The sequence below is a fragment of the Paramisgurnus dabryanus genome, chromosome 10 (assembly GCF_030506205.2).
Source record: "Paramisgurnus dabryanus chromosome 10, PD_genome_1.1, whole genome shotgun sequence".
Lineage (NCBI taxonomy): Eukaryota > Metazoa > Chordata > Actinopteri > Cypriniformes > Cobitidae > Paramisgurnus > Paramisgurnus dabryanus.
The window spans coordinates 13,504,682-13,617,651 of NC_133346.1; the positions used below are offsets into that span (position 1 = coordinate 13,504,682).

The 112,970-nt window shown below is 37.5% G+C and overlaps 3 protein-coding genes across 3 annotated transcripts; all 3 read right to left on the reverse strand.

Annotated features, from left to right (window-relative positions):
- Positions 1 to 238: 238 nt before the first annotated feature.
- trim47 (tripartite motif containing 47) lies at positions 239 to 8,503 on the reverse strand. Its single transcript, XM_065257852.1, has 8 exons — positions 8,234 to 8,503; positions 7,729 to 7,946; positions 6,359 to 6,404; positions 4,796 to 4,891; positions 4,480 to 4,704; positions 4,269 to 4,291; positions 4,029 to 4,144; positions 239 to 1,887 (listed from the first exon to the last, which is right to left on the reverse strand). Exons 1-8 carry the CDS (start codon positions 8,417 to 8,419, stop codon positions 1,358 to 1,360), a joined length of 1,440 nt encoding a protein of 479 aa, XP_065113924.1. The 5' UTR covers positions 8,420 to 8,503; the 3' UTR covers positions 239 to 1,357.
- A 3,004-nt stretch (positions 8,504 to 11,507) lies between these two features.
- frem2a (FRAS1 related extracellular matrix 2a) lies at positions 11,508 to 73,887 on the reverse strand. The gene is made up of 25 exons (XM_065257839.2): positions 68,777 to 73,887; positions 64,482 to 64,571; positions 50,647 to 50,793; positions 47,192 to 47,422; positions 39,997 to 40,122; positions 39,467 to 39,718; positions 29,484 to 29,633; positions 27,169 to 27,378; positions 26,792 to 26,989; positions 25,901 to 26,065; positions 25,122 to 25,304; positions 24,690 to 24,820; positions 22,364 to 22,522; positions 21,511 to 21,814; positions 21,191 to 21,322; positions 20,016 to 20,347; positions 16,442 to 16,634; positions 15,842 to 15,946; positions 15,085 to 15,129; positions 14,533 to 14,660; positions 14,298 to 14,432; positions 13,042 to 13,168; positions 12,745 to 12,932; positions 12,508 to 12,654; positions 11,508 to 12,267 (listed from the first exon to the last, which is right to left on the reverse strand). The coding sequence occupies exons 1-25, from the start codon at positions 73,761 to 73,763 to the stop codon at positions 11,758 to 11,760; spliced, it is 9,375 nt and encodes a 3,124-aa protein (XP_065113911.1). The 5' UTR covers positions 73,764 to 73,887; the 3' UTR covers positions 11,508 to 11,757.
- Positions 73,888 to 87,487: 13,600 nt separating this feature from the next.
- Positions 87,488 to 104,450, reverse strand: ufm1 (ubiquitin-fold modifier 1). Its single transcript, XM_065257826.2, has 6 exons — positions 104,335 to 104,450; positions 104,185 to 104,241; positions 103,457 to 103,514; positions 99,183 to 99,222; positions 98,134 to 98,166; positions 87,488 to 88,828 (listed from the first exon to the last, which is right to left on the reverse strand). Coding segments are annotated over exons 1-6 (273 nt in total). The 5' UTR covers positions 104,337 to 104,450; the 3' UTR covers positions 87,488 to 88,745.
- Between the last annotated feature and the right edge of the window lie 8,520 nt (positions 104,451 to 112,970).

Below are 112,970 nucleotides of genomic sequence, written 5' to 3' on the forward strand. Positions count from 1 at the left end.
AGCTCCCAATTACTATTACGATTTCGTTTGTGCTCATTCCTGTATTAATGGAGAAAACAAAACAGTTTAATACCCTTAACAAATTAGATTAGGGGCCAGATTCCCGGACAGGGCTTATCCTAGTCCCAGACTAAAATGCATGTTTGAGCTGCCTTCATTTGAAAACATCTTGCACTGACACATCTTAATATCAGTGCCATTGTTTGGCAAGTATTGGTTTTTGTAACGTTTGTTTGTAAAAAAAACTATATAAATGTCCTAATATAACTAGGCCTAGTCCTGAAATGGAAAAAAAATGAAGTAATGTAAATTGGAATCATTTATATAAACAAGTCTCTATTAAAGGGATATTTCACCCAAAAGCAAAAACGTTGTCATTATTTGCTGGAAACTCTTCACATGTCCTCCACTGCATAGCAGTCTGTAGCTAAGATAGGTTTGTACAACATTACACAACGGATCTGATAACTTTAAACAACATGATAGGTTACAAATACGTATATTTTTACAAATAAAATGGCATGAAGTAAATTAATATGTTAACAAAATCCATATCATGGGATACACAGTGGTAACCAAAAATCTTAAAGTTATTTGCCAAATACACAAGTTGCATTAAATTTAGCTTATTTTAACCACTGATTCAGTTTTCGACCTGACAAATTATTTGGTCTTCATTAACAGTGAGGTCAGAGACAAGACTACACGAAGGGATGGCTTACGATTAATCGCGATTAATCTACAGCAGAATTAAAGTTTTTGTTTACATCATAAATGTGCGTGAACTGTGTATAATAACTTTGTATAGATAAATGCACACACATGCATTTATATAATTAAGAAATGTCTACATGTGCATATACAGTTGTATATTTATGTATAATTTATATTATAATATATAACTATATTTTTTTCTTCTTAAAATTATACATGCATGTTTGCATATTTATATATACATAATTATTGTACACCGTTCACACACACATATTTGATGTAAACAAAAACATTTATTCTGCTATAGATTAATTGCGATTAATTGTTAGCCATCCCTAACACGAAGCAGCTCAGGTTTTCCGTAAAAACCTGCAAAGTCTCTCTACCTGAATGTCATCGGGGCTACATCATAATTCAAGAGAAATACACTCGATTATGGTGTATGAAAGCGGTTACACAACTAGTTCTTAATTCAGATCAACTGAATCCAAGAACCCCACAGCACTTGAACACAACCTCTCAGCAATCAGGAGGAAAGTGCCCTAAAACGTTTAGTTTTTCTTAATAGCATAAAAGCAACAACAGTAGCCTTTAGTTTTTATTTCTTCATATCCACAGATACGCGGCACACGTCTTGTGGTTTTCAGTAGAAATGGCATATTTGCAGTCGGCTGCCTGGATCGTTTTTCCCGGGGCTAAAGAAAGGCGACACGGGTTCGTCGAAGAACGTAACAAAGTTATAGATGCGCTTCATGGTGACGGCGTCGAAGAAAGTAACGTGGCCTCTGTCGTAATCCAGGAAGACACCGACGCGAGGCGAGTTCCAGTAGTCCGCCACGGGCACACGCGAGTCCTCTTCGTTGGCATATAGCCGGTCTTGAAGACACAGGCTCCAGTAGCCTGCGGAGGGTGAAAGATTGACAAAACCCTTACGGTTGCTGTACTCCGTGGTGACGCCCAGATACCAGACACCTTTGTCCCGTACGTCCACTTCCCAGTAGTGCTGGCCGCTGGAATACTGAGCCGTGGCGAGGACCCCAAAGAAACGCGTGAACCGTTGCGGCATGTCGGGCTCCTGGACGCGGACACGACCCTCCTCCACCTTGGTGTCGAAGTCGGTGATGGCCAACGAGGGGTGAGCGGTGTCCAGATCTAAAGTTAGGTTCTGTGGCACTGAAGAATGAGAAAAGAAATGGTTAGTGTGAAAATTTATTTTATTTAATTGCCAACACGTCGAAAAAAGACACTTTTGAAGAACGTCAGTGCAGCTTTTAATTCATACAAATAATTTTTTATTTCCACAGATTTTATATTTTGTTTAATTTATATTTAATCTTTTGTTCTGATGGACATGAAGGATGATATTTTGAGAAAATGTTTGTTACCAAACCGATCACAAGTCCCAATGACTTCCATAGTATTCTTTTTTTAACTATGCAAGTGAATGGGGCTTCTGATCGGTTTGGTTTAGGGATGCGCCGATACCACTTTTTTGGAATACGAGTACGAGTACGAGTACTTGCATTTCAGTACTTGCCGATACCGATACCAAGTACTTAATAAAAAACATGATTTAAATTTACAGGTAACAGCTTTAGTCATATAATTTAACAAAAAAACAAGGGACTAGTTTTCCAGTTTGTTGTAAACTCTGCCTCTTTGGACAACACAAGAGGCATTAACCCCTTACACGCCGCTCAAACATAGACATTTCTCAGACCGTGGTATCGATCCCTGGTATCGGGGGACTTTTAACGAGTACGAGTACTTTAGAAAATGTGGTATCGAGGCCGATACCCGATACCAGTATCGGTATCGGTGCATCTCTAGTTTGGTTACAAACATTCCTCAAAATATCTTCCTTCATGTCCCTTTTTTACAGGTTTGTAACAACATGAGAGTGAGTAAATGATGACAGAGTTTTCATTTTTGGGTGAACTGGCCCTTTAAAGCAGACATATCATGCTTTTAAATCTGTCCTTTTTACATATAAATCATCTATTTGTGGTCTATGTAAAGCGAAACTGCAATGCTTGGGTCTGAATTCCTCATTATTATAGCCCCACAGGCCCCCTTTCTACCCCTTTTCTGATGTGCATCTGAGAGCAACTCGTTTTGGTACTGTCTTTTTAAATGCACGTCATACCCTGCCCCCTCTCCAGGTTGCAGAGGTGACACTCGGTTAAACTCCACCCCGTTCGGCCATTTTTGTAGTTTTATAGCAGAGATACGATTATCTAGCTGCACAGAAACTTTTTATTTACTCGTTATTCACAAAATGTCAACAACGGAAGACTTGTCCATCCAGCCTTATATGTTCGCGCCAGAGTCGGAAACAGACTGAGAGGAAAATGAAGACGACGAACCTGCAGAACAACGTCTTCATATGTAGGTATCGCAATGGTGTGAGGCTGCAGCCTCCGGAGGTCGCATATCCAGGCTGCATACGTCATCAAGACGGTCTTATTTCAGAATATTAACAATTATAAAGTTGACTATTATTCTTAGTTAATCGTAAGTTGTTGTAATATGCTCATGACTTGCAAATGTGATGCTCAGTTAACTTAAACCAGGCTTGATGCCCAAAAGCGATCTCCGCAGGCTGCAGCCTTCGGAGTGAGAAACAGCACTGCTAAACCATGACCACCGTGTACTTTACTTTTTTACTTTAAGTTATAAACTGCTTACCGAAGTGCTCTGCTCGTCGTCTCGTAATTGACCCCTCAATCAGACGAAGTCTATCGGCAAATCCTTCTTTATACTGGCGGAGATTGGTGAAGTAGTTATCCTTAAAGTGCCTCGGGCACACAAAAATGACTTTACCCACAGATGTGAGTACATTTCTTACGCTCTCGTAACTTCTGCATCCTTGAGCTTGGACTACAATATCGCAGCGAGAAATATAAAATGGCGGATTGCTCGTAGTGTTGGGCTGGAAGTCGATGTCCTTATTTAGCAGTTCTGCTGCAAATACTGTGACGTAATTGTTCAAAAAACGTAATAGATAATAGAAAAATCAGAACCGGTTGGAAAATATGACCAAAACAGAATATAAAGATATCAACAAAGCACCTGAAGAGACTAATTTCAACTTTTATGTACTTATAAACACTACAAATATACAACAAAATGCATTTAAGAGCCAAGAAAGTGGATTTAGCATGATATGTCTCCTTTAAGCACACACATGTAAGTGATGCTGTTTTGCTGCCATGTAACCAAATCATTTAGCATTTGGGTCATGAGGGACGACAGCTGTCACCCCACTGGATGCAAACGTCCATGTTTGACAAGTGACCAAACTAAGCACTTACTGGTGTGTAAAACGTGCATCATCTTCTTCCACATGATGAGCTGAAAAGGACCTGTGAACTCTGAGAAATCTGGAGGGCAGGAAGAGGCCTGAACATCAAGGTTGACATGGCAGGGGCTGCGAGCAAGAAAAACACAATATGAGAGACATTTACATTTATGCATGCATATAAAGTGTATATATATAAACAATTTAACATGTTGAAGAAATACATTTTTCAAAATAATAAAGATCCACATACCTTGAGTAGGAATTACTGATATTCTGGGAAAAAAGCATACGAATGTAAAACTGTTAAATAATATAAAAAAACAACATGCTTCAGGGTGAAGGGTAATATGCTGGCAGAAATCTCTGCAGGTATAATTGAATCAGAAATAATTGAAGAAAATGCATTAAGTAGTTCAAAATATTGGAAATGTGTGTTAAACTTCATGAAAAATTTAATGTACCTCAAAGTTAGTGTCATCACAAAGCTGGTTCTGAATTTCAGCAATGGCCTTGTCCACCTTGGCTGCCTCGTTTTCCACACGCTTCAAGTTTTCGTCTAGCAGTTCGACGGTGACTATTGCTTCAGTCTCCAGTCTTTCCAAGAGATCATCCTTCTCATCCAGCAAAAACTGAACCAGGGCACCAACATCTTCCTCGATCTTCTCTTTCAGGGCTTGCTTTTTGAGCTGGGATCATAAAATCCACAACAGTTTGGGTAACCAACTGACAGAAATGTAATAATAATGTAATATTTTAGCACTTTGTTTGTATGTATACCTTGACATCGGTTTTGGCTTGCTCATCTGCGCTCTTTACTCTTGAACACATGGACTTCTGCCAGTTCAGTTTAATGAGTCTTAACTTTAGCTCACTCTGTATAAGAAAAAAATAAGAGAGAACCTTCAACATGAGACATTTTGAGGCTGTTTACACCTGATGTGTTTTGGTCGATGGGATCACAAGTGGACAAGAGAGAGACACATTCCGTTTAGATCTGGTATTTAAATTAATTTCTTTTGTCCACTTTCGACCACTGTTTGGAGACTGGGGGTGGGGGTTGAGTCCCTCTGTGGTACATCACGGTAAATAAAAAGGCGGAGGGTAGGTGGTCTTTTGTTGCTGTTTGCACATTCGACCAACTCTGAATGTCATCGGAAGGGGACAAGTTTTAAGCATTATTTACACCAGTCTTTAGCATCATCAACTTGTAATCCGATCAACCGAAGCGCCAGGTGTAAACAGCCTCTTTGTAAACTCATAGTAACTTATAAGTTACTTATGCTTCAATTGTGTCATAGCTACTAGTGATGCGCGGGTCCGTTTTTTTCCAACCCGCAGGTCCTGCTTTTATGAAATATTTGGCACACACCACTGTATTTTCAACCCCCCCCCCCCCCCATTAAAAGACATACTAGGCGTTTTGTAATGTAAATGAAAAGAGGCTTTATTTCAGCCTAAAAGTGCTTGGAAGCAGCCATTAAATTACATCGCCCTGTAAACTGGCAACAACATACGCTTATGAACCATAAAAACCAGCATGGACATATTAATAACAAGATAGGATAATGATAAACATTTTTTACATTTACAAAACAGAGTTTGTATTATCTATTTACAAATTCCCAACCTTAATTTCTCACGCATCTCGTGTATCATCTTCACTTTTATTTCTCCATTTGTTTTGCTGTTGTGGCTAGCAATGTGAGAAGCTTGGTGCTTTTGTGACGTGAGGCCAAAGGTTTGGGGATATCAAGTTAACGTTGCAGAGGTTACGTTGGTATGTAATTTAACCTTATCAAAAAAACCTAATAAAATATGAATATATATATATATATATATATATATATATATATATATATATATATATATATATATATATTCCCAAATATTTAATATAGGCTACAGATATTGCACACACATTGTCTTTTTCGTTTTTTTAATGAGCCGCCCCGCAATAAAGTGATACATTCTTTACCCGCCCCAATGAGACGAACTGCACATTACTCTTAGCTACCAAGAACCAAGAGGTTCAGATTTTTTCATAGGTTTTTTTTTTGTACTTTTCCACTTTGAGCTTGAACAAGACTATTTTGTTATTTTGTGCATTTCAAACAGTGCCCACTTGCTACTTTTCAAGGTGAAAAGTGTTATATCTTTCATTCTTGACGAAGTTTCTTGACTCAAGGTTAAGCAATGTGCTGAAACAAAACTGATGCCGGCACAGCTATTTATACAAGAGATAACATAAAAGGAGGATCGGCAAAACTTCCAAAGGACAGTCCACGAAAGTCTGAATCTACAATCTAAAGTTACTTTGAGATAAAGAAATCTAAAACTAACCTTCATGTCTTCAACAACCTCCGGAACAGGAGCAACATCATGGCGTCTAGAAAAAAACACAAACAGATAAAACCCACTGAAATGCTGTGAAATGTGAGGGATGAGGAAAAAATAGTACATGTCATTACCATGTACAGAACTCTTATTATTCATCTATGTATTTTTACTTCTATGGCACCTTTAAGGCTAACATTTTCTTGAATTTGGCTGCGCAAGTCTTTCAAAGCTCGCCAACGGATTAGAATGCATCTAATACGTAAAATAAGCAGGACTAAGTGCTTATGGGGAAAAGGTTCTTATGTAGCTTAGTTCTTCAGGAGTGATTTGTCGCATCAATCTTCTAAATTTTTTACCCAAAGTAACATAACTTTATACAGGATAACAAAAGGGCCACAAACAATATAAACCACTTAGGACCTCCTATGGGCAGTTGGTCTACCCTAAAGGAATGGTATCTCTTTGTTATTCACACTAATCTCTAATCACTTATCAAGCATTTGGTTCACACCTTCACTGTAGGCACATGTGTTAATTATATCTGGGCACAGTTGTAATGTAATCTGACATTGATTATGCATATCAAGAAATATACACAAAATTCTTCAATATCTATACTGAAATGCAAAAACATGCAATGTTTAGAGGCTAAAAATAATGTATAGTATGTGAGATACGCAAGGAATAATTGACGACGGCCGTTGATTTATTTAAAAAATAATACACATCGCGGGTGTGCATTATTTACAAATAATTAATTATTAGAGTTAAGTATTTTGCTTATACCACAGAAATTGCTAAGACACTGATCTGGTAGTTATTTTAAGATATACCACTGGGCTGTGAGAAATTTTCCGCAGGTGTGCATTATTTTTCGATAGCACACCTGACCTGATAAATGTCTTAAAATAACCACCAAAGCAATTTCTGTTTTAGGGATGCATAATGATTAATCGCGTTTAATCTATAGCAGAATAAAAGTTTTTGTTTAAATCATATGTGTGTGTGAAGTGAACTGTGTTTAATAACTTTGTAAAGATAAATGCACACACGTGCATGTATATATTAGGAAATGTTTACATGTGTATATACATTTGTATATTTATGTATAATTTATATATAAATATATTTTTTCTTACAATTATACATGCATGATTGCGCATAATCTTATACACATAATTATTATACACACACACGCACGCACACAATGTAAACAAAAACTTTTATTCTGCTATAGATTAATTGCGATTAACCGTTATGCATCCCCGCGTGGTAAATGCGAAATCATTGACTGTTTTTATTATTTGAAAATAATGCACAACCAATAATTCAATTCTTTCCTTACACATTTGACAGGTTAGGTGTGCATTTACCTGTGGGCTCTAGACTCTCGGCACACCACGCAGATGGCCTTTCTGTCCGTATGGCAATACAGTTTGAGTTCCTCGTGGTGTCGCTCACATTTGCCGTCCATCTTCACTGGTTTTGGGGGCGCAGAGGGCCTACACGTCTTCAGATAATCAAAGTCTCTCAGTTTATCCACCAAGTTCTTCACCAGGTAGTTCTTGGTGAAACCCATTTTGGCGAACACCTGTAAAATGGACAACGTTGCAAATAAAAAGGGGTAAACTACCGGCAATGTGTTGACAAAACGCACCGTAAGTCGGTTTGTATCAGCTGACAAAACGAACGTGGCCGCAGCTGGATGTTAGTCTCGATTGGTCGTTACGTCATATGATCAACAAAACAGTGACGTCCCGTTATAATAACACTGTCAGTTTAGCACAATTAGCATTGCACACACCCAATGTATGCAAAACCGCAATTCAACTATAAATGTAACTTACTAAGCAACGTTTATCAAAACAAACCACATACCATCCTGCACTCCGGACATTGGTAACCCACGTCGTCTCCTCCATTTTCTTCCCAGTGCATCAAAATGCACATGCGACAAAAATTGTGGCCACATTTTAAAATCACGGGGTCGTCAAAATAATCGAGGCAAATGGAGCAGACTAATTCCTTCTGCAGTTCCCCCCTGGAGTCTCCTGCAGTCGCCATATTTTGCAACCGTGCAACCGCTTAACGCAAGGCCAAAGTGATTTTCCACTAGCGAGAGAGAGCGCGAGCCCATTCTGGACCCACTTCCTGGGCCAGTCACGTGGTGCTCAGTGACGAATCTGATTGGTTAAGTCACCCAGACTATATATTTTATTACAAATACGTTAAAATGGCCAGGAAAGAAACGAAATTGTATTTTTTTAAGTGTTGCAATGTTATTATGAAATGTTGAAAACTAATTTATTTGCAATTAGGAGAATTCATATTTGAATGTTTGGAAAATTTATAATTTGTGGGTAGAATTTTTTATTTATTCAGTCAATGTATGTTTTTTGTATGTTTATTTGCAGCTCACTTTGTTAGAGTCTGAGAATGTTTATTTTTCTGAACATGTATATCCTGGGACCCACAACATTTTTAAATGAAAATATGAGAAAAATATACATTTTATAATTGAGTAGTTTTTATTTTTCTTGTCATTTTATTAATTAAATGCACTAAATAGTTTTTTTGTGACCCACAGTTTGAAAATGTTAAAAGTTACTGTAAGCAAATCTGTCTGTAATGACAGATGAAAACCGACAGAGGGCGCTCATGAATTCAATACAAAGAAAAAGAGATCTGAAATCGGCTTTATTATTGAGTGGATTAATCAAAATCTTAATCAAATCCTAGCAGGGGCAGTTTGAGACAAAAGTACACCATTGTGCAAGTTATTTGGAAAAGACTCATTTTATTCTTTTTTTTTTATAAAGGTTTGAGGTGAGTAATAATTTAGCAATGATAGGGACTGTGACAGCTGACAAGTAAAATTTGTTCTGTTATCGGTCCTCTTATTCCATGCAGACTATTTCATTTTGTTTTCTCCACCAGCAATATGGTTTAAAATTACTGCATTTGCTCCAAAAAGGTAATTCAGTTAGATTTCTCATTAACTATGCATTATCCACAACTAAACAGATTTGCACTTTCAGTGGAAAAATAAGACTTTCAAAGCTGTTAAGTCACTAGACTGTTTATTTTGTGCTTGAAGGCTCAGTAAATAAAAATGCGTTTAGCATTGGAAATATTTAGCAGTGAACCATGTACAAAAGCACAACATCTCACCATAAATACCATTTCACACATAGAAAATGAATGTTATTGTGCCCAAAATGTCATGTTTACATTTGATTGCCAACCTCACAATGCTCTACATATAAAGTATCCACTGATTTCATTGCATAGCACATTTCTTTTAAAATATTAACAGCACGGTGAGGAAAATACTTAAGAGGAGGTGACGTGTTCAAATACACAGACAACATGAGGTTGGTTCTTCACTGAAGTTGACATTTGAAATCGAGTCTGAGGCTAAAAGACATAAACAATAAACTCGAATATATGTGTACAGTAGTAACACAAAGAATTAACCAAAAATAAATGCAGTTTTCTCATTGTGAATACTGTGCATTAAAAAAACAAATTGGGAAATCTGAAAGATTTCCAGTGTCACAGTTTTTTCCCCAACAATCAGCTAAATTATCTTTAATGATACAGTAGGACTGCAATATTTACAGTAAGAGGTAATATTTGGGTATGCATACTCCCTATATGAATACATAAGGAATAATTGATGACAGGCAGTTGAATTATTTGAAAATAATGCACACCCAAGGTGGTAATGCGGCACGATGCAAAGCAAATGTGCGTTATTTTTAAATAATTCAAAGGGCCGGAGTCAATTATTCCACTTATACCACGGACGGTTACCACAAACATCGCTCTGGTGGTTATTTTTTTAAGACATTTGACAGGTCAGGTGTGCGTTTAACAGAAAAATAACCAACACCCGTGGAACATTTCTCAACCAATCAGAATAAAGCATTCAACAGACCCGTGGTATAATAGTGTATAAATAACAACAAATTCATATTAATTAAAAACAGCAGCAACCAGATGAAATATGACAACATTTGACTAATTGTAAACTTTGTGACATCAATGATATTAGATCTTACCATTAGGTAATTCACACTGAACAATTGAGAAAATAATAATAATAATATTTAAAATTATATTCTTCAAAGACATCAAGCAGCCCAACCTTGAATATAGCAACCAATACTGTAGTACAATTAAGTAAATACAAAACACTTCAGATGAATAACAGTGATACACGATACCAGTGTAAGAGTGAGTTTTAGTCCATTTAAATGTGCATACATCATTTCACCCATAAACAATGATCATTTCTCTCTGCCATTATTTATAGACGTCTTTATATCATCGTTACGACAATCTGTCCATGTTGGACATGCAAAATATGAAGTAGATACAATGTTTGTAAAGACTGAAGGGAGATTTCTTTGGGCTGCTGACTTGGGTCATAAGCTTCCCTTAAAGGGACACACCACTCTTAAAAAAAATATGTTACTTTTCCAGCTCCCCTAGAGTTAAACATTTGATTTTTTACCGTTTTGCATTCAGCCGGTCTGACGGTACCACTTTTAGCATAGCTTAGCATAATCCATTGAATCTGATTAGACCATTAGAATCGTGCTAAAAATAACCAAAATGTGTTTCGATATTTTTCCTTTTTAATACTTGACTCTTCTGTAGTTACATCGTGTACTAAGACCAACAGCAAATTAAAAGTTGTGATTTTCTAGGCTGATATGGCTAGGAACTATACTCTCATTCTGGCATAATAATCAAGGACTTTGCTGCCGTAACATGGTTGCAGGAGGTGCAATGATATTACGCAGTACTCGAAAATAGTCCCCTGCTATTAAAAGTAACGAAGGGGACTAGCCATATCGGCCTAGAAAAGCACAACTTTTAATTTTCTGTCGGTCTTAGTACACGATGTAACTACACTACAGTCAAGTTTTAAATATTACTTTTGAGCACGAAGCTAATGGTCTAATCAGATTCAATGGATTATGCTAAGCTATGCTAAAAGTGGTAGCGCCAGACCCAGAGATCAGCTGAATGGATTGCAAAACGGTAAAAATCAAATGTTTAACTCTAGGGGAGCTGGAAAATTAGCATATTTTCAAAAAAGTGAAGTGTCCCTTTAAAGGGAAAGTAGACCCTAAAATTACGTTATTAATTTCCCCCCTTTCATTTATTTCTGTCCAACAGAAAGGTAAAAAAATCTTCAGCTTTGGCAGAAAGAGAAGTTTGTCAGTAAACACCTTGCAAAAGCATATGGTGAGTGAGTAAATAATGACAGTGTGTTCATTTTTGGGAAACTAATCCTAAAAAGTAAAAATGGTCAGAGGCACTTGTTTAAAACAAATAAAACGAGACATCCAGTTTATTTACTATATGACAAATTGTACTCCATTAGTCCGTCAGACCTCCGAACTGTCACCATTATCAAAACTACTGCTAACTATAACAGGCTGCAGGCTAGAGGAGACTCTTGGGGCTTTTTTCGCAGGCGTCCGCCTTGAGCGAACCATCAGCATGGATGCCACGACAACAAGGATGGTGAGAAACAGCCCTATGAGGGCTCCTGCCACAGTTACTGCCTTTTCTTCTGAATCTCCCCCACTGAGCTCCCTCGGAGACAATCCATCTGCGAACAGCTCCTCCCCAGATTCAGCACGCCGACGGGTACGGTCCAGTGCAATGTGCATGATGTTTGTTCCTCGGTTGTTCTCAGGTCCGATATCCTCTGCCAGTGCTGGGACGTCACCACCGGTGGACCGTTTGAAGCGGCTCCTGGTTTCCGCTGGTAGAAGGTCACTGGATGTCATCGAGTGGTACTCTACACTACGTTTACCAATGGCACGCTTGGCATTGTCTTTTGAACGGACTGTGTAGATGGTGTGAATGTACCACTCCCTCCCTACTGCCACCTAGAGGATGAAAATGATAATGGAGGATTCTTGATAAATCTCATGATTTTTATCTTGTGAAAATTTATGAGCCATCTTGTTTAGATTTGTCCATCTATAGGAGTTTTTATAAAAATCCTCGGTTCCCTGAGGACCGAACGAATCAGTCATTACATTTGCTTTACTAATGCAAAACTCTACCTAGCAAGCTACAGAAACAGTTTACATCATCTTCTCATATTGCCATAAACCATCATTAACCTGAAATAGAGGAGTGGAGTTCATCCTGAATCCATCAGATCCTGGCTGCTTCACCAGAGAGATGGCAGAGGGGTCATCCACAGCAAGCAGGGCGTTGAAATCCACATCCCCGAAACTCTTGGCCTGAGTCTCTGGCTGTGATTTGTCCTGAAGGAAGGTGAATTCACGGGACCATTTTAAACATGATTACATCAGACTGATCGATTACAGATCAATTCGGATGATTAATGTACTCACAATGACTTTGAATCTGTAAAGCAGGGATGGTGAGTCTGCAAGGCATCCAAACTCAGATCTGGTGGGGTTGTATTTCGGTACGTATCCGTCAGCTCCAGTGCACAGATACACCTTCTCAATGTTACAGTGGAAAGAGTCTCCTAGGTTCTGAACAGGGTCAACCATCACCCGTCCATAGACTGTGTCACCTTGAGGAGAACATGCTCGAATATGAGTACAAACCAGAACGTGATGGTACTAAACTATAGTACACAGAGACTAAATGCTTTAAATAAAAAGGTTTTAAAATAAACACACCCTCAGAAAATGCTGCGTCACTTTCCTGACCAAAGCCCATAGATCCATCCGACAGCCACAATGCTTTCTTAGACAACAGGAATAATTGTGTGTTAAGACTGAACTCCACTGCAACAGGGTCACTCACCTAAAGAAAGACATGAAAACAAGGTTTGGTTTTAAATAAAATCATACTACACAATGTAAAGAACATTCTGTGAAAATATAACCTTGCTGTCTTTAATACTGACTAAGTAAAGCCATGATTAAAATCAATGTGAAATCAAACTTAGATGCTCCTAATCTGTTCATTAGATTATGAGACTTTAGCCTGGATAAAGAGTTTATGATAAAAGAGATGCTCGCGTTTGCCAGATACTCGCATAATCTCATGCGTAATCAGAGTTTAGTGTTGTAAGGGAGTGTCTTGCGTGTATTTTGTGAATGTGAGCGTCTCTTTTATCATAAATGGCTTTGACGCGTGTGCAGCAGGCACTTATTTTGACAAAACACGTGATGCACACAGTTCACATGACACAACAAACACATATTTTGAAAACGCAGACAACGCACGTGACACTCCGAACACATATTTTGAATTTGCGCCCCTTGGATGAGCAGTCACGAGCAGCCACTGAACTGATCTGTCTTTTATAAGTCTGATGAAGGCTCCTTGGATAAATAAAGGATGTAATACTACTCCATAGGTACTCAAGATTAACATGAGATAAGCAGAAACAGTGTGTGTGTTATGTCATACTGATACAGATTCATAAATTCATAAAACTAACCTAATATATTAGCCTGGGTGCCAGCCGATCTTAGCCCCGCCCACCACATTTTGAAAAACGGGAAGATCGGTCTGGCGTTTTTCCGTTGAGGAGCTACTATGCGAGTCCCAAAACTGCCCGACGAATCAAATTGTGAGGGCGGGCTTTATACGATGATGGACAGATGATCAACAGTAACGTATCAACCACGTCACCAAAGAGTGCGTGTGTTGAATCTGTTTACAATGAAATGGCTGCCGCTGGAGAATTCAGATGTGTGGATTCTGACATTGAGTCTGTTCTAAAAGATATGTGTTCGTATATTAGTAGCCTGAATTGAGTATGACAACGTCAGGCTACTAATATATGAAATAAATAAATAAAACACAAGATAAACTTGAAATATATACTTATTTTTAATTTGTACTGAACTGAATGATGTCTGATTGCTTAAAGTAAATTATAACAAGACCACATTTTATCAGTAATAGCTAAACCTTTGTTTACCTGCTGAAAGCGGATATCCAGATCAAAAGTAACAGGCTCTCTGGGATTGCAGACGGGAGGAACAGAGTATTCGACATTCAGCGCTGTTGTACAGGGGATCAATTTGATTGCGTATGTGCCTGAATAATCTCGAACCTGCAGATCACAGACACATCAATTTTACAGATAAATGCGTCAAATACTTATAAAATATAATCAAGACAGAGTCTGATCAAATACAGACTGAGAAACTCACAGCAAAGTCTGATATGAACATCCACTGCTGGACAGGTTGGTTGTAAGTGGGCTCGGTCCTTATCAGAGTGAGGTTAAAGGTCAAACCCGGGCGATCTGCACTCAACACCATGGACGTCACAAGGGATTCTGGGTAATCAGGTGAAAGATAGGAAATTAACTTATTAATGATATTTGCCTGGAAAGATATTTAAAGGAATGGTTCACCCAAAAATGAAAATCCTGTCATAATTTTCTCGCTCTCAAGTTGTTAGAAACCTGTATAAATTTCTTTGTTCTGATGAACACAAAGAAGATATTTTAAGCAATGTTTGTAACCAAACCGTTTGTGAGCCCCATTCACTTCCATAGGAAAAAAGAATACTATGGATGTGAATAGGGCTCATGATCGGTTTGCTTACGAACATTGCTTAAAATATCGTCCTTTGTGTTCACAAGAAATTTATACAGGTTTATAACAACATAAGAATGAGTAAACGATGACAGAATTTTTGGGTGAACTGTCCCTTTAAGGTAATTTAAACAACACAACTGTTCACATTCATGATCCTACCTCGTTTGACCCTACCTGCAGATTTTAGACCCCTCGGATTTGCTGCTGCAAAAAAAGGAAAAATTTTGGAAAAGTGCTTGTAATTCATATTTGTTTGCAGGAGAAGTATGTTGATAAATATGGAGGACCATAAGAGTCATGCAAAATGTAATAAAGAACTTCAATATTTAATAACTACCTGGACAATAAAAATAGCAATTAATAGATTAGTTTATAAATTCATTAATTAATCTATAAATAAATAGACAAAGTTACAAAAAAAATCATTATGTAACATTTTATTAGGCAATAAAAAGTGAGATTATAAAAATAACGTAGAAATGAAATATTAATCCATTAATAAATAGTTCAAAGTAATATAACAATTTACAAAAACAACATAAAACACTCAATAAGTTCATCATTTTGAATTGCATTTATAAATTCTTAATTAAATAATGGAATTTCAAAATGTATTTCAAAAAGCGATTTAAAAAGAGAAATAAATAACTGGATTTATAAATTGAACTATAATACTATAATTTCCGTTTAACATTTCTGTTTTCATTTCCAGATGGTTCTCCTTATTCTTTTCGCTATTCGATTTGCTTTTCGTTTTAGCCTCTCTATTTAGCTTTTCCGTTCCTTGCAAATGGTCAAATGAGAAATGCAAATTAGCTATGGCCAGGTGGATGTAACAAGCTCGCTGATTGGCTCTGATTGTACGTCATGCGCAGATTTATAGATCTCAGGTGAGACTTAATAAAAAAAACCTTACCATGATGTACTGCCACAAACAGGCCCCTAAAGCGAGCTTCAGTGCGGAAGTTCACCACAAGTCTTCCCTGATCATTAATCCTCATGCTGGTTGGATATAAGGCTCCTGCATAAACAAAAAAAAAATTAACCTCTAATTTCACAAAACTATTACAACACTACACACTTAAAAATGCATGAATGTCTTTGCATTTCTAAAACATTAAACCTAGTGGCATCTGCAAACAAATGATGCAAGCAAAAATAAAGGGTAAGGGATCTCTTGACAAAAATGCAATATAATATACATAACTGTATTATCATTGGTGCATAAAGACCTTGCATAATGAACTGTATTGTTTTTATTACTTTACAATGAGCCGTTTTTATCTATTTTATTAATTTACAGTTATGCATATGGCAGACGCTTTTATCCAAACAACTTACAGTATATATCAAACCCATGACCTTTGTGTTGCTAACACAATGCTCTACCAATTGAGCTACAAAAACACTTTCTGGGATCACTGTACACCTTTTCAGGGAAGGAAATAATACCATTTGATGCATAAAATACAAATTTTGTATATGATGGTACAGTGGAGTATTACTTTAGACTTACCCTGTAGTTCTGCCTGCGGAGGGCTGCCGACACCATCTTTCCACAAGATGGCAGTGTCGTATACGAAGGTGAGCCGCAGTTCAGAATGCAGGTCAAAGTGTTGCCAGCCTCCAGCGCCCACAGGCGAATGAAACACATATGAGACATAGAGAGGAACTCGCAGGGTCACGTACGACTGCACCAGGTTCAGCACCTGTTAAGACAAACAATAATGATCACGTTAAACGCTCTCTCATTCGTGAGTCACTTTGAATGTAGCGTCTGCTAAATGAATAAATGTACATTTCAAAGATGAATATTCAGGTATAAATAACCAATGTGCTCCACTATAAGTTGCTGTAAATCAGCTATTGCAAGCTATTGATTATTTGTCAAAGCAAAGTTCATCAATAATCACGTTTAGTTTTTTTTAGCCGTCTCAAAGCATAATCTGTTTTGATTGAGTAAAACATTTGCTGATTTACATAGTCAATTATAATCAAAATAGGAGGCGATAAAAATGTGCTCCTCTCTAATGAGCCTGTTCTGAACACCTGTCGGACGAAGTTTAATCAAGATGAGAAAAATCCCAATGAACGCTTGCAAATCTGTAGGGAGAGAGAAGTCAGGCCTTTCATATACTTCATCTGTTCAATATCTTTAGCAGGGTTTGAGCTTCTCTATCAATTTTAAACCCTTGTCTTTAGTTAGAGGAGACAGGTTTAAGAACAATTTTGGTAATAGCACTGAAAATCATTCAGAGGTTTTGATCGAGGGAAAGCTATTAAATAAAGAGCTAAGATTTTGAATTAACCCAGTGGGTTATGGCAAAGTCAATCCTCTTCTTTATTGACCACAGTAAAGAGAGTAATGACTGCCACTTAGTGTCAAGCATTATAATAGACTAAAAAGTACTAAATTCTGAATAAAGAAACTTGTTCATAGCAAATCAAAGCCTGAGTTAGAAGCCGTTCACACTTTAATGATAATATTAACTATGACAATAACTATAATGATAACGTTGTCGATTTTGTTGAAACTACACTTGAAAAAAAAGGGTTTGTTTTATCATACAGTGCTGGGTTTTTATGAACATCTGCGATGACTACTTATGCATCGACGACTTTAAATTCGAATAGATATGGCAGTCAATGATTTATCGGAAAATAAATTTGTTCCAAAAGTGATTCCAACTATACCGTTCCCTGTATCTGTATCGTTATAGTCCGCTTTTCTCTCAAATGTAGAAATATTTTAAAAACTGTTGTTATGGTCCATAGTGTGAACGGTCCTTTTGCGCAGGTTTTGAGCATCTTATGGTGCGTTCACACCAGACACGAATGAAGCATCAAGCGCGAGTGATTTACATCTAAAGTCAATGCAAAGACGCAATAGACATCCCAGGAATGACGTGATTCGCAAGCGTTTCAGGCATTTGGCTCACGCATTGTGTGATTGGTGCGAATTGTGCGAGTTGAAAAATCTAAACTTTGGCAGATATTCGTGCCGTTTTAACCAATCAGGAGCTTGATGACGACATGGAGAGTAGAGGCGGAAATACCAAACAAAATTGGAGGACAAAATCATTGCACTGTATGTGGACACCGTGAGCTGTACGACTTTGTACTTTTATAGAAACAGTAATGAAAAGGATCTTGCTTGGAAGAAAGTGAGCGAGGAGGTTGGACAATCTGGTAAGTTGTAAAAATGCTCTTTACTCAATTTGATATATAAATATATATTATAAGGAACACCATACTAATACTGTGTTTGACCCCTTTTCGCCCTTCAGAACTGCCTTAATTCTACATGGCATTGATTCAACAAGGTGCTGAAAGCATTCTTTAGAAATGTTGGCCCATATTGATAGGATAGCATCTTGCAGTTGATGGAGATTTGTGGGATGCACATCAAGGGCACTAAGCTCCCGTTCCACCACATCCCAAAGATTCTCTATTGGTTTGAGATCTGGTGACTGTGGGGGCCATTTCAGTACAGTGAACTAATTTTCATGTTCAAAAACCAATTTGAAATGATTCGAGCTTTGTGACATGATGCATAATCCTGCTGGAAGTAGCCATCAGAGGATGGGTACATGGTGGTCATAAAGGGATGGACATGGTCAGAAACAATGCTCAGGTAGGCCATGGCATTTAAACAATGCCCAGTTGGCACTAAGGAGCCTAAAGAGTGCCAACAAAACATCCCCCACACCATTACACCACCAGCCTGCACAGTGGTAACAAGGCATGATGGATCCATGTTCTCATTCTGTTTACACCTAATTCTGACTCTACCATCTGAATGTCTTAACAGAAATCGAGACTCATCAGACCAGGCAACATTTTTCCAGTCTTCAAGTGTACAATTTTGGTGAACTTGTGCAAATTGTAGCCTCTTTTTCCTAATTGTAGTGGAGATGAGTGGTAGCGGGTGGGGTCTTCTGCTGTTGTAGCCCATCTGCCTCAAGTTTGTGCGTGTTGTGGCTTCACAAATGCTTTGCTGCATACCTCGTTTGTAACAAGTGGTTATTTTAGTCAAAGTTGCTCTTCTATCAGCTTGAATCAGTCGGCCCATTCTCCTCTGACCTATAGCATCGACAAGGGATTTTTGCCCACAGGACTGCCGCATACTGGATGTTTTTCCCTTTTCACACCATTCTTTGTAAACCCTAGAAATGGTTGTGAGTGAAAATCCCAGTAACTGAGCAGATTGTGAAATACTCAGATCGGCACGTCTGGCACCAACAACCATGCCTAGCTCAAAATTGCTTAAATCAAATGTATATATATATATATTGCTCAAATTGAGTAAAGAGCGTTTTTACAACTTACCAGATATAGAATGAAGCTTGTTAACTCAAAATGTTCAAGCGCAATTTATTCGCATTTGTTATTAAAATTCTAGCATTTTCTTATCCTTGTGTTGTTTTAAATCTGTATGGATTTCTTTATTCTGATGAACACAAAAAAAGATATTTTGATAAATGATGTTTCCAGTAACCATTGACTTCCATAGTAGGAAAAACAATTACGATGGAATTCAATGGGTACCGTCAACTGTGAGCTTACCATCATTTATCAAAATATCTTCTTCATTAATTATCACAATACTTCCATAATATTTGTTTTCTTACTATGGAAGTCAAAGGTTACGGCAGCGGTGTGCTTACCATCATTTATTAAAATATCTTCTTTTGTGTTCATCATAATAAAATAAAAACTCATAGAGGTTTAGAACAACATGAGGGTGAGTGAATGATGACAGAATTTTTTATATTTTTGGTAGTAAACTATCCCTTTAAGCAACTTTGAACATCTAAAAAATAAATCTGTGAAAGTAAAAGAGAAAAAATCTAAATCGGATCCCATTAACTTGCTGAATGCTGACTTGACAGTTGAACCAGGTCTGTGCTGAAATTACAATACTATAAACATCTGCAGGTGTTTATGGATGGAGAAACCTGAATGTCTATTGTTTGCTTAAATCTAGGATTCCTTTCATGCCCAGTGTTATAGCTCTAAGGCAAGAACAGATGCATTTTATAAACCATCATCAGAATTCAGAGGTTTCTCGAAACTGTGTGGCGCCCCACCTGCCCATCTGTTCCGATGCTTCCCCCGCAGTCTGTGAGGAGTTCAGACATGTCATAATAACTCACAAACTCCCACAGACAAGCCTCCAAATTCAGGTTCCTGTAGTAGCGCAGCGTGCTCTGGCCCCTGAGAGCCACGCTGTACTGATACGGCAGAGTATCTCCGGCGCTCTCAATGTTTTGTGTGGCATTGGTCAGGAAGCCGTGGCGCGTCGAGACCTCGTTGAAGTCCAGCAGATTGGAGCATTTGTGGTTTCCCACCCGAGTGCCGTCGGGACTGAGTGTCAGCTCGAAATTGGATAAAGCACGTGTGGAGACGACAGGAAGCATGCCTGGTGAGATAACAAAACGTATACAAAATAATGACAGTTAATAGTTTCACATTTGTATATGCAGTATTACAAAACTGAATCAAATTGTAAGCTAAAGTTTAAACTATTTAGTTTTATATTTAAAAGTTTGTATTTTATTCCTCATTCAGTGGTACATTCAATACATATATAAGCCAATAATTCTCAATCACGTGTAAAAGAATTTGTCTTTTAAATGGCAAAGTTTCCATACTTTTGCTTTAAGTGTCAGATAAATAGTATATGCATTGTTTGTATGGGTCGATCAAAGAGTAACGTCAGTCATTTTCGAATGCAAAATGAGGTCACGGGCACCCAACACACACGACTCTGCGTTAACGTCTTTTTTGCCGTGTGCACCAACGCGCTCATGTGGATGCGTCGAGTATAAACAATACTTTAGAATGACATAAATATGATTTTTTTTTCATTTTTGGGTGATCTGTTTCTTTAAATGCACTTTTATTCAGGTTGTCAAGGCACTGACATTACAAGTGGGTTTGATGTGCAGGGCGACAATATTAACATACCTGTATCTGGTCAAACATTTGCATATGGCCTAGATTTCTGACGTGTTGTGATTCCAAAATACCTCAATATGACATTTGGACCTTTCTTTCACAAGAGTTTTGTCGGAGGGAGAAAACTTGTTGGATGGATTTGGTTTGCAAATTCGTGACATGACACTTATTCGTGTTTATGCATCATTCACATTTGAAACTGACAGCAAATCAACAACACTAGTTTTTTTCCCAGGGGATATATTTCTCGAGGGTCCAGACTAAGCCAACAGTCTGTCAGCCCGAAGGGAAATGATTGTCTCACCGTCTATATGGGGCATGGTGACAGTAAGCTTGATGAGATTGGCATATCCGGGGTCTTCGGCGCCCGTGTAACGCAGTTTGGCAGAAAAGGGCTCAGCGCCCACTGTGCCCAATTTACGTGGCTGGCACATCCCTGCTCGGAAACATCAAAGACATGAAACATCACTTCAAGGGTATTACCACCTACGGGTAGCCTAATTCCACATTGCAAATGCTATATTATAACCAGCAGCAACGGAAGAGCATAATGTTCTTTGGTGCTGTTATACAAAGCAAAGCATTGTTATACGATCCCTCGTAATGTGATGATTTGAGGCTCACCTTCTTCCTTGCTAATAGTCACAATGGGACTGCCGAGTTCAAGTCCCTCATCCCCGTTCGAATTCACAGCTCGGGCCGCGCACTGCACTCTCGAGCCCGCTTGGAAATAAATGGAGTCTAAAGTGATTATTTTGGAGGAGGTAAAGTAGGTGTCGAAATCAACCTCTTTCATTGGGCTGGTGACACCATCTGGACCACTGGGGGCGCTGATGAGCCATCGGTAACGGGTCAGGGTGTCGTTGATGTGTTCGCTTACGCAGATGGAACCAGTTTTGTCATAGTCAGGATATTTGGGGTTGCAGGCCTGGGAAAGAGGAAAAAGTTGGTAAAACAATTTTCATATTTATCATTTAATTATATGGTACTGTGTGTCAAACACAACGGTGTGGGGAAAAACAAAACATGGTGGCGTACAAAAGAATGTCATGGAGGATTTATAAGAAAAAAAAGTACTGTTTTATAATGATGCTTTGATTTAGGAAATGCTCTAAGGTCTTTTTTACAAAGTATTTTAACCTTTAAGACTCTATAAGAAAAAACTGTAATTGCAATCTTCTATATTCACATGCACTTCAAGTTTCCTTTGAGAACTTTATAAATGCTACCCTATAATTATCATTAAGTTACATGAAATTCTGAATAAAATAAAAATGTAAATTCAGTTGCATGGTACATGAGTGCTATTCATGGGCAGAACAGCCTGAAAATGTATCTCATTTGATGACAAATGTCATGGGTTTGATCCCAGGCAACACACGTACTAAAATACAAAATGTATAGATTGAATACACTTTAGGTTGCATTGGATGAAAGCATCTGCATAGATGTTAAATAAAAATAATGACAAACCTACCGTAACACAGATGACGGGGTAGCCGGCGGGTGGTTGAGAATTCTCTTTGGTTCTACGAACATCATCATAGTGCAGCAGAGACACAACGTGAGGCAATGAGGGGAACGTGACGTCAGCTATACTGTTACCCTCCTCAATGTACACTATGACTTTAGTCATCTGCCAATACAAAATGCACACAACTTTGACTCAAAAATTCATAGCTTAAATAAAATCCTTAAAGAAATGGTTCACCTAAATATGAAAGTACTCTCATAATTTACTGATCCTCCATCCAAAATGACTTTCTTTGTTCAGTTGAACACAAATAATTTAAATTAAAATGCCATCTTATATCTAAACCAATATGGTGAAGCTCCAAAAACACATAAATCCACCATTAAGCAATCCAAATGATTTTGGTGGGTTAATAAATGTCTTCTGAAGCCTGAAGATATTCTTGTGAGAGGACACAATATTTTGAGCTTATTTAGCTATTGGCATGCTGATAATGCTAGATTTATTGTTCAATCATTGGTTACAGCATCTCTCGTCAAATGCATTTCTTATCATGAGAGACACCCAAGAACCATCAGGATTCAACTGCATTGATGTGCCACCATATTTGAACTTACAACAGTGATCTGTATGTTTTCATGGATATGTGACGTATATACAAGCTAAAAGGCTCAAAATATTAATCGTTTTCTCTCACAAATGTATTGTTCACTAAAGAGCTCAATAGCCGCTAAACGGCACCTCCGTCAAAAATTACATATTAATGATATAAAAAAAAATGCTTTCGGCATGTATTATATGTCCATCAAATACCTTTGCTTTAAATTTGCTTAACCCCGGCCTGAGGCCATTCAGAAATACCAGTTTGTTGGGAAAATATGCAGATTTTTCTGCAAAGTCCTCTAAGTGCTGGGAAGATGGATCACATTTCTTCATTTTTATATTCTGACTTTTATCATTCTAGTGACATATTGTGTGATTTTGCAACTATTTACTATGTTTTGTCCATAAAAGTGTATTTTTCTAGAAATTAGGTTTTTGCCAAAAAGCTTGCATGCACTTAGAGGGTTTTGCAGAAAAGGTGGTCAAATTTGGTAAATACCAAGGAAATGACTAAAGTGACATTTGTAAAACTAAATTACTAAAATTTGTCAGTTTTTTATGTGCTCACATAGTATAAACGCACAACCTTGCAACGTATAGTTTATTTGACTCGTACATGTACATGCGTTTAACGCATGCGCATTGTACAACTTAGTTAACTTCAAATTCAAGGACCTTTCAACGACTTTCCAGGTCCAAAACCCTCAAATTCAAGGACTAAATGTGGGGAGACATTTCAAGTGAGAGCAAGGTTACATCATGTTAGCTATTAAGATACATTGTTACAGTATCCTTTCGAGGAAACTCGCGCTGCGTCACTGCAGTGACACTTTGGGGACGCTTCCAGGGTTAAGTGCGTCTGAATGTGTATATTAAATTTTACCAATTGTGAGGCTTAACGACAAAGACTCATATCAAGTATATCGCTATCTGAAATATTGCCGAAGACAGCGTTACAGGGACGCAGGAAGTATAGCAAGGGAGACGCAGCGTCTCGTTCCCTTCTCAGGGAACAACAGCTGCATACGTAACCCGAGACGTTTACCTGTGTCAAACACAACCATGCAAAAACGCATTTTGGTATGAATCAACATTCGCATACAGAAGATAAAAGCATTTAAAGCAAATAGTTTAGCACGTGTGCATAAAAGGCTAGACATTTTATGATATTATCCTACACTCCAGAAAACTTCTTGCATAAAATGATTCCAGCCTTTTCAATGACCTGTATTTATTAATGCCCAGGGCCTTGAATTATTTCCACCAGATTCACAAACTTTCAAGGATTTCAAGGACCCGTTCGAACCCTGATTGTGAAAAAATGCAAAGCATCTCCTGGGCTACGTACTACATTCTCCTGTAGGCACATATGCAACTAAACTTCGGCCTTAAGGCATTTCAATTACTGACTTATAACATTTTTATTGGCATTAAAGTGAAATTACTGAACCTAAACATAAAAGGCTGATACCCACTGGAATGTTTTGGATTACTTTAATAATGGATAGATGTGCTTTTGCAAAGCTAAGACCCATATAAGAATATACCATGATAGCATTTTAATACAAAATGATTTGTTTGTATTTAATTGAAGAAAATTAGGGATGACAGGAGGATGAGTACGATGAAAGCATTTTCATATTTGAGTAAACTATAAAAAAATTAAATTTTAGAGTCTGTTTTGTAAACTGAATATATCCCACCGAACATTGAGAACATTTCTCACCTGTGTTTCAGCAATCATGTTCTCGTCTGGTTTCAGGTGAACCGTGAAAGCTTCTCTCATCTCTTTAACACCATCAAACAGGACCTCCACCTCCACTACGTGTTCGATCTCACCCGCTTTAAACTCGACGTCTGCACGCACACACACAAAACAGCTGATTACACGCACTCCCGACAAGATAAACACCCTCGTGAAGTATCGCACTCCTCCACTCATCCTAAATGCTTCCACACTTGATTGCACATGTCATTTGCATCCTGAACTCTATATAACCTGATTTAACTGGAAAATGCATGCACGAGGTAGCTGTTTGGAAGCGGTGCTATAAAACACCTGCCAATCTACAAAAGATAATTAGATGCGGCATATTCAAAATGCAAATGACGGGGTCTATCGATGTGAGTTATGCACGGATCTCTGTGGATTCCTCACCCTGAGAGATGGGATGGTAGTCTTCTCCGGATACAGCCGAGCCGTCCTTGGTGTGAACCCTGACCAGGGATACTCTCGAAGCGTCTCCTGTCCGGCGGATGGGTATTTTCACCAGCGTCACCTGGCCTGACTCTTTCGGTTCGCTGACGCTGAACTTGGTCTCGGAAAACTTGATGATGGGCTCTGAGGCAGAAAGATGAAGTTTATCTCTTAAATATTTCGCTTTTGTTGTCTCAGCCAACACAAGACAACATCACAGTTTAATGAAACTTCAACCAATTATGGAGATCTTAACATGTGAGGTATTAAAGGAAAAAACACAGTTTTTCAATATTTTACTATGTTCTTACCTCAACTTAGATGAATTAATACATACCTATCTTTTTTCAATGCATGCACTTTTAATCTTTGTACAGCGCTTCTTGAATGTGTTAGCATTTAGCCTAGCCCCATTCATTCCTTAGGATCCAAACAAAAGTTTCATTTTGTGCCACCATAATTACTCGTGTAACAGTCTTTAAATAGGGAAAACATGGAAGTGTTTGATGGCTTCATCCCTGTTTGGAACCATAGGAATGAATGGGGCTAAGCTAAATGCTAACACATTCACGAGGCGCTGTACAAAGATTAAAAGTGCATACACTGAAAAACGATAGTTGAGATAAGAACGTAGTAAAATATTGACAAACTGTGGTGTTTTCCTTTAATATTACGATGCATCTTAAGTTTGTTAAGAATTCAAAGCACTTTGATGACCAATGTCTCTGTTGTCGCCTTACTGTCAGAGCTGTCTTTGATCTTGATGAGCGTCTCATTTTGAATGCCTATGGATGCCCCGTATGGTGAGTCGCTCTTTGCACTACCCAGAACTAGGCGCAGTTCCTCTTCTTCCTCATAAATTAGATCATCCACCAGTTTTAACACACATGGTTTGTCAGCCTCACCTGAAGACCAAGAGAGACAAAAAAACCCCACTTAACTTTGCTCCATTCCTTTATTGTTTTACAAATAAAGCATGCATGCAAAACTAAAGTCACTTTTATATGATCACAAGAATGCACTTGAAATGTATGAGATCCCCAAATATCACCCACTACCTCTAAAGCACCTGTTTTCATACCAAAACTGAACAATTCGAATACAGCAGATTACATTACAGAAAGATATATTCGATGAATGTAAGAAAAAAGTCAAATGTACCTTTTATTTATAAATTAAAATTAAAAATGTATACTATATCTTTACAATCATGTTGTATATATAGGTTTTCAAGATATGTGATTTGCATCTCATGGTATTAACACCTACTGTATTAGATCATGAAAAACATATTGGGGGAGTTTCTTGGACAGGGTTTAGATGAATCCAGTACTACACCTTAGTTATTTTAGGACATGTATGTAGTTTTCACAAAAACATACCTTACAAAAAACAATACTGGTTTGGATCTTGATACAAGACAATTGCTCTGATATATGTTAAGATATGTCAATACAAGGTGTTTTTAAATTAAGGCAGCTCAAAAATGCATTTAAGTCTAGGACTAGGATAAGCCCTGTCCGGGAACCCGCCTCATTGTGATTAATCCAGATTAATAATAATAAATGATTCATAAACTTTTCCTCTGTGTAGTTTTTTCCATCGCTCAAAAGTATGTAGGGTTTGTTTACCAGGCAGGAAAGTAATGATGGAGGTGTCAGTGTTGGGTCTCTCATCAAAGTCAGACGCCACCTGTGCTGAGCCCTGCCGCGTGTAGCAGCGTACAGTGGACTTGTGTCTAATGTCGCCGCTGCGGTGAATCACTACTGAGATTTGACCTTCACTCTCCTCTGCAGTTAAGACAGCTTGTTTGAACTCTACCTTCGGTACTGAAGAGAAAGAAAATATATGAAAAATAGACACTCAAATAACTTTATAGTAACAAGAAGTAGTACGTGGGTCCTTCATGTTGTATGTGAAAGACAATAATACACAAGATATAAACAGTACCAGTAATTCAGTCAAGTACCATAGAATAAAAAAAACATCTTTGATTATTAATACTCACAGTCTGAAACTGAATCATTAATAAAGATTGTGGCTTTCGCCGGCTCTCCCAGAACTCCGTTGGAGGGCATCCGGAGTACGAGCTCGAATCTCTCCGTCCCTTCCAAAACCGGCTGGCCAAGATCATCCAGGATGGTGACCCGAACTGTCTTCACGTCCACTCCTGGTGCAAAGTCCAAGTTTCTGCTAATTCCCACATAATCCGACCCCGCTGGCACATGACAACACAGAGACAGGTTAAGCTCATGCTAGATTTAAAGACAAAGTGCAAGATATATAATCCTTGCTCCGAGACACTAATGTTCCTGTATGGTAGCTTACAGCGCAGTTTGGGCTGACTGTTCAGAATACTTGGATAAACAGAGAGATATATTTTGTATATATATTTTTTGGTTTAAGCTGTGCTCCGAGCTGTGCTTTTGATGCCATGTATCAGCGTTGTTCAAGGACTGAGCAAAAAAGCATTAATCAGAAGTAAGCAAAATAGGCTGGTTTGCAGAGACAGAACTAAATAGACAGCACTCACAAACCATTAAAGGAACACGTCCACATTTTGGGAATTTAGCTTATTCACAATTTCCCCCAGAGTTAGATAAGTCCATACATACTTTTCTCATCTCCGTGCATGCTGTAACTCGGTCTGACGCGGCCCCCGCTAGCTTAGCTTAGCACAAAGACTGGAGGCGAATGGCTCCAGCTAGCATCCTGCTTCCAATAAGTGACAAAATAATGCCAACATTTTCCTATTAATGTGTTGTGATTTGTATAGTCACACCATGGAGAATATAGTCCCAGTATGTATACTGTTAAAAAATGGCTCATATGACCTTGTTATTTGTACACGTGTGTGACTATACAAGTCACCACACATAAATAGGAAAATGTTGGCGTTATTTTGTCACTTATTGGGAGCAGTATGCTAGCTGGAGCCATTCACTTCCAGTCTTTGTGCTAAGCTAAGCTAGCGGGGGCTGTGTCAGACCGAGTTACAGCACGCATGGAGATAAGAAAGGTATGTATGGACTTATCTAACTTATCTATCGGTGAACAGACTTATCTGACTTATCTATCGGTGAATGAGCTTACTTCCCAAAATGTGGGCATGTTCCTTTAAAGAGACCATATCCTACACCTTTGTACATATTGCACGATTCCTGGGTGTATTTGTAAAGTTTGTCTGTTATATTTTGGTCAAAAAAGGCAGTTTGGTAACACTTTTCTAAAAGGGGTATTTATAAGACTGACATAACACCTTTATTATCTTGACATGACACGTGCAATGAACATGAAGGAGTTTTTATGCACATTTATGACAACTGTCATTTGTTCAATTAAGTCATTTTTAATGCAAAGATGACATTGTTTAAATTGTCTTGGTTATGACAACTAAACATAAACCAATAGATCATAACTTGTCATAAACATGACATAGCAGAATAATTATCAAACATAAGAAACTACCTAGCTGTATGGGTTAATATTACATTAAACTGTCATTTAAGTGTTAATACTATGTCAAATAATTTTAAATACCTTAACAAAATGCAACAGACATGTCAAAATATTATACTTAACTTTATGTATGTGCACAATAAATAAAAAACTGTCAACTAATAGAACTTGTTCTTTCTCAAACAAAGGGTTCAAAAATTTTCTGACATAGAAAAAAACGAACAAAACATTTAATCAATTTAATTTTAATGTAATTAACTTTGCAGCGATATGGACCCAACGCTGCATGGCCTAACCCAGTATTGTACTGTTTTCATTTAATTTTAGGTGAATCCGTCTCCAAATGCAATAAAAATATAATTTTATCAATTTTAATTATAAATATTATTATTAAATAATATTATTAAATACATGGAGGAAACTTAAAAAAACATTATGAACTGAAGAATATTCATGATTTTATTATTAAACTATTTGAAAGAGTATTAACACTTAAAGACATTTTAATAAAAAATTCAATTTGTATCACTGGTAAAAAAGTGATCAGTTATGTTGTCTTGATTATGTCAAGTTGTCAAGACAAGTTATGACGTATTGGTTAATTTCAAGTTGTCATAACAAAGACATATCAAACAATGTCATCTTTGCATTAAAAATGACATAATTGAACAAATGACACTTAATGACAGTTGACATAAAGGTGCATAAAATCTCCTTTATGTTCATAGCACATGTTATGTCATGATTATGAAGGTGTTATGTCAGTCTTATGAACATCCCTGCAAGTAAAGTGTTATTTGATATGCTATATATATATATGAGAAAAGACATAGAATTTTTGGAAAAGCTGATGGGGTCTCTCACCTTCTGCAGACACAGGAACTGTTTTACGGGATCTCACAGTGACCGTAGCTGTTTTTGAGAGATCCGTCCCTGTTCTCCACACACGCACCTCAATGTGACCGCCGCTCTCGTCGACATGATACTCCTGATTGCCAAAGTAAAACACAGGAGCTTCGGGGGAAAAGAAATAACCAAACAAATAAAAAATAAATATAAAAACCCAAATAAATGTGTTTAGTTGCCTCCAGATATAAAATTGGTGTAGTACTGCAAGTCTGAACCAACTGTGTTTTGTGGGAACCTAAGATGATCATGTTATGATGTTTGTTATAATAATGTTTTAGAAATTCCCTGGTGTAAGTCTCCTAGTAAATCAAATTTTACCCAGTAGTAAAAGTGTATCTAAATCCAGTATTTAATAACCACCAGCTTCAGCCACCTGAACACCAGCATCACTTCATACAAATTGAACTGCACAACGGTTTCCATGACAACAAAGGGACACCTTAAATCCAGGTTTCTCACCCGCGGTGTCTGGGAGCAGAGGTCCCTGCGAGAGGTTTGTCATCTTACATATCTCTACAGGAAATCACTTACAAAAAAATGCCTGTAACCTTTCTGTTTGGATCACGCTCCCAATACATAAAAGACCAGACTGTAGTGTTTCATTTGAAAGGATTCACATACAGAAGCAGTTAAGATATGCATACTATCGTACCTCTATCGATCTATCAATATCTATAGACATATATATCTATCTATTTTAAATAATAATGCTTGATTGTGAATTATGACCATATGCAGTGTTCCTAAAGCTCAATTGGTGGATCATTGCATTAGCAGCACCACAGGTCATAAGTCCCAGCGAACCCACATACTGATAAAAAATGTATTGTAAAAGATGTAAGGCACCGTAAGTCGCTTTGGATAAAAGCATCTGCTAAAGGGATGAATGAGAATGTTGCTTAGTAGTTAAATGCACTTGCTTTTGAGCTGTGGTTCTTATATGGGAAATATGTGATCAATTTCAACTCTTCTTATGTCTATTGATAATTGGGTCAATAAAAATGGCAAAAAACATTATTTCTATAAATTTCATTTTAAATTTTAAAACCCTATTATTAAAGACTATAACAAATAAGAAAGGTTTATAGCTCTTATGATTAGTTCAAAAGCTGATGTTGAAAACAAGTGAAAGCATTACAAAGAAATTACTACAGTGAAATATTTAGTGCAACAAGTAAAGTTTAAGGGTAAAGCACCGCTTTCATAAGCAGGCATTAGGCATACCCATTTAATTCAGATTTTATCATACAAGAAGCAACATATGTGAATTATGATGAATCTTTCATGCATTACCATATTCAGTAGGGCTAATGTGGTATAATTCATTTAAAAAGCACATCAGAGACAACATCTGGATCTTACCAGAGAGACTAAACATGCACAAGATTTAATGTTACAAAGATGCAAGGAGTATTTAGGAAAATACAATTAGCCAAACTTTACAATACATTTTTTTTACATGCACAGTTTAAGGGGGTGTGTACACCAAAGCTTTTGAGGGCGGCGTATGTTTTTAACTGCTTTCAATGAAGACACTCGCTTTTTAAAAAATGGAGCCACATCGCTTTCCATCTCCTTTTCCATGCACTTTCCAACGTGGCATTCTGAAAAGTTGAAATATTTTCAACTGGCTGCAGCGCTGACACGCCTGGACAAGAAAATGCGTATTTGCGCATTGCGACCATGTCGCTCTCTTTCAGCGCGCTTTTTTGAAAAAGTAACTCAAATATTAAAGTGCACATTTAAAAAGTGTCACTTTACTCGTTACTTCAAAAAAGTAATATTATTACTTAATGCACGGTACTTGTAATTCGTTACCCCTAACACTGTTCAGACATAATATATTTAAGCACACAAAAGACACGAAACGTGAACATTCTTTCAAGGAACGGTAAAAAAATGCTAAATCAAATCCCAATCGGCACAGGTAGATTTCTGCACATTACCCCGATTTTGCGTTGCAGTCAATGCCTTGGGGCAGTTCACATTTCATGGCTAAAACCGTGCCACTTGTCTCCACCTTTTCCATGCAGCAATCTGAAAAAATGTGGCTGCGTCTTTCTAATGCTGAGTTTACACCAACCGCGTTTCAGGCGTCAAAACCGCATCTACCGCACCTAGTTTGCTGCTTGAACAGTTTGAATGCATTTGCCTATGTAGAGCGAAGTAGACGCGCGGAAAAGCAAGCATTTGACACCCGTCAGAGGCGAACTCCGCTTCTTGTGGGAGGGGCAAGTGCTATGCGGTTGTCTGTTTGCAAGATGACTGATGTTGATTGTGCATTTATCGAGAGAGTTACCAGTTTGTATTTGGTAACCTTACTATAGGGGGAAAATAAACGGCGCGGGTCGATAAAATTCACGTGACTCAAAAGTGAAGTGTGTATTACAACTTACCAGGTTGCCCAATGTCCTTACTGACACTCTTCCAAGCGAGGTCCTTTTTATTCCTGTCTCCTCTATAAAAATAAGAACTTGTGTCGTATAGCTCCGGGTGACTGCTTACGGACAATATCAAGCGTTGGTTGAATGAGTGACTCCGGTGGAGGGGGGCTGCCACCACAGCAGCAAGCAAGCGCCTGATTGGTTAACGCGGCGCAAAATTCCGCCAAACTTCAAATTTTTCAACTCAGGCGTCAGCCGCAAATTCGCGTGAAATGCAAAATGCACAAAAGCACCATTCGCGCGTACCACGCACAACGCTCAAGTCGCGCCTTTTCGTGCAAGCTAGACGCGCGAATGAGGCAGAAACGTGTCTGCCGCGCGGCCCCAAATGCCACTGCATCAACGCATCTTCACATTGACTTAACATTGAAATCACTCGCGCTTCACGCCTCTACCGCGGTTGGTGTAAACACAGCATAAGAGTTTTGTTTATCTGCACATCTCCGTCAGTAAAAAATAAACTTCACAAATCGTAAGCATAAAGTAACGAATAAAAATCTGAAAATAAAACTGCAAAATTAAAACCTAATTTACATTTACAGGTTCTGCAGACATAATAAGAGATACAATAGTATAGCTTTTGACATGATTTTCAGACGGCTTTTTAAAAAACTAGGCGGACTACAGGCGGTGACATCATTGGCTGCAAGAAACCTGACAAATCTCCAAATCCCATGTAAAGTTCGGTTTCATGTAAAAGCATAAAAACAAGTTTTTATAATAAGCTGATTTCTGACAAACATTCACTTATTTTGAGATATAAACTTATAAATACAGGCACCTGGTGTTTCAAAAAAGGTCCAAGAAAACAGACAAATAACTATCAACTACACGGTTAGATTCAATATATAATTATGAAAATAGCTTGAGTTCTTAGGCAAATATTTGTGACTACCCACTTTGAGGTGTCCTGTTCAAATCAAAACCTCAGCATGTCATTTCTATTTCTAGAAGCCTTCTATCAGGACAGTGACTGGCAGTGTTGTTTAAAGCTTTGGGTTATGGATAAAAGTCTGTGTGTTCTCCGGTTTTGGAAAAATCATGTTTGAACTTGCTGGTGTGTTTGTTGGTAGCAGAGGGTGCAGATGGGTTTGCAGAGTTTTCATCACAGTTTCATCAAACAGCTTTAACAAACTAAGTAGGAACAAACACAGTCAAGCAGTCTGATTTCTGCTGTATGTAGACAGTTGACTCCTTTATAAAAAGGCTCAAGCTATTTTTAAAGATTAGAAATTACCGTTCACAAATTACTGATTACATAACCCTGTGTGTTTTGTTCAGAATCTTCATTTTCATTTCTTAAAACGTCCCCATCTACTAAATACAGATTTAAAGGGGACATTTCACAATAACTTTTTAAGATGTAAAATAAATCTTGGTGTCCCCAGAATACATATGTGAAGTTTTAGCTCAAAATATCATATATTAATAATTTATTATAGCATGTTAAAATTACCACTTTGTAGGAGTGAGCAAAAATGTGCAGTTTTTTGGGTGTGTCCTTTTCAATGCAAATGAGATGATCTCTGCACTAAATGGCAGTGCCGTGGTTGAAAAGAGCAGATTAATGGGCGGCATTATCCCCTTCTGACATCACAAGGGGAGAAACATTTCAAAGAGCTATTTTTTCACATGTTTGCAGAGAATGGTTTAACAAAACTAAGTTTACATTTTCGAGGTTGATAGAAGCACTGTGGACTCAATTATAGCACTTTAACATGGAAAAAGTCAGAGTTTCATGAAATGTCCCTTTAAATGAATGGCTACCATTTTACCACAGTAAGCCCCATAAAAAAAAAATCACAGTTGATCTCTTTAATAGCCTATCTCAATTATTAGTATAAATTAGCATATTAGTATAAACAGAAAGTATCCTGTGTGTCAGAAATTTCTCATGAGAAAAATAAAAAAAAAATCTCACAAATGTCTCCATTAGACATTAGATGTAAAAAACTGCCAAGGGACTTGCCAATATTATTGAAGATTTTTAATATAAATTTAAACATCAAATGTACTCAAATCTAGTTAATTTTACCTGCGTTTTATATTTACAGCTCCATAATAAAAACAATTGTTGGATCCTCAAATAAATTATAGATAGGTCTTTGTACCACGATGAAGAACAGAGAATGTGAAGCAGATTAGATGAATAAATCTGCCACAGTTTACAACACCACAGTCTGAGCCGTCTTAAAATATTCAATGTCATAAACTTCCTAGTGGATCACCTGCTAAATATTCTTTTTTTTTAAATAAATGTACTTAAAAACTTAAAAAACTAAGTTACTTGCTAATTCTTATTAATTACTTGTTAATTCAACTTATAAAATATTAGTAAAACAAAAAAAAATGGAGTGTAAAAATTGTTGTCAAATAATATTTTTTAAGTTAAATTAAATAAAATTTTTAACAAAAAAAAAACTTACTTTTTAAAGTTGTGTTTAAGTTTTAAGTAATTTCAAATTTTTTTTTTCAAAGCAATTTCAGGAAAAATTTCCGAGACTAAGATTATACCTACTTAAAACTGGTGTTCAATAAAATATTTTTCTGGCTATATAAAACAATAGTAAGGGTTTACAGAAAACAATTACAGTAACACTCTTTGCAAATGAAAAAAACTGCATTTTCTCTTTGTTCGCGATAACCTTAAATGGCATTTTTAAAATATACTTAAAATATGACTCAAATAACTGGTTTACTGTCTGAACATTAAACTGAAGTAATGCTTTCGTCTGCTACACAGGTGGTTTACTAATGCATGGGTGCTCTTCATGCCCTAGGGTTCTGTCTGCGCTCACAGGTTTATTACTGACAGATAAATAATACCAGTGTGTACATTCCACACCATAATGACAACACAGCACAGGAAACAGCACACAGTATTTCTGCAGACAGCTGTGACTCTGATGCTGTTAATGGTGCTGAATGATGAAAAACCATTTCGGCTTAGCATGGAGGTCTGATGCTCTAGTGATTTTGCGGTCTTATATCTACACCCTTGAATACTAATGGAAATATATATGCATGTTACGTAAATGTAATGCTCATTGCATGTTGTATTGAAAACTGCTGGGCTGCCCCTATTTACTATATACAAAGACATACCTTCATAAAAAGCATCATAATGGTCATTGAACCATATAGATATGAAATTTACACGAGTACCAACAACTGCCTGAAAATTTGTCCAAAATTAAGTCTCCACAGGTTTTATAACAAAGCAGGTGTTTATGTACCAATTTGTTTCATGCTAATATTTGAGTAACTCCCGACAAAAACATTGGCACGTTCTCCGACAATGAACATCTGTCAGAAAGAAGCGCACACTGTCAGGGATTCATTTCAAACCACAGACAGGTGTCTCAGTAGATTTGCTTACTTCAAACAAACACATAGACCGTGTTTGTTTCCCATCAGCTCCACCTCCATCCAAAGCTTAAACTGTCATACAAACAACGCAGAGAAGACAATATTCTTGCCCGGCACTACAGTATAGGTCAAAAATAACCCATAACTTATTTTCAGTTTTAATCTTGGCTCGGTTTCTGCCGGCAAAACAATCCAGAGCTTGGCATCCGGGCCATGTTTGTTTCAAATGAAAGTAGAGAGTAACTTCCTGTTGTATTCCATCATAGATGTTATTTGACAGCCCTGTGACGTGCTTTAAATTGTTTATTTATAATTCACTCACCGATCACAAATTTGTTCTCAGACTAAAAGGCACTGTCACGCCATCCCTCAATTTAGCACGCAGACAAACTCTCACACCTCTCACATAAAACTTTGTACAGAAAATTGAGTTTCACAGGATTACTATGAGCCTGCAGCTTTGACCTTCCTTTCCTTGCTTCCTGAGATCTTCTCTCCAGCATTGTGAGATACCATCATTCCTGCATTGCCTGGAGGGCTAAACCTTTGTCTGTTTACGTGCAAACCTTTTCTCTTACACACACACACACACAAAATCAAAGTCTTTTCTTCAGCGTCTTGTCTTTTGAGAGTAGTGTTTTGTTTTACTGTGTTGAAATGGTTTCTCTCACTATTTTTGTAGTCAACTATAAAAATCCACTCTCCAATGTTCATTAGGGCTAAAACAAAACACTTCTACTCGGCAATGAAATTTATGAAACGGCATACTTAAGCAACAAATCCAGGACCACACGTTCAATATTTCATATGTGCACATGAGTGTTAGTGTGTGTGCAATAGAAAAAGATATGAAACCTAGAAGGGGGATAAAACCGAATTGCGTTTCTAATATTCACAGCTCTCCCAAACCTTGTAAACTAAAATGATCCTAACACTCCACACAGGCAGCAGAAAACAGCAAAACAGCACTCCTTACATTACACGAAGCCCAAAGGAGACTCATCTCGTAATTGGTTCTAATAGAGTTTACTTGAGTAACATAATGCATCGGATTTGCATAATGTTAACATAATGCAAAGCTAATTGCATGAAGCTAATAAGCATAAACATTCACGAAACACAGAAATAATCTACTTTAAGATTAGATCAGTGCTACTAATGCTATACTACTGAAGTAAATGCATATAACATGCAAGCAGGTATCTCTCATCTGTTTGTAATTGTGGTTTTACCGTGGTTGATTAAATCAAGGCATTAACAAGCATATATTGTATAACACATGCTAAGTTAAACCACAGATTCATGTATCTTTACGGTATAAATGGTTTTTAAAATATAGCACTTAAAGCCTTTAGGGGCCTTGACTCACTTTCATGGTATCCATAAAAAATCCCATAGATTAAGCCCTGAATTTACGCCCTCAATTGATGGCTCAAGGCTTGACTTTAATGTTTTTGTCATGCATGTTTCCCATTGATGTTTTAGTGGTCGACTGATAAGAGCCTCAGATAGATGGAGATACAATCTAATACTGTCTGGAAATTGTATCATAGACAAAAGGATTCACTTTAGTACTGAAGCCTGGGGTGTATTGTTTGTGTGTGTGTGTGTGTGTGTGTGTGTGTGTGTGTGTGTGTGTGTGTGTGTGTGTGTGTGTGTGAGAGAGAGAGAGAGAGAGAGACGTGCCAAAAGAAGGTAATGAGAGAAACCACGCATTAAGCAGACCCTTACTGTATACCGTATATACCCTATCCTAAATTGGGACATTTAAGCCACACAATTCAGGTAAAACCTGACACCAACACACCGACTACTACTTATGGATTAAGAAACACTATTTGTCATATATACAGAATGTGACACCCTTTTTTTTAAATATAGCTTTGACTCGTGTCCTGGCATGATGGGAATTACTACTAATCCACATTAAGCGAGGGTTCACACATACATAGTGGGATATACTGTATATATATGTGGGTATAAATTATTATGAGGACACACTTTCTTTTTCCCGAGCGCAATTTCACGCTTTTAGTTTCGAGGTGGGCTATAGGCCAACGGCACCTATTTTCCACTGCAAACATTTACGAGGCATAAAAACAGTGAAACAGAGATAAAAGAACAAAAATCCTTTCGCTTTCCACCAAGAAATTAATTCTCGTGCTCTGAGGAAAGAAGACTTAAGAATAACTCAACTTTATCCTCCTAAAGCCCGAGGAGAAAGACACTCCTGTGCAGACTGAGAATTTTAGTGTTGCCCATTTACATTGTGTTTATTCTGGGTTTATTGGTTGCCTGCTGCATGTGCAGGAGATGTAGAGATTTTCAGGTTTTTTAGCACTTTGTTTCAAATTTAAGACAACAAATGCTAAGTAAAACAACCCAATTTTAAACTTTTGGTGGCCAAGTCAAGAGTATCCAAGTGGTGTGGAGAAGCGGAGCATGAGATGGGAAGCAAGTTATGTGATTTTGCCTAATGTCTGTGCCTAACTGTCAAGATTTTCTCTAACCAAACTCACTTCTATACTACCCAATCAAGTTTGTGGGTTTAAGCAAAGTTTTACTATAAAATTTTAAAGAGACGTGTTGAGAAACGGGAAATGCAAACTGTACATCCAAATGTTTGTGATATACATTAAGTAAACTGGAAATTCTGTCTTTTGTTTTGGATTTGAGGTTTTCTCTCGATGAGTGGAAAACTGAAAATCAGAAATGGTTTGTGGAGATTTTGAGGAAATTATTGCTGCTACATTGACTCACAAACTGTACTATACCCAATTTGAGCTCAAATCAATATCAAAAGCATGTGTGCTAGCCTCTAACGGTATATTCACATGCGGCAAAGCGGTAAAGGATTAGTCCATTAAAAAAAAAATTCTTATAATTTACTCACCACCATGTCATCCAAAATGTTGATAGCTTTCTTTGTTCAGTCGAGAAGAAGTTATGTTTTTTGAGGAAAACATTCCAGGATTTTTCTCATTTTAATGGACTTTAATGGACCCCAATACTTAACAGTTTTAATGCAGTTTAAAATTGCCGTTTCAACGGAGTTTCAAAGGACTCTAAAAGATTCCAAACGAGGTATAAGGGTCTTATCTAGCGAAACGGTTTTCATTTTTGACAACAAAAAATATGCACTTTTAAAACACAACTTCTGGTTGACCTCACGCAATAGTATGCGAAACTACGCCCCAGTGTTTACAAGTGTACAGAAAGAGGACCGTTCCGACGTTGTTGTATGTCGAATGATACTAATTAATGTCTTTACGTTTATTGTTTAAAATGGTCCACAAATGTGCGTTTCATATATGTAACACATGACCTTTCCACGGCATTACGCAATTACGTGAGGTCGCGCTGGTGCGTCACAGGACCGGAGATAGAAGTTGTGGTTTAAAAGTGCATATTTTTTAAAATGACAATCATTTCGCTAGATAAGACCCTCATTCCTCGTTTGGAATCGTTTAGAGTCCTTTGAAACTGCGTTGAAACTGCAATTTTAAACTGCATTAAAACTGTTACGTGTTGGGGTCCATTAAAGTCCATTAAAATAAGAAAAATCCTGGAATGTTTTCCTCAAAAAACATAATTTCTTCTCGACTGAACAAAGAAAGACATCAACATTTTGGATGACATAGTGGTGAGTAAATTATCTGATTTATTTATTTTTTAAGAAAATTGACTAATCCTTAACACTTCTCATTTTTACTTTTAATGGGTGACGTCATGCGTTGCCAAACTGAATAATGAATCTGTCGCGTCACTGCCATTGCTCGCGGCTAAGTTGAACATTTCTCAACTTTTCAAGCGCCAACACGTGTGTCAGCCAATCAGATCACCTTATGCAAAAAGCCTAGTGCAAGCCATCCAATTACGTTTAAGCAAGACTGGAGCATGTGTTGCGGCCACTGTGATTGGCTGTTGGCCACGTTTCAGACGAGCCTTCTGTCAAGCGTTAACGCTTTCGCACCGTGTAAATGTACCGTAAAGGTCAGCTCAAAATGCTTCAGCTAATTTTTGAAGATCAAGAAGCTGACAACCCTTTTTTCATGGGTGTGCAATGATCTACAGCCTGCTGTAAACGTTTTATTTACCAAACAGCAAACATTAAAAAGTGCTTACCGTCATCCTGATCTGGCAGTATATGGACACGAGTGGTCTGATATTCTGGTCCCAGTCGTCCTCCCACAGGCATGCTAAGAGTGATGTTAAAACTCTCCTCTCCCTCATACAGCGAGTCGTCGATGATCACCACACGACAGTGCTTCTCTGTTTCATCTTTATCAAAGCGCAGAACACTGGCCTGCTCCTCCGGACGGGATATGTAGTCAGAATATGACAGAACCGAGGTGGGAACGGTCCCAGTGGCGGACCCTGAAAGAGCATTTATAAGGGATACATTAAAATCCGAAAAACTATTCATAAATTAGTTTATATGATGTTTAAAACACATGCACCAGAAATGTACCAAGACCCTCTTTTTTAAATATTTTTTTTATAAATGGTTATTATATTAATTGTTTTTCCTAACCCCAAAATAGCTGGAAGAAATCCTAAAAAAAAGACAAACCAAAGCTCGGGTCTTAGAAGGTTAACCCAGACATCGTGTTAACCCATCAATGTATAAGTACAATATGTGTTGTGTGTTGCACCTTGCTGGGTGTGACAGACCACCATAAGTTCCTCGCTGACATCTCCCCTCCTGCGCACAGGGATCAGGAGTTCACCGACATCCTCTTCTACTGCAAAGCTGGCTTGAGGAAAGAACACTGTGGATTCTGTCAAAGAGAAAAAAGATAAAGCTCAGCATTAGAGTTTCTGTTCCCACCATAGTGGTCTGTTATATGAGCCACCGAGGGATTTACAGACACCCTATGAGAAGGTCTATTACTGCAGGGGTTTATAGCACCACAGGCGCTGAATTGATTCCTCAATATATAATTATTTCACATCACAAGAGTCTATACAGGGCGTGTAAAATGCATTTATCTTGCACAAACGGCAAAAGCACATTTTTTATGAAAAAAATTGACGTTTTTGAATTCAAGTGCTTTATATTAGGTTTTTTGTGGCCTTTGGACCGTGAAGTATCGATATCCGTCCGTGCCTGTTATGCGTCGAGCTGTGCTGCACAGCAAAGCGTCTGGCTGAGTGGGAGACGTTGCTATTTTCAAATACCGGAGGTCAGGTTTGAGTCAACATCTAACAGATTTTTATAGCACATTGAACTGATGGAGAAAGAATGCTTTAGACGGAGAGGAAAAAGTCGGTTATTGAAGGGTTGGTGATGTTTCTAAAATCAGCAGGGAAGCACAGGGACCAATAAGGTAAAAACAAAAGAAGATGCACTTTTTGCGTGCCCTGTCCTGTCCCAAATCCTTCCATGCATTTATCTGTGAAACTTTGCAAACATCTTCAATCATCATGTTTGCAGGTGATCACTTGGCACAGAGGGAGAGTAAAAAGGTGAAAGGTGAGACAGGCTGTCCATGTAATAGAAGTTAAGAAAGAGTAAATAAAGCAAAGAGTTTGACAGATTAAGGTTTTCAAAGTGAATACACACTCGACACACTAGACTTTGAGCTTGCGAGTGTTTGTCGGACATTGCTGAGGACAGTAGGCAAGGAGCTCTCATCAATTTGACCTTTGGCTTTGTCCATTTGTGCTTTTCAGTAGAGAGAAAGGTCACGCAGTGACGAACCAGTTTTGTACTGTTACAACGCTCCATGTGATGCGAATTCACAGACCTTTGCTACATATCGCCAGTCACATTTCCGGTCTGATGCATTCTCATGCTTATAAATGAAAGTCAGTGGAACAAAAAGTCCAGTGTGACCGCAGCTTAAAGGAAAACACCACCGTTTTCAAAATTTTACTATGTTCTTACCTCAACTTAGACGATTTAATTCATACCTATCTTTATTCAATGCGTGCACTAAATCTTTATACAGCGCATTGTGAATGTGTTAGCATTTAGCCTAGCCCCATTCATTCCTTAGGATCCAAACAGGGATGAATTTAGAAGCCACCAAATACTTACTCATGTAACAGTTTTTAAATAGGGAAAACATGGAAGTGTTTGCTGGTTTCTAAATTCATCCCTGTTTGGATCCTAAGGATTGAATGGGGCTAGGCTAAATGCTAACACATTCACAATGCGCTGTACAAAGATTAAGTGCACGCATTGAATAAAGATAGGTATGTATTAATTTGTCTAAGTTGAGGTAAAACATAGTGAAATATTGAAATAGGTGATGTTTTACCTTTAAGGAGGAGAAGTAATAGAAGCATGGGTGGAGCTAGGGGCGGAGCTTAGACTTTTTATGCCTTGTAATGTTTGTCTCTTTAAAAAATACATTTAGGGCTGCATTTATGTTATGAGAAGTCCCACAAAATGAGCCAGACATTTGCCTATTAGTATAAAATAAATGATCATTATTATATCATTAGTATTGGCATAAAGTGAGTGGATGGTTGTAGTTTTAGCTTAAGTAATATTGAGGGATCTACCCAATAAAATGACTCCTTGAAGATTTATTTTATTTGTATTATTTTTAAATATTTCAACAAAACGGCTAAGGTTTGGGCTTAGCCAGAATAGACGAAGACATTGGATAAAAGACCTGGGCAAAGTTAGAAAACACAGCAAATTTGCTATTAAATCAATGTATCGATCACTGCACAGCCAAACTCAAAAGGTTGCCATTAATCTAAAAAAAGTTCAAAAATCATTAAAAAGTTTGTCCCTCTCTACTGCAATTCATTCTTTTGACTTTTTAGTAACATAATGCAGTTATACAGACAGATTTGAGATTCGGAGCAAAACCCTCTCTGCACAAATAAATCCTTGCCTACTGGTCTTTGAATGTCTTACACAGAGAAAGGTCTTGGATAAAAGAATGCCTATTGAAGCCCTCAAGAATGAATAATTGACCTTGTTGTGTACGAATCGAAAGTAAGAAATCTCTTCTACATTCTGTGCCCGGTAAAATCATCTGCAGTTTTGACTGAGCATAGGTGCAGAAAACAGTGGGTGAACAGAGGGAGACGGAGAAGGTCAAAAAGGTGAGACAGGCTGTCCAGGTAATAGAAGAAAGAAAGAGTTAAGAAGTCTGCCTTTGCTAAGCAACCTAATAATAATAGTCTACCTAATAATAATAGAATAATAGTCTCATTTTTACACATATGCGAAGGTCTGCATACAGTGTAGGGATGCACCGATACCAATACTGGTTTCGAGTATCGGCCTCGATACCACATTTTCTAAAGTACTAGTACTCGTTAAAAGTCCCCCGATACCTGGAATCAATACCACGGTCTGAGAAATGTCTATGTTTGAGCGGCATGTAAGGGGTTAATGCCTCTTGTGTTGTCCAAAGAGGCAGAGTTTACAACAAACTGTCCTTTGTTTTTTTGTTAAATTATATGACTAAAGCTGTTACCTGTAAATTTAAATCATGTTTTTTTATTAAGTACTCAGTATCGGTGTCGGCAAGTACTGAAATGCAAGTACTCGTACTCGTATTCCAAAAAAGTGGTATCGGTGCATCCCTAATACAGTGTGCGTGGCACAAATTTTGTCAACAGAAGAGTATGCATGCACTGTACGCACACAGACAGACTTTTGTAACTGTGCATACTTTGTATGCGTAGGTCGTTGGACGTCTGTGTACACGTACGATTCAAATAAACTATGCTTTGCAAGGGTGTGCGTTCGACCGCGCGTGTATGTTCATATACATGTAATAAAAAACTATACTCTGGGTTTAAAGGGATAGTTCGGCCAAAAATTTGATTAAACCCATGATTTACTCACCCCGAAGCCGTCCGAGATGCAAATGTCCATTTATCAGACGAACACATTTTCAGTTATTTTAGAAAATGTCTTATATCTTCCTGCTGCTAAACAGTAAAGTTACGGGGTCCAGCTCCTTCAAGGTTTACATAAGAAGGAGGAAACAATTGTGTTTTGGCTCATGATTAGGGCTGTCACGATTATGAAATTTGGCTGACGGTTAATATAGTAAATTGGACGTTATGACGATTAATTGTCTGTGTTTTTTCTTTGACATTTAATTCTCTTACATTTTTTTGTTTGTTCATGAAATAAATTTCACACATTGTTGTGATTATTTTAATTAAATATTTTGCAAGGTTTACCTGGCAGTAAATATTAATATTAAAATAATAAATACACATAACGCATATTTAAAAGTAATTATTTAATTAATATATCTTTCAAAACTGAAAATTCTTCATTAGAAATAAACACAATAAAGTGTCTGAAAAATGAAAATAAAAATGCAATAAAAATAAACTGACTATACCAAAACAGGCCTTAAATAGTAGCCAATCGGTCATATTAGTACCGGACCACATGTCTGTAATGGCTGCAAAAATTTTTTTATTCCTTACAGATTCTTAAGAATAGCATCCTTCACTTCCCTTAATTTGGAATTGCTGTTTTGGAAATGAATGTTTTACCCAGGAGTTCAGCTCCCCCTTGTGTTTTTTAGAGAGATGTACAATCATTGCGGTGATCTGAAATCATCGCGATGAGATGATTATTTAATCTTTGTGACAGCCTTACTCATGATGTGTCATTACAATGTACAGAACTCTTATTATTCATCTATGCCTAGGTAAATACAGGTTTAAATTCTGCGGCACCTTTAATTGTTGGTCGGAATCATGATTTTGATTTTACCTTTCCCCATTTAAGCAGTTTTCCCCATTCATGTCATTATCATCTTATGAAAATACTGTTTAAGTCCCTGTAGCTTAACTGGTTGAGTATTGCATAAGCAGCTCATAAAGGTCATGGATTCGATCCCTCGCACTGATATAATGTGAATCTCGAAATGTTAGGGTTAGGGTTAAGTAAATCATTCAAATGTCAGTACAACCTCAATACATAAACATAATGACATTTTAAAACTACACGATTTATCTGACCTTTTCAAATCCCATCTTTAAAATAAAGTGTATTTCAATGTTGTAAAAGGTTGTCAAACCCTTTTATAGCACACAACATTAAACCCACAAAGTAAAGTTGAAGTAAGCGCCTTTAATTCCTTCCTCTTTTTGTTTTTCCTCTTTACACTAATCAGCACTGAAAGGTTGTGGCTGCAGCGCAGGAAGCTTGTCAAATCATCGCAGATGCAGCTCCAGATGCACCGTTTGTCTGCGCCGCAGGTCCGTGTAAGCCATCACGTGCGAGCGGCTCTGTGACAACTGGGTCACGCAGGTCTCCAAAGGGCCTTGTGGGAAGACAACTACCTCTCTCTCGCATTAAAATATTCATGCACTAGGATGGCAACTTGGAGCTGACCTCACACGCATGAACGCTAAAAGGATAATTAACCTGAAAGAAAATATAAATGGATCGCAGCGTGCAGATCGGACCCCCCCCCCCACATTTGCCACTAGAAAGAGCAGCTACTCGTCGTCACGTTAAGCCTCCCGTGAGACTCCAGCCTCGAAAAACAAATCCTACCGTAAAACCGATAATTAGCTCACTGGGGAAACGGCAGAGATTTTTGTGTTTTTGTGTGGCGAAATAACTTCTAGAGATAGCAGGCTTAAGAAACATTTAGATGGAGAGTATGGCTGCGTTTGGCGTGATGGATGAAATTTTTAATTATCTGGGGAACCCATGGAGAAGATAAAGTCAAAAATACAAGCATAAAACAAAGAAAGCCTCCGGTTATTCATGGCCCACGTCTAAATACGCTCGTAATTGTGGGAATGTGAGATACTATTGATGATGAATAGTCAAATAATTCTGCCAGAGCTCTCGGCTAGAAAACTCAAAGCAGACAGCGTGCGATCGAGGTGGGTTTGATCAACAGACCGACAGATTTTTTGTAACCAGAGATAAAAGTCTGGTCTGTGAAGAAAAGTTTGATGACAAGTTTATCTACGAATATCTCATTAGAGATCTCCGCTGTTAAACGCCGTCTCTCCGGATCCTACAGACAAAGTGCAATGTGCTCTTTCTCAAATTGAACTCTTGTAAACTCATGCAACTATAACTTTTACATGTGAAGCTCTTTAATTACAGAGGGAATGGGCGCAGATGTGTCAAACCTTTCTCAAACACCCACTGACGGCAAATTACATTTATCGACAAGGTGCTTACGGAATAGAGATTGCTGCGAGCGGAATCTAAGATGAAAAGAAAGGCTGTTGATATGCGGGGGTGGTCATACGCTAAAAGCTCGCAGGTAGGAAGAGATATGAAATGCTATAATCAAGGTCCAGTGAAAATGGAAAAAAGCATTTGTAATATGTAGATAAGGCCAGTGGTTTATTTATATGCATCATTCAAAAAGTAAAAATAAGACAGATCAAGATGTTTTTAGCAGCTTTGTTGTTTCTGTCCAAACTCTGACTCACTTTGCAGGAGTTGTAACGGTTTTCGGCATATTAAACGGGTTAACTGTGCTTGAAACAGGGAGTGTGATCATCTCATTTAATCATTACATAAATCTCAGGGTTGGACAACCAGGAATCTTGTCATGGGCAGGGATGATAATGCGGGGGGGGGGGGGGGACACACTGAAGCGTAATTGACTCATTGGAAAGAAGGATTCATGAATTTGGTGTAATTTCAGGAGATGCCATGCAGAACTGTGATCCTTCCTATATGAAGAGTTATGCATGAGCTAAAGATGATGTAATACATATATTATTTAATAGGCAATGTAGTCTATAGCTCTGGTACTGTAGGTACAAAAATATATACACTGTATCTAAAATAGATCAAATTCACTGAAACGCTAGGAATTTCACCTGGATAGAAATGAGCCTAACTAAACTCATGCAATATGTCAGAATTTAAATGTGTCATCATTTCTTCGAAGGACATTTAGGAGAAAAATGTTTGATAGACAGACAGACAGACAAGTAGGTAGGTAGGTAGGTAGGTAAGTAGGAAGGCAGATAGAAAGACAGGCAGATAGCTAGGTAGGTAGGTAGGCCTCGTACACACTGCAAACTTTTAAAATAGACAATTGCATTTAAATGAAGGAGTGAATCCCTAAATGTTCGTGTCATGTCTGTACAGAACAGAATACTCACACCCAAAATGTGATGATTGTCCCGCGTGCTTTATCAGTCACTTATCACAAATTTGATTAAAAAAAATTAACAACTTTACGTTTTGCAACAAACCTCTGTCTTGGTGTTGTGTTGTACACATTTGTGAGGTTGCTTCACAGCGCTCTGTCTTGCAGTGTTGCCAGGTCCTCTTCTTTTTTGTTCTTACATACAGTATTGGTGCTTAACCGTTTATGGCTTTTGGCTTATGAACTGATCAAGTTTTTGATCTTTGAGGTAAAGCATTTGGATTTATTTAGGTTTTTATTGGATTTTTCCTGTTCTTGTGCAAGATCTGGCAACACGCTCTTGCCTCTGTCATTTTCTGCACCATGCATACAGAAGACTTTTCCCTCTCTTAGGCATTTAGTTTTTCAGAAGAGACACCTGTCATGTCCATGATGCATGTTTAAACACTTTATTAACTACAAGTTGTTCAGTTCGGTTATGTACACACTATGCAGAATTTATGTAAATGCAGTTGTCACTGCCTCCATTTAATTCGGTTGTAAAATGCAGTTGTCAGTACCATAAACTACTGAACTGTGTGTGTACAGAACAGGGTTAAGCATTAAAAAGTGAAATGACAAACTAATCAATTAGCAGTGTGTACAGGACCACAGATAGATAGATAGATAGATAGATAAGTAGGTAGGAAGACAGACAGAGAGACAGACAAACAGAAAGACAGAGAGACAGACAGACATCCTGTATTTATCAGAAAATGTCAGCTTGTGTTGGACTCACCATCTCCTGGATCCACAATCTCAACCATGGCTGTTGCTGGGGACTCCAGAGCACCCATAACCGGCTCAGTCAGGATAATCTGGAAATTCTCTGACTGCTCATATTTCCCATCTGGGAGAACCTTCACCGTCCACGTGGCTGTGCTTTGGCCGGGGTTAAACTGCACCTGCTTCTGAGATTTCCCCAGAAAATCCTTCCCCTTCTCAGCACTGCCATCCAGAGTCCCAATACCTTCAAATACAACAAACAACAGTTTGACCTCAATCTGTACCAACTTTTCCCAACTTCATATCTCCAGGTGTCATGAGTCATCAGTTTGCAAAGGATCTTCTCAGAGAAGCATATTATCAAATTTATGAGCAGAGATTAGCTTATGTCTGCATTTCCCAGCCTTATAAAACTGAGGTACAGTAGCGACGGATCTCTATGTATTATCGATGCCATTCAGAAAGAGATATTTATTCAATAGATTTCCAAGCTTAAAAAACCTCAGGGCTGAAGCCCTCCGTTACTCCAAACCTAGTATGTAGGAACAAATTTAAGGATCATGGACTACTAAAGTACAGCATGTTCACTCAATTTATTTCGACTGTAACATTGATAAGAAGCTGTGATGGGATTTTTAGACAGTGGGAAAGACTGCCGTCAACCTCCCCGAAATCGTTTGATCTCTGATACATCAAGCAGGGCCACCGTCAGGGATTCGTCTGCCAGAACCTCCCGAACAGATGTTAGGAACGAAATCACTTCAGTCTTATAAATCAATGCTGGACAGATTACTGATCTGTCAATCCATAACACTAAACTGTATGTTTGGAGGTGATGGTTATCAGTTACATGATAGATATTGATGGAGTTTTTTTACTGACACTAGAAACACTGAATGTCTTAAATATCTCATCCAATTGTTGCTAACAATCTTACATATAGAAATATGTAAAATTTCATTTTCAATGTTTATTCAAACTTACATTCAAGATCAGCATATGCATGATTTTTAGGAATCAAACCCATAAATACGAAACAAAAATAAAATCAAACCCATAAGATTACTGAAGTTCAATTAGCCGCATGCTATCTCTGAATTCGACTGAACACATGCTCTCGCCACTATGAAGAGAACAAAAACCCTCGCTTGCTTTTGTCCAAGTCTTTACATGTGAAGAAATCTTTTAAGAAAAGCCAAGAAAGTAGGGGGTTGGAAAAAACTGAAATTGACTAAAAGATATAAGAGAAAGAGCAATAAAAGGGAAACAAGAGAAAGAGAGCTTTCAATTCCATTTCTCTAACAACAGGGGGGCTCATTCTCACCACAACAAGCAGCATAGCAAGAAAGATATGAAGAAAAGAGAGAAAAGAAACACCAAACCGGCGGGGCTGGGGGTGTAGGGGTTTGGAGGGATGTAAGGATGTTGCAGTGATGTTAGGCATTCACTGCATCTGACTCCAAAGGGTACAGAAGAAGATGTACGCTAATCGCACTTTTGATGTTACATGGATAGAAACTGCATTATGCCTACTACCCTTCAAAAACAATAAGAATTGTCGTCTTGTACAAAATTTGAATACATGGAAATTATTTTAGGAAAGGAGATTCATCATACAGTATGTGGGGATCCGCACTATCATACGGAAAACCCCAGTTTGCTTCCATGTAGCATACGTTGGGTGATTCTCGCGAAAAAGAAAAAAAAGTAAATGCAAAGTAACAGAGAAGCATTCTGTTATAAACTTCATGTACTATTTTGCACATGACATCATACAAACAATTTTTTTTCACATTTAAGGGCAAAATGTTCATTACCGCAATGCGCCCATGACTGGATTTTGGTTCTTTGACATGGAAATATTTATAATTAAAAAATCTAAGGCTTCAGTGCATGTTGTACTATAAACATTAACAGTAAAGAAACATGTGGTATTTGGTGATCATTGGTAAATGTAGCGACAATAATAAGGAATATAAATGTGTCCAAGAACAATTTTCTCATCCTCCGCAACAATTTTCAGTCATTGTTTAAGCCCTAAAGGAACTAACATTTTCAATATAAAATTGTTGGAAGGGACATAATTGACTGTGACACTCAAGATGGCTACCAGGTAAGCAGTTCTTATTTTTCCTCTGCAGATAAAAGTTGAAATTTTGTTTGTCTTAGTACCTAGACAACTTTTTAGTTCTCATTACTGAAACATGAGTATGTAAATGCATATATTTAATGTAATATCATGTTGTGGTAATGATAATTTTTTATAATGATAATCTACATTTTTTAAATAATAAATACAATTTAAATCCTCTAAAAATAATTGTTATAGTAAGTTTAGACCAGTTAAGCACTTCTTATTTTTTCTCACCGGATAAAAGTTGAAATTTTGTTTGTCATAGTACCTAGACAACTTTTTAGTTCTCATTACCGAAACATGAGTTGCATATATTTAATGTAATATCATGTTGCGGTAATGATAAATTTTTATAATGATAATATAAAAATGTTTTAAAATTCTATAGGAAATATTTTTTAAATCCTCTAAAAATAGTTGTTATAGTAAGTTTAGCCCTAATCTTATATGTGCAAAAAATAAATTGGCTTCAATGGCTTTTAAAAAAAATCTGATGCTGGACACCTTTTCAGTCTGGATTTCGTGAGAATCACCCTTTTGCTTCTTACAAAAATGCGTATAATTTTTTCCCATAACGAAAACATTACATACTTTTAGGGCATGGTGTATTTAGGCGAATAAGGATGCAGCGCACACATAACCAAACTCATCTGCACAGGTGAATGGACTGATTAGGGTCACAGAGAAGGCTTGATTAATCTACCGCCCCCTAGAGACAGGGAACGCCATTCATTTTCATTCACCTACATTAGACTAGACCGCTAGTAATTACATCTGCTTATGCCCCCTCCCTCGCATCTTTCTTGATGCCTTCTGCTCTGTTTATCTTTTTGGACTTTCACATCTCCTCTTCACACACACACACACACACACGCACGCACGCACGCACGCACGCACACACACACACACACACACACACCACAAAAACTAAGCAGCGTGTACAAAGACCCTCGGTCTCATAAATACTGACCACATGTGAAACCGGGCTGAGCAGAGTGAAGGGCAAGATAAGCAGATATATACGGCCACACAAAGGACTGATCCTGAAGAGCGAACGAGGGCTTTCATCTCACAAAGAAGCCAAAAAGCACTTCGAAAAACATCTCTAACAGCTTCCTATTGATAGGCTTAAGTAAAACCAGCTCTCGCTGTGAAGACAGACACAACAGAATGCTAATGAAGGTACTTTTGACTTCTTGGTTGAATCGTTTCTGAACAGCAGTTTGTTTTTGGCACAAAAATAAGGTAAAGGAAAACTGCGGATGTCGAAGAGAAAGCACTTTACTCTAAATGCTAGAAATGTAAATTAAATGATGCGGTCGACTCATATTTACCAACAAAAGAAGTTTCTCCAAGGAAACCTCGTCGTCGTAGGACAACCTCGAGAACTTTGTCCTGCTCATCCACAAAGTAGTTTGGCTTCTCCAGAGAAATCCAAGCCCAGTTTAGACGAAACTGCTGGTCCTTCAGTTTGTTTTTTCCTGAATACAAAAAAAAGGTAATTTTGGATTTAGATGGGATAAATTAGAGAATTCAAACATTGTAAACAAACAATGGGAAAAATTGTATCTCACCAGATTTTACCATGTAAAGTGCATTTCTATTTTCTAAAAATTAACAATTTTTTGCCTTACTGATGAAACCATGGTTTACTATAGTGACCATGATTATCCATGGTTTTTGTAGCAAAACCGTGGTTATTTTATGGTGACCATGGTTTAACTATAGTAAGCATGTCTTTTTGGTTTTAACTGTAGTAAAACCCTGAATAATGTTTGCAAGGGTAAGAAAATGTGTCATCTGTATGCATGTGTGTGTCACAAAACATACAGTATTTCTCAATGTGGTCACACTGCATTGAAGCACATTTTGACCTTTACTTGGTTATTACTGTAAAATTAGAGCCACTGTAATGAATCCCAAATGAACTGAATTAAGATAAATTTGAGTTAATTCAAAATATATAAAATGCATGACTCCATGCATATATGCATAAATGATAAGGACAAAAGAAAGACCCTTGTCTCCAAAGTCAGCCTGCACTCCCCATAGAGTAAAATATAGGAATATCAAATATTATAGACATCCAGAACTATGAAAGTTATGTTAAAATCTGCATCGAAGACAAAATAGTTTTTCAGTTTAGGCTATCAAAACCAAAGCTGATCATATTAAGTTTACACTACTTCTTTATGGAACCATACAGCCAAGAAGGACAATGTCACACACCTGTTAGTCCCGGATAGGTGCGTAGCATAGACAGACAATGAAGTCCTACCATATATAAAAATAAAGGGTATCCCGCACACTATTAACTTGCAAAAGATGAAAATATTTATTGCGACGTTTTGATCACTCGATCTTCCTCAGGCATACATGAATATGCCTGTATATTCATATATGCCTGAGGAAGATCTTGTGATCGAAACGTGCAATAAATATGAGTCTGAATTACTTGAATTAAAATATATTTCACTGCAGATTGCTTGAACTAATACAAATTTCACTCCCACCCTGTCTAACAAATGTTCCTGAAGAATAGCAGGTGCATTATTGCTTACAAATGCTTACAAATCATTTGCTCTCACTTAATGCAGGGCCTATTTCTGCAAATCTATTTTTTTGTTTGTTTTCATTGAGTGTAAACCAAATCAATTGTTAAGTGAACACAAAGCTGTTCATTCATTCTAAAATAACAAAAAAGGCCGGTGGCATGCAGTTATCTCTTCAGAGAAGGCTGTTTTTTTCTTTAAAAACAAATGAAATCTTGAAACGTATGGTTGGCAGCATTTCATGTTTAAATTAAATGACAAAAGTTGTGAATGTCACTCAAAACCAGGGAAACATTGCGGATTTATACCATCATTTTAAACAAGCACACAAGTCTCAAAGCCTTCAGCACAGACAATCTGCTCCACTGAAAACTAATGCTGAATGTTTTTTTGATGACTACCCTGAAGGTCGCTCTTTTTCCACTCATAATAGCCACAATGCAAGAATGCCAACCCAGGTAAACTCGCCATACATATCTCTACCTACATGTGTACATAACCAAAATTGTTCCAAGTACACTTCGCTGGATCTTTTGATGGAATGTGTACAAGAGGCATCTTGTTTTTGACGCAGGATTTTTAAAAGTTATGAAGCCGATGCATACACAAATTAAATTGCTCATGTTTGTGATATATGGTCATATGCATGCAAATGCATGGCATGCCTAAGCGACTTAAAGTGTACTTGCAGTTTCATTAAAATTAAACACAGCCAACTTAAACATATGTATTTTGATCATTTTTATCACAGATCTTTATCTTTCACAGTCACACATGCATTAACTGAAGAATATGTAAGAAATAATTGACAACGGGCCATTTAATTATTTCGAAAATAATGCACACCCAAGGTGGTAATGCGTTATGATGCGAAGTGGAGCTAACATCGCTCTGGTGGTTATTTTAAGACATTTGACAGGTTATTTGTGCATTTGCAGGACAATTATCAACACCTGTGGAACATTTCTCAACCAATCCGAGTAAAGCATTCAACAGCCCTGTGTTACTGTATAAACGTTAATGATGTTCAATATTTTTAACTTTGAAACTGAATAAACCTGCATCAAAAAAAGGAAAAACTAGTGACTCGTGAGCCTGCGTAGAATTTGGAAACAGCATGGGCTTTAAATGTTGTCTTAGATTACTGGGTCACAAAGTTAAAAAGTCTGAGAACCACTGCACTACAGGCATATTTATACACGCACAACTTTCTCATTAATATTCACATCATGGATCAGACTCTGCACATGTTTGTAATAACTTACTTCACATTAATGCAAAACATCAGAGACAAATTCTCAATTTCTGTCAAATTCTCAAATTTCTATGCTTGTTTCACATGATGTCCTAGAGGTAACACAGGGCTCTTGATATCTCACTCTTTAACTTTGCCTGAGAGATTTCATAACTGCAACATATTTCCAATATTATTGTATTTTGATGGATTTTGTTAAAGTATAAATACATATATTTGACATTTATTAAAAATCAGTAGTTTGCTGCATGCGGCTTATTGAATTATTATGGTGGTGTCATAGGTCAGTCAGAATGTATTGTACTGACGCACTAATCTCTGACATTACCTTACTCCGTCAATATTAACAATATCAAGGATATATTTTTAAAGAATGTATTTTACATTATAAAGGATGGTTTTATGTAGAAAACAAAAAAGGACTTTAGCTGGGTTTTCACAGACTGGGTCAGATACATAGTATGTAAAATTTGTCATTTTTGTATATTGTTTCAAGAGGTATATTCAAATAGAGCCACAAATTTTATCATAATATGAGAGAAAAGTTACAATCTGCTCTACTGAAATGACACTTGTAGCTGGTCTGGTCAGGCTGGAAGACCAGCTGACCTACAGTACCAGCTTGACCAGGCTGAAAGCTTGGCCATCTTGGCTATGCTGGTTGTAAATGGAAGTAGCTGGTTTTGGGTGGTCCTTCCCGCCCTGCAAAGCTGGTGAAGCTGGTCTTCGCAGCCTGACCAGCTAAGACCAGCTAAAACCAGGCTGAGAGACCAGCTAAAACCAGCCTAAGATGGTTGGCTGAATTTAGCTGGTCCTCCCAGCCCTGTACAGCTGGTGAAGCTGGTCTTTGCAACCTGACCAGCTAAGACCAGCTAAAACTACACTGGGAGACCAGCTTAAACCAGCCTTAGATGGTTGGCTGGATTTAGCTGGTCTCCCAGCCTGGTTTTAGCTGGTCCTCCCAGCCCTGCAATGCTGGTCTTTGCAGCCTGACCAGCTAAGACCAGCTAAAACTAGGCTGGGAGACCAGCTAAAACCAGCCTAAGATGGTTGGCTGGATTTAGCTGGTCTCCCAGCCTGGTTTTAGCTGGTCCTCCCAGCCCTGCAAAGCTGGTCTTCGCAGCCTGACCTGCTAAAACCAGGCTGGGAGACCAGCTTAAACCAGCCTAATTTGGTTGGCTGAATTTAGCTGGTCTCCCAGCCTGGTTTTAGCTGGTCCTCCCAACCCTGCAAAGCTGGTCTTCGCAGCCTGACCAGCTAAAACCAGGTTGGGAGACCAGCTTAAACCAGCCTAAGATGGTTGGCTGGATTTAGCTGGTCGCCCAGCCTGGTTTTAGCTGGTCCTCCCAGCCCTGTAAAGCTGGTCTTTGCAACCTGACCAGCTAAAACCAGGCTGGGAGAGCAGCTAAAACCAGCGTAAGATGGTTGGTTGAATTTAGCTGGTCTCCCAGCCTGGTTTTAGCTGGTCCTCAAAGCCCTGCAAAGCTGGTGAAGCTGGTCTTCGCAGCCTGACCAGCTAAGACCAGCTAAAACTAGGCTGGGAGATCATCTTAAAACAGCCTAAGATGGTTGGCTGAATTAAGCTGGTCTCCCAGCCTGGTTTTAGCTGGTCCTCCCAGCCCTGCAAAGCTGGTGAAGCTGGTCTTCACAGCCTGACCAGCTAAAACTAGGCTGAGAGACCAGTTTAAACCAACCTAATATGGTTGGCTGGATTAAGCTGCTCTCCCAGCCTGGTTTTAACTGGTTAAGCTGGTCTTAGCTGGTTAGGCTGGGAGACCAGCTAACCCACCAGCTTGACCAGGCTAGAAGACCAGCTTTGCAGGGCTGGGAGGACCAGCCTAAACCAACTACCTCCATCTTAAACCAGCTAACACCAGCCAAGCAGCTTAGCCAAGATGATCAAGCTGGTGGTCAGTTGGTCTTCCAGCCTGACCAGACCAGCTTAAAGTGTCTCAAACCCCTCTAAAACAAACCTGCTACACCAGCTTAACCAGCTAAAACCTGGCTGTGAGACCAGCTAAAACCAACCATCCAGTTTAGGCTGGTTTTAGCTTGTCTTTTTAGTAGGGTGGCCACATCCACAATTGAATTTAGGATAATGTGACTTGTATCAAGTAGACCTGACATCCAAGTTAGGACAAATATGCTAATAATCACCTTTTAACGGGTGACAATGTGTTATAATACCACTGTGAGGAGAAGTTACCCCGGCTAAAAGCATTGTTATTGTCATGTTATGATAAAATATAAATGCAGTCAGAGCATTACCCCAGCTGCATTTATGCTTATTTTCCATCTTAGGTTCGATCAACCTACAGTATTGTATTAGGGATACGCAATAAATTGCAAGTGGTTAAAATAGAGGATATGTGCAATTTCCACACGTGCAAAGAACTTGTGAACTTCAGATTTCTCTTGGTATTTATGTAGATCATTTAGCCAATAAACAGAGCACAACCAGTTATACTATTGACTGATTGCTCAGCAGGATACAAGATTTTCACATTTTATGAAGAAAACGTGTAGCACTTCTCTGTAAAAAATATATAAAAACTTGGGGAATGATGCTGTGGTGCTGTGACTGGTTACCAAGGCACTGCGATGTAGTTGCTAGGGTGTTTTGAGGGTTTCTAAGACATTGCTTACTGGACCAGGTCCCTAAGATATCCTGTTCCCCAAATATGACTCAAATCCCATGTTCAATGTAAATATAAGTGATGTTTTACATTGTATTGCAGGTAATTGCTGGTCCGATCTTTTTCAAATGATATCTACGGTATTATATTTTATATTTTTCCATATTAAGAATACAAAAAGTGGGTCTAACTAGTAAAATACCAGAACATTTTTTTTTAACAAAGGAACAACCGTATAACTATAAAAAAAGATGACAGTCTATTGTATTTCTTCTGTTGTTAAGCCGAACAATACCAAGCCTTCATTATCTTCTCTTCCATAAAACTGTCATTCTAAAGCTCGGTGGATTCGTCCACACCCCGAAGACACAGTCTCCATGAAACTTCTCACACAAAAGCCTCTAATGACTTTATTAAACAACAGAGAGTCAGAGCTGGTTTGTTGAAACTGTGTTTTCTAGATAGACATGGCAGCTCACAGTCGCTCAGAAGGCCTCATTAAAGCCTAATGATTGTTTGGTGCATGTGAAGCCACACTCAGTCAAGCTCGATCTATAAAACACAACGTACAAATAATGAATCAGATACACCCCTGTTCCTTCAGTCACAGCCCTGAGCAGCTGAAAAAAGCCTGACAGTAGTCAAATGAATCTGACCCCCGCGGGTACTTACAACCTGCTATTGCGATTCATGAGGGTTCATATTATCAGCGCTGTAAAGACAACTGGACCATATGATTAAATCAAACTGCTCATACTGGAGTATTCCTATGTGGTATAGAGATGAGTGCTATTTATTAGTGCATACCAAACACATCAATCATAAGTAAAGTATATATTTTTCAACTAGCCTTACCTTCACACTTTTAACTAATTGAAAGCAAGTAAATAAGTCTTACTGGTTTGCTACAGTATGCTGCGTATTTAACAAAACCATAGTTATAGGTAGGGGTGTCACGATTCTCCAAATCCTCGATTCGATTACATTTTCGATTCTAAGGTCACAATTCGATTAGATTCTCGTTTTTAATTTTTTTTTTTTGAAAGACAAAAAATTATATGCCTTTATTATTATTATTATTATTATTATTAAAGTTTCACATTAACATGCACATTGCGTGCTTTTCCTCGCATGGGGGTTTGTGGGCTTTACTTTACGTGAGAGAGCTTGTAGAGAGAGGATTCCTTCTTGCAAGCACATGGACTTAATGTGTGCGTCTTGGACTCCTCCTAGCATCTTAAATAAAACCGGTGCGTCATAAGCAGCTGCGCTTCTCCCTGTCTCACGTGCATGCGCTCTCGCATCTGTCCAAAGTCTAAACATAAACTAAAGTAGTAATCCTTACGTATTTGTTCAGTCTTATGCGTTTCATGCGAGCTGAGGCAAACTATCCCTTTTGTTTAAAATATAACCCGCTTCATCATGGCGGCTCTCCGGCGCACGTGCAGAGAGCTGTGCTCTGTCCAAAGTCAGATCACTAGTAATCCTGTTTATGATATGCATTACAAGGAGTTGTAGCAATACATCCCTTGTGTTTAAAATATAAATCGCGTTCTGATGGACCGATGTTTTTAAAGGCACCTCTGAAAGGTTTATTTTTCTCCCCTTGACAAGCCGACCGGACGTGACATGGGGGCGTGGCAGCATCGACGATCCCATTTTTTTATTTCGAAGTTCGAGGTTGTGACTTAATTTTCGTAAATCGAAATCGTGACACCCTTAGTTATAGGTTTGACTTTGAGTTTATTTATTTAAGAAATGGGACAATGCACATTCATAGCCACGCAACACATAGAGCATGAAAATATGCCAAATTTAGCCATACAGGCTAATTTTCATTTGTAGTCCCAGGCAGGCGGATGTTAAATAACACAATTACAATTAAAATGCTAAATTCTAATAAACAAAAGGTATGGTACATAATGGGGCCGTTTCCCAGACAGGGTTTAGATTGAGCCAGGACTACGGTTTGGTTATATCAGGACATTGCAAGTACCTATAGAGTAGTATTACATCATTCATATATCCAAAGAGTCTTTAGTTTTATCAGATTTATAAAAGCAAGATCATCTTTAACGATTCTTTCCAAATAAGCCGAAGCTTCCTGCGAGTTGAGTTACCCTTTCAAAAAGTACAGCTTTGTTCCTTAAAGTAGCGTGCACACCAAAGCTTTTATGCCCGCAGCTGGCGTATGTTTTCAATTGTTTCCAACGGAAGCTTAGCGTTTTTTTACGTGCTGAAAGCCGGGGCTCAGTGACAGTGGAGAAGGGGTAGGACAAATATCACAACCACCAACCAGCGCATCGTACAACGACTGATAAACAAAGCGGAAGCAAAGCTGACAGTCGGGTAAAAAAGCTGGCATTCGGCATCCGCCTGCCGTTTTCAGCCGCGTTTAAAAATTTGGTGTGCATGCCCCCTAACTGTGGGTTCAATTTGCGCCATTCGTGCGAACTAGACACACAAATGAGGCAGAATCGCGTCTACAGCACCGCGCTAAACGCCTCATAAGCGTCGTGAGACCTCCAGCCACGCGTCTTTACATTAACTTAACATTGAAATCACTCGTGCTTGACGCCTCTACCGCGGCTGGTGTGAACGCAGCATGAGGGTCGATCACACCAAAGGCGTTTATGACAGTTGCAGGCGCCTTTTTTGAATGATATTCTATGGGCAGTGAGCGTATGTGTGCTGTTTATGCACGCCGAACGCCTTGTGTTTTTGCCGCCGGCTGCAGCACACACTTTTGAAGGAGTCTTTCCATTGTCCAATCGAATGAGGGGAGAGGCGGGCTTTCCGTTGTGGTGACAGGAGTTTACTGTTGCTTGAAAGAACTGTACTGCGGTCACTCACTGTCTCCTGCGTGTTTGTGCACCTCTCACCCTCAAACAAGGTCAGAGCAAGCGCTCTCTTTTGAAAGTTTCTGCTAATATTAACAGTTATTACAGTTAACAGCAAAAGAGTGCTCACACTTCAATATTTGATTGACAAGACAGCTGACTCGGTGGTTGCCTATCAATATAAAAGCCGCATTGCACTGCTCTTTTTTTAAAAAAAGGGAGTGTGTCGCGCCTTGCGTTTCCAAGCATTTAAAACGCGTTTGGTGTGATTAGCCCCTAAGAGTTCATATTAGTAACTCAGAGGTGCATATTGGTACAAAATGTTTACATGTTAGGACCTTTTAGATACTGCCCCAGTGACAGATAGAGACAATTTCCGTTAACAGTGTACTATAAAATGTGAGCATATAAATATTCAGCAAATGCTTTATTTAAGCATGGCTGATGAACAGGTGCCTCTGAAAGAAAAGAAAAAGGTTTGATTTGAATTTCTACCTTGGCATATAAAGAAGGCGTCACTCAGTGTCTCATAACCACCATCCGACTGCTTATATTTGGTTGTTCAATCTGTCCTTAAGCTTGTAACAGCTGCTTGTTCTACATTTTCCGCCTGGCACTTTCCATCTCTCGAATCTCTAGATGATATCACTCATCCTGGCCCGACGCTTTTTATGGAGCTCTAGTTTCTCCTATCCTGTCTCAATGAGCTTTTGGCTGCAGTCACAGAAGCTGTGCCCTACCTTTCTTGTTTTCGGGTTGGATTAAGAAAGCAGTGATGCGACTGCAGCTATATTGTGCCAGAACGCACACCACACACACCACCTTATTAGTGGAGAGAACAGATTGATATAGCCAATTAGTATATAAGGGAAGGATTAGTAAGCCAATGGAAAAATTTGGCTAGGATGCCCACACCCTTACTTTTTTCAAAAGACATTGGATTTAGAGTCAGGACCTCTGCCTTATACGAAGGACGATGCTTTTTTTTTAGACAATATAGTGTCCCCATCTCTATACTGGGGTGTTAGGACCCACACAGACCACAGGGTGGGCACCTCTATGCTGGTCTCACTAATATCTCTACCAGCAGCAACCTAGTTTTCCCAGAAGGTCTTTCCATTCAAGTAGCCTACTGACCAGACGCAACCCTACTTAGCTTCAGTGGGCAACCAGTCTTGGGCTATAGGGTGATATGGCTGCTGGCAGTTCATAACAGGTCAGTCCCAAACAGGTTAACTTACAGCATGGTGACATGAAATAAGGGGTAAAATCCCAGTTGTCCATTTTCCTTTTTTTGCAGGTGCCCCGTGCCGCACTTCGCTTGTCCAGGTCTTCCATGCATGCCTAAATCTGAGAGTAACCTAGACACTCATGTTTGCAATAGTCTCCAAAAGTTGGATGCTGTCACCACATGGGCTTTGTTATGGTTATTCAAAAAACCCTTGTTTGGAGAAGACAGGCTCTTCTCTGAAACGTCTACGAAAGAGTAACTAAACACATTGATCAAACTCTTATTGGTCCATCTCCTGTCTACTCGATCACTGTCGCTTCTAAATGTTTAAACAGGTAAGACGGAGCATCTGAAGTACCTGACGAGTCCAGGCAGGTGTGGTCTTGCCCCTAAATCAGTCAACCATGCAGGTCTAAGGTTAATCCAGAGCACCACACTGACCCTAAATACCAGCACTACCCCCACATCTCACCTTTGACTGGGTTTTTAAGAGACACCTCTTTCAATGGAAACTAAATGCCAGTTCTTGGTAATCCACATGCGTATGCCTTCCAATCTGCCCAAGCTTATGTAGTCAACAATAGCTACTTGATTTATGTAAAACAGAGCTGCAAAACATCCATTCACACCATTATTTCATGTCAAACATGTGGTTATCTATATCCACACTAAAATAGCTGTTGTTTCCTATTGTTGATTGGGTTTTGAGCTCCTGTTCCATAAATCCCCAGCAAAAACCTTCACAATACCAGATACACACTTGGCCTGAGACACAACGGAGCGCAAGCAACAAACCAAAAGGTAGTGAACAGATTGTGAAATTGCTTTTTAGCTAAAAGCTGGTGGAAACAAAGCGGTTTAAATGGCTTAAAATTGGGACCATACCGGTTCTCAACTTGATGTTGATGCTCGAGTCTATTTACAATAAATGGTAAATCCAAAGCATTTGAGTAGATAATGGCATTTACTCTTTCGAAAGAACACTGAGGTGAATTCACATCGACAAATGTCGAAGAAAATATTCCCACAGTCCCACAGCAAAAAAACACATCCCAAAGCTACGACGTGCCACGTAAAGATTTTCTCAGTTCTCTGTAGCCTCTGTGTCCCTGAAGTCAATCCTGTCATGTTTGTAGCTCTGCCTCTGAGGCTTGACTGTTGAGTAAGGGCTAATAGTATTCAGGATGAGCGCTATCATCATGACCTTTCGCAAAGGAAGGGTAACTGATAAATCTGTCCTCTTTTACTTCACCTGGAGCTCTGGGGTTCCAATTTGCAACATATTTTAATATAGAACTGAATGTATTAGTGTCAGTCAGAAGGGAAAAAATCATTACATACATTTTCGTGCTAGTCTAACCTGGTGTATGAGGATAAGTACTTTGTCTAGATAGTGAACCAGCATAGCTATGTTGTTTACTAAAAGGTTTTATTGATTAGCATCAGTTAATGCATCAGTAAAATAACAATAAACAGTATATATTTACAGCATTTTTTTGTTAATGTCAGTTAATATTTATACAACGGTTTACTGTTATTATTGTGCGTTAACTAATGTTAGATACTAACTTAAAGGGGACATTTTACAAGACTTTTTAACAATGTAAAATAAATCTTTGGTGTCCCAAGATCACTAAATGGCAGTGCCGTGGTTGGATAGTGCAGATTAAGGGGCGTTATTATCCCCTTCTGACATCACAAGGGGAGCCAGATTTCAATGACCTATTTTTTCACATGCGTGTAGAGAATGGTTTACCAAAGTTACTGGGTTGATCTTTTTCACATTTTCTAGGTACATAGAAGCATGGGGGACCCAATTATAGCACTTACACATGGAAAAAGTAATATTTTCATGAAATCTCCCCTTTAACATTAGTAACTACTAGTAACTTATAATAGATACACTGTAAAAAGTGAAAGTTGGATCTACCTAAAAAATTACTTTGGTAACACACAACTTAAAATAAATAAATAAAATTTTCTGACTTTAATAAAAAAAATAAAAATAAAATAAAAACCTATATTAGATTTTTAAGATTTTTTGGTGTTACCAATTGCAGTGGATTTAAGTTTATCCAACTTTCCTTTTTTAAAGTGTACAACATTTGTTTGTCAAGTGTATTAGTAAATGTTGAAATGAACTAAGATTAATAAGTCATTCATAAGTTTTGTTCATTGTTAGTTTATGTTAACTTTAGTTAATTTAGTTAACCGACAAAATAAATGCAACCTTACTGTAAAGTGTTACCAAAAAAATCAACCTGATTTTACAGAAGAATGTTACTATTTTATGAAATGGGGTTTTCGTATGGATTCGTACCTTTGATTCAAATCAGAAAATGCAAGAATGAAGCTCCACATCTGATGAAACTGGGCGATAGCAAATTTAACAAAAATGTACGAAACGGTTCAAGACTTAAGTGCACTTTATAGTCGTGCATACGTTCTATGCCATAGCTACGCTGTAGCTACGCCATATGCTATGCGTAGGCTTTGCATAGCCTGACGTGCATCTCTGTAAAATTGTAACGTGTCCATTTTATGTGGAGCTGTAATGTGTGATTGCATGTCGTAATTGCACGGATGACGATATATACAGTATATATAAAATATAATGTACGCACAGCTATACTGCCCTACAAAGCCAAAGTGCTGTAACTACGCATTTGGTCAAAATTAAGTTAAGGGTTAAAAAGGGCTTTGTGAGATCTGTTGTGTCTTGTGACGAAATCTCCTGCATGGTTCAATTTTGTCCCATTTCAGAGAAATGTGTGTGCCAAAATGGCAGTAAAATGTTTGACTGGCTGGTGTGAAAAACTTCAAGGGCATTTTTCTCAGTTTCAGTGTTTGCATAGTTACTGCACGTAACCTTTGTAGGGCAGTATAATGAGCCCTTTTAATCTTACAACATCTCAAAAATAGTTACCAATTACCACGAGATTGTGTAGAAAACATGCAGGTCAACCACCTCGAAATCATCCATATTTAAAATTTAACTAATTTGAGCTAAAAAGATAAACAGTAGAATAATAAAGAGAGAGACGAAACTGGCATTCAGCTATACTAACAAAAAGTGAAACTTCTTTTAAAAGTAAAAATAGAAGAAAATACACCAAAGTACAAGTTATGTGCCTTAGGCTACAATCTTATTTTCGATTCTGATAGTTCTCAGACTTGCATACGGTAAACATGATAATAGTTTTACTTTGCCTGGAAAACCAGTCTTACCATCATTATCGTCTATGCAAGGGAAGAGCATTTAGAAAACAAAGCAATTAATTAAAAGCCCTCTGGTATACTACTTATAATAAATATGTGAGGCGCAGTCTTACAGAGTTCATTAAATGAATGTAGCAGTTTAACGCAAATTGGCTTTAAAATAGTTAATGCTGTGGATGTCAGACCCTCTGGAAAAGCAGAAACTAAGGCAGTGTAATTATCTCCGCTACTTTAGACATGTACAGTGTGAAAACCTATTTGTATGCTTTGAACTTTATGCCAAACCTGTATATAACTACACGTCACATGTAAAAATTGCATGGAAAAAGGTTAGAGGGTTTCCTTAATGTAAGAGTTATTCCCTTAACACAAACTCTCCTCAAGTGTACTAAAACCACATGACCATCTGTAATGTAAATGCTAATCATGTCCCGGACACATGACAATCTCTCCCTAACAAAATCTCACCCACCAGGTGTAAACAGGGTTTGACCGGGGGTCATTTTTAAAGAGTAAACACCACAGGTGAACCTTCAACAGATTATCTGATGGCACAACTGGCGATTTTAAGCGTGAGAGAGCTTTGCAGAAGTGCAGGGAGACTGAACCAGATGTTTTCTCATACAGCTTGTATTTTCCCAAGTCTTTCCGACTTTAAAGACCCTCTAATACTCAAAGTAATTGAAAGTCTGACAAGGGGCGTGGCTTAAACTCAGCGCGGCAAGCACTAATTATGTGTCATCCTGCCTGTAGTTTTATATATCAAACGGCTTTTTGTGATGTGCTTATACAGGCACTTCTGAGGCAATATCTGTTACCTGGGAAAAAAGACTCCTTGCAGATAGTGTCCAACTAGACAGTGTCATTGTAAGTTTATGGTTTATCTCCATATAAATGTTTGAATGGTGCTGCTAACTCATTGTATTTTAAAACCGAACAGAAATGATTGTCTACACTTCACCACATGACAGATTTTATTCTTCACCCTAATTCCTCAGGGTCACTCTGACTAGCAGTTACTCACTTTTAAGTTTTTCTATTTGATGTACTGAAAATTAATTTAGAAAATTTTCCAGTTAAAGGGAGCACAATAAGTTATAATCTCCGCATAGTGACGGTTCAGTCACCTCTGAAGGTAAAAGCCTAATTAAATGTCACATAACTATATCTATTCAATATCTCTCTCAGGTCTAAAAGTCTGACCATTAATCCTCTAAACTCTTTCGTTTGCAAATTTAAAGCACATTTTATCATTTATGAATTCAAATGATTTCCATTGCATTATCCTTCACTTGCACTGAAAATCTTTTTGCTAAACTAATGCATGTAAATGTGCAGTATTTATCCCACTCATTAAAAACAAACAAACAAACAAAAAACTGTTGCATGCAGTTTTTATTGTAAAGACTCAAATGCATATGGAAAAAAAAACTTACCACTGTCTTCTACCGTGAAGCTGAAGTGGTCACGGGTGGCGTTATTGTTGTCTTTCAGGATATAGCAAATCTTAAGATCATCTATGTCAGCTGGAGACACAAAATAAAATATCGAATTAAATATTTATTTGCAATAGCATTTATTTATATAGCAGACGCTATTACAAATGAGAGAGCATGTATAGTTCACCCAAAAATGAAAATTCTGTCATAATTTACTCGCCCATTTAGTTCCTTTATTGTGTTAATAAACACAAAATAAGATATTTGATTCTAGATGGTAAGCACACAGTTGACGGCACCCATAGCAGTGGCGGCCGGTGATTTCTCTTCCGAGGGGCGCGAATTCACAAAATATGTGTTTGTTGCGTCATGTGAACCATGTGCATCATTCTTCATGTCAAAATACCTGCCTGCTGCAAACGCACCAAAAGAGTTTATGACAAGAGACCGTCACGTTCACGAAATACTCGCAAGACACTAAAGTCTGATTACACATGAGATTAAGCGAGTATCTGGCAAACGTGAGCGTCTCTTTTATCATAAACCCCTTAAAAGTGTCTGCAGCAGACACATATTTTGACATGATACGTGATACACAGAAGTTTACATGACACATATTTTGACATGACGAGCCACACACGACATGCTAAATACATGTTGTGATGAGCTTCACATCATGCACCCTTCGAAAAAGAAGTCAACGGCCCCTACTGACGCATAGTATTTGTTTATCCTACAATAGAAATCAATGGGTACAGTCAACTGTGTGGTTATCATCATTTATCAAAATATCTTCCTTTGTGATCAACAAAATAAAGACACACAGGTTTTAACAACATGAGAGTGAGTAAATATCATTTTAGGTGATCTATCCCTTTAATATTTTGTCAATGAGCTAACAATAAGTATTAGTCTACTGTACAAAGTCATGTTTACAAGAAGGACTAGAGTTGAAATATGAACAACATTAAGAAGAAAATATTTAAAACCATCTATTAAAGCCCTTATTTTATTCTAAATGTACATTGCCTTATATATTTAAAAGTCTGCTAAGAAACGATAGCGCTCGTTTTATGCCTCAAACCATAAAAGCTTTCGAAAGCTGTTTGATTCAAAAACGTCTGCAGATACACCTGGTTTTAAACTTTTACCACAACCAGGTGAGAATTCCCACAAAACAATAAACAGACCAGGTAACAAGCGTTTACATAATGACAGACAACAGGAAAAATGTTGAACACAGGATTCCAGCACTTCTCCACCTGCTCTTCTGCAGTATCTCCACAATTAAACCTGTTAACCGTTGATACGCTAACTACAGCGTGGCACTGAAAACCTGGTGCTATGCTCTCCTTGGCCTGACCCACATCTTTTAAATTATTAATATCAGAGGAAAAAGCCTCATAAAAATGTAAACCTGTGATTCATTATGCTTGGATGAAGCCACTTTTCATATTGAAAATAAAGTGTCCCCTTTTCATTGCCCTGTGTGCTCTCATCGTGAAATATTTAGCGTAAGCCATAGAGCAAGTGGTAGCAGAATATGGGGAAAGGGCAGGGTAAACAAAGAGAAGTGATTGTTCCTTCTGCTTCACTGCTCAAGCTGATGAGGCCAAGTCTGGCTTGTCCGATCTCTCTCTATACCTCTCTCTCTCTCTCTCTTTCACACTTCTGCCTCTTGCCAATGTCTGCAGCACTTATCAGACTTAAGTCAACCTGACATGGATTCGCACTTCTCACTAGGCATTCATGTTTGAAGGAGTGCGTTTATGCTTTAGCTGTTGGGGGCCTTGAACCTGTGCTCAGTAAAACACTTCGAAGCAAGACAAAAGTTGCATGCTAGTGAATAGGTACAGGTTTTAACACTGCTTTAACACTGTAAGAAATGCAAGACTGTATTAGATAGTACTAAATTAGTTTACTGTTACTAACTTTAAATAGTGTGACAGTGATTCAGCTTTCATATGCAAAGGTACTTTTTTAAAACATACTGTATGCTGTTTAATTCATCCTGATGGACATTCTTGTTTCTTGAAATAAATTACATTACTTACTAATCACAAAAAATGGCACCATAAGAAAATCTACTCATAACTGCTTACATATTAAGAGCTCAAATGCAAAAGCCGCTAAACGCTACCTCCGTCAAAAAAGAGATAATGATATTAACCGGATGCTCTTGGCACGTATTATACCAAATACTTTCACTTCAAATCTGCTTAATCCCAACCTCAAGCCATTAAGAAATACAATTTGGCAGAATCCATTTAACGTCACAACGGTTTTTTTTTTTTTAGCAAAGTCCTCTAAGTGCATGAAAGAATAATTGGATGAACTAACAAGATTTTACCCAGTTAAATGTTTACCGAATATATAAGTATATTTATTGCATTTTTTTGTGCGTTTTAAACTGCAATTCATTGAGTGGCCTCTAGAGGCTGGCTCCAAAAGGTAGTCAATTCCCATACACACCCATGTTAAAATGCCAAACTTACAGCAGAAATAAAAGGGTTTACAGCCTGGTACAAAAAGTGTTTTTGGTCTATATAGCTAAGTTTGCGCTTTATGACAACTGTGAGGGGGTGAATTTTTTGTAACTTATCCGTTTAAATTATATTAAGCCTTAAAGTGCTGCATAATTAAGGGCGTGGCCATTTGAATGATGGGTGAACCGCCACTGCTGTCACTACAGTTGAGCTAGGCGGGCGTGGTTTCAGCAACCAGCCACCTCAGCTTCACCCACATCCCTCCTCTTTACCCATTTTCGGATATGCGCAAGTGATTTGCGGTGACATGCGGGCAGGCACCACCTACTTAAAAAGCATTTCACAAACCTATGGGTGACGTCACAGACACTACAGTACGTCCATATTTTTACAGTCTATGGTTTTACCTTTATTCAGTGAAGAGGGACTGGAGACTTTTTTTTATTTGAGATTTTTGTATGTACTTAAAGAAATATGCTCATTTTCCAGCTCCCCTAGAGTTAAACATTTATTTTTTTTCCGTTTTGCAATCCATTCAGCCGATCTCTTTGTCTGGCGGTCCCACTTTTAGCATAGCTTAGCATAATTCATTGAATCTGATTAGACCATTAGCATTGCGCTCGAAAATAACCAAAGAGTTTCAATATTTTTCCTATTAAAAACGTGAGTTACATCGTGTACTAAGACTAATGAAAAATTTAAAGTTGCGATTTTCTAGGTCGATATGACTAGGAACTATATTTTCATTTTGGCGTAATAATCAAGGACTTTGCTGTCGTACCATGGCTGCAGCAGGCAAAAAGATATTTCCCAGCACCTGAAAGTAGTCTCCTTGCTAACTTTCAGTAGCAGGGGACTTTTTCAGGGACTGCGTAATATCATTTCGCTTTAAAAAAAAAAGTGGTGTCCCTTTAAGAGGGTTTTGCAGCGAAAGGCAAAGTTAAATTTAAATAAAATGACTAAAGTGACATTTGTGAAAATAAGGCATTTTTCAATTACTGACTAATAACCTTTTCATTCACATCAAAGTGAAATTACTGAACCTACACTGTAAAAAATGTCTGTAGAAATTACAGTATTAATGGGTATTACTGGCTTCCAGTAACTTACTGTAGATTTTACATTAATGTTATTTACTGACAACAGTTTGTTCAAAGTTAAATGAACATAAAACATTTTCAGTCTTTATCTTCTACAGTAAGTTACTGGCAACCAGCTGCATAATTACAGCACATTTTTTACAGTGTAAACATAAGAGCCTAATAATAAATGCTCATTTAAAAGAAAACAAGAACTTAAGAGGGTTTTGCATCTGAGCTCTTCATACTGTATATACATATACGACAAAATAATGACGGTTGTTGTTTAAACAGTATTATATGAAAAAAGAGTATGTAACTTCTGCATTACTACCTAGCTAATTAACACCACAAAATGATAAGTTCAAAAAAGATGTGTGACAATCCTGTGTGACAAACAGGTGCCAAAATGTATACCCTTTATAACTGAACTTAATAATTGAAAGGAAATGTGTTAACGCTCTAGTTGTTTCATCAAGAATTTAAGTTGAAGGCTAAGAGACAAGAACATCTTGCCGCCAGTGTCATAGTCTGAAAATTTCTAACTTACATCATTTCCAGCACTAATATAAGTGAAAAACCTTCTAGAAATTAGTTTTGGGGTACATTTCCTCAAATAATGGTTCTATAGAAATAAAATATATTGAGAAGACTGTACTGTAGGCAGTAGGATCCAATCACTGACCTCATTTGTAATAAAAATACTACGGGGCTGATAATATATTACCTTGGGTAAAGGTGTCGATAGATTCATTGCCTTTGTACAGGTTGCTCAGGTAGCCGTGTTCTGGCTGTGTGGTGATGTGAAAGACCAAAGCCTCAGGACTGCTGTCCCTGTCCACCGCCTTTAGGACTTTGCTTGTGATATGATAACCTAAGTGGCCTGTGGACAAGATCTTTAAAGTCGGAGCGTCTTTGTTGACCACAATCTGCGGTATGCCGTTGTCTACAGACACAATGGTGATCTTCATGGTTTGAGGACTTTGTGTTTCAAATACTGTGTCAGGGAAAACATAAAAGTCTGAGTGTGTTCCATCCGTGACTTTAAAGGAAAAGCTATCGGTTTTAGACTCGGTGCCATCGTGCTTGTAGCTAATCATGTTCTCATTTAGGTCCTGCTTCGTGAAGGACATAACCGGTTGGCTGCCATTGTAAAGCAGTTTCCCGTGAATAGGAAGCTGGGTGACTGTAAACTTCAAAAGGTGCTCGGCCGTATCTTGATCCTCAACGGTCAACTCGAAGGGTGTAATAAGTTTTGTCTGTCCCTCTGTCACTTTAAGGTCGTGAACTGTCAGTACTGGCTTTTTATTGTCAACATCGACAATTGATACACGGAAAGTACGAAACACGGGGTTGTAGCCATCGGTGACCTCAAACTCAAAGCTGTCCATCTTGACTTCATCATCCGCAGTGTGAATGTAGTAGATTTTGCTCCCAGCTAGCTGTAGTTGGGTAAAGGACACTATTGGCATGCCTGGCGTGTCTGTGCTTTCCAAATGACCCCTAACTGGGGCTCTTGTGATGGTGAAGACTAAGTTTTCATCAGGGCTGTTAAGATCACTAGTGCTGAGGAGGTTTGTAGTGAGTGTTACCCTGCCACCTTCTTTTAGTGACACTCCCTTACTGATAACATCAGGAAATACCATATCAATGCTACCCACTGTAATGTAGAAGTATCTGTCAATAAGAGGGTTGATCCCATCTGTTACATCAAACTTGACAAGGTCACGAATGCCTTCCTGGCCATTGTGAGTGTATAAAATGAGACCTTGGTTCACCTCTCTTTGTGTAAAGTTCATGCCAACAGTGATGTTCTCTATAGATCCAACAGATCTTTTATTAACATCACCTGGTGTTTTTCTATAAAGGAAGCCTTGTCCGGGGCCATAGCGAATGATAAAAGTGAGGGACTCGTCATCTGAATCCAGATCAGTGGCTTTTAGTACCTTACTATTTATTTCTTTTGTTTCTCCAATCTCAATTTCAAGTCCATCATTAATGGCTAGCCTTGGAGTTTCATCATCTACAGGAATAATCATTATCATGACAGTGCCATTGACTGAATGTTTTCCGTCTGTAAGTCGGATGTCAAACTTGTCCTCTGTGGTTTCAGAATCATCATGGTCATAAATGATGGTAGAACCTTCTTTGATTTGTTCAAGAGTGAAATTTGTTACTGGGACGGGGCCAGTTGTTTGCTGATTGAGAATGAACCCATGGTTTGGAGGTTTGGTGATAATAAACGTCAACTCGTCTGCAGGAACATCAGCATCAATTCCGTTCAAAAGGGGCGTGTCTATGATAATATTCATGCCCTCCATTACAACAAACTCTCTCATAAACATCTCAGGTTTCTCATCATTGGTTGGAATAATGACGATAGGTAAGATTTGTCCCTCTGAGAAATTCACACCATCGGAGCATCTAAACATGAACCTGTCCTCCACTGGCTCCACTCCTTTATGTATGCTTTGGACATAATAAATATGACCTTCATTTACATCTCTTATGGTGAAAGCACTTAGTGCTGTTCCTGATCTTGACTTCTCAGAGCCCGGTGCTGGAGAGATGTTCTCCACATATCCTGATGCGGGCTGAATAACGATGGTGCACAGGATGTCATCAATTGGCGTGTCACCGTCCTCAACTGTTATCTGCTCCCTACTAACAACTTTTTTATCCCCCTCAAAAACATTCAAAGTAGGGCCGACTATGACCACTGGAGTTTGGTTATCTACAGGGAGAATGGTGACGTGAACCCGGACTCCAATTATTTTGTTACCCCCAATGTTCCATTCATCAGACATGTCTGACAGGGTTAGATTAAAAACATCCTCTATCGAGGTCAGACCAATCTCACCGCTTGTGTGAGCATACACAACCAGACCGCTGATCACATCAGCTTGGGTGAACATGTTCGAGGAAACCCCATTTACAAGAATGTCTCCGAACTTAGGAGCCTCCTCCACAATGAAAGTCAGTCTGAGGTCATCAGTGTCCTCATCTTTTCCCTGGATGACGTTGGAGGTTATTTCCGTGGCACCGTTTTCCAACACATCCAAGTGTGTGCCAAGTGTGCCTTTGGTAAGCGTTGGTGTTTCATCATCAATGGGCTTCACCACTATCTTCACGATGATCGGCACGACGTGAACACCATCGGTAATTTCTAATATGAAAGAGTCACTTGTTATTTCATCACCATTGTGAACATATGATACTTTGCCGTCAGAGATGTCCATCAGATTGAAACTACTTCCTTTTTTCAAATTAGTAAGTGTATGTTGAATGTGACCGTGCACTGGAAGTTGACTTACTGTAAATAAAATGAACTCCTTATCAGTGTCAAGGTCATTCGCGTCAAGTTCGGCACTTGCAATGATGTGCACCCCCCTCTCGAGTACGGCGAAGCCTGTATTCGTTATCTGTGGGGGTTTGTTGTTTACCGGCTGCAGAAAAATGGTAAAAACACCATCAACGCTGTTTCCAGCAGTGTCTTCTACTTTGAAATGAAACTGCACCACATGGGGTGTGATGCCAAGCTCATGGTCTGGTGGGCTATAGGAAATCTTATGATGGTTAACTTGTGCTTGAGTAAATTCTGTTACTTCACTAGCAGAGCTTTCCGTTAAAACGATAGATCCGAATCTAACTGGATTATTCTCATCTGTGTCAGTTGGCGGCACAGTTATTGTATATTTCAGGTCGCGATCCTCTGAATCCAGGTCTGTGTAACGCAGGACAATTTTGCTAAAATGAGTCAACTGATATTCATGCACCATCATCTGCAAAGTAGTGCCTGGAAACAGCACAGGTGGAACGTCGTCGATAGGCAGAATTTTAATAACAAATGAATTCTCACCAGAGTGGTTGGGAGGATCGGCATCATCTTGTACTTTAAACACAAACTGATCAGTAATTGCTTCTGTGATGTGTGGACCCGTGTGCTTATAAAAGAGCTTTTCGTCTGTAATGTCTTTCTGAAGCCACTCTGTCACTACTTTCTCATAAACGCCATCTTCTGCATTAAATTTCCATGAAGTCGGGTCCTCTGGAGCTTCGGATTGCCTCATGAGGACCTCTCCGATATCTGAAAGTGGAGGCTGAAGGCTAAATCTAATGGTGGAATCTTCAGAGTCAATATCTGCTGCGCTGAGCATGAGCTGTGTGATGGGTACCATTTGGTTTTTGAATAAAATCAGCCCTGTGTTTGCATTTATAATGGGTGGCTCATCGTCTGTGGGTACGATTGTGATGGGGAACAAAAACTCAACTTCATGCTTGCCATCGGACATCCTGAAAATGATATTATCACTGTATGTGTCACTTCCATCGTGTTGGTAAACCACAATGCCGACTTCAAGGTCAGCGGGAGTAAAATACTTTCTGTTGGTGCCCAGCAGAGATAACTGACCGTGACGCAGACCATCAACCACAGTTATCTTTACACTGTCCAGGTTGTCCTCATCACTTACTTCTAAATTGTTCTGAGTGAACAAAGACCTAGACTGGCCTTCATACAAAAGCTGACCGGTATTCTTAGTCACAACTGGTGCTAAAGTGTTCATAGGCTTGACAACAATCATGAATGCAAATGGATCTGAAATGCCACCATCTGTGTCTATGACTTCAAACTCTATCTGAAAGATCCGCTCGGTCTCCGAGTCCAGAGATGGAGGTTTGTATGCAATTTTTAATTCTGTCAAATCCTTTTGATAAAACGAAGTGATGGGTAGATTTCTATCATCTGTACTCACAATATAACCCTCCTCGAATGACAACGGTGAGGTGATGTTGAAAATAAGATCACCAGGATTGGATTCTGTATCTTCGGCCGCCAGCATATCAGGAGTTAAAGCTGTCATAACAAACTGATCAACCTCCATCATCATCATTGACACAAAACTGGGTCTGGGTGGAGTGTTTTCCACACCGTCTTTAATCCGGATCATCACGTGAAAAAACTCCTGCTTCAGTAAATTGTTTTCTTTGTTACGAAGCTCCACAACCATCGGGATGTAATCCTTATTAGGAGACTTATGGGTAGATGTGTGCTCATACCGGATATCCGATTTAAGAAACTGCTCACAGTCCATCATCTTTTCCAATTTGCTTTCATCAACAACTTTGCCATATCTAGGTAAAGCACTGCTGGTAACCAATGATGTGACTTCACATTTTTCAGAATCCTTATCATAGGTAAATTCTAGTACTTTTTGGTCAATACGGTTACTAGTACCATGTTGTTTATCAACAGTTAGTGGCATGTGTTTCGTCACTATCTCCAATTGTGTGAACACAACCGCAACCTCTAACATAAACGGGATAATGATAGTTTCAGTCTGAGTGTCGTACCTGAGTTGTAGCTTCACCCTGTCCTCTGCAGGGCTCCTAGAGCCAAAATGAGTGTACTTGACATCGTTTGGACCAAATTCACACGGGAACTTTTTGGGTGAGAGATGCCCCGGTCTCTGAGACAGCGGGTCGTTATCCAGCACTGTGATACTGCACCTATCACCCGGTTGAACTTCAATGACCAAATCGTTCACGGGATCGATGTACACCGATCTCCCAAAAGGCACGTGTATACCATTGTTCGCCACCAATATCGCATCCTCCGAGAGTTCCGGTGTTAACGCGTACGACAGCGCGTGTTGATCGACTCCTCGCGCACCTGTCAATAAAACGAAGAGAATGAGACACGCGTAAAGTTCCATCGTGCACGAGCCTGTACTGTAAACAGCCACGAGAGTTTTGTGGGTGATTAAAATATCCAATGGAATGCCGACTTGATTTTCTGCTCGTGTGCTCTACATCCACGAGAAGACAGGAAAGTTGAGAATTCCCACACACGCGCCGGGATGCTAGCGCGGCATGCCTACACTGAGTGAGAGGAGCAGTTTTAAGTTGAGCGTGTCTGTAGGATGGAGTCAAAGGACACGCCCACAGCTTCAGTTGATTGGATGCTGAGTTGCGTTCACGCGCTCGCAGGTGATATTCTGAGGACTCGCGTGTCATATTTAGATGCGCGTCGATTATTTAATAACACACAGTTAGTTAGGAAATTCAACATGTTCTCTGTAAAACCCTCTTTGTCTGACAAAAGAAAGAAAGCAAAAATAAAAACAGTTCCAGTACATTTTCATTTGGAAATGTAACATTATTTCACAAACATTTATGGTTATAAAATAGTTATAAATGGTTCCATTGTCTACAAAATGTAAAATAAACTTTCTGACACAGTAAGAACAAATAAAAACAATTCATTATATCTCTGTTTACTAGAAATAAAAAACATGGAATAAGTTTAATGAGAATTCTCGCATTGGTTTTTTATATATTTTCTTACCCACAACCTGTAGCCCACAATGGAAAAATACTATGGTATTTTATATTAATTACTACACTTTGTTAATGTATACTATATTTTTGTATTTTGTAACATTAACTATAATGAAGTGATAACTGTAGTAAATAAACTACTGAATATAATCAAACATTTACTATGGTAAGGTTCAAACACTATAGTATAGGCCTGTAACCATTCTAATACTAAAGTTTTATGTGGGAACCCTCACACAGACCTGTTAACATTTTAGATAAAGTACAATGCGATTATTGAAATATATGTGCCTCTTTTTACACACACACACACAAACACGCATGCACACACCAGTCAGAGACAGTTCCTCTCTGTTTAGTACAAAGTAGAGGGTCCTCAGAAGTATGTTGCGACGCTTTCAATTACATTATGAGAGACTACGGTGTGGGTTTTATGTGTTCCTGCTGGGAACGACTGTTTCCCACATAACTTCAGACCTGTAATCAATCATCTGTTCAGACAACATAAATATTAGTGATGACTTGAGCGAATAAAGCTCCCTGTAGTTTCTCTGCTGATCCCAAACTTTCTGTGTAATTTCAAAGCGAAATCAATGCAACTCATTTGACCCAAGAATTAAAGTCGGAGAAAATCTTGCAGGAAAAAGGCTGAGCAATAAAAATGTTTTTTATTGACTCGGTTCTGCTGCTATTGGAACAAATATTTCATTAGAGACTTAAGTTTAAAGAGCAAATGAAAGAAACAACTCACAAAACAGATGGCCAAAATTACTAATGTGGGAAAACTTACATTGGGTGCATTATGTTTACATTACTATGCAATTATAGCTTGAGCTGTGTAATATAATAATATAAAACATATTTGATATACAAGAGTATTTTGTTCTCTTATACAGACATAACAGCATTCACATTTGTCCTTCTTCTCAGAAATAAAAAGCAGCTTTCACAGTTGTTATATTTCCATTTGCCGGGTTTCCCTCTGTTCCTCTGTGATAGCAGCTTTAGAAAACGGCAGTCTGTGCAAATACATGCTCACAGTTACAATAGCAAACAGTATGTCTGCTCTTCTCTTTAATGGTAGAAGAAGATCCATCCCAAACAGACCAAAACAAAATTACACTGTCTGACAGTCTAACTGAATCATATTTGACAGATGTCTCTTCAGAGTCAATCTTTAAAAGTATTTTTGTTTATCAAACTGAACCAGTTTGTAGACACTGGCAGAAACATGACATAAAACTCAATTGCATTGCATCCTTTAAGTTTGTCTATTTTCTATTTTAATGTGCTCTTATCTCACTTTATCTTGTGCAATGAATGCAAAATGCAAACAGGTGCGAATTTGTAATTGCCCGTAATGCCTTTGCAGAAGGACAGTTTTGCACATTAATAATAACATATTAATACATTTTGTTGGTTTTCTTTTCCCAATGGATCTGAAACACGAGCTGTAACACTTCTTAAGTCAGTGTGCATCTTTTCATCTTGAAAACTGCCGAAAAGAGCAAAACAGCATCTTTGGGAATTGTGAAAAAGTATATGGATTTAACAATACATTTTCCGAAAGGTCACTTGCTCCTCTTGAGTACTGTTGCCATTTCAGTTACAGATGCTGGAAAGTAAGGAATAATGTTCACAAGCCAGAACTACATTTAGTTTTTTTCCACTGTGTACCTTTTTTTTAATCTAAAGACATGAGAGCCGTGTTACATACTTTCAGAGATGTAGGTTTAAATTAGAAGTTGGTTTGGAGGTAAATAACAATAATTGAGTAATTACTGTTCTGCTGTTACAGCTGGACTTTCTTCAGACCAGATATACATTTGACCTGTGGCTATTTTGGGTTTAAAGCCAAAGATCTCAAAAAAGAAACAAACAACTTATAATGACTTCCTTCTCATTCTGTAGTGTGAAAAACTTTAGACAACAGTATCCTTTGATCATAATCGGTTCTACAGTCCTTTGTATGTTGAATACCAACAAAGGAAAACCTCAGGAGTGACATAAATTCACCCAACAGCAATGCAAAAGGCTGAGCGCATGCCAAGACACGTGAAATATGTGATTAAAAATCAGTTTTATCCATCAAATATTCAGTTTTAAACTATTATTAAAATACATATAAAAAACATAGTATTGTTTTGTTGAGAAAATTAATGTAAACTTTTTTTGCAATATTCAAGAAAATCAATAAATAGTAAATAAATGCCAATAAATACATTATTTTGATTAGGAATTTGACAGAAATGTTGTCAGTAGTTGACAGAATGAAACAAAATTGATCAATTTTACTCACATACCTACACTCTAAATTAACCCAAAAAAATGTATATTTGACCCAACAATGGGTTAAAATAACCCAGCATCGGTTAAATTCTTGAATTTCCTTGTTATAGTCACAAAATATTTTGCTCATTTATCTGTGTCATTGTCACGGATCTCCGCATTTTTCCGTGTCTGTACCACAGACTTTCTTTTCTGTGTCATTTTCACGTATTGGTTACTGAATGGTTTTTCCTATTTTCTTACCATTTTCGCGTGGGTTTGGGGTTAGAACGACTTTCTGTAACATAAAATGACATCCTAACCCTAACCCCAAATCTAACCCCAAACCCATGTGAAAATTGTTTTAAAATAGGAAAAACAATTGGGTAACCAATACGTGAAACTGACACAGAAAAGAAAGTCCGTGGTACGGACACCAAAAAATGCGGAGATCCATGACAATGAAACGGATAAATTAGCAAAATATTCCGTAACTATAACAAAGAAATTTGTGAGATCATGTTGAATAAATTAGAAGCCAACATATTGGGTCGTCCCTTTTTGAACCAATGCTGTGTTAAAAACAGCCCAGCACACTTTAAAAAAAAAAAGGTACATGAAGATACAAAGTTGTCACTGGGGCGGTACCTTTTCAAAAAGTACACTTTTGTACCTAAAAGGTACATATTGGTACCTCTAAGGTGCATGCTATTACCTTCAAGATACATTCTGGTATCTCAGGAACATATCTGTACCTAAATGGACATTTTTAAAGGTAGCGTTCTGATGACATAAGGTTCCTTTTCTAATATAAAAGGTACATTTAGAAAAACTTAAAATAATCCTGAAGTGGTCTCCTATTTTTTAAAGAAGCTGTATGAGTACCCTTAACTCTTTCACCGCCATTGACGAGATATCTCGTCAATTAAGAGAAAACGCTTCCCCGCCAATGACGAGATTTTCCGTCTTTCCGGAACACTGCTATTATCCACCAGGTGGCGCACTTCCGCAACTTATACAACCCGGAAGTAGCGCCTCACGTGAAAGAGAAAGAACTCCGTGTATGTTTTAAAGATCGCTCTGCATCTGATCTCTATCAAAAGTCCTTCACAAAAATGGAATTATCTCAGCTTTTTGCTCAAAATTGGGTGTTTTTGAAGAAACCTACCCATGTTTGAGAGGTGATTACAAGAGAACTAATGAAGGTAGGATGAAACGTTTTTTGTTGAAAGCAGAGGGTCTGTTCTTTCATCTGATATATTTTTTGTTTATATATTTAAAGAAGAACATTTTCTGTAAGGCATTAAACTTTTGTGAAAATCATGAAAAATGCTGGCGCTGGCTGGCAACTTTTTTTTTAAATGCTGGCGGGGAAAGAGTTAAATGGAAAACACCACTGTTCTTACCTCAACTTAGACGATTAATACTTACCTATCTTTATCAATGTGTACACTTAATCCTTGTACAGCGCGTTGTGAATGTGTTAGCATTTAGCCTAGCCCCATTCATTCCTTAGGATCCAAACAGAGTAAATTTAGAAGCCACCAAACACTTCCATGGTGCAGTAATATTGACAGAGGTTTAATCGAGAGGGGAAGTAGTCAGGAGGTGATGATGTTACTGCACCCAGAGGTCAAAGTGCTGCAAACTAAGTGCTCTTCCGCCATACAATAGTTCTCCTTTTTAATCAGCTTAAAAATTGCCACGTTTTATTTTGTGCCACCATACTTACTCGTGTAACTACTCATGTAACAGTCTTTATATAGGGAAAACATGGAAGTGTTTGGTGGCTTCCTGTTTGGATCCTAAGGAATGAATGGGGCTAGGCTAAATGCTAACACATTCACGATGTGATGTACAAAGATTACGTGCATGCATTGAATAAAGATAGGTATGTATTAATTTGTCTAAGTTGAGGTAAGAACATAGTCAAATATAAAATAAAGGTGGTGTTTTCCTTTAACAAAAAGTGGACAAGGGCATGCACATATTCCAATAACTCTGTCTTAACTGTACTGCTTTCAGCCCATACCGTGCAATTCCCCCATCATTTTTTGATGTTTGCATTTTTTTAATAACCATTTATCACTTAAATTCTTTATATTGTATGGAACCTAAATTGATGTGTGCTTCCGTTTTTTGTTTTCGATTATAACAACAACAAAAAGTAACATGTACAGTACTGTAGGTACTAAAACAGTAAAGCTGTTAGTAGGTGCTGTTGACAGAAATGATTTAATAAATTCAGTCAATAATTGTGGAAGTGTCAAAGTATGGTAAATACTTAGTTGTCATGTCGGTTCTGCATCTTCTCATTAGTGCATAATTTTGACATTTTTCCTCATAATATGTGTATGCATCTTTTTAGCTCACAGAAAAACACACAAAAGCTAACAAAGCAGAAAAACTGCACAACTGATGCTCTTTCTGGTCCCTGCTATTAAATATTAGTTATACAACAGTGGCCTTAAAGAATATATATAGTGGGTAGAATACCTATTGAACATGTGACCTTTTTTAGTAAATATATTTCTAAAGATGCTATTGACATGACATTTTCACCAGATGTCAGTAACAACCCATGCAATCCACACATAGATGTTCATAAAGTTATGTGTAATCATGTAAAATGACACAGGAAAAAGTAATGGACCCCTGAAGGAACGGAGGTGCAAAAATGCATGTAAAGCCAAAACAGTCAGTAATAAAAAAAGCAATCCTGCCCCTTGTCCGTGCAAATAACAGCTGGTTCAGTCCCAACTAATGGCCTATAAAATAGTGTCTCATTACAAAGGTGTCATGTAAGAAACATCTCATGATGAGTAAACCCAAACACACAGCCAGGGAAACTCTCAATTGGTTTCAGAGAAAGAAAATAAAAACGCTAGAATGGCCCAGTCATGACTTGAATCGGAAATATATGGAAAGAACTAAAGATCAGAGAGATAATTCACAAATCACCATATTTTTATGCTAAAAAAATAAATTAAACCACTTCAACTAGTTTTTAAGTTATGTCCACTATTCAAAGGTCAAAACTTAAAATAGTACATTGAATTGACTTAAAAAACCAAGTGGTTTTAACTTCATGCTGCATTTTTTTAGTGATATACAGGAGGCATCTCCCTATCACACATTTTTACCTCAAGTAATGTTTTGTCTTCACTCATGAAGTTTAATTCTTCACGCTGAGGTAGTGATTAAAACATTGCCCTTGTTTTATGTAAATTAAAGCATGGGAAGGTTCTCATAACACATTTGAAGATTTTGTTATCATCAAAGGCTTTTGTACAAAGTATTACATATTTTCAGTATGAGTGTTCAATACTTTTCTTTGAATGTGTGGATTGCATAAGTTGTTACCAACATCTGGTAAATATTTCATGTCAATGGCAGCTTTAAAAATATCTTTACTGAGAAAAATTGTGATGTAAATATTGTAAAAGTCTAATGTAAAAGTCAGCATTATTACAATCATTTGGCAAAAATCCCCAAATACTTGGGCAATAAGATTTACTGTCCAAAAGAGGGCACTGTTGTACCATTCCATATCACAGCATCAAGATCTCAAAAAGTGAACCCTTCAGGAATTAAAGCATTTATTTATATCAGCACAGGTTTTAGTGGGAATTATAGGATCAATACATTTAATGGGCATAAGAAATTACCATTTAAATAAAAGATAAAAGAGTTAAGGAAAGCGAACGCTTAAACAACTATTTATTGTAAATATGTATTCAGGCCCTGGCGATTAAAGGTCCCTTGAATTTCCATTAGAGGCAGGCAATCTAAAATGAGATCTAATGGAGGTTCTGTGCAGGGTGGACTCTCTGCTATATATATATATATATATATAGGGAAAGAACTGTTCACCCTGAGATCGCTTTCTTAAATCAGACACCTAATGACATTGTAAATCTAACAGCATACAATGAATAAATTAAGATTGTAATAGTTTTACACAGAACCTCACTGTGATAGAGAATTCTTGTCCAGACTGTAAAGCTGTAAATTTAAATGAATGATGCCTGAGAAAAGGCAATTTACAAAACCCCATAACCACACTGGGAAATGGTTTATCTTGAATTTTTTTTTTTTTTTTTTTTTTAGCATAAATTTTACAAGATTTAGAGCAGAGGTGCCCAAACTAGGCCCTTCATGCTACGTGAGATCAAGAAAAAAGGATATACATCATTGACGCAGATGTTCATATTTCTAATTAAAGGGGCCATGGCACAATACTTTTTATTTTAAGATGTCAAATAAATCTTTGTTGTCCCCAGAGCACATATGTGAAGTTTTAGCTCAAAATACCATATAGATAATTTATTATAGTATGTTAAAATTGCCACTTTGTAGGTGTGTGCAAAAATGTGCCGTTTTGGGTGTGTCGTTTAAAATGCAAATGAGCGGATGAAATTCAATTGTGCTGTAAATTATTTTCTTTCTCGCTCTTTTTCTCTGCACTAAATGGCAGTGCTGTGGTTGGATAGTGCAGATTAAGGGGTGGTATTATTATAATAAGAGCTCCTTATGACATCATAAGGAGAGCCAAATTTTAACGACCTATTTTTTCATTTGCTTGTAGAGAATGGTTTAGCAAAACTAAGTAACAGGGTTGATCTTTTTCACATTTTCTAGGTTGATAGAAGCACAGGGGACCCAATCATAGCACTTAAACATGGAAAAATTCAGATTTTCATGCCTAAATGTAATCTTTTTTGTTTTATTTGTACATTAAAAAAATGTTAATTGAAATTAAATGCAAGGAATTATGTACATGCATACTTGAAGGTGTATAGCATGCATCACAAAACTCAACGAACTTGGGTACTATAGGCTAATAATGGAGAGCTTGAGGCAGTGGCACACAGACAAAGGAAAATGTTAGGAAAAATTATTTTTTACAACCGTACCTGCATTAAAAACTACATCAGTTATGCATAAACAGAGTAATGTTTGCTTATTTTTTATTTATATATATATATATATTAGAAAATTATAAATTAAGAGAACAAGGCAACTTTAATATTAATATAAAACAGCAACATTTACTTTCGACCCAGTCAGGTTTGATTTTTGGCCGTTGGTAGAAAAAAGTTTGGGCACCCCTGATTTAAAGAGTTTATGCTTAACACATAACAAAACAATTTACCAATGGTGTATAAAATAACAACTTCTATTAATAAGAATCATTTTAAGTAATGATGCAATTATAAAGATACATTATTTCAAAGCACATCTTATACTGTATGCAATTTTGCTTCTCCAGTTAACAAATAATTTTTTAGTGATGTTAGATTTTTATGATTCAGAAAACAAGTGCATCGTTGTTTATTGAAGCACTGAACGCCAGCCTGAGAAGGTGGTATACAATAAATCGAAACAGTAAAAACAACAACAAAAGCAGACATTTGCATTCTGGCCAGTTTAGCCGAAATGTTTTCACGGCTATTCCATAATTCATAGACACGAGTCATGACAAATGAGTAGCTTTATTAGGCTCATTGTAAAATTGACCGTGTTAATCCGACAAGGGAAAACGCTGCTTAATTTCCAAATATTCCAGCTGAGGGCACTGTGAATATTGTCTCCAGCATGCCGTGCCAGATTTGTTATGAACCCTCTCGGCTTTCTAATCACAAATCGCTCACGAAATGAATTCCTGGCCTGGGGCGCCGAAAGCATCACAACAGGGGAACACATGTTCACGCTGAGTAAATAATCCAATGAGCATAATCTGTATAATCCAATCTTTATGTACATATACAGAGTACTTCAATTGGATTGCAGTTTGATTCGTGGTTTATAAAATGATTTACTGTATATACAGTAATACTGAAGAAATGGGAAGCCTGGCTGTTAAAATCTCGCAGTTTCCTATAATCTGGCTCTCTGGAGAGCCCTCCTGCTGCTTTGCAGAGCCAACTTTGAACCTCAAGTCTTTGCTCGCTGTGTAGACACTAAAGAAAATAGGCTGTTATAATGGGTTCTGCCACATCATGCTTTTCCTGTCCAAAGTAATGAGAGGAAAGCATGGTGGGAGGAGTGGGGTGAGAAGGAGAGAAAGGAATTGAGGTTAATTATGGGCCACATGCATGCTGTAGATGGCGGGCTGATCGATGCTGAGGAGTGACATAATGGATCTCTCATAAGTGGTCATTTGGACAAATAGCTGTTTAGACTGTTACGCAGGAAGAAATGTTGCTATTGCACGATCTTCACGGCCGAGACTGAAGCAGGGGACAAATATCGAATAACGCATTTATGGGGAGCTAATTAGGTTGCTACCGTCTGCCTGTAACATTTGGTAAGCAATACCAATCAAACAAGTGATCATTAGAATGGCGGATTTGATGAGTTGCAGGGTTTTCTGCTAAATCACTTTTAGTCGTCTAGATTTCGGAGATACATTTGTATAGTGTTTCACCTTAATCCTGTTTTGTTGGTAAAATCATCATAAATGAAATTCGGAAGTATTAGACTTTTGTTCAGAGGATGGTATACAATTTTCAAATAAAGGTGCTGCAGAAGGGCCCTTATAGTGATGCCATAGAACAGGAGTGGGGAACCCTGAGTTCTGGAGGGCCACTGTCCTGCAGAGTTTAGTTCCAACCCTAACCAAACACACCTGAATTTCATTTCAAAGTAATCCTGAAGAATTTTCAGGTGTTTTAATTAGGGTTGGAACTAAACTTTGCAGGACAATGGCCCTCCAGGACCAGGGTTCCCCACCCCGCCATAGAAGAACCATTATTGATTACCCAAAGAATAATTTATTGCTTAATTAAAAAAAGTGTTTTCCCAACCCTGATCCTGGAGGCAAACCAACACTATCTTAAAAACAAATGGTGCTAAATAGCACTAAAACTTTTATAATAATAGGGGAACCACTTTAAGTGCCATATAGCACCTAGCACCATATTGTGCGAATCATAATTGGTGATATAGTGATGCTATATCACCCGGTATGGTTTTTCATAGGTGAAGAAAAAAATCGTTCTCTTTTTTTTAGAGTGTACATATTTTCCAACTCTTTGGCCCTGTCACAAATGGCGCACTTCATGTGGACTTTCGGTCTTGTGGCCTTAAATTGCGCATGCTCGCTTAGTCTACGAGTCCGTAGGGTGTCCCATCTGTCATTTTTATGCTCATCAGTGTGCTCATCACTGTCCACTTTTACCCTTGATGCGGTCTTCGGCGAAGCGCGCATTGTTGCAGGCTTCACGCACTTTACCTACCCAGAAGTCCTTGCGATAGAGCAATCAGACAAATCAGATGGGAAGAGTTCACACTCCTATTTCCGGCGTGCCGCTCGAGTCTGTCCCAAAATACAACTCTGGCGGCCCTCGTGGACTCACCTCAATGGTTCCTAAGGTCTGCACTACAAGATGTCATCAAAGTGTGGAGTCTGAAGAAGTCCACAAGTCCGAAGTGTGCCATTTGGGACAGGGCCTTTCTTTTAAAATACACCTGAATCCCTTAGCTCATTAGTACAGAATCCAAGATAGGAAATAATGTGATGTGGGAGACATCCAAAACGTGCAATGTTGGTGTGCCTCCGGAACAGGGTTGGAAAATACTAGAATTTATTTGAAATTTTTGGAACTCAAAGGTTCTTTATGGAACCACAAGCCAAAAATGGTTCTTCTATAGGAGGGGTGTCCAATCCTGCTCATGGAGGAGTCAGACTAGAAACTTTCAGGCAGTTTTATTAAGAGAAATTATAGAGACACCTTTGTTCTATAGCATCCCAGCAAGCAATTTGGCTTAAAAGACGCCAAATAGTTGTCAAGACATAGCCTAGACGTCGAGGCTAAAACTAGACGAAATTTGGGCTCTAACGCACAGGCTACACACATAAAGAAATGCAACCAAACACTTTATACTGACTGTTGTTTTATCTTACATGATGAAATATCAGATATCTTTCGAGTTAAAGGAAATAATTTATATAAATGCGATTCTCAGTTATTGTAAGGACATCGATATGCCTGGATAGGATTCTGTGTTGCAGAAAGGTTTAAAATGCACCTCAGAACCTCAGATAAAAATACATTTTCATAAAACGCTTATCTGCTACCACACTGGAACACTTTCATGCACCATTGCTAAAATCCTGCTCATTTATTCCTGTCACATCAACTGTAAAATAAAACCGCGATGCCAAGCTTAAAAAAAGTTTAACCTCGTGCCTGCACGATCACGCCATTAATAGAATTCAAATCAGGTCAAGACATCTCTAGAATATATATTAAATCATTAATAGAGGTGCAAAAGTGAGGGACTGGTATTGTATCTAAAGTTAACCAGCATAGACCAGTATAATTTATACAACATTTGCTGGTCTTGCTGGTATGACCAGCATGGGATGCTACTGCTGGTATGCTCATGACCACCAGCTAAACCAACACCAAACCAGCATGGGAATTATGCTGGTCTATGCTGGTCACCAGCAAACCAGCACCAAAACACAACATATGCTGGTCTTGCTGGTATGCTGTTTTTTTCCAGCAGTGTACATCCTGAAATAATGTTTGGATGAGAAAACTTCACATTAAGCGGTATCACATCAAGTCATGTATATTTGTATAGCGCTTTATTGCAATTTTTATTCCTTCATAGAAGCTTTATAAGAAAGATAATGGTCTCCCAGCTTGGTTTTAGCTGGTATTGCTGGTGTAGCAAGATGATCTAGCTGTGTTTTGGTCACTTTTAAGCTGGTCTAGATAGACTTAGCTGGTTAGACCGGAAGACCAGCGGACCCACCAGCTTGACCAGCTTTGCCAGGCTGGGAGGACCAGCTTAGACCAGCTACTTCCACTTTAAACCAGCTACCAGCTTATGCTGGTCTTTGCTGGATTTTTATAGGGAAACTATTATTAACCAACGATTTCATTGTACGCACGGGTGTTGCCGCGGTTATGCGTCTATCGCAAAGTTGATGCCAACATCCTAATACCATTCAGGTAGGCTACACATACAATATGTGTACCTTTGATGTAATTATTTTGGTGTACTTTTGAAAAGGGTACCGCTGTGAAGCCGCCTTTCCACTGCACACGACAAACGACGGCCGATAAGCCGGAAGTCATTCATTTCCTATGGAGAGTCGCAAAGCGGATGCGTGAGGTGCCGACCATCTGCGGATGCGTAAATATCGGACTTTTTTTTCGGACAGTAGCCTATAGCGAGTAAAACATTACAGTAAACCCCTACTGAAAAAAACCTGCTTGTCTCCCAGCTTGGTATTAGCTGGTTTAGCAAGCTGGTCACTTTTAAAGATGGTCTTGCAGGACTTAGCTGGTCAGGCTGGAAGACAAGCTGACCCACCAGCTTGACCAGCTTTGCCAGGCTGAGAGGACCAGCTTAAAGGGACACTCCACTTTTTTAAAATATGCTAATTTTCGAGCTCCCCTACAGTTAAATATTTGATTTTTACCATTTTGGAATCCATTCAGCTGATCTCCGGCGCTACCACTTTTAGCATAGCTTAGCATAATCCATTGAATCTGATTAGACCATTAGCATTGTGCTCAAAAATAACCAAAGAGTTTTTATATTTTTCCTATTTAAAGTCCTTGATTATTACGGCAGAATGAGAGTATAGTTTCTAGCCATATCTGCCTAGAAAATCGAAATTTTTTATTTTCTGTCGGTCTTAGTACACGATGTAACTACAGAAGAGTCAAGTTTTAAATAGGAAAAATCTAAACTCTTTGGGTATTTTTGAGCACAATGCTAATGGTCTAATCAGATTCAATGGATTGTGCTAAGCTATGCTAAAAGTGGTAGCGCCAGACCCGGAGATCGGCTAAATGGATTCCAAAACGGTAAAAATCAAATGTTTAACTCTAGGGAGCTGGAAAATGAGCATATTTTCAAAAAAAGTGGAGTGTCCTTTTAAACCAGCTACTGCCACCTTAAATCAGCTAAAACCATGCTACCATGGATTTTTCAGTAGAGACTGCAGATATGCACTATTCGATATTCAGACACAGTTACTTTACTATGTAAAGGTTTACAAAATATTTTGTGTTGTTATTATCTTGTGAAGTCCAGTCATTACGTGGTGATAGAAAAAGTCAATTCTTTGATGTTTCCCGCTACATTGTTATAAATAAAGAGATATACCGCTTTGTTTTTAACAGGTAACCGCAACAAAGAAGAACCCACATTATTATAAAAACCAAACCAATTCACTGTTGTACATCAGCAAACATTGTGTTTCATTCAACCGAGCAAATAGCAAATTAATTACATCTGTGAACTCAAGAAAATGAATGCAATGCTTGAACGCACAAGCTAAATCCAAATTCTGCCACAAATCTGTGTGATACATTAGGTGAGAGGTGGAACAGACAGAGCTTATCTGTAATACATGTGGACAGCATCCAGCCACTGAGGTGGGGGGATGACTTGTTTGACAACAGCAATCCAGCGAGTCCCTTTGTACGAGTCTAGCAAATCTCTCAGACTCGCTTTTCAATAAAATAATAGTTTTGCTATTTCCTGGGTGTTAGAAATTCAAGGAAAGCATTTACTTGGGTTTGTAAGCACATACAGTGGTCAGACCTAGACTGTTTTATAGGAAGCTGGGGCCTTTAACATTGTTAATAAGCTTGACAAAAAGGTTGCCAAGCAATGGCTTCTTTGAACATCTACATCTTATTCATGGCACCTATATAAAATCAACATAGCAGGAAAAATATTCCTCAATTCTTTCAACCAGGGCCCTTTCACAGTGAACGCCAAATTGAATTTATGCAAATTGCAACATCGTTGAACGCCAACATACCTCTTACAAACAAAGACGACTCCCGTTAGAAGCTTTATAAGATGGTTAATGGTTTCATCTATTTAATTACTGAAAAAATTCAGCATCAAAACACAAAATGAAAAGACCATGTTTATCTGACAAATGCAACATTATTTAATTCTTTCCTTAATGTACTAAGCAACAATGTCAACAAAAGTATCTGTAAACTTTTCAGTTTTTTGGGGATTTTACGTAGGCGAGTACATTTACGACTAATGAACGAACTGCCTGCCAAATAGGGGCTGGAGGGAAGCGATGCCCTTTAAAAACGTGTTGCATGCTCGGGTCTGAATAATGTTGCCCTTGCTGTATTTATAATGCACTTCTCCTCGCTTCTCAGTAATAAGCGGTTTGGAAAGGCCAGTGCATGTCTGCTCTTTTATTAAAACAAATGAAAGCTTATTATGACATCAAAATTGAACAGTAAGACCCTCCTCCTCCACATCCTTAAGACTAATGGAGAGCGTGAAAGCAAAGGCCTGTCATTTAATAGCCTAATGTACTATTTAGTTTTTTTTAAAGCCATGATTTTAATGCACAAGGAAAACGGCTGACTTAAGTAACTAATAGATTTTCGCTTTTCTTTACAGATAAAATAATCAGGCCTTCCAAAAGTTTTACGTAACATAGTCATTTTTAATATCCAGGGAAGATGTTATTTACTAAAGGTTATGGTTGAACAGTACTGTAAGTACATTATGAAATATGTGTTATGCATTAGAGCTTGTTTAAACACACTTCTGTATCATTCGTATAGGCGATACCATTGACCTACAAACCAGCAATGTGTCATTACATTGACATTTTCAAGACTTGCCCTGAAAACAGCTGTTTTCAAAGGAAGAAATAATAGCTTGCGTATCTTTGATAGAAACTATAAAGTGTTAAAAAAAGCAAAAGATGACACGATCATCAATTTTTCAGGTCTACTCAAAGTAAAATGGAAATTAGTTTTACCAGCAGTATTTGAACAGGCTTCATACAAAAATTATGCACTGTGACTTCAAAATGACTTTGAAAGTATGAATTATGAACGAGTATGATTCAAAAATTGAAAAGTCTAATGGGCTGCATGTCAAACGTTGTGAATGAACACCTAGTGGATCTTAATTCCCCTCATATATTTTCTAGATGGTGGTCACTTTGATTTGTGAGGTACTCTGATTCGGAGTTGCAGCGGTGCGTGTTGGAGCAGCTGAGAGTTGACATCTCACGGCCAGACAATAAATACTGAAGTATGTTCATTATCTTTGACAGAAAGTCTGAACAGTTACATCTGTGGACAGCGCTCTCCTCCAACTCTATCTCTGGGAATGATGCGTAGCTCTGATCCGTGTTTTAGGAACACATTTCCTGTTGATATAAAAAGAAAACACATTAAACACGATATGCATGGATTAAAGTGAAAAAAATTCTTCTGACTGAAATTTTTTTCAGGCCAAGTCATATTTCTTTAACCAAAACTTAATGTAGGCGAGACCAATAGCATTTTAAGGGTGTATTTTTTGCCATTAATTCCATATTAAAGTCTCCTGTGGCATAAATAGGTAGCTGTAGTTTGCATGGCATTTAAGATGAAGGCGAAACAGCTAAATAACCCACTATATAAAAAGAAAACATGAATATCACCACCTTTAATGAATCTTTTATTAATTATTTATTAATTGTAAATGTATTTATTTTAGCATTTACTAATAATTTTTTAATCAAAGTTGAAACTCTTTACATTAGTGAATGCACCATGAACTACCATCAATTACTGTAATGACATAAACAAGAATTAATAAATGCTTATATATTCTATATTTTTCATTGTTTTTTCAAGTTATATAATGCATTTACTAATGTGAACAAATACAACTTTTTCATATCATATTATTCAGTACACATAAACGAATAATCCAGGGTCTGTTCTGTTCACACAACAGCTTACAGTAACGTTATGTATGAATATAAACCCTGAACGTGTAACTCGAGTTAAACTAGTGTACAATTCGCACAGGATGTCTGTAACCATAGTCACGCCCGCCGACAGGGGGGGACAAACGGGTCTGTTGTCCCGGGCCCAGGGTGGGGAGGGGCCCAGAGGGGGGCCCAGAACTGGGACTTATGGAATAATTGATAAACAATAAAGAAAATATTTGATTCATTTGATTTGAAGTTCAGTACGCTCAAAATGTCCTGTCAGACTCAGCACAAGTCCGGTGCTCAGAAAATAAAAGAAAAGAAGAAAATATAGGCCTTATAGAGGAAAATAGAATTCCTAATTATCCCCATTAGGAATCTGTGGCCGCAGATATAGTCACTGCATCGCGTGTGTTTAGAAGTCTGTGCTGTTTGCTGTGAGGTTTTTATGAGAGAAAGCACAAACTATTTAATATTTAATATGTAAAACTTGAATTTAAAATAAAACTTACCGCGGAGAAGATAATGAATTCGCTATCGTCTCTATTGCTAAGTGACGCGACTATTATTTATTATTTCAAATCCGTTTACAAGATAAATATACATTGTGTTGTTAAACATATGAACTTATCTTGATATAGGCTACATTCATTATGAGAAGCCTTTTCTTTTTACTGTTACACTGTAGACAGTAATATATGTAATTTATATAAAACTCTATGGTCGTGACCAGGGACGTGCACAGGGGGGTTGCTCAGGTTGCCCGGGCAACTGCCCATATGCCCTTCTCGACTCAAGTTGCCCTTCCGAGGTGGAAAAAAATAAATTTTACTTTTACTTTGTTTACACTATGCAGCGTTCCTTCATTACTGTATTTTAATTAATTACAAAATTTGTATTTTATTTTTAAATTGCTATCTTGTGTTTCTGGCGCATTCGCGAATTAATGACTCGTTTGAGTCGAGTCCTTACAAAGTGTTGAAAATAAATGAGTCTTTTGAGTCGATTCTTTACAAAGCGAATGGGCCAAACGTTTAAAATTGGTTCGCGAATCAGTTTGAATGAATTGTTCAGATCGCTGCAAAAACGGAATCGTCCGAAGCTGTTTTACTCGTAACCTATGTAGAAACACGCAGAATATAACCAGTGTTGGGTGACGTGGAAATTAATTTACCAATCTTTTAACTAAAAGCAAAACTTCACACATGTACCCGCCAATACATACACGCGACCTGTTCGTCGTCAGACACAGTTAAACGCGTGCAACCTCCAGAAGCATTGTAGCACAGATTGAAGAAAATCCATCGATGATTGAGATCTGATTCGCTGTATACTGTACTGTATGATGTAAGTGATTCTCACAAAACACACGTGACGTGACATGACAACGTAAGAAAACATGAGTTTTGTCTAAAATCATTTTTATGTAAGTGTAAACTGTCAATGTCCTCAGACCATCTCAGGAGATTTCTAACTTTATACATATGCAAAACTGTTGTCAGTTTACTTGTCTGATATTTCAGCTATAAGCTACATCAACATTGAGACTAGAGTTAATTTGTTAATTTGAAATGCTTGTCTATTCTGTGTTTGTATTCTTTTTGTTTCTGTACTGTTTGTTGCAGTTTTACACATACTGTTCAAGTGCCCTTCATAAATATTCTTCTGTTTGTTGTGTCAAGACATGTCTAAACATTAAAAGATGAACATGTGACAAAACTACAGAATCTGTCACATTATTTTTTTTTAATGGTCACTTAGCTGTGTCCTGATTGTTTACACATGAAAAGCATAAAATGTGTAGGATCAGTTTGATTCACTTATGTGCATTTGTGTACAACATAAGTCAGCATTTAATGCTGTTGTTCTTTGTTGTTAAAGCATGTATGTGTTGAAACATAAACGAAGGTTAATAAAATGTGACATTCTAAACTTCTGACATACTGATATTTATCTTACCAATTTCTGGTCTCCACAGCAAACAGAAAAATCTTGTCTTTACAGTTCTGATACTTATGGAGGGCACTGTATTGTGTGTGTGTGTGTGTGTGTGTGTGTGTGTGTGTGTGTGTGTGTGTGTGTGTGTGTGTGCGTGTGCGCGTGCGCGTGCGTGTGCGCGTGTGCGTGTGTGTGCGTGTGTGTGTGTGCGTGTGTGTGTGCGCGTGTGTTTGCATGTGTATATCTAGATTTATTTTTTCATGAGTAACTAGTAACTCGCTACTTGAGTATTATTTTTATTGCATACTTTTTACTTCTACTTGAGTAATTATTTATTCAGTTACTTGTACTTTTACTTGAGTAAAGTTTTTGGCTACTCTTTCCACCTCTGTTAAAATCTTCATGAATCTAGGCTGAGTTTGCCACGTTTAAGCCTAAATAATCAGACAGATAGCAGCTAGCTATCATAGCTTGCAGACAAGCAGCCTAGGCTACAATTTTTTTGGTAGGCATTAGTCAATGTTTGCTGATTTTAATAAAGACCCTCTTATTCTCAGTCCTTCATATAGGCCGTGAGTTTAAAAAAAAATTAGGGTGGGGGTGCCCTTAATTTAGGTCAGAGCAACTGCCTCTAAAGAATCCTGTGCACGTCCCTGGTCGTGACAGCCCATTGTCCATTATCTGTTGGTTCATGTTGGTCCAGTTTAATTCAGGGTAATCCTTTAATAAAATGTAATTATAAAATATTTTATTGTTTCGTAATATTCACAGCGCACATTCTCTCAGATCGTTTTAAAACATTTTTAATTATTCTGCAAAATTCCGCATAGATTTTGCAAAAGAAATCCGCAGAAATAGCAAAAAATAACTCCTTACACTCCTTATACAGCTGTACTACTCTTGCAGCAATTAAAGCAGTTCAGATTTGTTTTAAATGGCAAAATAGTTATATTTCTTTTTTTATTTACATTTTAGAGTATTTTTGTTTGTTCCAACAAGCGGTTCGCAGCCGACAGCAAGTTGACGACATGTTTGATGAATTGAACTCTCAGATCAATACTTCACTTGTCTATAATAACAACTATATAAAATATATATTTTCAGCATATCACAGTGTTAGTTTAAACGTTTATTATCAACACACACTATTTTTAAAAAGCGGAGGCAGATTGCTCTGCTGCTCGCAGCTGCAACGGGTGCAGAAATAAAAAAATGAAAAGGGCTATAGCTGCAAAACGAAACGAAATAAACATGAAACGAATAAACATGCAACCTGCCTTATCTTACAACTTCGCTATGCATATATATATATGTATTATAGATTATGTCTTGGATGCTGTTTGCATAGATTATGCGCAGTATCCAAGGTTTTAATCTAGTCCTCTATTAATATTTTTCCCGGTGCGCTGAAGGTCCTGCTGTTAAATAAGCAACAGCTGCATTGTAAATGTGTGGCTGGCTGTGCTTATAGCGGACTCGTGCTATAGGTTAAAAGTCTTACTACGTTTGTTTTGCAATCATCGTCAGTCAAAATGTTATTTTAATTAAATTGAAAAATATAAAAAGATGGAGAAGCCTAAATAAGCCCGAAGTCCGCCCAGCTGTGACGTTAAAATTGGCCGAAACCTGACCTGAGGGGTGTAAAAAGGTCGGGTCGGGCTTGGGCTGAAATGCAGGGCTCTACTCTCAGTCGCATTCATTGAGAAAAATGTAATGCATGCTCATCATGAAAGCTCTTTACAAAATAATACCCCTCTGGGCTTTTGGTTCAAAGGCGTGCATGTTTGGAGAAATATTGATTGAGTTTATATGTTTACTTCAAATTTCTAAAGAGAGGAGTAATATTTATTAAATTTTTAGTCCAAACACGGCATAATATTAGCTGAAGTTGTTTTACTGATATTTCCAATAGTCTGTTAATTCATACGTGATTATGATATTTTGTGTCATTAGGAAGATATTTTAAAAGTTTCTGCCTTTTTCACTTGAATTTATTGGTTAAAAGTATACAGCGTCAGTACACTGAAAAAAATGATTCATTGAATTTAATCCGTTTTTTTTTTAAGGTAAGTGGTTGCAATCAATTTATTTAAGCTACATTTAAACAAAAGTTTTATATTTTATTTTACTTTACTAATCTTTTTGTTTAAATGTATCTTAAATAAATTGATTGCAACAACTTACCTTAAAAAATTTATTAAATTCAATGAATCATTTTCTTCAGTGTACTACATTTAAATGTGCAGTGTGTAAATTTTAGAAGCATCTAGTGGTGAGGTTGCAAATTGCAACCAACGGCTCAATCCACTGCTCCCCCCTCGCTTTTGAAACGCATAGAGAAGCTACAGTAAAACATGTCATCGTCAGAGACAACTTAGTAAAAAAAGTTTGTCCGTTAAAGGTTTCTGTAGAAACATGGCGGCACAAAATGGCGACCTCCACGTAAGGGGACCCTCTGTGTATGTAGATAAAAACGTCTCATTCTAATGTAATAGAAAAACATAATGGTTCATTATAAAAAGGTCTTTATACACCCCTGATAATATAGTTTTGTATATTATTTTGCATTTCTGTCAAGAGATCCTTCTAAAAATTACGAACTTCACCTTTAACTAAATGTTTTATACAATGTATAATATGCAATATTCGTGGGTCCTGAATCTGATAATGCCAAATTTCTTGTTACCAGTAAAAAGTAAGGGGTTGGGGGCCCTCTAAGATTATCTTGTCCCGGGCCCAGGCAAGACTGTCAGCTGGCCTGACCATAGTGACAGTTGTTAATTGATGACTGTACCTTTATCAACAAATTATTATGTTACAATAGAGGCAGCGCTGATGTGCTATTTTATGCGCAATGGTTCTGCTGTTTACTTTCTCCTAAGACCTAAATGGTCGTGTTTATACGAGGATACTTGCAAAGACGGGATTTTTGACACATATTTGTATTTAAGCCCAATAAAGTGGCAAAAATACTCACAAGCACAATGAGAAGCGAATGCGCGGCTTACGTGTTCAGCTCTGACACAGAAACAGCGAACGCATTTAACATTAACACTGTTGTTTGTGTTTGAATGGCTTAATATCACTTGTTTATAAAGTGCGGTGCTTAAATATATGTACAAATGTTACGTTTTTTGAGACCACACGCAAATGAAACTGCAAGAACCGACAGGTGGATGACATCAAAGTGCCGCGAGACCATTTCGGAAGCAGTCTCCTCTTATGATTCCTGAAATCGCTCTCACAGGATGTGGATGTCATCTGCCTCTTGGTTCTTGTGGCGCCACATGAAGTTTACCCACAAGTTTAACAAACCTGTTGTATCAGCAACTGGCCTGATGAGCATAGCAGTCAAAAACGGGACGCGGGTGATCACGTACGTGAGAAAATACAGGACCCCTAATCGCAAAGACACGTAAATTACCTGGCGGTTTGGTTTTCTTATCCCACGAACTGAAAGGCTTGCCAATCTTCATCATTTCGCTAAGCCAAGTCAATCTCCATTGGTCTTTTACACCTTTATCAATCGCTAAAACATCGGAGCCTTTCTGCATTACAAGTTTGTCCATGCTAGCTGAAAGTTTTACCTCAGCTTAACGTGATACAGCCAGAAAACCCGGAGTGGATCCGGTGCGTAGTGATTACAGAACGCTTACAGTGGAGAGAGGAACGTGATTTGGCTCCACCCCAGGCTTTGATCACATCCAACTTAAAAAAAGGTGAATACACGTCGTCTTTATTAAAAGTGAATTTAATAATTTTGCAATTGACGGAAATCCGTCTAGCGACGGAAAACTTTAATCCATGCGATATGTCGAAATTCAAACCAAGTGCTGTTTTAAATCACTCATTATTAACAGAAATATGATTTAAGACAGATGTTTTATAATAAAAATTATTAATAGGCAATAAAGGGACCCAGCACACCAATAAACAATGTGCTATGTCAGGTGTGTCTTATGCTACGTACACACCAAATGTGGGGCTTTGCATTACTCGCTTAGATTACTCCTAGGGCTGGGTATCAATTCAGATGTTCCAGATCGATTCGATTTCGATTCACAAGCTATCAAATCGATTCAATTACGATTCTCTATCCAATTTTCGATCAACAAGCTATCGAATCGATTCGATTTCGATACTCAATCCGATTTTCGATTCACAAGCGATCAAATCGATTTGATTTCGATTCTCGATCTGATTTTCGATTCTCGCTTGGATTTTATACTCAATCTCTTGATTCAACTCAATGAATATACATCTATATCTACCCGTTCTCACCAAGATGCGTACAAATGACACGCAGTGTGATTATCGTGCAATAGATACGCCAAATTCCGATTTTGCGTGCATATGATACGCCAGTCCTTCCCATTCACTTATATGGCGAATCGTTTTGTGACGTTTTATTTATCGTTTTCTCATTTGTTTTCTGTTTTTTAAACCATTTTTGCTTGGGTTTAGGGTTAGATTTCACATTTGTTTAAGCAGGTTATTTAATATACAGGTTTCTCTAAGTTTTTAATCTATATTTAAGCCATGGTCGCTTGGAGTTGGGGTTAGAGTTGGGGTTTGGGTTAGGATGTCATTTTTATATAACAAAAAGTTGTTCTAACCCTAAACCCAAGCGAAAATGGTAAAAAAAACAGAAAACAAATGAGAAAACAATAAATAAAACGTCACGAAACGATTCGCCATATAATCGTTTAAATAAATTTAAAACTTTATTAATGAAAATAAATACCTTCCGGTAGCGCCGCCATCTTAGTCGCGCCCACATTCAGGATGAGAGCTTACGCAGCCTACCGAGGCTACTCTGGTGCTGCTCTGTGCCCCCGCCCTCCGAATTTGTCATACGTCACTAAGAAAAGTGTGTACACTACGCTAATACTCTCTCCTGAATACAGAGGAGTCTAAGATGGCGGCGCTACCGGAAGGTATTTATTTTCGGTAATAACGTTTTAAATATGGATATTTCTACAACAACACCGCACGGATTACCCACAGAAGACCTTTGTTTATCATCCTGGAGCCGTTTGGATTTAATTTGTGAAGGATGGACGCACTTTTTTTCGACTTGAAAGTCGTGGACTATGGGTGGACCCCGTAACATTACATTTAATCAACTGAAAGATCTAAAATATTTTCTAAAATATCCGAAAATGCGTTTGTCTGAAAAACGATGGACATATGCAACTCGGACAGCTTGGGGGTGAGTAAATAATGGGTTTAATATCGTTTTTGGCCGAACTATCCCTTTAAGGTTGAAAATCTATTGAAATAAAATATATTTAAAAAATATTGTAAATTATGAAAATTATGTGAAAACACAAAATTTTACATGATTTCTGGGTAAGGAAAGCATCACTCTCTCAATCTCTGCTATGTGCATTGAATAAACCTTTGACTATACATAACTTTTTGAAGTATTAACATCATTCAATTATTGCAAACATCACGCTGTGCACATCTGTGGTATTTCGGTATATTCTGGCGTCCTATTTTAGACATTTGGCAGATCCTTTTATTCAAACTGACTTGCAGTGCATTCAAAATATACGTTTGCACCCTGGGCTTCAATCCCACAATCTTTTTGCACTGTTAAGGCAATACATTACCATTTGAGCTACAGCTGGCTTTCAGCGAGACCCGCTGGGAAAAGGCTATTCTATCCAATTCATATTCATGAGCCATGATGATACGTTTTAGCAGGGGAACAGTGCACTTACATAGGAATTTAGAGAACAGGAGCACTTTCCAAAGTAATAGGAAATCACTCACACATTGTGCAACAGGTATCTCCAACCCTGCTCCTGTATGGTGAGCTACCGTCCTGCAAACTTCAGTTCCAACCCACCTTCCTGTAATTATCAAGCGACCCTAAACACCTCGTTTAGCGGTTTAATTGGTGTTGGAGCTAAAATCTGCAGAACGGTAGCTCACCAGGAGCAGGTATGGAGTTCCCTGTCGTACAACATCTAGAAAACCTGGGACTTCAGTCAAGTCAATTGTGTTTTTCCCTCTACTATTTTTAAATGAAAAATCATCCTATTCAGGTGACTATAGTAGGCTACATTTAGTATGGGACTATATAATACAAACCTGCTTCATGCTGGGAATTCTAGTGAACATGTCATTATTGGCATTTAAGGCCTCAACCCATGACGGGTCGGGTATGATAAAGCATTGTCTATTACCATGCGGTTGCATGCAGCACGGGGCTTAGAGATTAAAAGCCACTGACAGTACACTATTGCGACGGCATATTAGAGATCCTTACAGATTTCGAATAATGGATTACAGAGAAGCAAGACTAGAATGACAAACATCTAAAACATTTAGACGGGTGAAAAATCTATGGGGAGTGATGTAATTGAAGCATGCATTCTTAAAGCACATCATCAATATTCATAAAGTAATATGTGAAATTTCCGCGCAAGGCCTATTGGTGCGAGTCATCGGATGCCTCAAAAGGTCCCGAGGCAGGCAGGCAGACAAACAATTTCAGTAAACAGAAGCGAGTCTCATGCATTCGCTTGCAGGAGATTATGAAGGACAGGCAGGAAAATGGAACAATATCGGTCATGCATCTAAACGTCTGCAAGTTAGATGAGATGTTTTATTTGGGAAGATGGATGTGATAAGGCGAGGGGAGCAGGATGGAAATATTGAATGGCTAAAAATGAGTTGCATCGGCAGTCGAACAGACAGAACAAACGAACCTCCATTTGCACATTAAAAGGACAGAGAAATCATATATTTGGATACATCAAAGCAATTTATTGCATATGCTGATTGAAAGCAACTACACCGACCTGCTGTCTGTGCGGGGTTGATTCCGATGCCATCTACACAAACAAATCATTAAACAGATCATCAACACAATGTTAATACATACCCAAAACAATCATTCATAAAGACAATCAATAAATCAGACTGATTGGAAACTGCACAACACACCCATGATGGGGGCGATGCACCGAAACGCTGAACAATCACAACTCTAACAATCTCATAACTGGCCTGTTCTCACCAGAGGAATGAGTTATTTCTGTTTATTACTTGTTTGATAGTTATTACTTAAGAACCCACAAAGCAGCATTATGTCTTGTATTAATGCATACAATAAAAAAAATATATCCCCAAGACAGGACAACTGTTTGCCAGATCACAATTTTAAGAGATGGGATTTTTTAGGGATGCACCGATAGGATTTTTTTGGGGCCGATACCGATTTAAACAGACAACTTCTGGCCGATACCGATATTAAACACTTGTATACAATACTATACAGTTGGTCTATTAGCTAGTTTATTTCTGCATCAAATTATTTTTACTGAACATGGATTGGATCTAATTAACATTCAACTGACCAAAATAATAAGAGAGGCACAAATTAAGCTAAAACAAATATAATAAGACAGCATGACAACCTTAAAAGGTGGTTTATGCTATTCAGCATTTATTTTATTAACAACATTAACTCATTTTTTTTTTTACATATAATGGATTTCTTTATGCAGTTAATTAATAAACAATCGGTATCGGCCTTTCTTGTGCTATTGCCGATATGCCGATGGTTTCAAATTCATCAAAAATTGGCCGATAAATATCGGTGGCCGATACATCGGTGCATCACTAATTAGATCTCCTCTTCTTAACAAAAGGCAAATTCATGTTCAAGCACAAATGATTTATGAGTTTAGAATGGTTTTGGTTTTATTGAAATCCCTACTCTGAAGTATATGACTATAACAATATAAGTACCTTATATGTATACAGAAAAAAATTGTGAATAGAGGAATAAACAAAGGCATATGGGGATTAGATATTAATATTTATTTAAATCATGCTAACTTCTTACCGTTTGTGATGATAGCACTTGTGGCTGCTGGCACTTTAAACTTGAGAAAAAAAAAAGAGTGAAAGTTTATTGCATCCATCAACATCCAGACATCACACATAAACAATCGTCCTGCAATTCTTTCAGGATGGGGAAATCCAATTTGAGTCAAGTTCACGTCAGGTTGTTTTAAAGTGTTATGGAGCGAAAGCTATCATAAGCATGAGTTACTGTAAAAGCTCTCTGGGCTGAGCTCGAAGAAACTGTCACTGTCGATCACAAAGAGGTGCTTATAATAAAAACTGTGGTGAATTTGTTTTGAAAGGGTTTGGGGAAACTCTCTCTGTGTCCTAAAGGCATTCCTTTACATTTGAACGGCACTGATGAGGAGCGCAATACTGCAATAGCTGTCTGGATTAAATACTGTTTGCATGGGATTAGTATTACCTGGTGACCTTTAGTGATTTGTAATAATTGCAGAGGTTGTCTGTGATCTTAATCCCATGCGAATCTGCCATGTCTGTAATTGGTAAAGATAAAAATTTCCCCACAAATGACCTACCATATTTCACCGAACACCGAGGTCCTGTGATAATATTAGTCCCGTGCGAATTGGCATCTCTGTAATTTGGCGGGCGCCGGGGTCGTATATCATTACCTGTGTGCTTGTTTTTTTTGGTTTTCTCTGTTTCTGGGCCTCTCGCACTCCAGCTGTGGATCGCAAATACAGAGACACATCCCTCTGCTTTTTATGGCTTTCCTTATGAAAGTTGAGGAATTTATCATACATATTTTAGATTTTGTATATCAGTCTCTTCTCGTCCATGTTTGATGATGATTAATATTTAAAAAATGTGAGGAACTGTCATTATTTGAGATCTTGTAAGTTTAGGCAGAGCTGTCAGGCGCAACATCGCAAAACCTTTTCTAATTAGAATCCACTGACGCTCGATGTGGCGCTTCGTGACCCGACTGATTGGGACAAAAACTCTGATTAACATGGAAAAAATTCCTTTTACAGCGTGTCACAGTGTTGTGTGTATAGGAGAAGGTGTTACACAAAGCCTCAACATCATACGCGGGAGATAAGTCAGTAATTGTGAGTCAAATCACAGGCTGTGCTTATCCCGTGCAAAGCGGCCATACGAAAATCAGATGTAGGGGTGTAATTTCTAAATCACACAAGGTCCCAGATAATACTAATCCTGTGCGAATAGTACTTTAGTCACCAAAATGCATTGAGTTAACTTATGCTCCAATGAACATAACAGTAACAGACATAAGATGACAAGATGATGGATGAATAGCAATGCTAAGTGTTAATTGAGAATAGAAAGATATCATATGTTGTAAATAATTTGTTGTTGTTGATTAAATTTTACATTCACAAATGTAAATTTTGTAAAACTTCTCCACGTTTTGTAGTGTTTAAGAAGGAATTTGCAATATATTTGAAGACATTAAAAAGTATGAAAAGTCCTAAAGCAAGATATTTATGTACTTTAATACAGGATTTTGATTTAGGAATGTGAAATCCCCCTACTACGCTGTTTTTTTTCGATGTATTTTTTTTCTTTTCTTTTCTTTTATGTATTTATTTACTTTTATTTTTATTTTTTTACTTGTTATGTACTGAAGATGAATGTTAATTTAGTCTTTGTATGTAAATCTCAGTCTTATTTTGTAATTCTCATAGTTATAAATGCCTTTTTGTATCTTCTTTCAAAGCTTTGAATAAAAAAAAAAATCATTTTCTGGAGTTTAAGTATTTTTTTGTGTCAACTGTTTTTTATTTAAATAAATAAAGATTCAACACAATCTTAAGGCAGGCAATTTGTACGTGTTTAACAAGGTGGCTAATTCGTACTACATTCGTACATTTTTGTACACTGAAAAAATGATTCATTGAATTTAATCAATTTTTAAAGGTAAGTGGTTGCAATCAATTTATTTAAGCTACATTTAAACAAAAAAGATTAGCAAAGTAAAATAAAATATAAAACTTTTGATTAAATGTAGCTTACATAAATTGATTACAACCACTTACCTTAAAAAAAAATTATTAAATGCAATGAATCATTTTTTTTCAGTGTATGATTTACTTTTGCCCCTGTGTCTATGCGTTTAAGGTTGCCCTTTCATTATTGGTTTTTATGATAATTGTATGTTTTTGTATGATTCACTTTTGTACAAATTCCTACAAATGAGCAAACTCATAAAATGCACACAGATTTTTGTGTGATCAGACTGGAAAGATAACATAACTTTGAAGATCATCAAATAAGAGGGAAATAATGCTGAAAATAACTCTGTGTTTCATAAATAAGCTTTATTATTCTTTTTGGTTTTCACTTTACACATTACATCTAACACATTACGTCTACCTATTTTGAGGCTGTCAGATTTGGCATTTCATTATTTTAAGAAAAAAGCAGCGAGCCGAGCTAAACTGCAACATCACTCTACCATGCCTTGGATCTGCATGCTCTGAATATAGCTTTGAAACATAAATGCCAGTGTACTCGAAAATGACCCCATACTGGCCAATTAACTCTTTCCCTGCCATTGATAAGTTAACTCGTCAATTGATCATCGCTCTGAATCGAATTTCTATCAGATGTCTCTCACAAAAACGCACTGATCTCAGCTTTCTGCACAAAATTTGGTGTTTTTGAAGAAACCTAAGAGTGCAAATGAAGGTAAGATGAAACAGAGGGTCTGGCCTTTCATTTGATATATTGTATGTTTCTATATTTAAAGAAGAACATTTTCTGGAAGTGTTAAACTTTTGTGAAAATCATAAAAAATTATGGTGCTGGCTGGCAACTTTTTTTTAAAGCGCTGGCGGGGAAAGAGTTAATAGTCCTGTCTATTCAACTATACGTCACTTTTAGATGTCTGATTTTAATTAAAGTATAACATTCTTATTGTTGGTGTGGTATTGCTATCACACAAAGTGTTTGACTAAATATATATTTTTCAACCCAAATTTGGATGCAGGTGAATTCCTACGAATCACTTGCTGGCAGTTAGTGCTATTATTGAATCTGCAATTTTATTGGACTTTGAAGGTAATTAACAGTTTTAAGTGTTTATGCATTGATCTTGCTCTGATTTAACAAGAGACTGTGGATTTAAGTTTATAAAGAGTATTTAAAAAAAAAAAAAAAGGGAAAAAAATACTTGAAGATAGACACTTGATATTAAACCTACAGGACTAAAGAGATAGTTCATGTCAACCCTGTGACATGTTGTGAATTAATGATGCGCAGGTCATCTCACAACCCACGGGTCACCCGGGTAAAGAAATTGTGGATTTATATGTGGGGCGGGTAATTAAAAACAAAATAAAAAAACATGTAGGTTGCGTGCAATTTCCTATTGCCTATATAATGCATTTCTGAATACATACTTTCATATTTTATTAGGTTCTTTGATAAGGTTACAATATGTAGGCCTACATAGAAATGTAACTTGCGTGATGTCCCCAAACCTTTGGCCTCACATCACAAAGCACCAAGCCGCTTCTGCAACCAGCAACAACAACAAAACAGATGGAAATATAAAAGTAAAGACGGAAGACGGAAGACGAGATGCAAAGTAATTAAGGTCGGGAATTTACATCATTAAAAAAAAGAAGATCAAGCTGCAAAATCTAATGTAGAGGTATTTATAGTTCTTCTATACAGATGAATACAAAAGCTGCATTGTGAATGTTGAAAATGTTAATCATTATCCTATCTTGCTATAAATATGACCATGCTGGTTTCTATCGTTCATAAGCGTATGTTGTTGCCAGGTTACATGCACTGTTTTCATTTACATTACAATGCCTAGTATGTCTATTTAATGCCGCGGGTGCGGGTTGTAAAAATAGATACAGTGGTGTGGGGCAGGCTGGGGCGGGCCAAATCATTTCATAAAAGCGGGACCCGTCGGTTAGAAGAAACCCTGACCTGTGCATCACTATTGTGAATTATTGTATATGGATTGGATTTTCTACCAATTTAAAGTGATTGCTCAGAATTTGGCAAATATAAATGAGATTTATTGTTTTTTGCATAAACCATCCTACATAATGTAAAAGAACATTATGCAAAAACACAGCCTTAATATATTTAATATTGACTGAGTAAGGCCGTATAAAAGATCAAAATCATTATAAAAATCAATGATTGAAATCAAACTTTGATGCTTCTAATCTCATAATTACATTTTAAGACTGGACTTTACACAAAATTATGGGTTATTTTCAACCTGAGTTAAATTACTGTACATAAGGTAAATCAACTCACCTCTTCTGCTGCAAATTTCAAAACCGCGGTGAAGGGTGTGCTCTCAGGTACACTTAATCTGAAACACAGATAAGACGACGCATACATCATTTGGTTTGATTTATAAACTTGTTTCCTTATGGGGACCTCAAAATGTCTCCATAAGGTCAACAAAACACTGGTATTCCTATCTTCATGATAATTACCAGGCACAGACGCAGAAAAAAAAGTGTTTCCAGTTTCATGAATCATCTTAAAAACAACAACAACTACAAAAAAAAACATGGTCATGTGGAACATCAACCAAACTCTCAGCCAGTATTACAGATGCTCAGGTACATCAGGCTGTTTGAATGACACTTGATAGCAGACCACTTATTCTGTAATGTGTGTCTGGAACAGCATGTAGCCATCATAGTGCAAAGTTAACACTGTTCAACTATCAGACAGCATGACATCGGTAGATTACCACACATTACTATAATTAAAATCAATCTAGCATAAACAGATTGACAACTTTTGTCTCTTATTTCAAAATGTTCTCAGTAAAACGTTGTACAACTCAGCATTAACCCTGGTAGAATAAAGAAAAAATACTGCTCACAACCGAAATAATCTGACAGCTGGCTGGTAAAGACAACAGTGAATTATTCTTTCATAATACATCGAATCAAATAAACAAATGCTTAAATCAATGCTTAAACCGTAAAAGTAGAAGTATACGTAGTGTTAACTGATCTTTCACTTACACTTTATAAGGTAACCGAGGGTCCGAAGTCAGAGTGATTTTAAACGTTACTTTCGACCTAACAGAGAGAAAGGAAAATATTAACTGGTCTGCATATAAATAATAATAATAATACAGAACAGGTTGTTATATGATAAATTATCATACTTACATCTTCCAGATTTGTATGAGAACAGCCGCACACTGTTTACTCAGACCCGGAAGTCACAGTAAGGCGGCGATGTAACACGTCATCGGATGGATGGACCGCTATCTTTAACTTTTCTCTTTTTTTCTTTTTTAACAACCTTTAATGTGATTTATTATGTGAAATTGAGATATGTATAATTGAAAAAGTTATTTTAAAGTCATACATATATTAATACGCAAAACAAAAATACGTGTATTCGTCTAGTTCATTTTAAGCAGGCAAGTTTCAAGGATACCTCAAATATTTTTACCGTAAAGTGTGTATTCAACGCGCCGTTTAACATTCACAGACTTACCATTAGGCCAATAATGCAAATACTGTTTTTTTTAATAAGATGTTATTGTGTTCTTGTAATCTTATTGTGTAACCTTTATGTATTATTTATACATATTATGTACACTTATGCATGTTTTGCTGCCGTCACAGTTTACATAGTGTCATCATAGCACTAATAAAAATACTGTGGTAGTATTTTTACTATAGTAAACTGTAGTAAAATTCCTATATACAAGTTTAACCACATATACTAACCTTACCATCGTAAATAGTACTAAAGTAGTAAATACTTCAGTATTTTTCATGCAGGATTAAAACTTGTGCTGATAAAACTGCTCTTATATTAGCGATTTTACCGCTTTCCAAGACTTGCATGTTACTATATTTAAATTTAAATTGATGTGCGTGCTTTAGCCTGCTTATTGCATGTTACTGTATAAAATGTAACAGTGCACTTACACTGGGTATCATTGGTTTTTACTTCAAAATTCTTAATCTTTGCATCTTTTTATGTTCAGATTGTTCAACATGGATATGTATCATTTATCATTTTTAAGTTTGACTATCTCACATTTTTAAGAAACTATGTGAACTATTTGAGGCCTGACCAGCAATAAAATATAACAGATTTGTCTACCAACACAGATGCAAATATGCCTGCTGCCTGCAAATGAAATTATGACAAATCCTTTGTTCATAACAGCCTACTTATGCTCAATTAGAAATCAACAGGGAATCTTCTTGGCACATTTCATAAATCATATATTATATATGTGGATTCATCTGTTTGGCTCAAGGCTCTATTTTTGTGTAGCCTACTTTAAAAACGTGAGTATCATGAGTCATCGTCATAAAGCTAACCTTGTTTCTGGCACCATAGGGCACGCAGCCAGTAGCTTCCCTAGAGGGACACATTGGTGTTGAAGAAAACAGATTTCTTGGTGTGATACCCAAATTCATTAGATGCTTTAGCTTTTGCCACAGGCTTACTGAAAACACTCAACAGGGTAGTTCCCCCAAAAGTACAATTTGGTATCATTTCTAAATTTTGTGTTTTTAAGTATCACAACCTTTCTTATGTGGAGCACATAAAGGTGTTGTAAAAATGTAATAAAAAAAAAAAACTTATCTGAATTCCTCCCTTTAGGGGAACTTTCAAGAAAATATGAGGGTAAAATATAAAACATTTACTTTTTTGGCTGCGCTATAATTTTAAGTAATCCTGAATAAGTTGTTCTGAAAACATGTAAAAATAATAACAGTGATCCATAACACTGATTAGTATTCCAGACATCTACACAAAAATATCAGTGTAAATTCCTGGCTCTGTGTTTTCCAATGCCTAAATTTCTTCTAATCATGTCCCATGCTGAAAGCTGTCATTGTAAAGCCTGTGGCGACAAGCAGCTGTGCGATTCCCACTGTGATGGGGATGAGATACAGGAATGTCAAGTGAGATTCTCTGTATAGAACAATCAAACAAGGATTTCAGCCGTGACAGAAGTGTGTCAGTAGGTTGTTTTCAGGACATTTTTATGTGGATATTTGCTTAAATCTTGGTAATGCATTGAATCTGTTAGTGCTAAAATTGTTACGGTTTATGGCCAGGTAAGGGGAAGGCAAGACAAGGTGTGGATCCACGTGCAGTATTAAGGTTTTAATATAAATACAAAAAGGGAAAAAACAAGGAACAGGAAAACAAGGAACAGGAAAACATGACACGGCGTAACACTGAACATCGACTGACAAACAGGTAATGAACAAGCAGAGTATTTAAACAGAACAAGAACCAATGAAAAATCAAAGACAATGAATCACTACAATAGACAAGAGGTAATGAGTGACTTCAATGAATGTCCATGGTAACAAACAAGGGGGCGGAGCTACAGATAAACAGGTGGGAAAGCAGGCAGACTTAAACACAGGGCAGACACAGACAATACAAAAACTACAATTTATTGACTTAGTCACTAAATGAAATAAATAACAATATGCATGAATCACTGAAAGTTAAAGGGGACATATCATGAAAATCTGACTTTTTTCATGTTTAAGTGCTATAATTGTTCCCAAGTGCTTCTGTCAACCTAAAAAATGTGAAAAAGAACAGCTCAGTAACTTAGTTTTGGTAAACCATTATCTGCAAGCATATGAAAAAATAGTTAATTAAAATTTGGCTCCCCTTGTGATGTCAGAAGGGGATAATACCGCCCCTTAATCTGCACTATCCCACCAGGCAATGCCATTTAGTGCAGAGATCAGCTCATTTGCACTTAAAAGGAAACACCCAAAAATGGCACATTTTTGCTCACACCTACAAAGTGGCAATTTTACCATGCTATAATAAAATATATATATGGTAATTTGAGCTAGAATTTCACATACATACTCTGAAAACACCAAAGATTTATTTTACATCTTAAAAAGTCTTTGTGAAATGTCCCCTTTAAGAGATTTTAGATACATTCATCTTTTCACATAAGAATTATATACTATGTACGAATTATATACTAAAGAAAATATATAGGTAAAATGTAACCCTGGCTGCAAAACCAAATTTTTGTGATTTTTTTTTGTTTTCTGCAAAAAATCATCCTACAAAATTTAATTAACATTCTGTTGAAAATATAACCTTGATGTCTTTAATACTGACTAAGACCAGGTCAAATATAGTTTGATGCTCCAAATCTCATAATTAGTTTATGAGAATTTAGCCTGAATTTTACAGACATGGTCACATATTTCAGTGTCTCAAATTAAATAATTAATTGTATAAATGGTGACACAGTTTGGAGAATACGAGATGAGAAAAAGTACTTTTTTTGTTGTCCAAGAAAAGAGCTTTACGTTGGAAACGATAACTTGCGTCATCGTTTACTTTGGAGTTTGTACCTTTTGCATGTTGTAACTTGTCCTACACACTTACAAACCAAAGGAAATATAAAATCGTGACTCGGACGATACTTGCTCTTTAAGTTCTCTTAATGTGATGCTGTCCATGGTGCTGAATCCAGAGCTGAGGAAAATTAAGCAAATGTCCTCTAGCGTCATTTGTCTACATAAGCAGAGCAATGCAGCAGAATAAATATAGCACAGTGTGACTCATAATGAAAACAAGGACTCTGTTCAGTTTAAGTTGTCTGTAAAATACAATTTCTTATTCTTATCTAAATGGCTTAAAGTTTACAGAGATGCAAGCATTGAAATTTACAATGTTTTGTATAAAATGAGTCAGATTTTTGGATGATTGTTTTTTTTTTCATTCTATAAATAACACCTTAACACCTACGTGTGCTTTTCTTTTGTGCCTTCATTCCAGACATTGTTTTCTTTCTGGTCTTTGCAGATCAGATATCTTTCAGATGAGTAAAATTATCGTCACTGAGCCTTTTTATTCAAACTGACAACTCCCAATTCATTCAAATCTTTAGTCTTTAAAGGAACAGTTCACCCAAAAATCTGCAATTCAGATACTTGTATCACCTCTCAATTTATTCAAGCGTCCTAACTCTTGTCTATGACCCTCACCTGTGGTATTAACACATTTAGATGGTTTTGCAGTTTTAGGGTCTTTACAACAAAATCTAGAATGCTATTTCAGACAAAATTTGTGTGTTTTCGAGAGGGAGAGGGGATTTGGATGACAGGCTTAGAACATCTGCTGTCTTTTGATAAGTGCAAAGTAGCACAGGATCTTCCCTACAGTGGAACAGGACAGCATTAGAAAGGTTCAGGATTGCCCTCAAGGATATAAGCTCCTAAATATCTCTACTTGCTATTGTGCACAACTTTGCTTTTTTTAAATTTGCTATTAAAATGATTCTTGAAATTGAAACTAAATATATATTTGGTAGAAATATGTACCTTTGATAGGTACTAATGTGTATCATTAAAGGAATAGTCTTCTCATTTTCAATATTAAACTATGTTATTACCTTAACTAAGAAGAGTTGATACATCCCTCTATCATCTTAGTGTGTGCACGTAAGCACTGGAGCGCGCTGCGACACTTCGATAGCATTTAGCTTAGCCCCATTCATTCAATGGTACCAAACAGAGATAAAGTTAGAAGTGACCAAACACATCAACGTTTTTACTATTTAAGACGAGTAGTTATACGAGCAAGTTTGGTGGTACAAAATAAAACCTAGCGCTTTTCTAAGCAGATTTAAAAGAGGAACTATATTGTATGGCGGAACAGCACTTTTGGGAGTACTTCAACTCGCCTGAAAAGTTCGCTCCCCTTCTCCCTCTCATAATGGGAGAGGGAGGGTGTTACTGCGCCGAGTCGAAGTACTCCCAAAAGTGCTGTTCCGCCATACAATATAGTTCCTCTTTTCAATCCGCTTAGAAAAGCGCTACATTTTATTTTGTACCACCAAACTTGCTCGTATAACTACTCGTCTTAAATAGGAAAAACGTTGATGTGTTTGGTCACTTCTAACTTTATCTCTGAGTGGTACCATTGAATGAATGGGGCTAAGCTAAATGCTATCGAAGTGTCGCAGCGCGCTCCAGCGCTTACGTGCACGCACACAGATGATAGAGGGATGATTCAACAGTTCTTAGTTAAGGTAATAACATATTTTAATATTGAAAATGAGTAGACTATTCCTTTAAGGTACTACATTGTCTTTTTTGCTATCAGTACCATCTAGAAATGTTTGCGGTACTTTTTACCCATGTTGTGTAAATATTGGACAGAACACATTGCTGGGTTAAAATTGATTGACCCGATGCTGGTTAACCCAACTGCTGGGTTATTATTATCCATGGTTGCATAACAACAACCCAAAATTGGGTCATTTTTACCCAGCATTGGGTCATTTTAACCCAGTATGTGTTTTGTCCAATTTTTACCCAACATGGGTCACAAATAACCCAAACATTTTTAGTTGGCTAATATAACCTCATTAGGTGCAAGTTTTTTCTTTGTTTGTTTTGTTTTTTGTTGAAAGAATACTGCCCCAATGACAGCTAGGGACCATTTCTTCTGACACACTCTAAAAATGGCAGGATTATTTTTTACCCATAATGGGTAAATATTGGACAGAACACACATCTGGGTTAAAATTGACCCAATGCTGGGTTGTTTTAACCCAACTGTTGGGTTATTATATTATTATAATGGTTGCATAACAGCAAGCCAACATTGGGTTATTTTTAACCCAGCATTAGGTCATTTTTAACGCAGTATGTGTTCAGTCCAATATTTACCCATTATTGGTCAAATAACCCAAAATAACCCAGCCATTTGAGAATGCAGTGTATAAAATCCAGAAATAGGGTTGTTAAGCTTAAATTAATAAAACACATTTTTGATTTAAAAATGAAATATTTAATATAATCACATGGCTCTCTGGAATATTTGATTCTGATTGGTCTGTCATCGTATTCAGAAGTCAGATATTTAAAGAAGACCATAGCTGTTTTTCTTACATAAGTGTGCTCTTAAAAAAAGTTAAAGAAGGAGACTTAAAATTAATGTTTCATCATTGTCAAAATAAAGTAAAAAAATATGTAGCCAGCTGTAACTGGGGGTGTACCTAGCTTTAAACCTAAAGGGTTCAAATTAGTACCTCAAAGGTACATATTGGTGTCAAAGAGAGCCTATTAGTACCACACAGATACATATTTGTATCCCAAAGGTACATATTGGTACCAAATGTATACATATCTGTACTTAGTTGTACATATTAGGACCTTTTTAATGGGTACTGCCCCAGTGACAGCTGGGGTACATACTGTATTTTGACCCAGTGCAGTGTAACAATTTACAATTTACACTGAACAAAGTGAAAAGCTGGATCGATTTAAAAAAAAAAAACTTAAAAGCTGTTACCAATTAAAGTATTTTTTTAAGTTAACTTTTTACTTCTTACAGTAGATATTGCAAAATAATTGTATAATCCAAAAGAATACAGTCATACAGGTTTGAAACGGCATAAGGTTGATGACAGAATTCAATTTTTTGGTCGAACCGTTACTTTAAAGGGTAACGTGATTAAATATTGATGTTGAAATGGGAGCTGTCAGTTTGAATAAAACGACTTGATGATGATGCCTCATCTGAAAGATTTTGTCGACTGCCATTCTCTTATTTTCAGTCTGATGTTTAGAAATGCTAAACACTGCTGCAATGCTGTGAAAAGAAGAGCTCTGTTTATCATGTAGACCTGCATACATCTGAATGTGCCTGTCAGGTTTAAATGAAAGTGCTTGCACAACAAAAAAAAAGAAAGAAATCAATCAATCATAAAAAGCCAAATCCGTGCTTCAATTGCACACATTTTCTAAACAAAGAGCACATGCAATTAGCACAAACTTGACAATCTTTATTTTATAAGATTTAATGCTCTGTTATTGCCAATGTGCTATTGTGGATGCTTTGACCACACACAGTTTGAGTGCCATTGAGATGGGCTCTTTAGTTAGACCCTCTTCTATCATAATAAACTATAATTGGTGAAAATTAGTCAGACTATACTGTCAATTTAAGCGTAATTTTATCTGAAGATTAATGGAATGCTCTGAGCACCTTATTATGGCCTGCACTTTTATTAATAACGCTGGCAGACTCTGCTGAAATTTAAAAGCACTTATTTCACAGCAGGTGCAGAATGTGTGATTTATCATGTTTTGACACCAGTTCAGGTGATTGACACAGTGCTGTTTTCTATGACCGCTGTGTGTCAATGGCCCCAGTAGGAGTAAAACCTATACCATCATTTTTTATAACATGTTTTAAAGCCCAAACGCTGAGACGAAGTTGACACTCATTGTGTTTTGCAATGAATTTACTGTGCTGGTTGAGTCACCAGCTCAGAACGGATACAATTCCAAACATCATAAGCATTAGCATGTGGCCCATTGTGGCTCATTTTCTAAATATCCTTATTAACTTTCTTTTATTTTAATTTCCTGCATTCTAATTATAGTTTACATAATCATGCTTGTATGATTTCACATCTGCACATGGATGATCATCATGATTGTTTCACACTTTTATTAGTGCACACAAGGGAAAGGTGTCAGTGTGTCATGTTGTTTATTTTCGTTGAGGTCCACAGGTTCCATATACTGTATAGTTTTGACTTATTGGACACAACTTAGTCTTATCTGGACAAACAGAGGTGGTTTCAATAAAGATGATTTAATTGATACTACGTATTTTGGATTGGATTACACAATTTTAAAGGAATATTCCATTTTCTTAAAAGAAAAATCCAGATAATTTACTCACCACCATGTCATCCAAAATGTTGATGTCTTTCTTTGTTCAGTCGAGAAGAAATTATGTTTTTTGAGGAAAACATTGCAGGATTTTTCTCATTTTAATGGACTTTAATAGAGCCCAACATTTAATACTTAACTCAACACTTAACAGTTTTTTTCAACGGAGTTTCAAAGGACTCTAAACGATCCCAAACTAGGCATAAGGGTCTTATCTAGCAAAACGATTGTCATTTTTGACAATAAAAATAACAAATATACACTTTTAAAGCACAACTTCTCATCTAAATCCGGTCCAGCGCGACCTAACGTAAATGCGTAGTGACGTAGGGAGGTCACGTGTTACATATATAAAACGCACATTTGCGGACCATTGTAAACAATAAACTGACACAAAGACATTAATTAGTATCAGTTGACATACAACAACGTAGGAAGGTCCTCGTTCTCAACACTTGTAAACACTGGGGCATAGTTTCGCGTTCGTCCTCTGTGACCTCTTGACGTCATGACGTATTGCGTGGGGTCACGTTGGCCCATCACGACCGGATTTAAACGAGAAGTTGTGCTTTAAAAGTGTATATTTGTTATTATACTGCAATGTTTTCCTCAAAAAACATAATTTCTTCTCGACTGAACAAAGAAAGACAACATTTTGGATGACATGGTGGTGAGTAAATTATCTGGATTTTTCTTTTAAGAAAATTGAATATTTCTTTAAGTGGCTAGTTGATTGATTCAGCAGTGAAAAAATAAGCAGAGCCGTATGAGCTGGCGACTAACGTATTTTGTGGGTGGAGTTTAGTCAAAAACTGTTTTATTGACGTCATTCAATCCGGAAGTAGAGGGCTGTTAGCTGTTCGCTGTAGGCTTTGAAATGGGAATTCTGTTAAAGAAAATATATCGCCTGGCACTGAACTTTGAGCTTTATCATTTTGCAGGTATTATGTATGCAACATTACACACCAACTAAAGTCTGAAAAATGGGATCAGGAAGAAGGTGACCTTTAAAATAAATGAACAAAAATCAGCATTCATATAGATGAACTGCTAAATGATTATGCTAAATAATTGCGAGGAATGACAGG

Coding starts and splice junctions, on each gene's coding strand:
- trim47 (XM_065257852.1), bottom strand. CDS start 8,419: ATGGCGACTGCAGGAGACTCCAGGGGGGAACTGCAGAAGGAATTAGTC. Junction 7,947..8,233: donor AATGTCCGGAGTGCAGGATG/GTATGTGGTTTG, acceptor TCCATTTTACAG/GTGTTCGCCAAAATGGGTTT. Junction 4,892..6,358: donor AGGTTGTTGAAGACATGAAG/GTTAGTTTTAGA, acceptor TTTCTTATACAG/AGTGAGCTAAAGTTAAGACT.
- frem2a (XM_065257839.2), bottom strand. CDS start 73,763: ATGGAACTTTACGCGTGTCTCATTCTCTTCGTTTTATTGACAGGTGCG. Junction 27,379..29,483: donor AGTTCCTGTGTCTGCAGAAG/GTGAGAGACCCC, acceptor GTCATGTGCCAG/CGGGGTCGGATTATGTGGGA. Junction 16,635..20,015: donor GCATCGGAACAGATGGGCAG/GTGGGGCGCCAC, acceptor TTGTCTTAACAG/GTGCTGAACCTGGTGCAGTC.
- ufm1 (XM_065257826.2), bottom strand. Junction 103,515..104,184: donor CCTCGGTTACCTTATAAAGT/GTAAGTGAAAGA, acceptor TCTGTGTTTCAG/ATTAAGTGTACCTGAGAGCA. Junction 99,223..103,456: donor TGAAATTTGCAGCAGAAGAG/GTGAGTTGATTT, acceptor TTTTTTCTCAAG/TTTAAAGTGCCAGCAGCCAC.